This window comes from Phyllopteryx taeniolatus, chromosome 2, assembly GCF_024500385.1.
Source record: "Phyllopteryx taeniolatus isolate TA_2022b chromosome 2, UOR_Ptae_1.2, whole genome shotgun sequence".
Taxonomy (NCBI): Eukaryota; Metazoa; Chordata; class Actinopteri; order Syngnathiformes; family Syngnathidae; genus Phyllopteryx; species Phyllopteryx taeniolatus.
Window position 1 is genome coordinate 28,387,674 of NC_084503.1, and position 121,896 is coordinate 28,509,569.

General features: G+C 41.7%; 2 protein-coding genes and 1 long non-coding RNA gene across 4 annotated transcripts; all 3 read left to right on the plus strand.

Moving 5' to 3' along the window:
* The first annotated feature begins 42,962 nt into the window (after positions 1-42,962).
* On the plus strand, positions 42,963-46,526 carry LOC133466314 (uncharacterized). The gene is made up of 3 exons (XR_009784916.1): positions 42,963-43,087; positions 43,849-43,887; positions 45,978-46,526. It is a non-coding gene; the product is annotated as an uncharacterized LOC133466314 (long non-coding RNA).
* A 22,705-nt stretch (positions 46,527-69,231) lies between these two features.
* On the plus strand, positions 69,232-89,378 carry mmp2 (matrix metallopeptidase 2). Its single transcript, XM_061765600.1, has 13 exons — positions 69,232-69,569; positions 69,661-69,887; positions 74,662-74,810; positions 76,755-76,883; positions 77,116-77,289; positions 78,493-78,666; positions 80,305-80,478; positions 80,562-80,717; positions 80,796-80,922; positions 82,950-83,086; positions 85,195-85,354; positions 85,436-85,545; positions 88,364-89,378. The coding sequence occupies exons 1-13, from the start codon at positions 69,435-69,437 to the stop codon at positions 88,465-88,467; spliced, it is 1,956 nt and encodes a 651-aa protein (XP_061621584.1). The 5' UTR covers positions 69,232-69,434; the 3' UTR covers positions 88,468-89,378.
* A 1,952-nt stretch (positions 89,379-91,330) lies between these two features.
* On the plus strand, positions 91,331-116,233 carry lpcat2 (lysophosphatidylcholine acyltransferase 2). Of its 2 annotated transcripts, none has more exons than XM_061765602.1 (14): positions 91,331-91,629; positions 91,884-92,026; positions 95,271-95,488; positions 100,228-100,340; positions 100,509-100,569; positions 101,568-101,626; positions 101,806-101,840; positions 101,979-102,030; positions 108,086-108,168; positions 108,237-108,362; positions 108,428-108,581; positions 111,156-111,254; positions 111,670-111,811; positions 114,476-116,233. In XM_061765602.1, the coding sequence occupies exons 1-14, from the start codon at positions 91,519-91,521 to the stop codon at positions 114,643-114,645; spliced, it is 1,566 nt and encodes a 521-aa protein (XP_061621586.1). In that variant the 5' UTR covers positions 91,331-91,518; the 3' UTR covers positions 114,646-116,233. The 2 variants fall into 2 exon arrangements, with proteins under 2 accessions (XP_061621586.1, XP_061621585.1); XM_061765601.1 differs by having other exon boundaries at positions 91,332-91,629; positions 101,976-102,030.
* The last annotated feature ends 5,663 nt before the right edge of the window (positions 116,234-121,896 follow it).

Consider the following 121,896-nt stretch of genomic DNA (forward strand, 5'->3'; position numbering starts at 1 on the left):
TCCTTCCAGAATTTCTCTTTCACCTCTAGGTCACATTCTACCCGTGGGGCATAGCCACTAATGACATTTTACATAACACCCTCAATTTCAAGTTCCAGCCTCATCAGTCGATCTGATAATCTTTTCACCTCCAAGACATTCTTAGCCAACTCTTCTTTTAAAATAACCCAGACTCCATTTCTCTTCCCATTTACACCGTGGTAAAATAATTTAAACTCTGCCCCTAAACTTCTAGCCTTACTGCCTTTCCACCTGGTCTCCTGGACACACAATATATCAACCTTTCTCCTAATCATCATGTCAACCAACTCCCGAGATTTTCTTGTCATAGTCCCAACATTCAAAGTCCCCACATTCAGTTCTAGGCTCTGTGCTTTCCTCTTCTCTTTCTGCCGAAGAACCCGCTTTCAACTTCGACTTTGACGCACAGTAGCTGAATTCCCAACGGCGCCCTGCAGGTTGACGGCGCCAGTGGCGGACGTTGTTAACCCGGGCCACGACCGATCCGGTATGGAATTGTTTGGATGAACGCTCATATTTGTTTGGCAAAGTTTTAAGCCGGATGCCCTTCCTGATGCAACCCTCTGCATTTATCCGGGCTTGGGACCGACCTACAGTTTGCACTGGCTTGTGCCCCCCATAGGGCTGCATTAGTTTATTGACTGGGACAGTCAAATACACAAATACAAAAGAGAACACTTGCGGGGATACAGTATACCACACGCTCACGCACAGACTAGATGGCCAAGTTCCTCAGGTCACTCTCAAGGCCATGCCGTTAAAGGCACATACTACACTAAGCATGTATTTGTGACACAGCTTATCCCAAGCAGTGGCATGCAAAGTTCAGTTGGTGCCTTGTTACTTATTTGTTTGCGTTCTTTTATTGGCCATGTTTTTTTTTTTTGTTTTTTTTTACTTAAAATCTATAAATAAAGCCCAGGCCATGGAAATGTATTTTATTCCTCCCGAAATCAAACACACACACACACACACTCCTTTTGGCCAGGAGACGGCCAAAGCGAATTGTCTCCAGTTTATGTCTCCAATTTCCTGAGTTTGAGCCAACACCACCGGTGCACATTTGATGGCTGCAGCGTTCCATGCAAACTGTTTCCCCCTCCACTCCTGCAAAACGAGTTGCCGGTGGCCCCTATAATGAACTGCCTGCACTACCAGGACACTGGCTACTCCTACCGAATTAGCTTCATTGACATCACCGCAGGCAGGAGAAAAGCTCACAGTGGGCTAAGGGTGTAACAATGTGGTGTCGACAGCACTTTTCCACACCGATTTGGGCTTCCTGCTCTCGCCGGTGCTCCAGTGTAAGAGACTCTAATGGAGTCTCCACACCTGCCTGACGGCTGCATCAACTCCGCTTACTGTTAGTGCCGCAAACATACCAAGGAAATGTGCAGCACAACCATGATAATGCCAAATAATCATTTACATGCTCGTGAAAATCTAATTAAAGTGAATTTTCGGCACTTCATCGGTACCACTTACAAAAAACATGGGATTTGACATCAAATCTCAAGGAAAAATGTGGAATAGGAAATCTGGAAATGTGTAAACTGCCTAACGATAATTAGGGAATGAAATCAGTATGCTTACATTAAATTTAGGAAAATCAAATTACAACCCCTGCAACTTAAATGGTACCACCGTCGAGCAACTCGGGATTTGACTTCCTGAATTGCCGGAGCAGATGTGGAATCAGCACAACCATTGATTATGGAACAGAATGGATATATTTACATGCTGTTAGAGAAAGTAAAAGTACAGTGGATATATCTTGAACAGTCCTGTGGTCGAACAACTTGGGATTTGTCTTTAAATTTCAAGGAAAAATCCAGAATTGGCAGAGAAAATGTGGAAGCAGCCCAACCACGATTATGAAACACAATATTTACCTTGACATCCTGTGGGTTTTCGTAAAATTTAATTACAACTCGATCTGTTGGATGAAAAAAAAAAACCTTGCTTGGCTAATGAAATGTGGAAGCCTCCCAACCATGGTTTATGTAATGAAATCACATTTACATGACGTTTGGAAAAATAAAATTACAAGGGATGCTTTGAACTTTAACACTACCACAGTCGAGCAACTCGGGATTTGACTTAAAAGTTCAAAGAAAATTTCCAAATCAGCCAAGGATATGTGCAAGTAGAACAACCACAATTCTGGACCTCATTCGGTACCTTAACATAGCAGTTTGGAACATTTGGACATTGGACCCTTGTAAATTGACCGGTACCGAGGTCAATCTATGGGCCAGCCGTGGCCCAATGGTTAAGCTCATCGTCTGCCACTGTGGGGGACCTATGTTCAAGGCCCCAACTGGACCATCCGCCAACATCCCCCTGACCCCACAGCTGTGGTGTCTTTGAGCAAGACCCTGAAATCCTCCCTGGGTGCTTCAGCTGCCCCCTGCTCCAGTGTGTTCCACTAACACATGTATGTGGTCACTGTGATGGGTTAAATGCAGAGAACAAATTTTGTGTACATGCATGCATGTTCATGACAATAAAAGGTGATTCTTCGATTCAATTTTGATTTTATACTTCAAAACCCCCCCAAAAATCAAAGAAAATCCTGAATCTACTGTGAAAATGTGGCAACACAACTATGTAATATAATCAGTACATTTACATTGCGTTTCAGAAAACAGTGGCATGGTGGCAGACTTGTTAGCCCATCCACCTCACAGTGCTGAGGTTGAGAGTTCAAATCCAGACTCTGGCCTTCCTGTGAGGAGTTTGGATGTTCTTCCCCATTCCTGTGTAGGTTGTCTCAAGGTAGTCTGGTTTCTTCCCACATTCCACAAACAACCATTACTCCTAAAATTAGTCTCAATGATTAACACAATATCCTGTGAATATGTCAATAGGACACACAAATTAGTCTCAAAAACACGGCTGAAAATGAACAGTAAATTGGTCATTCTGGATAAACTCCTTCGAGCAAATTCACTCAAATGACCCTCAATTGGAAGCAGCTATAGCTAATAGACAAATGTGTGTTGCTAAAACGTTTTTTGCATATGTGAGGGGAGTGTGCCATCAAACTTTTATGATCATTTTACGTAATCGCCATAAAAAAGAGGGTATAGTGCCCGTTCATCGCTGTTCGCAACTTTGCATTATTTTTCTTTTGCTTGACTATTAACAGATTTCCACTTTAAAATTTGCTTATACCAGTGGCGGGCAGTGAGTTTGGGACCAGGGCCTTTAGTGACCTCATGCACCCCTTAATATCAACATTACGTCGCAAAATTAATGGACAAAAACGCTACACATGTATAACTATGTGTGACATTCTTATGGTAAAAAAATGTTTCATAATTGAGCTTGAACAGCATCCTGGAAAAGGTTGTGTTTGAATTTGACACTATCGTAGTCAAAGGTACTAACGTGTGCATGTAAAGGCACTGAGTGATGACCTCACGACGACTCAAATCACGAGCGGCCCGTGTTGAACACAAACGTAATTTACGACGCACGGCCAAGCCTCCCAGCCTGTAAATCAAATCGGGCTTTCTTTGAAATTTGATGCATGGCGGCTGTCGTCTGTCAGTGGAAACAAAATGGCCTTGTTTATGGCAAACAAACAAAATAAATGGGCTGGCATAAGCACGATAGAGACGTAGGCCGCAACTCGTAGACGAGCTAAACACGCTTTTTTGTGGCTCTTGCTTGCCAGCGGTTGAGGTGATTTTGACACCTACGCGGTGGCCATGGGGCAGTCCCGACATGCTCCACATTCTGCAGCAGCAAGGTAAACAATGAGGAAGAGGAGTAGGCTGAAGAAGAGGAGAGAGGGCATACAAAGACCACACATTCTCCACGTTCACCCATTTATGAAGGCTCATAAAAACACAAGCCTCCATTATGTCTCCTACCTTGCCCGGAGCTGTGTCAAATGATGGGGCATCATGATTATTTTTATTGGCCCATCTTATTCCAGCTATGACTGATGCCTGTAAGCGTTCCCATTTGCACTTTCATGTGTGCTGACTGATATTTAAGCCCCCTCGCCTGCCTGTGTCTGACCTGTTCCTAAGGAATCTGGACCCTTTATCTCAGTGATGCTAATAAATGAGCCTTCAAAAGGGACCACCATGCGCGCATTATCTAAATATAATAAGTGACACATTGCGTTGGCTATCAGTCATAATCATCAAGAAACACAAGCAACAGCAATGACTTCCCTCTGCTGGTCCGAGTCCAAACTACATTCAAGTCAATCACCAGTTGTGTAAAAATAAATTTGTGTTTGTATGCAATTATTCTTCAAATAAATTTCCATCAAAGAGTTGTCTCTGTTTTGATAGAAATTTAAATATATATTTTTTAACATTGCACGTGACAATAGTGAATGGCACCATAATAAAATATTTTTACTCCTGTTATAGTAAGAAAATAAATAAATAAATAATACAGTCATGCAAAATAAAATATTTTGGGAAAAATCCAAATAAAGGTAGGCCTATATGCAAAGAAATTTTAAAATGTACAATTTTCAAAACTAAGTCAAAATTATTCCTCTCAATGAGCAATGTCAGACATGAAAGTAATGGCTAAATTGAGGAGTTCCAGCCATACTACATACTACATGTACATGCTTTTACATTGCCTCACATTTCTTTAAGTCTAGTCTATCTTATATCAATATTTTTTTTGTTGATTGCTTTTAAGAACACACTACAGCCAAAACTTTTATTCTGCATGTTTTATGCTTTATAGTCTAGTTTTAGAATTGCAAGGTGGACCGGTTCAAATGCTCTCTAAGGGCCGTACATGGCCCATGTGCCAGAGGTTGCCCACCCATGAGTTAACTCATGCTAATAGTTTGTAGCTTGCTGTTTGGGCTTTGCAACACTAAAATAATGCTGCCAACGACATTTTAGCGCTTGTGTTAGCTCGCTGAGCCTCATCGCAGTCGTCATTTTCTGCATCTGCTCCGGATTTTCGGTGGGGTTTCTATATCAGGCCTTTTGCACCGGATGCCAGTGGAGCACATTAAAATTTGTTACTAATTTTGAACTTGGGATGGCGGCTCGTTGAGCCGCCGCTACTGCCACCACGACCACAACACAAACAAAGCATGTGGAAGAGTGGCTTTCAGTGTATGATGCACTGTAAATGTTTAGACTTTTTCAAAATAACTCTGCGTAATAGAATTAGTGGCAACGAGGCACCCCACTGCATGTTTTTCAGGCCAGGGAAACGTATAGTACAGCCTTATACAGCAATTTCTAAAAACAAATCACATCAAAAAGGTACACACCAGCGCATACATGGTGGAAGGCAATGCGGGCAATACTCTCGCTGCAGCAAGAAAAGCTCTGATTCTTGTTCCAGTTTCACTTTGCAGTTTTTGAATGTGTGCAAACAACAAAGTAAGGGCTGACAGCACACTGGACAGGAAGAGGAAAAAGACACAGTCTTAAGATTCACTGAAAAACTCACCTATTTGGCCAAAGCCATGTCTAATATAGAAATATTACTTGGGTGCCATCTTGTGGCATCTTGGTGAAAAGGTATCATGTTGATGTAAGTGGAGGAGCTTCATTTATTCAAGCCATATCCTTGTCTAATAGAAAAAAAGTGCCACCTTTTAAAGGTTGGCATCAATTACACAGATTCTCGCTACCCCTTAGCCCCTGCAAAAGGTAGGGGAACACAGTAGTAGCAATCTGCAAAGGTTGAATCAAGGCAACTGGACTTTCCTTGTTTGTTGAAAATGTTTCACATTTCATCACTGCTCTGTAATAAATATAAATAGCTTATTAGAAGGAATGAAAATCATCGCTTATCCTGGTTAAGGTCGCTGGAGCCTATCCCACCTGACTTCAGGCAAAAGGTAGACTACAACCTGAACTGGTCACCAGTCAGTCACAGGGCACATATAGACAGGGGCAATCGTTCGCACTCACATTCACATCGTCATTGAACCCACGCTGCCCGCACCAAATTCAGCCGAGTGTACCACTACACCATCAGTGACTGGAATCAAAAGTGCACTACAAAACAACTGATGTTTACAGAGAGGCAGGCACGACAGTAGATGTGTGGCGTGGCCACTTGTTGCTCGGCAGCATTTGTGGGGCACAATCATTTGGACTAGTGAAAATTACGATATTCTCCAGAAAAATATGGACATGCGTTTAAAAAAAACCTCAGAGGCAGTGTTATAATCAAAGCCCCAAAACAATTATTAACCTGCATATATTAATAATATAATAGAATTTACAATATTTTATTCATGATTTTAAATGAAAAATACATATACAACAATACCTATCACATATAATGTATTTTTAAAATCAAATTCAATGTATTACATGAAATATTAATACAATTAATCAAAGTGAATAACTGTGATTGCCTGGCGACCAGTCCAGGGTGTACCACGCCTCTCGCCCGAACTCAGCTGTGATAGCCCCCAGCACGGCTGCGACCCTGAGCAGTATAGAAAATGGATGGATGGAGGAATAGAATATAAATAAAATATATTATATTCGCTATTAATCAAATCAAATCAAGAAAGAATGCAAATTAAATCATTCAAGCCTTAAAAGGACTCCAATATTACTTTCCGTCTGCCAACTTTTGTCTTCAAATTTCCTGTCGTGTGAGTTAACACCGTCTTCCAATGTACTTTAAAAACAGATTCAACACATAGTGTAGCCATGTCCTTGCCTTTTGAGGTGTAAAATAATAATGAAATCAACATCCTGTTCTCGTGGACACGTTTCATTTCCCACCTTGTGTATCTGCAGTGTGTTTGTGACCTGTGTGAAATCACTGCTATAAGCGGCCAACACAGATATTGTGAATTTTAATCTGCAGCCACTGATAAAACATGCAGACACACACGCACGCACATACACGCACACACGCTTCATGAGGTGGATGGAAGTGAGTGTTGTTAAACGTGTCACCCATGGAACTGCAGTGACCTCTAGAGACAGCTCCCTCCACATACAGTGCGCAGGCCTGCTGAAGTGTGGCACCCATACCTTGGCGTGTGTGCGTGCGTGTGATCCAGGGAAAGCTGAGACTGTGGACAGGCTGGAGGCCAAGTCTGGATACATTCTTGTCTCCTCGAGTGGCATTTTTGTAGGAAAATTCAATTGTGTGGCACTGTGGAATCAACTACTTGACCCCAGTTGGGGTCAAATTACACCTGTTTTGACTTGTAAGAACATTAAAAATTCCACGAATTGTCGAATAATTTTTTCGGCTTGAAATTTGACCGCTTTTTGTAAATTAGACCCAAAATTTACAAAAATGAAAACATTTAAAAAATGTAATTATTTTGTACAGGTGCGCAGTAGTGTACATTGAGGCTGTTCCAGGTCAAATTTGACAGATGTCTACTAAAATGGATTTTAGATTTACCAATGTGTGTTAAGGTGCAAGGTACAAGGTACTTTTATTGTCAATTTTTCAATATGCGTAACATACAGAGGATTGAAATTAAAGTACTCAAGGGCCCGCGGTGCTACAAAAGACAGCGTTTATATTGATGTTATTCTTTGTGCTAAATAAACTATAGTATACGCAGTATAAAAAGTATTAGTTGAAGGTGCAAATATCAAAGGTCAGGTGCCGTGTGCAACATAGGGTCAGGCAATCAGTTGGAACAGTGTTCATGAGGTAGTTTGAAACAATCCTGAGAACCCTCTGTGGTCCCACCACATTTGTAGAAGTTCCTACAGAAACGTGCAACGGTTGGTCATGAAAGGGTCATGGAGACATTTTTAAACAGTGAAAAATTTAATTAGCATAATAATTACCATACATAGAAAACATAGGGAACAGAAGTCATACAGAAGTCAGAGGGTGCCTTGCCGCAGGTGCAAGATCAGCACATGCAAAAACAAATATAAAAAAAAATAAAAATTCCCTCTTCTCTGAAATATCAATTAAGGATTAATAATTCATTTATTAACGTCAGACAGGCTATTAATATATTTTGTAAAGATCTGTTCATATTTTGATATAGACAATTATTATGAGGACATTCTTGGTGCGGGTCAAAATTGACCTGGAACACATTTGTGCATGAAAAATGAACGGTTGATAAAATTCTCTGATGCGTTTAAACATAGTCTTTAAATGACAGTGTTGTGACTAGCAAAGATAATGTCAATTATTTGTGATTCGTTACACAGTAAAACTTCAATAGAATTGCTCAGATTCTTGTTCACGGTCACGAAACACGTTTGCCCTGCCCATTTGTTGCTACAGGGAGAATGTGGTTCCCGTCGCTAATGAGAAAAATTGACAGCCACGTCCATTCGGTTGTTTGACCAATAACAAATTAGGGGGTTATTTATAAAATATAAAATGCATATTAGACGAGAAAAATAGTAGCAATAAATAGCACAGACAATCCCAAATCATTGGTGATTGATGATAAAATGGTGATTGATGATAAAACTCACTTGTTACCATAGCAAAGGCTATTTGGTTGTTTGTCCAAGAGCAAATTAGGGGAGCAGTGTCCCTGGATTGGAAAAGGAACCCAGAGAGAATTATTAATTTGATATTGAAAAATTCCAACAATAGAATGATAAGGTTTACTTATACACTTTGCAATTGTTTCACTGCTCTGTATCAAATATCAAATGAGTACTACAAGAAAATAAAACAACACAACCAAACAGAAGGTGAAAGAGATTCATTATTTAAAATGTCATGACTGATTGTTTGTGTAGCTGACTGGCAAACACGATATATTTAAAAGAAATCACAGGTTTGTATGACCACTTTTTGCTAGGCAGGAGTTCTGCCTAGCAACAAGGCAACCCTTTACACAAAATTAGCATTCAGCATTCATGTGCTCACTACGCTCTTTCATCAGCAAGAGAAAGGAAAGGGAACGTTGGCAGGAACAGAAAGTCACAAAAACGTCACAATAATGTTTATTTGAGCCAAATAAATCAATGCAATCATTGCACCAACTGATGAAAACTGGTGGGCCGCTAACCCATTTGCCCATAATGCAAAATCACCACTGTTTTCATAACTTCCAATGGATTATCAAGCAAGTGGTAAAAGCGAAAGAATAGGTACAAATAAATCAGACAAAGAGGTAAGAATACAGCACCCGTCTAGACTTGGTTCAACTATTTTCCACCCATCCAGTCAGATTAAATAACATTTTACGGTTCATCCGGGTGAATAAAAAAAAAAGCTTTTGATAACGTCACGGATGGAATTTTCTCTCACTCGCTTTCCGGCCGGTGTGGACGCCCACATTACCTCCAGTTGCACTGTGAAAGCGGCTCACTTGCTTCAAAAAATGATTATACGGCATCTTCAAACGCGCTGAATGATTTGCTATGGCGTCTCTTTACAACACAATTCCACCCCAAAAAAAGCCCAAGAGAGAAAATTATCCTGAAGAAAATGTTCCACAGCAAAGATGTGAATTAACATTATATGCGGACTGCATTTGAACGTCAAGTAGAATTCATCTCACTAATATGTCACAGTGCAGTTAAATATACTGTATATAAAACAAGCAATTCATTCTCAAAATGTGGTACGTGAAAGAATCTCTGAATGAAATGTTCAAAATTCAAACTGTGTATATTGTTACAGGGACTTCTTCAGGGTTTCTTATTTTGTTTGTTTTTTAAATCCAGTATAGTATATTTGATAAGTACAGTTGCAGTTAACTTTTAAGTGCATTACATTTGCATGCAGTCTTTGGGAAACATTTGTTTTAAAACATCTATTTAGGTACACTTTTTATTTAACTTTAATGTGCAATACATTTTAATTGAATCATTTTTAGGTCATTTTTTTCTATATTCCTCTATTTGAGATTAGTGCATAAAGCTACAGTGACTTACAATAATGTTAAATGTTAGGAATAAAACCTGTGCCTCATTTTTATGTGAACACTTGGACCCACTTTGCGACTGTATTTTAATGTGGTGGTATTTGGGGACACAAGTATTTTTTGAGGTGGATTTTATATTTTAGCCCCATTTGGTCCTATCTGCAATTCTCTAGCAGTTCTACCTTAAAGAGTCCAGTTATGTAGGATCTGTAGTGTCACACTGTTTGGGGCCCTTTTTCCTCGTTTCCATACAGTGTTATAGTATGTTACGGTTCGGTATACTTTCATTCTGGTACTCGATTTTCTGGCATTTCTATCTTAAATGGTCGCAAAATATCCAACATGGACTTCCCAACTTTTCAGTACCCCTTCACTGTGGTGAAATGAAGTACTGTATACTGTACTGCTTGGAGGAAACGTGGCTTTTGGTTGGGGTACTAATACTGGTTGACTGCGAAACACAAACCTGAATAGGATTTGCCAGATCTGAACTGTGCCTTGACAAACAGAATTGTACCGCTTGGTAGACAAAGGAGGAACAAAAAAAACTATTTATTAACAGCGTTGATTGCAGATATTGTACTGTTCACGTTTATCTTCTATAATGGTGAGTTCTGGTGTTTGTTTATATGTGCCCTGCAATTGGCTGGCGACCAGTTCAGTGTGTACCCCACCTCCTGCCCGAAGATAGCTGGGATAGGCTCCAGCACTCCTGCGACTGTTGTGTGGACAAGCGGGTCAGAAAATGGATGGATAAAAATGAATGAATCAAATAATGAAAAATAACAAGTGGAATTTTAATTAAGTGAAAATAAATACAGTTACAATTAATTAGAATGTTATACAGAAAAATCTACATAGATAAAAAAAATGCAAATAAATACATTTTGAGTAAATAAAATTAATAAAACTTTAAAAATATAAAAAATATTGTTTAAATTAATGAAATTACAATTAAATGATATATGATGAAGATGACAATAGAAAAGGTCAAAATACACAATACATTAACTATGTAATTAATTAATTAAATATTAAATAAATACAGAAATAGATTCTTCATTGAATAAACTATCTATTTGATTAAAACAATTCAATGCTAAAAACACACAAATAGAGAAATAATAAATAAAACCCATAATAAAAAAAAACTTTTAGTGACTTTTGTCAACAGTTTGGCCCTGGCACAGGGCCTGTGATCTTTTAGTTTTGTGTCATACAGCAATAATAATAATAATAATAATAACAATAATGCATTTTATTTGTAACACAATACATTGTAGTGTTCTGTACTACATTCTCAAAAACAGTTGCAATATCAGATAAAAGAAGTCGTAGTTAAAACCATTTAAGTTGGAGAATTTTAACACAATGTAATTAATATGTTTATATATCTCAGTACGATTCTGTGCAATTGTGAACCACTGCAAACGAAAGCAACAATCAATGGATCCCATTCGATCGTGAAGGTGTACCTAATTGTGTGTCCATTGTGTTTAATATGCCAGCCCAAAATAAAGTACAAAAACTAACAATGTGACATTTCCCGGTGTTGTCTGGCACACCATGTCCAGTTGCGCTCTCATTTTCTCATCCTAAAAACATGCGTGGTAGGTTTATTGAAGAGCCTAAATTGCCCGTAGTTGTGAATGCTTGCTTGTTTATATGTGCCCTGCGATTGGCTGGCGACAGGTTCAGGGTGTACACCGCCTCTCGCCCAAGAGATAGCTGGGATAGGCTCCATCACGCCCGTGACCCGCGTGAGGATAAGCGAAAAAACAAAAACATTTGAATTCTTTTAATTGAAATCTAAATTGACATTTTAAAATTGAAATTATTGGACCATGTCACATTTCTTCTTTGTTGGTGAGTTTGATCGAGTCTTGCTTTTATGATGTCACACTATGTACGCAGTTGAAATCGCTTTAACCATCCCGGAAAGGCAAGCCTGATTTGAAGGGTACCACAGCAAACCAAGCTGAAGTGGACCACTTGGGGAAAATCCTTTGTTGTTAAGTGGGCGAACCTTTCTTTAAGCGAGGGGACAATGCAGGTGATCCTGCCAAAAATGTGGGATGGCGTGCTGTGGATTTACAGTACTTCCCCCATTAGCCTATAGCGTACAGTAGCAGGGTCGATGCGCAGATGCCCTGAGTGGTGCCATACGGATGATGGTTCATTAGAGCTGCGATGGAAGACATGAATCAAAGTGGGACCGGAGAGGAAACAATCAATCTGCCTAATGGGAATTCCCTGTGAGGAGCACGGGCCGGCCTTCCCCCCGCATGATCACGCAGATGCAGACACTTTTATCGGTGACCCCCCAGCCCCAGTTTGCCACCCCCAAAAAGACACCAAAGAAGCCCCATAAGGTGCTATTAGCACAGTGGGTGGGTTGCTCCCATGGGGTGATGTGGTTTCCCAATGTGACGCCACTCGCACATGTGTCCTCATCCTTCACGATGCGGGCGACGAAAAAGGAAGCGATGGGATTTACGGTGTGGATGGCTCGCATATGTGTGTTTTTACAGTACGCAAGGTCAAGGGTAGGACATCACTGTAATGCTTTTTGGAAAACTCAGTTGAGGACTACTCATCTATTCAGTGCCTTAAAATTGGAGTTATGCTAAACAGAGGCTGATCTTTGAACCGGGCTAGGAGGATAATGTCTTGGGCAAAGGAGAGCAAAGTCTTGTTAGCAACCATGAATCAGGCCACCCGCTGACATTATTTGAAAATTGCTTAGTTGCATAGAACTCCCTTTAGTGCTGAACGGACTTTCATAAAATTGATTTTCCGAGTACAGCCTTTTAGCAGCTATAAGCTTGAAATATGAACCCTTCATAGCTGAGAGCATTTCATTTTTTTGTGGCCCCGTGACTAATGATCCAGAGGAAAGGGGGAGTGCGTTTGAAATTCTCCTCGGCGAGCCATTTCCATAATTAAACACTGCTAATTATAGAGCTTTGGATGACTTTAAACAAACACTCGCCACTTTTCACGCCCTCAATTTGGAGATTTATGCAAATGGCGTGATGTCGGCACAGATGTCAACCGTCACCATTTTTCTGGGCGGTGGAAATCGGTACAATTCCCGACATTACAGATGTCAGATTTCCAAAGAAAACAACTTTGTGTGTCTCAGTGTGTTCTTTCTGGAACGGCGATTCTCCATACTACTGTAAATGGTGAATTAAGGGCAAATTCGCACTACATTGATTTGACTTTTTCATACATACTACAGATGAACAGATCCTCAGCACGTGACTAGCTGCTAACTAGCTATCATTGGCAGATCACTAGTTGACTTTGGCAGATCAGTGGCACATGACTAGTTTCTATCTGACTAGCAGTCATCGGCAGATCGCTTGCAAAGCCTTTTATGACTTTGCAACTAAAGTATAACAGATAATTGAACACAAGTCTGCCTTGACATGTGTGTATTTGATTATGAATAATATGAATCCATTCGTCAGCATGCCTACACCATGGGGTACGAAAAATGCAAACATCCTAACATTGTATGTAGTTTGCATTTTTGTGATGTTGGTCACGATGAAGCATAGTGTGACTTTCAGATAACCGAACGCATATGTATTTATGAATACTGTAAATATCCATTCGTCAGTGAGTGCAGTACGCTAACATTTTCGCCTTGTTGTTGTTGGTTTGTGAGAAAATACCTTGAATTTTTACATTAGATATGAGATATTTTTCACAATCAGGCATTGCACAAATAGCAATACGGCATATGAAAAAAGCTAAAAATGCAAACATACTCGAGTTGTTGTCAGCAATTTGTCAGCAAATACACTACATTTTCCCACAATGAATCGTTGCACCAATATCAGATGACTGAATTTGAATTTATTTTTATTTAAATATGCATCTATCCGTCAGCATGAGTGCAGTACTCTGTAAGAAACAAGCTGAAACCACTCACATACTTGCAATGTTGTCGGTAGTTTACCCTGCATTTTTATGATATTTCTCACAATGAGGAGTCGAAGCAATATCAGATGATTGAATGTGTATTAATTTATTAATATGCATCCATTCTTTGCCACAACTATGAAAAAAAGCAAGCCAACATCCACGCATTGTGGATGATATCGCCTGTCAATTTATCAGCCTTTGACAGCAAGCCACTAGAAGCCATTATATCAGACAAATTATATATGAAGATTAACATCGAGTCATTTGTTAGAATGGGAGCAAGACCAGTAATTCACACATCAACAGCGTTTAAATTATTAAAAAGATGGGAAATCATAATTGGCCGTATATTTTTTCCACCATTCTTCTCTGCCCCAGGTACTTGACATTCACCGGCGGTTTGTAATGTAAATGACATGGGAGGGGGGGAATAAGGAGCTATCTTAACACCAGAGAGTGATTGACTCGTGAATGGATGCGAGGCGGCTACAGGTGGCGGTCAATTATCATTTGAATAATCGAGTATCGGCGCTTTCCACTGCCGAGTGTGACACATTTTTATCTCCATGCATTTCAATGAAGTCTGAAGACCGGTACATAAAAGGTTATCACCTAGGAAACATATTTGCCCAGGCGCAAGTTAAACAGGCAGCTGAGATCGGCATAGATATTCAATTTAACCAGTCAACCCTGACCTATAAATATTTCAACAAAATCCCCAGCGAGGATACACCCCCCCCCCCCCCCCCCCCCAACCATTCCTCTTTCACGCAATTCTATTTCAGCGGCTGGAGATGCAAGGAAGGACGTACGGTTAGAAAGTCAAACACAGTGTAGCTTATCTATTAGGAGGATTGTTTAATGCATCTGCCCCTCGCCCGAGGGATGTGCCTCCTGAAAAGGGGACAGATTTACACTAAAGGGGCCTCCGAAGTTGAGCTGAACTAATCTATAAGTTGTGAGCTGACAAATCTGGCCTGACACGACGGAGCGTTCAGGGGGAAGGCTCGCAGGACGGGCATTAATCACAGCGAGAGCTCAGGCACACTGGGGATGCCTCAAAGTGAGCTGGAGGTTACACAGGCGAGGGGATTAATCAATACGGGCCCATCACGGCGGCACACCGGCAGCACTTAAGCCCCCCGCGGTACCCGGGGCGCAACGCACTCAGCCGAGTCGGGACCGACGCTCAAGTAGTCACAGAGACCCAGTTCAGAAGCAGTTCATGATGTAGTTTACAGATGGATGCTGTACCACATTCACTTTCACACACTTGACACGTTAAGTACAGAATGTTTGCCTACTGTGTCATGGTTTGGGTTAGATGGTGAAGGATGGGTTGGTTAGAGTTGAGTTTAGAGGGTTAAGGTAATGGGTCAGGTTCAGGTGTTAGGGTAAAGGGTTAGAGTTACGGTAAGGGGAAGGTTAGAATTCTGGTTAGGTAAGGGCTACAGAAAGAGTAGGGTTTGGGGTTGGGGTAAGAAGTTAGGGTAAGTGTAGGGATAAGAGGGCTTAGGGTTAGGGTTACGCCCGCCGTTAGCTCTAGCGTAAAGTTGTGTTTGGCGTGAAAGGGTTAAGGTTAGGGGTAAGGGTCTGAGTGTGTCGTGCCCTGCTCTAGTGCACCTGGCTCTCACACGGTTCAAAAGCGTGAGTGTGGTGTGGGCTATGGTTAGGGTTACGGTTAAAGTGCTTTCTGCTTTTTTTCGAGCACAGTACACTTCCCTGGCCCCTGGCATGGTTGGAAAAGTTGAGCCAGGGTATGCTTTCTCATGCACCGAAAGCCGGCCACACACTGAGTGACGCAGCCGTACGCAACTGAACTGGACAATCAGAAAAAAAATATTGCCGTTGACTCACACTCGCACACATAACCAACTCCCAATGGAAAAACTCCATTATTTTGGAGCAATGTTTTGAGACGCTAAAGTACAGTATTATTTTTCATTGAACCGCAAACAACATGACACAATTGTCGAGGAAGAAGCGCACTGCCCTGGCCTCTGTAATATATCAATCCATCCATCCATCCATTTTCTGAGCCGCTTATCCTCACAAGGGTCACGGGAGTGCTGGAGCCTATCCCAGCTATCTACGGGCAGGAGGCGGGGTACACCCTGAAGTGGATGCCAGCCAATCGCAGATATATATATATATATATTCTGTATATATAGTATTGGTAAGGCTTGGCGGTGGCTGGTGGTGGTTATTGTTTTTTGTAAATGTGATATGACATGGCATTATTGATTGACCATTACATCTGTGACATTGGGATGCCAGTCACCAGTGATTTAATTTTCGAATTGCAGAAAAACTAGTGGTCGACGGTCGGCCCCTCATGAAAAGCAGCGGTATAACCCTGCACACTTTGCGACAGTTCAGTGGCTTTCCATTGCATCGTTCGGTGTGTAGCCTAACCCAAACCTGCACATGTAGGATGATTATGATATCTGCCACATTGCATAGTAGAAATAACCAAAAAGACTCAAAATAATCCACAAAGTCATTGACCTCTGTACTGTATGTGTGCTCATTCACAAGCACGCACAACCATTGACGTGTATTATAATCAGTAGCCCACGACCGATTTTACCACTAGGTATCAATGATCACCGCCACCTTGCAAATTAGAAATAGAGAGAATGACTGGAAAAGCTGAAGTAATGCATTGTTGTATTATCCACAGATTAGTCACATTAAGGCCATGGAGGCTGTAAGGTTCGTCATTAAGGTTAGCATGCTTGCTAACGTGGCATAGCGGCAGTTTTATCTGAATAGGACCAAATGCCTTCATACAAAGAAGGCTTTTCGTCTTCCTTTTACTTAACTCTCCTACTTGTCGATCTGTTTGGCACCTAATGTGACACACAAAATCAACCCACCCACCACTTTGCTCTTTTTCAAACAGTTTCTATTGGTTCCGTCCCACACGGATTGGCTTCAAATTTGAGATCTCACTTCAATTGTGTTGGGATGATACCATCGTGTCGCGACAAAGACTGGTGCCACCCACCCCTACTTTTGGGTTTGACTCATCCAACCACCACCCTACCTGCCCACCCTCACATCCCAACAGCAGATCTGTCAACCCCCACGTCCACCCGCAAGGCCCCCTCATTTCATCCAGTCAACGAGAGTCGCTGTAGCAGAAAGCAGACAGTGTAGCAGGAGGTGAAAACTGCAGCTATTTGTCAACGTGGCGCCCGTGTCAAGATGTCATGCCCAGGGACATCACCCCCACCGAAACCCCTCCCACCCATGTATGTGCAGCTGGCCTGTTAGCGGAGGAGACAGGCCTTATGGTCACAGCACCAGCATGCTGTCAAAAGTGCTTGAGTCTGGCAATCACTGAGTGCTTCCTCTCCCTTGCTCTTTATCCATCCAGCGATCACGGCTTCTTATCCACCCCACTCATCCGTCATGACCAATTTTTCTCCCCCGGAATACTTCAGAGCTGCTTGTTTTTATGATCCATCCACTAAAGCAATCTGCTCTTCTTTATCTGTTTTGCCCTGCAAGAATAGAAATGAGGAAAATATATATTTTTTACCACTTTTTCTTGAATGGCTTTCATTTTTTTGGGCTCCTTGTCGTTATCTCTGTAACATCTTTAGCTTTTCAAGGTCCTTTCAGTGAAATCAAATGCAAAATGGGGAAAGCTGAGTAAACGACTTGAATAGTTTGGGGTTCCCTGACACACTTAGGGAGACTTTATTGTCGTTCAGGTATGCACAAGTGTATGCCGAATGAAATTAATTGCATTTGGTTCAGCACAGTGTTTAGAATATAAATAAAAAATATAGTAATAAATAAAACAGTAAGCTATAATGTTGTTCCTGTTTATTTCAAGCCAAAGAATGGAGTATTGTTTTGTGATTCAATTTAATGTAATATTTGAATTTACTGTTTGTGACATGGGCCGATGATTTTTATCAGTGTAAAAACTGATCCACAGACGTGACTTCTGCACTTTGTGTCCTTCAGCAGTTCAGAAGAGTCATCTATCCATATTCTGTACCGCTTATCCTCACAGGGGTTGGTTAGGTGGAGCCTATATCAACTGTCTATGGGTGAGAGGCGGTCCACACCCTGGATTAGTCGCTAGGGCAAATAGAGCCAAACAAATCACAGTCACTTTCACACCTTTGGACAATTTAGAGTCTGAAATATATCTAAAGAGACAACTTCAGAAATCTGAGGCGGTTGTGTTAACTAAGCTCTCTGATTTTTCCTCCTTTAATTCTATTAATGGTTTTGAAGTATCGAAGGGATGTGAGAGAATCACTCTATGAATGTTCTGAAGTCCTGTTTCCATGCCACTGAAAGAAGAAGAAAAACCTTGCCCAGAAGAATTTTGCCAAAGTGTAAAAATTCCCATAGCTGACATCATGTTGTTCTTCTTTAGACAGTTGAAACTGACTGAGATTAAACTAGTAACTAAGCAATAATGCTAGACCTCAGCAGAGGTCTGTTGTTCATCTGATGCTGATCTGTGTCAAAAAAACAAGTCTTCCTGTTGACCTCTTCTGCGGGAAAAAGCATACACATCCCAACGTTGGCGTTTAGATGTCACTCCACCCTAGAGACCTCCAATCTGACCAGATTACGAAGCCGAAATAACAACAACAGGAAATAAAATCAAGTAACATATGAGACATGAAAAAAGAACATTAACAGTCCAGTATTCACGAGTGGCAAAATCATGGCTCTGTCTCATCTTTAAGCTCCTTTTGGACTTCTTCCAGCGAAAGTGCGGAGGATTTACTACTTTGAAATACAAGCAGCATATTCATGGGTCACACGTGGCAGATAATGGCATTTTTTCTTTACTCCAGTTTCATAGAGGGTTTGACAACATTTTACAGCGTTTCATACGAAATCTAATTTGGTCATCCAGGATTGGCTGCTCTTTCCTGACTACTTTGACAGCTCTGTAATTGTTTTCGTGCCTTGTCTCTTTTTCAAGTGATCGTGGTCTTCTGTATCTGCATTATGCTCTGTCCATTTTTATTTCCCATTTTTACCTCGACACCCCAGCCCGACCGAGTCCATCTGCTACTTTTGCTGCACCTTCACAAAAAAACAACAGTGGAATTCCCCGTCCTAATTAGCGAGCGCACCCTCACAGACGGCCGAGGGGGTGCAGCACCTTGTCTCAGGAGGCCCTTTTATTGAAAAGGCAAATAAATGAGAGCGCAACTGGACATGGTGTGCCAGACAACAGCGGGAAATGTCACATTGTTAGTGTTTGTACTTTATTTTGGGCTGGCATATTAAACACAATGGAAACACCATTAGGTACACCTTCACGATCTTATGGGATCCATTGATTGTTGCTTGCGTTTGCAGTGGTTTACAATTGCACAGAATCTTACTGAGATATATAAACATATTAATTACATTGTGTTAAAATTGTCCAACTTAAATGGTTTTAACTTCAACTTCTTTTATCTGATATTGCAACTGTTTTTGAGAATATAGTACAGAACACTACAATGTATTTTGTTACAAAAAAATCCATTATGGTTGTTATTATTATTATTATTATTGCTGTATGACACAAAACCAAAAGATCACAGGCCTGTGCCAGGGCCAGACTGTTGACAAAAGTCTCTAAAAGTTTTTTTAATTAAGGGTTTTATTTATTATTATTATTTGTTTATTATTTCTCTATTTGTGTGTTTTTATCATTGAATTGTTTTTAATCAAATATATAGTTTATTCAATGAATAATCTATTTCTGTATTTATTTAATATTTAAATAATTAATTACATTGTTAATGTATTGTGTATTTTGACCTTTTCTATTGTCATCTTCATCTTATATTGTAATTTCATTAATGTAATCAATATTTTTTATATTTTTAAAGTTATATTAATTTTATTTACTCAAAATGTATTTTATTTGCATTTATTTGATCTATGTAGATTTTACTATATAACATTCTTATTAATTGTAACTGTATTTATTTTCAGTTAATTAAAATTGCACTTGTTATTTTTGATTATTTTATTCATTTATTTTTATCCATCCATTTTCTGAGCCGCTTATCCACACAACGGTCGCAGGAGAGCTGGAGCCTATCCTAGCTATCTTCGGGCAGGAGGCGGGGTACACACTGAACTGGTCGCCAGCCAATCGCAGGGCACATATAAACAAACAACCATTCGCACTCACATTCACACCTAGGGGCAATTTTAGAGTCTTCAATTAACCTTCCATACATGTTTTTTGGATGTGGGAGAAAACCCACGCAGGCACAGGGAGAACATCCAAATTCCACACAGGCGGGGCCGGGGATTGAACCCCGGTCCTCAGAAATGTGAGGCTGACGCTCTAACCAGTCGACCACCGTGCCGCCCATCTATTTTTATTTTAACCTTAATTTTACATTTATCTATCTGTTATCTGGTTCTTCGTGTGCAGGATTATGTAAAAAAAAATAGCACTTAGGCTATCTGACAACGCATTTTATAAATGTAGATTGTTATTATACAGCTCTTTTAGTGGATCTCATTACATTGTGTAGGTGTGCCTAATGAAACAGCCACAAGCACTGGCGTGAGAGGGTGGTTGGGGGAAAAGATTGTTCTTTGGTGCCACCATGCCGTGCCTTAGCCAGACATCCTGGACAGATCTGCGGCCAGGCCTCACGCCGATCTGCTCCACAAACTCACATCAAAGTTGTAATGCTGGCATGTCCGACTCAGCGCGCTCTCAAAGGCATCTGCTGAGCACGTGGATGGTGGTCGGCTGGAAGGCAGCTGAAAGATTCATGGTGCTGAATGTGACATTCGCTAACTGCATGATTGATGTCCCTCATGATGTCACCATTGGAGACTAGTTTAAATGATGAAGTGTGATTTGGTGGTGCCACGGATAGACTCCATTACAGTACAATTTGTTTATAGAGTCCAAAAACAGTATATCCATGCGACTCCATCCATTCGTTTTCCGTAGTGCTCCCTATTAGGGTCATTGGTGAGCTGGAGCCTATTTTAGTTGACTTTGAACAAAAGGCGGGGTACGCCCTGGAATGGTCACCATTCAATCACAGGGAACATCCCGTTTAGATAAACATTTACACACATTTACACCTATGGACAATTTAGAGTTTTCCATTAAATTAACATGCAGGTTTTTGGAATTAAGAAAACCCATGTCAGCTCCACAGTCCACACAGAGATGTTCCAATTAAGATTCGAACACAGATCTCCTGACAGTGAGGCAGACACGCCACCCACTATAACACCAAAAATGAGTTCCACTCCAGTAGTTTGGGTGTTACTAATGTCCATTACAAAGTGCCAACTCCCACAAAGAGCAAGCATATTTCATCTCAGCTCCATCTGCTGGAGCTGGCGGGTCAGTGCCCCACCAATGAAAGCTAACTATAACCACAAAAAGACCTGCACTTTTTTTAAAATCCCAATCTGTAATATATATATAATATATATGTAATATATAATGTGTATTTCATTGGTTCCTTCTTGACTTGAACCACGGGCCATTTCTTCATGAGATTCTTTTTAATGCAAATCAAATACAGTGCATAGAGTAGTTGCCCTGTGATTGACTGGCGACCAGTCCCAGGTGTAGTCCACCTTTCGCTCAGTCAACTGGGATAGGCTCCAGCTCAACTGCAACCCTGGTTAGGATAAGTGATATATGAAATGGATGGAATTACATAGTTGTTCTGGTAAGTAAGCACTGTAGAGGGTTTTCTTCCAATATATTGATTATAGCTTTCCCACTGTAGCACAATCTTTTCAAAATAATGTACTCGTTATACCAAATATTCAGCCTGTCTTTCCTGTTTGTCATTGGGTTGTCATTCCTGAAGAGCCAGATTAGAGGAACAGCCTGCGCCATTCACACTCCTGCCTTGCCACTCTTCTGACATACTTTGCCTGTTAATGGGGGCTCCTGCGGGCCCTCGCAAGGGGCCCCGTCAAGTCCGTGTCATAAGTGGGGGAGCTTGTGGGGGATGCAGACAGCACAGGCGGCGACCAGGGTGGGTGGTTGGTGCTGGGCATCTGTGACTGGCACCAGCATAAGAGCGCTTTTCATTTCATTTCCCCAAACACACACACATCGACTCAATGTAATGGGCAGGCATACAAGCCGAGGCACCACAACACATGTCAGGAAATACTTTCTGTGTCATCTGAGCCGATGATCTTGTGACATTTTGGACGGCGACAACAGAGAAGCTACCGAGAATTAAAAAGAGAATTTCAGGAATTCCATAGAGATGGCTAAATAATTTGCAGCCACTGTAAAACCAAAATCACTTTAAAATGAAGACATTTCGGACTCTATTTTCATGACCGACATATTGTAAATACAGCGCGGCAGGCAGCGTAAATCTGCGCGGAGGCGTATTAGACCTGGTTTTCATAATTTTGCACACGCACGCAAGACGTGTTTAAAAAAGGGCCGCCTGGCCCGTTGTGGGAGAGGACACAGCTGACTTCATTCGCCGCCAATCAAAAAGGCTCCTCTCATTTCCTTTAAATGTGGCGCAATGACAATGACAATCTCACATGGAGACATCTCTGTGCGGAAGACGACGCAGGGATCTGTGCGTGAGTGGAGCATTGTCACTGTTCTTGGCCGGTGTGGCAACAGACACTGTGAGCGGGTATCCTTATTAAAATGCAGAATGAGCTGGTGATAACGGGTGCCGACTCAAATATGTCCGCGAATGTCATGTATCTATCTATCTCCACTCCCAATCGTTCGTGTGCCCTCCCCCCCACTCATAGCTGTGTGCTGGCCAGTGGGATAAAGCAGTTCAGAGAATAGATGGAATGATGGATTGATGGATGATGATGATCACAATAATCACAATAATCACAATAATCATCATCATCATCATCATCATCATAATGTGTTCAATGAATTGATTTCTAGAATGATTCAGAGGGTTGATACCAGCCGTTCACATATTTATGAACGTATTACATCTCATATCCACTACACGTCTGCAGAGCTCAGAATCTGTCTGCCTGTGCCCCGATCAAATTCACATAAATCGCATTAGACCAGCGGTCTGACCTACTACACCGGATTTAGACGTAATTCCAGTAGGCGTAAGTTTAGACCAACTTTCTGCCACCAAATTGACACATGCGCCAGGGGCATGTCAAAGGACGTACCCTCATTGCGCCAGTATGCCCAGCTATTGGCAGACCAGTCTGCCAAATTGGCACAGCAAGCCTTGCACTAACATGGAAATCAAGATACGCCAGGTTCTGCACTCGACCCCAGGTCCGCCATCTATGAAAATAGATGATTAATTAATGTGTAATATATAGTGTAGTGCAAAACCTCTTGTATGGGACTTATAATATCAGAAACAAAAACCTTCATTTCGACTGGATGAATCCAGTCGAAATGAAGGTTTTGTTTTTGTTTGAATCCGTCCGGATTAAAATAAACATTTATTAAAATGACATTTTTACATAACACATACAGTATGTACTATATAAAATGCTGTAGTAAAATTTTATTTGACCAAATCTATATGATGAACAATTATAACAACTGTTAATTTTAATAATAATTAAAACTAATCAATTGAATTCAATTTAATTAATAACAAAGTTATTACTGCATTTGTTGAATTAAAATGTTAGTCCTATAATTAGTCCATTCAAATTGTATCAAAGTGTTGATTAAATTTACATTTTAATAGATTTGTATTTATTTAAATTGTATCATAATGTTATATTTAAAATGTATATAATAAAAAAATTTGGCAGCACGGTATATGACTGGTGAGAGTGTCTGCCTCACAGTTCTGAGGACCGGTTCAATCCCTGGCCCCACCTGTGTGGAGTTTGCATGTTCTCCCCGTGCCTGCGTGGGTTTTCTCTGGGCACTCTGGTTTCCTTCCACATCCCAAAAACATGCGTGGTAGGTTAATTGACAACTCTAAATTGCCCGTAGGTGTGAATGTGAGTGCAAATGGTTGTTTGTTTACATGTGTCCTGCGATTGGCTCGCAAACCAATTCAGGGTGTACCCCGCCTCCTGCCCGATGATAGCTGGGATAGGATCCAGCAAACCCGCGACCCTAGTGAGGAGAAGCAGCTCAGAAAATGGATGGATGGATATTTAAATATAATTTATTTCATTAAACTTGGATTGGTTTTAATACAACTTGATGTATTTATTTGTTAACATTTTATTTACATATGTACTTACGTATTTCCTCAACATTTTATTTACGTGTATATTTCATTCATTCATTCGTTTCCCGTACCGCTTATCATTACAAGGGTCACGGGCGTGCTGGCGGCTATCCAAGCTAACTCTGGGCGAGAGGTGGGGTACACCCTGAACTGGTCGCCAGCCAATCGCAGGGCACATACTTTATATACAAACAAGCATTTGTTCTCATATTCACACATCCGGGCAATTTAGAGTCTTCAGTTAACCTACCATGCATGTTTTTGGGATGTGGGAGGGAACTAGAGTAGCCGGCGAAAACCCACGCAGGCACGAGGAGACTGTTAACCAGTTGGGGCCCGTATCGCCTATATATATATTTATTTAATTATTTGTTGTTTCTTGTTGATATACTGTTTTCTAATTTATTAATTTAATCAAAGATTTATTTGTATTAGTAATTGTAATGTTATGTGGTTATATTTGTTCAAATTTGATTAATTACATTTTTATTTCCTATATTACCTGGTTGTTTGTGTGCAGGATTATGTAAAAAATAAATAAATTAAAAAAATGCTGTAAACGATTTCTGCAAAACTGTGAACAGCAAGTCAAAGAATCACCACAGGATAAAATAATCACACTTCAGTTGTTGTTTCATCCACTTATGTAAACCATGATAAAGTCTAAAGGATTGTCTGGTGGGATACATTGCGGTCTTCTCCAATCATGCATTCTGAGTGATATGGCCGTATATATATCAGGTATACCTAATGTTGTGGCTTTAATTTAATTTTAATTAAATTTAAAAATGTAACACAGTGCAGCCGGATGAGATAACATGGCATGCATACATTCTAACACACATTAACACCCGTGAAACACGTCTCTCATTCTCCCCTTAATGGTCAACCATTAAACATTCATTAAACATTCACTGATGGCGAGACAACCTGCACCAAGTTTAATTGGCAAAAACATAAATAAATGAACACCTCAGACAATAGAATTGACACTAATGCTTCGGGAGCAAATACATGGCAATAAAAGGCATACGAGTTAGGTCAAACATGTTTGATTGCACACTGTTCTCATTTGAATGTAATTATATTATATTGTATATTTTTGACTAAAACACAAAATACGCTAAGTGGGAAGAAATTGGAAGGGGGTGGCAGCTACTTGGGGTATAATGCCTACAGTACATGTACAAACACATACATTTACACAATTTAAGTCTTTTAAGGCGGTTTCCTCCCACATCCCAAAAACACGCGTGGTAATTGAAAACTCTAAATTGCCCGTAGGTGTGAATGTGAGTGCGAATGGTTGTTTATTTATATGTGCTCTGCGATTGGCTAGCGACCAGTTCAGGATGTACCCTGAAGCTAGCAGGGATAGGCACGCCCGCGATAAGCGGTACAGAAATCGGATGAATGGATGAAGGCTTTTAAGAAGATACTGTGTATACAGTACATGTTTTTGTTGACAGTGAAGACTATGAAGTAGTACAGATTTTTGTAAACATTGAAGACAATTAAGAGTCTTCAAAGAACATAACCTATATACAGTACAGGAAGTCCTCGATTTACGAACGAGTTCCGTTCCTATGCTTGAGACGTAAAATGATTTTCCGCGTAAGTCGGATTTCACCGTTAAAGTCGAAATTTAGGGCAAAATACGTCTGTTACGGGTATTGTCCCACATGATTGTGACAGCAAGCTCAGTGTGTGTGGGTGTGTGCGTCGATGTGTGAGTGAGACGGGACTGCGCAGGCGTCATCCGGCGGGACTGTGAAGGAGGAAGGAGTGCGCGCCGGTGCGAGTGTGTACAGTAGCAAGTGTAGTGACGCCGACCGGGGAAGAGTAGCGATTAGCGGAGGACCTAATAAAGCCATTAAAGCTGCAATTCGGTGCTTCGTGCCTTTATTGTTGCCGCCACCCAGCTCAGCTGTGCAACGAGAGAAGGGAGTTAACCCCTACGTCTCCCGACCACGGTCAGGTGACCGTAGCAGGTAGGTTAACATTGTGTATAAAGAAACTAAAATACATTAAAATAAAAAAATAAGTATATAAGAAAACATGAAGTATTATCTGTCTTTTATTAGGTTTTTCAAAGAAATGTTCTGCTCTGTGTGCATGCACGGACATCCGTATCGCTTCATCTCCATGCATTTCTACTCGAGTTCTCATATTAGCAAAGAACAAAAATCAGAATCAGAATCGTCTTTATTTGCCAAGTATGTCCAAAAAACAAACAAGGAATTTGTCTCCGGTAGTTGGAGCCGCTCTAGTACGACAACTGACAGAGAACACTTTTGAGACATAAAGACATTGACAAAAACAGTCACTGAGCAATAAAGGGTTCCTAGTTATCTGGTAATGCCGGTACAATTTTTTATTTATTTTTTTGACAATTGTGCAAAAAAAAGTGCTAGAGAGTCCTCTAGCACTTAGAGCGGTTTGAATGACTAATATAGCAATAGTCCGGTGCAATGACCATTGTGCAAAGGGCGCTGAGACTTCAAGGAATGTATGCAGTTTAAAGTGACTAGTAGTGCGATAATCTAGGACAATGTTGATTGTGCAACTATTGCAGATACTCCTCAGTCAGTGTGCAAATGGGGCAGATGCTACTCTGGCATGAGTGGCCAGTATTGGTCAACAACAGATATTCAAATAGTGCAGCGTGGCGAAACTACTACAGTGAGTGCACGAGTAATATATAATTGGCTCGACAGAAATGTGACAACAAACTCAAGACAAAAAAATTGGCAGCATGTTGCAATGGAATTGTAAGTTAGCTGTTTAAGAAGTTGATTGCTGTTGTGAAGTGAAGAAGCTGTTGGAATGTCTGCTAGTTCTAGTTTGCATTGATCGGTACCGGAGGGATGGAGCTGGAAGAGCCGGTGATCGGGACGTGGAGGGTCCGAGAGGATTTTGCTCGCTCTTGTCTTAGTTCTGGCAGCGTGCAAGTCCTCAAGGATGGGTAGGGGGGTACCGACAATCTTTTCAGCAGATTTGATTGTCCGTTACAGTCGGAGTTTGTCCTTTTTTGTAGCGGCAGCAAACCAGACTGTAATGGAAGAACACAGGACTGATTCGATGACCGCTGTGTAGAACTGCCTCAGCAGCTCCTGTGGCAGGTCGTGCTTTCTCAGAAGCCGCAGGAAGTACATCCTGTGCTGGGCCTTGCCTGGACCCAAATCAATGCTCAATGATACGGTAAGTACAACATTTTAAAAGTACTGTTGAAAATAGTCGTGTTACTGAGTATGAGCTTTTCTTTGAACTTCCTCCATAATCTCGAATGGCTTTGCTTAGGTTGAAATGCCGAGCTGCTTCAAGGTTCCCTTTCTGTCTCGGCAACACTGATCACTTTCTTCTTAAAAGCAGCAGAGTAACTTGCCTTATTCCTCAACCTTTTTGAACTTGGGAGATGTGTTACATGAAGAGGTGGTACAAGAAATTTGACTTCTAATAAAAACATTAAATCTGATGCCCCCAAATGAATTTAGCAACTGATAAGATATGGGGTGCATTCGTAAATGCACTCCGAATGCGCACTGCGCATTGCGGTGCCCACGAGGCCGTCATGATTCCCGGTGAGCAGCGTAAATTTACCGTATTACATACACATTTGTAATATTAGACATTACATAGCATATTGGGTTGAAACTACTGTGGTGGTGGGTTGACATATTTCCCCTACGGAACTAAGGGCCGAGTTACTGTTTGTGTTCCACACGTTCTTTTTTGATGTGCCGTACTATGTCCTGTTGACGTCTGTGTTTTCTTCCCAGCAATGTGTTCTTTTATGCAACGTTTTTTAACGTGCAAGAACTCAATTTGCCGTCTACTAAAGACGCTAAATCCAATGCCGTCAACAGTAAACACGGTAGCAACAGATATGATATAATATGATATGATGGCATCTACGTCACTCCACGTCATGATTATCGCTGAGCAGTGAAAAGTTACCATATTATATATACATTTGTAACATTAGACATTACATATCATATTGGAAAGAAATTGCACCATTTTCACAACCCCTAGTTATCGGTATTCATTCACACAATGTGAAAAAAGATTTTATTTTCTTTATACCGATTTATAATATGCTCGATCAACTTTTGGTGATTTTTTTAGGAAAAAAAATGTATATTATACACACAAATACGGGATGTGTTTTTGGGCGCGTAGAAGACTGTGAACCTAACATAAAATGTTTTTCTAAACACAAAGAGACTGAAGCTGATGTATTTCTCCAAGAACGTAACATTAATGTTTTTGTAAATGTCTTCAAAGAAGATAATGGATGTTTTTGTCAACAACAAAAACGACTGAGACATTTACTTTAAGAATGTAACATATTATACTGTACATGTTTTTGTAAGCATTAAAAGCAGTTTACTCGTGCTTATGTGTTTAAGTCTCCACAGTCCACACCTCCAGACTGTTTATGTTCTTCGGTGCTGCTGTTTTAGTTAGCAATAGAGTTCCCACGGGCTCATCAGTCAACTCTTTACTACAATTAATGAATTACTCAGAGGTGTTTATGTGAGGGAGGTGTTTATTATTGCCTTAGGTAGATGATGCACCTTCTGTTCATATGGGGGCCACTATTTGAGGAAATACAGAAATTTAACATGCATATGTCCAGGATTTACGGTTTTCTGTCAGTCACTTTATTCAGACCATACACATGTCATGAGTTGAATAAACTGACAGCCTAAAATAATGCGATCGGTAGTGATATAAGTCATAAACTGTCAGAAATTATCACATACATGAGGCCTAATATATGTAGACAGGGGGCGAAACACAAACGTACACAGTCCTGCACAACTCTCTAAACCCTCCATCACTGAGTGGGGAAACCTTAACCTCCATTCAGAACAAAGTGAAGGCGACGCAGGCCCAGTTAAGAGGGAATCAAAGGGGGTAGGGGCGTGGGGGCTGCGGTTTAGCAATTCAAGGGGATCAAATGCTCGCCTCACGAGGACGCCGAACTGCCGCGTCGAGTGGAATGAAAGCGAGCTCTGTGGCGGCGCTTAAGTCTGGCGAGACACCCGCTGAGAGGGAGCAGTCAGGCCTGGAGGAGCCTTCACACTATTATGGGTCAAACCCCCCACCTCCAAGCCTACCCGCCTCCTGCTTTCCCCCACCTAACAATTTCTCAGCAGGTACAGCAGCCAGGTAACCCAACACCAATGGTAGGGCTCAATCGCCGCAGACACAGTGGCGGACGAGGCAGGGGCACTTTTTTTTGGTCATTATTGTGTTGGCATGCTCGCTTATTTGGATTTTATCGAATATAAATATATATATATAGATATATATATATATTATTATTTTTTTTTTTTTTTGCAAAGTACATTTTGCTTTTGACATCTCCCAAAGTGAACGATGTTAACAAGTGACAACAATGTTTTTTGTTTTATTTATACTGTATATAGTCTTAGAATTTAATGTAATTTCTTTTTTCATATTTTATAATTCAATTAATACAGTTTTCATTCATATTTTATCATAAAGTTTATCAGAATTTTTGCTACAATTTATTTTAAATTGTGTCATTTAATATAATTTTGTATTTTATCTTATTTTTAGTTACATATTTACTTTCACGTCAAGTTGCTCACATAGAAGACAAAAGTATATTTAGATAAGTATTGTATTTTATTTAAAATTAGTTGTGATTTAGTCATTAAATTTTGTGAATGAATTAACTTGTATTGTCATTTTATCTTTTTTGTTATTTCTTCAATTTAATGTTTTTCTTTTCTTTTCACGTCAAAGTATTTTCATTACTGTATATTTATTTGCATTTAACCTCAGCCAAGGCAAACCTGTCAACAAAAGTATATAATTTGTTTGCATATGCAGAATTATGCCTAAAACTGTGCAACCAATTCCGGCAAAACTTAAACAAGCACTTTATCCAAGCGGTTCAATGGAACTGCAATTTATCCTCACTAGTGTTGCAGGTGTGCTACCGCCTATCTCAGCTGACTCTGGGCATGAGGCGGGGTGCAGCCTGAACTGGTTGCCAGCCAATCGCAGGGCACATTACATTTGGGATCGATATGCTGTTTTCAATGTCATTCAGGACTGTTTTTACTTTTACTTTTAGACAACAACAGTGGCTTTTCAATTAAACGAAGGTGGGAAAGAGACGCAGGCGACGACAATGTGGGTCAAAGATTATCCTGCCTTCTGCAGGGGTGCGCGGAACAAATCCAATTTTTCCAACTTAAAGCAGGCCAAATAGGATATTGTTCATAATTACAAGCTAAAAGCTCCCCCGCCGAGTACAGCAACAATGGCCTTAATTACAGTTTTTTTCTCTGCTAACCTCACCACAAAGTAAAAACACAGAAGACTAAATTTGGCATTGCCGCTCACGGCAACTCTGTGTGCCAATTTTTGTCTTCACGCGCCAAGACAAATCATATTAACGTGTAACCAAAGAATACATTTGGCCTCAGACCGACCAAGTGGTGCCAGTAAACTTCATTAAAGAGAAAACACTTTTAAGGGACCTCTCCTTAATGAGTGGTAATTATAAATAAGCTCCTTCATGGAAGCCCCCCATCATGGGTGGGCTCGCCAGCTTGAAAAGAGGGCCGGCTCCGATGACAACCTTGTCGCTATAGCTTGCATAGTGGACAAAGGGCCATTTGTCAACATGGTTAAGCAATAAAAGGCTAGAACTTTGGCGCTGATGGATGGAGAAAAAAAGGCATTGGATCAAATTTAAAAAGCATCAAAAAGGGAGAGCTTGAACTCGTGTGAACACGTAAGATGAGATGATTTGAAGGCTACAATAGTCATTAAGTGGGACCAAAAACCAAAACGACATCTGAGTAGGACACTGATCTACCTCTGACCTTTTAACATTAATAATTGTCATACAAGTGTAACAATAGGTTAACTGCTGCTGATAGTAAGAAAAATTAAACTCTTTTAAGATAATGGTTATTTGAGGTTTAAGGTGACTTGTAGAGGCGCACCGCAAATGAGGTGTGTCAGAAAGGTTTCAGGACTAGAGTCACAAAAGATATATTTCAAATACAAACTACAAAGTAAAAGTTTTCCATTCAATCTAATCTCCCTGGAGTCTAATGCACTTTCCCGGCCTTCCCTGTGATGCCGTCATGCACTCCTGGAAAGATTATTCTTGGATCCTCCGCAGCTCCGTCGTCAAGGCCATTTGATGTCATCCACGTCTTCAAAACAAGTCCCCTTGATGACCTCATTGACCTTGGGAAAGAGGAACCATGTCTCGTGAGTAGGGAAATTGCTCCAGCATGGTGAGGTTCTTCTCAGCCAGGAAGTGTCAGATGCTCAGGGCATTGTGATCCGGCATGTTATCATGGTGAACCAGCACCTGCTGGTTGATCATCTGGCCCATATTGAAGGGGAAAACTAATTGGTTGTTTGGTTTTCGAATATATATTTGGTGACACCAGTCCTGGAACTTATCAGACACCCTTCTTATGTCACTTTATCGTTCATAATGGTCATACAACTGTAAAAAGAAGTTAACCAGTGCTATTTTTCAGGCAATAAAACTGTCAGTCTTAGCTGTAAAGGAGATGCTATTATTTATTTATTTTTCGCAATTTAAAATAGCTCCTAGGAGTTTTAATAACATGTCTGTGACATGCCTTCATACAAGTTCCCCAAAGATCAACAATTTTACCATACTTTACACATTTATTGTCCTACTGAAAGTGCCCCGTCTCATACCAGTGAGTGACTATATACCCTGCCTCATATACTTCTGGGCCAATGGTGAGTCTGACCTCCGATAACCAGACTCCTTTTCTTCAGAGAGCAGAACCTGGATGGGAAAAGTGAGTCCTCATAAAAACAATAGCATTTGACTACACTGTGTCGTATGCCCCCTTTAATATGACAGTGGTTAACTCATATTTACACTTGCCAAGAAACAAATATTTCATTATTATTATGTTGTTAAACCCCATGTGGCTGAAAACCTTTCCTCCTTGGCAAAGGTAACAAACAAATGGAAGCATAACCTACTTGAGATGTTGCGAGTTGTCATCGGTGCGCCAACAGGAAGTCATCTGAGACTGCCAGTGACAGGAAGTTGATCCCTTCCCATCTCCAAACACGTTGCCGCCTCCTGACAACTTCACCTCATTGTAGTCAAACGCCAAAGTGAGCGGATTTAAAGATGACGTTGACACGCGAGGACCCAGAAGATGCTCGATAGTGCGCGCCTAAACGCAAACGTTTGTTTGAGGTTCAACTTGCCGCAGATGTTATTCCCCGTATTGACGTGATGCTAAAACGCCACGCTGACAGGATGTTCACAAGACGGCAATGATGCACGCTGATACGACAGCTCGCAACTGTGATACCTGCTTAGACAAACCCTCTGACAACAAGCTAAGCGCGTAACAACATGTGGATTGTTTGACTTTCTCCTAGTCTCTCGGCCTCTCTTGTTGATGCTAAGCTACAATGTTTACACGGCCCCTCCAGGCTATTTTTACTTTCCAGCAACCAAAATAGCAGTCAAACCCCCCTAGCCACCTCCCCAAAAGACAAATGTGCATTGATGAGGATAAGAGGAGAAAGGGACAAGACAATCTCGGGGGATTAGAGGCACTAAAACACCCGCGAAGCACTCTCGACCGTCTGTCTACGTTTCTTTTGGGGAGGTAAAACAGAGGGCTAGAGTAATGCTCAGTGAGGATTAGGAGGCGTGTGGCCCCCTTTGCTTTCAATCGGGTTGGCTTACGATAGAATAAACTGATTCAACACATTGTGAGGTTAATTCTGCCCTGTTGACGGGTACCCCCAAACTCCCGTCAAAGTAATATATGCTCAAATTATACAAATATGTTGTTCAACACTGACAAAATGTATCAAATATTTCTTGTTGTTTTTTGCAAAATTACATATTTGTGTGTAGTACTACATTGAGCAAAAAGACCTACAAGTCTACAATCTTGCTCTTTTTTTTGGTTTTGAGGGACAAAATCTTGAGTTGCTAACGTGACTGCATTCTGTAATTATTGTATTATGTCGGTCATAATCAGAATTGATTTGCAACAATAGAAGCAAAGTATAAGAGGCAGTCTTTTGTAGTCAGGAAAATGTAAAACTGACTGAAAAAAGGTCACACCTAAAATTTTGACCTCACTTAGGGGTCTATCTTATTGGCGGAGACGTCGCCCGGACTGTCAAGGCTGATCAGTTGCGGCGAATCTGGGACGAAAATATTGCTTGCGCTCTCACCAGGAATATACTTGGGAGACATCTCTGGACAACTCGACAACCAGTTCACCCAGAACATGGTGATATAGGCCAATATATTATTTAAATAAATGTAAAATATAAATTCGGCCTCAGCTGTGTGAAGTTTGCATGTTCTCTCCGTGCCTGCGTGGGTTTTCTCCGGGTACTCCGGTTTCCTCCCACATTCCAAAAACATGCACAGGAGATGAATTGAAGACTCTGTATTGCCCGTAGATGTGAATGTGAGTGTAAATGGTTGTTTGTCTGTGTGTGCCCTGCAATTGGCTGGCGATCAGTTCAGGGTGTGGCCCGCCTCTTGCCCACAGTCAGCTGAGATAGGGGCCAGCACACCCACAACCCTAGTGAGGACAAGCGGGACGGAAAATGGATGGATGTGTGTGTGTGTGTGTGTGTGTGCGTGTGTGTGTGTGTGTGCTCACGTTTTCCAGTGCAATCCCTCGCCATAATCTACGAGTCAGGCTGTTAAAACCTCAGACTTCACAATCAGAACACTGCTAGTGTAAAGAGAGGTCCATGGGATCTTAAAAGCGGAGGGGGAGGGTGCTAATCATTTTCCCAACTGGGCATATGGACTGTAGCTTCTGTTGGAGGCTCACTTGAGAGCTCCTTAAAAGGTCTGGCAGTGTTTTTACTTTGGAGGTGAATGAGGAGCATCAAGAGGCGTCTGCAGACCCTTCAGAAGTCCACAAGCCCTGCTTCTTCTTCTTCTTTTTCTTCCTCCCTTAGCCTCGACAAAGAATAAAGGAAGAACAGGAAAATTCAATAATGCCTTTGAGAGGAAGGATTACCTGAGGAGACACGAGCCCCTCCTCTCCCACTTCCTCTTTCTCCCAGCATCCCTCTTCCAAATACTTGCACTTCCCATCTTGGCTAAAGACACACATCAAAACTTCTCTTTGAAGCCACGACAGGCAATTAACCTCCCCAGAGTCCAATGGTACAGATTGCCTGGGATGTGTCACACATTTCAGAAAGGTGGGGTTAGAACGGGCTTGTTTGTTTGTTAGTTTTTATTTATTGTTGATTTCTTTAATGAAGTGGCAGATTGGAGACAACCCATTTCTGTCAGTGCAGAAGAAGTAAAGTAGGCTAAACCTCATGAGGAAGGTCCTCGCTTCACCGTAAGCCGCAAGCCTTTGCATGCCGTTAGTTGTACTCCTGAGCGCTTGCGACGAACAACGCGGCGAGTAAAAGGAGCCCGACGTCTCGCCAATGTTAATGAAGTTGTGGGCGCAACCACAAATTGATGAGGTTGATGCTAATTTAATTTAATTCAAAAAAAAATCTCACCTGCAAACTCCTCTACAATTAAGTTATTACATTATTTTCATTCAGATGGAAATTACATGAGAAAGTGGAAAAACACTAAACATTGTGTAAAGAGATTAATTAAAATGTTTGGGGCACATAGATGTCATTGAAGAAGATGGGCAGACTGCAGTTGATGAAATGCATTTTGGGTAGTGTTGTCATTGCTCCGAATAACTTTTTTTTTTTTTCCTTCAAATTTTAAAACACCCCTCCTGGAACCGTCACCTTATCGTGGTGGAGGGGTTTGTGTGTCACAATGATCCCAGGAGCTAAGTTTTCTGGGGCTTCACGCCCCTGGTTGGGTCACCCATGGTGAGGGACCAGACAAAGCACGGCTAAAAGACCCCTACGAAGAACAAATGGACGTAAGTTTCCTTTGCCCGGACGCGGATCACCGGGGCCCCCCTCTGGAGCCAGGCCTAGAGGTGGGGCTTGAAGGCGAGCGCTTGGTGGCCAGGCCTGCACCCATGGGGCCCGGCCAGGCACACCCCGAAAGGGTAACGTGGGTCCCCCTTCCCATGAGCACACCACCTGTGGGATGGGCCATAGGGGTTGTGTGCAGTGGCCGAAGGCAGGGATCTTGGTGATCCGATCCCTGGCTACAGAAGCTGGCTCTCGGGACGTGGAATATTACCTCTCTGGCAGGGAAGGAGCCCGAGCTGGTGTGTGAGGTCGAGAATTTCTGACTAGATATAGTCGGGCTCGCTTCCACGCACGGCCTGCGCTCTGGTACCAGTCCTCTCGAGAGGAGTTGGACTCTCTTCCACTGTGGAGTTGCCCACAATGAGAGGCGCTGAACTGGTGTGGGTATACTTATTGTCCCCCCCCCGGCTCAGCGCCTATACATTGGAGTTCACCCCGGTGGACGAGAGGGTAGCCTCCCTCCACCTTCGGGTGGGGGGACGGGTCCTGACTGTTGTTTGTGCCTATGCACCAAACAACAGTTCAGAGTACCCACCCTTTTTGGAGTCCTTGGAGGAGGTGCTGGAGAGTGCTCACGCTGGGGACTCCATCGTTCTTCTGGGGGACTTCAATGCTCACGTGGGCAATGACAGTGAGACCTGGAAGGGCGTGATTGGGAGGAACGGCCCCCTGATCAGAACCTGAGCGGTGTTCTGTTATTGGACTTTGTGCTCATCACGGATTGTACATAACGAACACCATATTCAAGCATAAGGGTGTCCACCCACTCACTTGGCATCAGGACTCCCTAGGTCACAGTTCGATGATCGACTTTGTGGTCGTGTCACCGGACTTAAGGCCGCATGTCTTGGACACTCGGGTGAAGAGAGGGGCGGAGCTGTCAACTGATCACCACCTGGTGGTGAGTTGGCTCCGATGGTGGGGGAAGATGTCGGTCCGACCTGGCAGGCCCAAACGTATTGTGAGGGTCTGCTGGGACCGTCTGGCAGAGTTCCCTGTCAGAAGGAGTTTCAACTCCCACCTCCGACAGAACTTTGCTCATGTTCCGGGGGACGAGGGGGACATTGCGTCCAAGTGGACAATGTTCCGTACCTCCATTGCTGAGGCAGCAGACCGGTGCTGTGGCCATAAGGTAGTCGGTGCCTCTCGTGGCGGCAACGCCCGAACCCGTTGGTGGACACCAACGGTGAAGGATGCAGTCAAGCTGAAGAAGGAGTCCTATCAGGCCTTTTTGGACTCCTAAGGCAGCTGATGGGTACTGGCTGGCCAAGCGGAATGCGGCCAACGTACAATTCACCCTCATATTCGCATTGCAGTCCCCCAGCAGAACGATGGCGTCGCCACCGGGAGCGCTCTCCAGCACCCCCTCTAAGGACTCCAAAAAGGGTGGGTACTCTGAACTGCTGTTTGGTGCATAGGGACAAACAACAGTCAGGAACTGTCCCCCCACCCGAAGGCAGAGGGAGGCTACCCTCTCGTCCACCGGGTTGAACCCCAACGTACAATTCACCCTCATATTCACAAATATGGACAATTTTGTCCTTAATGAACCTAGCATTCATGTTTTTGGAAGGTGGGAGGAAGACAGAGCAACCACAGAAAACCTACAGCGCAGGGCGAATATGCAAACCCCACACACAAATCTTATTGAGCCAAGATTGAAACCCAGAACCTCAGAACAGTGAGGTAGACATGTTGCCACTAAGTCACTGTGCTGGCCGCTCCCTGACACTATTTGAGGACATCTTAACCATGACTATTACGAGATTTTGCAGTGGAATCACTGCTTTGTATCGAAAATAAAAAACATTTTGTATTAAGACCGGGAAAAAGACAATATTTTCTCTGTGTTGATGATTAAAAAAACAAATACTATTTTGAGACATGTGCTTTTTGTTGGACAGTGACGATAATAGAAACAAACAAAAAAAGCCAAAATCATGGAGAGGCTGACTTGTGACTAATTTGTACAGAATCGCCTTCTTTAGCGCTCCCTACTGACGGGAATGTCTGGTCTTGCTATAAAAGGAAATCACCCAGCAGTGTCCAATTGCATGAAAGCTTTGAGCTCATTTTCAATTTTAATGAGTATGCCATTACTTGTCTTGTCTTTTCCCCTCCAACAAAATGCATGTGTGTTTTCGAAAAATGTCTCACACACTTTTGTTAAGCTCAGGGAAGCCTGCGCCAGATCGCCTAGGGCCACAACCCACGCACCCCCACCCCACCCTGACTTGTTACCCTTCTGTGTGCACTCCTCTAAATATGAGGACAAGTGCTTCCTGCCACGGTGCGGCCCTCCCCAGGTAGTGAGGCGGTGAGGAGACAGCTGTTCTCTGCTTCAAAGAGGGGTGGCTAAAAAAAAGAAAACTAGATAAATCATTCAGCTTTTGTTCCACTATGCCACAGAGCTGCGATCACAAATCCCTTTTTTCCCGGCTCTCTTTGTTTCCCAAAAGTAAAAAAAGGGGTGGGGATGTGACAGTAAATCCGACTTCCTCTGCAGGTTTTGTTTATGCTGCTCCATCACTTGAACTCGTCAAATACGAAATGACATTGCTGTCATGCTCCATTTTAGGCAAATTTAGCAGGAGAGATTCCCCATTGAAGTATACTGTATGTTGCTTAAGAATAATACAGTATAGATCTTCAGGATTCTCGTCCTAATTGTGGTGGGAGTGCCTTCCAGGCGTTGTGCAAGATTATATATATATATATATAATAGCGGTTCTGTGAGCACATTTTTTCATGTTTTGATCATGTTGGATTGATTAAACGTGATGCATTTCAGTGGGATTTATTTGAACCTTTTTTATGGTGTGCAAGGGAAATGGGGTGTGGCATCTCTAACAGGATGTTCAAGAGGCTGCGTGACTTTAGAGGTTTTGGACAGGCTTAACAAAATGCATATGTGTCTCAAAAAATGTTGGCCATATTTTTTCAGAGTGTTGCAGGAGCGTGAGGGTAAGCCTTCTGTATTGTGATGTTTAAGCAGATGCATGGCTTATAGGCTCTTGGACAGTTTCTCCATCAAAATGCCTTTGTGTTTCGAAAAATACACTTTCGTCAAACTTTGGGAAGCCTCAACTGACACAATCCGTGTGCCCCACCCCCACCTCTTCTCTTTTTAATTATTTTGTCTCATTTGGATCTTTTTTGCATGATCAAACGAACATAATGCCTTTAAATGGGCTTTGTTTTGATTCTGTTTTCGGATAGTGTGCAGGAAAAATGGGGTGTTTCTTCTCTGTTGTTATGCTGAATTGGGTGTGTGGCTTAAAAATGTTGGTTAGACCAATTCAACGGTGTGTGTGTGTGTGTGTGTGTGTGTGTGTGTATGTTTTACTTGTTTGATGCCAGCACTCCGGACTCTGACGGCCTTGGGCAGATTACATTTACATGGCAACACAGAGAAGCTGAAATCTAATTGGATACAAAATAAATCTACTTAATACGGTACTGTACATTACTGGAAGCTGGGCAGTCAAGGCTGCAAGCTATGAAATTAAAACAAAAGACTGTTGGAATTTAATTAATATATATTATATCCATCCAGTTTCTGTACCGCTTCTCCTCACTAGGGTCGCGGGCATGCTGGAGCCTATCCCAGCTATCTCCGGGCGAGAGGTGGGGTACACCCTGAAGTGGTCGCCAGCCAATTGAAACAAACACATAGAAACAAACAACCATTTGCACTCACATTCACACCTACAGGCAATTTAGAGTCTTCACTTAGCCTACCACGCATGTTTTGGGGATGTGGGAGGAAACCGGAGTGCCTGGAGAAACCCCACGCAGGTACGGGGAGAACATGTAAACTCCACACAGGCGGGGCCGGGATTTGAACCCCGGTCCTCAGAACTGTGAGGCAGAAGTGCTAACCAGTCGTTCACCGTGCCGCCTATATATTATATATCTATAATATTATATGGAAGATGACTGTTATGCTGCCTCCTGTTGAAGAAACCATGATTTCAGTGTGATTAATGGTAAAAAGTGACAAAGTGACAGCTTTCTTTGTTAACATGTAATTAATTTATTCATTTAGCGCTTCTTGTCTTACCCCCTTATACTGTATGTATTTTTGGTGCTTAATTCTTCTAAAAGGCCTACGATGCATACAGAACAAAACAATAAATCAGAATCTAACCTATTAAATTGGATTTTCGATAACGCATAACTTGGAGATTCTTTGTTTGAGAGGAGGCTTGGCGATAATTGAAAAGCCAATAATTCAATGATTCCGGGTGCAGGCTGGCATTAATAATCTTTTTATTATTTAGTTCTTCATTTCCGGCATAACAATAGCACAGTGTATAATAAGATCAAAGCGAGCGGGCTAATAATGGGCGAGCCGAGGAGGAGCAGAGAAGGAGGCTTTTACAGTATGTCAGTCAAACACTTTGAAATGGTGTCTAATTCTGTCTCGCTCTGTCCACACGCCCCCCCCCCCCCCCCCCCCCATCCCCCGAACCCATCCCCACATCAATGGCGCCCGGTGGCCCTCCAGCACCCGCCAAGAGCACAAAACTGTCTTTAATCTATTCTTCACTGTTACTGTTGAAGTGTTTCATGATTACATCCTCTACCACTTTCAACATTCGTCTTACATTCTCACTACATCACTGGATTTGTAATGGCAATTCACTTTAAGCACCTTTGTGTGGCAATGCAAACCTTTTCTTTTACATTTTCTTTGATAGACATTCATATCATGGAGGTGAATTTGGGGAAGAAGGTAAAAAATCTTTGATGTTGTATTAGTTGGAGAAGAAAAAAAAGTGTCACACTAAAGGAATAAATTCCCACTAATGAATAGGGAAAATTGTATTTTTATTTAATGAAGAAAACATTTTATCATATGAGAATAAATTATATTATCAGAATAAAGATATATCTTTACGAGAAAATATTTGTAAGGTTACAAGAATAAATTCCCAATATTACAAGAATTTAGTCAGAAAAATGGGGATAGAAAATTGGATGTACTGCTTGTAAATTATGAGATTCTGCTGGACTTACTACATACTGTAAGGACAGTGGCTTACTAATTTTAGCAAAATAAATACAAGAAAAAAAAACAATGTTATGAGCACAAATTTGCAGTATGAATAAATATTTGTTTTAAAAAGAGGAACTCAAAATGTTACTACAATAATGTGTTTTTATAGGATAATAATTACTTTGTCGTAATAATACAACAACAATAAATTGGTAATGATGATTATTGAGCAGACCTTCATAAGCACTAATCTTCATTGCACTTTTTATTGCTTGAAATTTTTACTTTTAATATTAGCCACAGTACATGTAGAACTTATTTTTACACTTACAAGCTGATTAACTGTGCTAAACAGCTTATGTGTCATAAACAGTACTTAGAAGCATTTTGATGGCCAAATTTCGACACTTTGAACCAATTGATTGCACTGTAGTTCCATTATTTCTTCTTGGGCAAACTGATTCCAAAATATGTTGGCATTTGTTTGAGTTGTAACATCTGAGGGGCCACTATGATTGGTTTTCTAAACAACCCCAGCAAGTTCACTGGCATATGTCATGGGTGTCGAACACCATACATTTTTTGATTTCTCATTTTCGGAACAGGAATGGTAAGGGGAAAGTTGAGTCCTGATTTCAGATTTGTGGAGGGAAGCACTGAGACCAGAAGCTCTGGCCACTCGCCAGCACTAACTGTACTGTCGCTCCACTTCCCGCTGAGACAACATCCATCTCCCTCGTCAAGGCCGACACTCCGTTTATTCCCACATTCATTTGTCATGTCCCCAATCAGCCGGATGAATGAAAACGCCATGGCCGTGATGGATGAAGGCTCTAATTAAGATGAAAACAAAAGCTCCAGTCACCTCTTCATCCAACATAGGAGGTGTGTAATTACTGTCAGTCAGCTGCAGGTCATCTGACAGCAGACGGTGGTGGGATGTGGAGGGGGGGGTTTCCATATATTTTTTGGGGGAGGTGGTGCTGATGCTTTTGTTTGTTTGTTTAAAACAAAGAGTGCATGGCACTGAGAATTGTATCTGAAGGAAGTCCCCTCGGAGATGAGTTATTCAAAGGCATGCAAATGACACGGCTATGTGGTGCTTTACAAGGGGGCTATGTTCATTTGGATCTGCTTAATTGCTTCATTTCTAAAATAACTCGCCGCTTGTTTACGGGCGCGAGCAAAAGTGAGCACTGAAGCTGCACTGCATTTGATGCATCATTTTTTTAATTTATTTTTTTGATTGTGTCTGGATTATTCTTCTGGCTGCCACTCATCAAACAGTGCATGGAATGCTATTTCACTTCTAAAATGTAGGGACATACTGTATGTATATTTTTAAAGGATTCGCAAAACTATTTGGGCCACACCAAAAAGAAGAAAAATAAATAAAACTTTGCAGAAAAATGTTGAGAATATTTTCTTTTCTCTCTCTTTTTTTCTCATAAATTACACTCTTTTAACATTAAACTCTATTCTTGTAATATTACAAGTATTATTTTTTTTCCTGTCAGGATTTTGTTCTCCTAATTTACGATTTTATTGTTTTATTCTTCTAATGATATGAATTTATTCTTGTGTTTATTTTTTTTTCAGTTTGGCTCTAATACTCATCCATAAACAAAACACTGGCTTCCCCACGTAAAATAATAACTACCTTTTCAAGCCTCTTCTGATTGCAAGCATCTAAACATATACCTATAGCTAAGTCAGGTGAGAAATGAGAGTACTAGTGTATTTCACTATACGTGAGGTGTTGACAAGAATGTTGGAAAAAGCTAACGCAGCGAGGGGAGGAGACGCTGGTGGAAATTAATCAGGTTGGTCAGATGCAGAAAAACCATATTGAATTACGAAAAAAAAAAGCATATCAGTGGAGGTGAGCCATGCGTGACACGCCTGTAGTCCCCATTTTTGACATGCAGCTATGCCAGAAGGACCTTCAGCGATTTTTTAAATAATTGAAAAGAATCAATTATTGTCAATGCAACGGGGGCAGCCAAGCGTGTAACATATGACATATCAGCATGTTGCACTTCCCGGAGGCAAAAGCGCCCATTTGCACTATCTTTTGTCACATCGAGTGGCCAGAGCAAACATTATTCAAAGCTAATACACACCACATACATCCCTTTGACCACGGCAGTTACATTAGCCAAAGCTTCTTTGTTAATAAGTGTATCATATATATACTTGCATGAGGTAGAAAATGAGGAATGGTGGCAGTATTTTCAGCTTTGCTTCAGTCACAACTTGAGCAAAGCTTCTACTGAAAAGAATAAATGAATCATTTTAATATTCAAACAGATGAGTAACAGCAAGAAAAAGTAGCGCTGTATGCAGGTGAACTAATACACAATGTTTATGTATGTCTGTGACTGGCTTTCATCAAAATACCCCAAAAAGCAAGAATTTATAACTTGGCATGGACTGTATTTTCACTCATGGAGGCAGCACTTCATCACCAAGATGCAACATTACATTGACATATTGTCCTAATAGTCAGTTTATGTATCGGAAAAAGTGTCCAAAAGGATGTAGTTTCTCGAAGATGAACTTTGGCAGGACACGAAAGCGGGATACACACAGGGGTTATACAGACTAGACGACTAGTGGAGAGCATGACGTCGACTCGTCTCTAATCACGTGTTTCTGGCTTGAGTAGGAGGCACAACCACTCGAAGCAACAGATGAGCGTGCTGACTGAAATTAGTCCGTCACCTTCACTGATTAAAATTGTCTTCAATTTCTGAATGTACAGCTTTGTTAACTGCGGAAGAACCAGGAAAAGGAAAAGAAAGCCAGGCTCCAGCAGGATTTTCAAAATATTTTCGGCCCGCACTATTAAAGTGGAAGGACAAAAAATAATTATTTTACCGCACAAAAAGAGGTCAGGGATTATTTGCAAACAATTCAAATGCCCCCACCAAGCAGGACCAGCTGCTCTGGTCGGCCCAGAACGAGGACAAGTCTCCTCGTTTGGCCAAGTCATAAAAATGTTACCAGGCTGTTCCAGCGGCAAGCACATCTAGCGACAGGATTCTTTCACACGCTGGAAACACTATGATGCGACAGCGGGTGAGGAATGTCTGTGTTCTTGTGTTCTATTGTGTATGTTCTGCCTAAATTCGATGTATCAACTGTCCACTGTTGGTGAATATATGGGAGATTATTGCAAAGATCCCTGTGAATATTTTCATTCATCCAGGTCATTTCATTTTCAGGGCATTGAATTGATCGCAACTGGACTGTTCTGATTAGTTTACAAGATGTTGAGCATAAATAGTTGAGTTTCTCCACACTAACTCAGGCTAGTCTGTCCTATCTAAGCCTTATTGCATTAACTAATGAAGCCTGCTCGGATGTCAGGCGAAACATCTTCGAAGAAAACCAGAACAGTCTAGTTGCCATCGATTCCATGCCCTGAGAATTACTGCAAAACCTTCCCTTCTCCTGTGATTATTTTAATTATAGAACTATACTGAAAAAAATGACCTCATCAGTGACTAGTCCACATTGATTAAACAAATCCGAAACATTTCCTACTAACATATACTGATAATCAGGCCGAATTGAAATTTTTTCTCCCCTTTCGATCAACGTCAGCAGAGGCCCATTTATCGGGTGTCCCTTAAATATTATCCAGAACGATTATCCTGTGGTGTAAACCAGCCAAAAGTGCAACCAAATCCCTCAAAGATTATCCAGAACGATTATCATATGGTGTAAACCAGCCAAAAGTGGAGCCCAATGTAGTTACCAGGTAAGATAACAGATAGCCTTCCTTGTTTTATTTCTTCTTCTAATTCTACTCTTTTATTCTTCTTTGTATTTTTCAGCAGTCTTGATGCTCTGTGGCACCCTGCTGCCTTCCACAGGTCAGTCTTGGTATGATGGGCATCTGGTTTGAGTAAAGTGATTGCGATCGTCGGTGGAGAAATACTGTAATGTATGTGGTGTGTTGTGTTGGTCATCTCGAGTACACCACACACTATAAAAGCAGTGATGAAAATCAGCATGTGTGAATTGTGGGTATGACTGATGATAAAACATTAAAGTAATTAGAGGGGGTAAATCCATTCTCTTAACCACTTATTCTCACTAGGGTCGCAGGAGTGCTGGTGACTCTGGGCAAGAGGCGGGGTACAAATAATAATTCACACCTACGGACAATTTAGAGTCTTCAATCAACCTACCATGCATGTTTTTGTAATGTGGGAGGAAAGAGGGACTACCCTAAGAAAACTCACAGAGGCACAGGAAGAACATCCAAACTCCACACAGGGGAGGCCGGATTTGAACCAGGGTCCTCAGAACTGTGAGGCAGATGTGCTAACCAGCCGTGCCGCCCAAAGGGAAGGTTTAAAACATGAAATTAAACTCCAAAAATCATATACAAAAGAATCAAACAGAAGCTCAACAGTCCAGATGGGACTGTGAGTATTTCTTCCCCCGGTTGCAGTCTTAATCTAAGCCTTTCAAAATAACCCCAATATTGCCTAAATATTCTTATTATGTACATCGCATAACCTGCTCTGCTTCCAATCATCCCCAGAGCTGCGCTTGAGCTTCATATTGGCGAGGACACACGTAATCCCTTGTTCGCCTGAATAACACATCACGAAAAAGAACAAAAAAAAAAAAAAAAAAACATCATCTCAAGTCCCCGAGTGGCAAATCTCTTTTTTCATGTTCTCCCTGAGTGGACCAGCCTTGTTATTTATTTGGGAACAAGGCAGGGAACACGGATCAGAGCTCCTGCTAAGGACTTCCTAAGGACAGAACCGCTGTTTTCACATCATATCCGGTGTATACAAGCTGTAAACCAACCCTGCTAGGGCCTGAGGCCTTTGTTAACACTTGTTTATTGGGCCTTCTCTCACCAGACACACTTGCAAATATTGATCACTACACGTTTTCTGACATTGTCCTTATTGCCACGACAACAACCTTGGAAAAATGAACAGTATTAAAAGAGAAAGATTGCTGGTTATCAGTGCTTTTTAGGGATGGGAACCACAGAGTAATTCATGATACTGTCGCTTTTTTTTTTTAATGTTACAGATAAGGTACTGTATAACAATACAGTGGTTGCATGATAAACGTTATATTGTAAGAAAATGTCCCTAAGTGAGAAGTAACCTGCTAGGTCATAACCTTACAAACCACGGACTAGCCCCTCGATCATAAATGGACAAACCAGGACGTAGTCTGCTAACAAACAAACAAATAAAGAAGTAGCCTGCTCGGTCATGAATTTACCGTAATTTCTCGTGTATAATGCGCACCCATGCATAATGTGCACCCCCAAAGTTGACCTCAAAATTCTGGAAAACCCTTCTACCTATGTATAATGCATTTTTACAATGCATGATTTTGTTTCTACCCATATGATCAAAACATGAAGTATTTTTATCATCTCTAGGTGCGGCATATTAGAATGAAAGTTTACACCTTTCTCATAACGTGAATGTGAGTGCGATTGGTTGTCCATGTCTATGTGTCCCCCGTGACTGGTTGGTGTCCAGTTTGGGCTGTAGTCTGCCTTTCCCAGCTGGGTTGGGCTCCAGCACCCCGCGACCCTGAACAGGATAAGCGGTGTTGAGAATGGATGGATGGATGGATGGATGGATGATGGATGTAAACACCAATGAAGCCTAAACAGTGAATATTGTAATCTTTGGTGGCTCTGTGGTGGGAGCTTATGTTAAAAAAAGACATTGAAGACAATTAAAGTTCCTACGGTTGCTTTGAACCGGTGTTTTCACCATTCACCCGAACCAGGAGGACATGCTTAGCCCCGTTTTGCTGAATGCGGAAGTAAGTTAAGCATATACTGGAATGTGACTTTGAACATCAACAAATTGATCTGATCCAGTTACATTAATAATGTATCATGAGAGTTGCATTTATATGATACACCATGATGGATACCCCTAAATCTTATGATAACTGTTCTTGTTTATAGGGCTGCTTTGCTGCTTGGTCGTCCATTATTAAGCTCACCTCATCTGTCACAGCGAATGCTGAACAGACCTGACAAAATGGATGGCTATATAAAATCAGGTATGAGCAAAATTATGTGGACTCAATGTAGGGGATAGCACCCATGATGGATATGACACCGGATGCCAGATATATCTTGGGAATGGAGAAATTAACTAACTGGTGGCCTGCATTCATATACTGATATACAGAAATAGGATGAGCAGAGGAAAAATAGCCAAGTCCTGGTGATTAGAAGATAGGTTTTCTTTAGCCAAGGTTATGCTACAAGACCCATACAAGGTCCCCCATTGCAAGGTGATGCCAAGAACAGCTAACGATGACTAATATGCCCTATGCACAGAAATGTAACAACACCAGCGATCAATGCGCCACATTACTTCCATTTTTCTTTCTCCCCCGACATGTACTGTTGGAATAATGTAGATTTTAAATTCGACAAAGACAAAGGACATGAAAACATTTCATTGTTTCATCAGAGCAACTTTCCATTACACGTTCAAACAGCTTTACACCCAGCACTACCTCTGTAATTGAAAGTGCATCTCCACAGCATCAAAATCGGATGTTCATTTTTTTTTGTTACCTATAACCAAACTTCACGCAGTGACAAACAACTCTTCCCTTCGCAAAAGGTGTGGGTGTTGTTTACAAGTTTACGTCATTTTGATGTCAATCCCTTCACACCCCACCACCCCTTGCACCTCATTGTGACACAACGGGCTGCATCCAATTCCACACTCACTTGTGACATCTATCGTGACATGCTCCAGTAATAATATCTGTATTCATATCAATTCACACCCAAAGCAGGGTTGGCACTAGGTCATAAAACCTCTGAGCCAATGTGGCTAAACTCTATAAAATCTCCTAGCCACACTTCTGTGTACACTGTGTACTCTGTGTACACAGCAACACATGTGTTTATGTGGTTAACCCTTTAGCCACACTTAGCCGGTCCTCATCACTAGGAAGCAGATAAGCTTGTAACGATTTGGGCCCTATCAAAACTACCTAGTCTTTAATCGGAACTAGGTTTGGGAAAATACTCTAATTGCGAGGTTGTTTTCTTTTTTTTCTTTTTTTGAGACAAATGTTGCGATTTTGATTTAGCATTTTTGGGGTAAGTTTGTCTTCAGCATGATTCACTAAACACAAGAAATAAATTATTCTATGGTATGACCAACATGACATTGGATACAGCCAACAATAAACAACTCTTTCCTGTTCGCGAGCCCTAAATGTTATGATTAATTGAAACGATGAACAAATTTGTATTTTACTATTGAATACTAAAAAGAAAAACCTTCCATCAAAGTGACTTATTGATTTAACTTCATGCCTTGAACAAATGTAATACTGTATAATGATGCTCTTGCCAGTAGCAGTAGCACTGTTGTCAGCCAAGTACAGAGAAAAAGAAAAAAACTTTTCAGCAGGAAGATGTGATTATAAAAGCAGTTGAAATGGTAAATTATATTAAATGTTGATTAATGTTCTTATTAATTACAGTAAGTGCTGAGATGATTCACTTATTTAATGATCCTCAAGAAGGATCGTAAGGACTTTATCAAGCTCAGGAAATAGGAGAATTCAAAATCTTGGTGGTAAAGATACATAATTGTAACAGACAACATGGTCAAAATTACAACCCCAATTCCAATGAAGTTGGGACGTTGTGTTAAACATAAATAAAAACAGAATACACTGATTTGCAAATCATGTTCGACCTATATTTAATTTAATGAATTAATGTTCAAACTGAAAAACTTTGTTTTTAGCAAATAATCAAGCTTTGAAGGTGGAATTCTTTCCCATTCTTGCGTGATGTACAGCTTCAGCTGTTCAACAGTCCGGGGTCTCCGTTGTCGTATTTTACGCTTCATAATGGGCCACACATTTTCAATGGGAGACAGGTCTAGACTGCAGGCAGGCCAGTCTAGTACCCGCACTCTTTTACTACGAAGCCACGCTGTTGTAACACGTGCAGAATGTGGTTTGGCATTGTCTTGCTGAAATAAGCAGGGGCGTCCATGAAAAAGACGTTGCTTTGATGACAGCATATATTTCTCCAAAACCTGTATGTACCTTTCAGCATTAATGGTGCCTTCACAGATGTGTAAGTTACCCATGCCATTGGCACGAACACAGCCCCATACCATCACAGATGCTGGCTTTTGAACTTTGTGTCCATAACAGTCCGGATGGTTCTTTTCCTCTTTGGCCCAGAGGACACGACGTCCACAATTTCCAAAAAACAACTATGAATGTGGACTCGTTGGACCACAGAACACTTTTCCACTTTGCATTAGTCCATCTTTGATGAGCTCGGGCCCAGAGAAGCCGGCAGCGTTTCTGGGTGTTGTTGATAAATGGCTTTTGCTTTGCATTGTAAAGTTTCAAGTTGCACTTACGGATGTAGCGCCAAACTGTATTTACTGACATTGGTTTTCTGAAGTGTTCCTGGGCTCATGTGGTGATATCCTTTACACATTGATGTCAGTTTTTGATGCAGTGCAGTGGTCACGGGCATTCAATGTTGGTTTTCGGCTTTGCCGCTTACATACAGTGATTTGTCCAGATCCTCTGAACCTTTTGATGATATAATGGACCGTAGATGATGAAATCCCTAAATTCCTTGCAATTGTACATTGTCCTTAAACTGTTCGACTATTTTCTCACGCACTTGTTCACTTGTTGCTCCTTTTATACCCAATCACGGGACCCACCTGTTCCCAATTAGCCTGTTCACCTGTGGGATGTTCCAAACAGGTGTTTGATGAGCATTCCTCAACTTTCTCAGTCTTTTTTGCCAGCTGTCCCAGCTTTTTTGGAACGTGTTGCAGCAATAAAATTAAAAAAGTAAAAGTTTGATTATTTGCTAAAAACAATAAAGTTTATCCGTTTGAGCATTAAATATCTTGTCTTTGTAGTGTATTCAATTAAATATAGGTTGAACATGATTTGCAAATCGGCGGCATGGTGGACGACATCCTTTTTCAACTAAGCATTGGCGAGGTGGCGAATGGGCAGCACGAACACTGCAAAGAGTTGCAAAAGGACATTTGTGGATTTGGCTCTGAACATGTTATGAATAGATGGGTATAATTAAATTAATTGATTTTTGATTGTTCAAATTTAGAAGCGAAAAGAATGTCATGGATATGAGTTGTGGGGGCAGGATAGATCCGACTACTTGGTAGCAAACAACAGTGGGCAACAATTAATTCAACCCCAAATTGGTAAACTGCCTAAACAGGTTACCGTAGAAACACCGATGTGCTGTGAACCAAGTTTGTAGTAAATCATCCAACCAGCAGAGGGAGCCATTTGATTCAGACCCATACTTTGCTGCCTAAACTGGTTTCCCCAGAAAAGGAAACAGGAGCTGATTTGTGAAGATAGCATTTTGAACTCTAATAAGAATTGTTGTAAAATTTGCAGTCATATATATCTGGGGAAGTAACCTGGTTGTCTGCTGACAAACATCATTAAGTAGCCTACAAACTATCAAAACAACAAGAGGTAGCATGCTTCTAACCATAAAAACAAGGAACTAGTCTGCAAGCTAAAAAAAAACAGACAAACCAGTAACAATGGACAAACATGAAATTAGTCTGTAATAAACTTGGAGCCAAATGGAAGCCAGTGACCAACCAGATCCAATCTGCAACAGTATCGCCTTGCGGCTAATGATTTTTTATTTTTTTGGGGTTACACATATTAAGGACTGTTTTGCCTTGGTGGAGGTCTGTTGTTTTATTTAAACGAAGATTAAGAGAATTGTTGGAACTTAATTATTCATTCAACATTGTTCTAAAACTATGGAAATACATGCTTTTATTTTACATAAAAATGATCACAATTCATGAATAATCAAATTTATTTGAATACATTCTGTGTATAACTAGATATATAGACTATAATTAGAATAAAAGGAGGATATTAAAAGGGTCATGAGAGCTCTTAATAGCACACATTTGCTGAATTCTGTAAGCAAAGTGTGCTACTTTGTGATAATTGCAGTCATTAGCCTATTCGTTTAAAAAAATAAAATAAAACATTCCCCAAGGTTTAGCATAATAATGCTTTCAAGCTTTCCGGAGGCTGTGCTGCACACAGCCTCCGATAGCAAAATTCCAGGTACTGGAGTGATGAATAGCAAAAAGATCCTATTCATCCGTCTGCTGTGGTTTCATGTGGCGGTGGCGCGCCGTCGGGGCCTTTGATCAGCTCGGCGGAGACAATTCAACGCCACCCCAGCGCCTCAGCCCCTCACGGCACGCCAGCTTTACCTGCTGCTAAGTCAGGTATCACAGCCGGGGACCTTAAAGAGGCTTTAACCTTGCCGCCTCATCGGGCTGACATTGATTCATGCTAGGGCCCCCGCATGGATTTGAGTCCCCAACACAGCACCCAACCCCCCCTCCCCTTTTATGTTGGGCTGTTTATGAGAATATGGAGATGGTGTTCCCGACCTGGGGCTTTGGGCCTGATCTCCCCCACCACCCAGCTTCCCCCAACAACAAGTCAGACCCGACCTCTCGACGAATCTCGTGTAGCTCACTTAATACCCGTAAGAACACGGCACACGACGCTCTTCATCTTTGGTAACAGAAAGGAATTTGAGCACAGATTAATATTATGAACAGTAATATTCCCCCCGTGGCATCTGCATGTGCAGTGGATTACAGGGCTCCGGCGCGATTACCGGCAGGGGGAAGAAGGGTTACAAGTCCAAAAAAACTTTTCATCTTCACCCTTGGCACAAATGCGCATGCATGAAAAGACATATAAAAGTATTAGCAATAGCGTGTGCGCCTGCTGTCTTTATTAACGCACTACATATTTTTAGATGGGTACAGCACTTTTCACCTATTGTGATGTTCTTTATGGCACCATGAAAGCCAATGTCTGCATTGCTGCCTGAAGACAGATATATTTGTACACATTTAACTAGATCCTTGAAAGATCCACAAGTCACTTTGATTTTCACCTGCTAAAATCTATCCAATATATGTCAAGATGTGCTAAGCAAAAGAAAAAGAAAAATCACGATTTGATACATACCTTGGTTTTAAAGTCGATTCACATTCAATACACTCAAGCAGGGTACAGACAAACAGGCCAAATTTAAGCTTTTTCCCCTCCCTGGCCAAGCTAAAAAAAAAAAATGATGCAAACTGTGAAGCGCACACAAGCCAACATAAAGACAGTAAAACTATTGATTGTATTTTCACTTATGGAGGCAGCACTTCAGCCGTATTAGATTGGCAAATTGTCCGAATTGTAGATAGAATGGCCAGAAGGACAGTTTGTCGAAGATGAAGTTTGGCAATACATTAAAGCTTGGTATACACATGAAGATAATCGGGCCACATCTGAGCATTTTCCCCCCAACTTCTGCAGCATTTAGCAATTTCTTTGTAGAGTGTGCAATGATAATAAAGATTCCAAATATATTTCTAATTTCCCCTCCCTTATGAACAAAACATTTCTGATGTCTCTGAAAGATTATCCTGAGTGATTCCTCCCCAATGTGGTTGTAAAATGGTCATGGCGTACAATCGTAAAACCTGTTCATTATGTACGATCGCTAAAACCTGCGGAGACTTGCGATTATCATTGGAGACTCGCGATTGTCAGTGAAGATAGCATTGTGTGTGTGTGTGTGTGTGTGTGTGTGGTTTGCTGTGTTGGTGATCTCAAGTACACCACACACTAAGAGCAGTAAGCACACAGACCAATTTTTCCCGCATCGTGTGTGTGGTCTCTCCCGTTTTAAAAATTGGTTAAGGTGCTCAAAACCTGTAGGTGTGACTGTGTACCCCGTTTCAAAATAGAATTTTGAAATGTGAGACCCCACAAGACAAAATAATCATTAAGTATACTGTAACTGTGACTTTAATACTATGTAATTTATATCCCATCCTGTAAAAGTGAAGTCAACGTTAATTACGAAAACAAATGACCAGCATATTGTTGAATCCAAAATGGTCAATGTCATATTATGGAATTAAAACCTCATAAATCCGCTATAATTATGACTTTTTAAAATAAGGAGATGCTCTGTGTTCTTTAACAGCATGTGCGGATAAAACTGTGTGCCTAATGAGCTGATGAAAACATGTCTTATTACATCATCTGTTTTTCTCTCGCATGTGGTGTGTTTTCATGAAATACTACACTGTAAAACTGTACTGAACAGCAATAACATATCTATACTCTGCAATTGTGCTCATATCTATTATTTACGCAATACCATGAAGGATTTAATTTTTAACTGTCCACTCGTCAATACAAAGGAGGCAGCAAAGTACTTCCTAAATGTCAAAACTGACCAGTGCATAGTCTGAAAATGAGTAAACTATTTTATTATCTTGGGTCTGTTTTTCTCTCGCATGTGTGCATATGTGGTGTGTTTTCATGAAATACTACACTGTAAAACTGTACTGAACAGCAATAACATATCTATACTCTGCAATTGTGCTTGTATCTATTATTTACGCAATACCATGAAGGATTTGATTTTTTTCTGTCCACTCGTCAATACAAAGGAGGCAGCAAAGTACTTCCTAAATGTCAAAACTGACCAGTGCATAGTCTGAAGTTGAGTAAACTATTTTATTATCTTGGGTCTGTTTTTCTCTCGCATGTGTGCATATGATTAGCTTATCAAGAAAGGAAGCATACACCGCTAATCTCCCATAGGACTGCATTAGGGATCCCTCAGGGCTGGATGTCCGGCTCACTCTGGATATTAGTTTTCACCGAGGCATAAGGAGGACTTGCCAGGTTTTTTGTGACTCAGCTCGCTTTAAGCCTCATTATACCTCCTTGCGACCGGCCTGACGCCAAGCCACGTGTGCGAAGCGGGTCAAGGAAATCTCCCTAGGGAACTGTCTTTCTGACACGAGACTCAGCAATTTCCTCGGCACCTTTCGTGTGAGGATAACACTCGGCCCACTGTGGGCCATGTGCGAGCAATAAGTCGAGCCTAATGAATGCCAGGCGGTGAGTGCAAAAAGGGGGCAAAGAGGGGGCCTCTCGTGTCTGAAATTATCCGTGGGGAAACACTCTGACACACTGTTCTGCTGCGTGAAAAGAAAAGAAACAACACTGTTTCCATTTAGAGTTAAGTCAGAATCATAGTGCGCCAGAGATCGCACACGTTTGTGACGGATAACCGCCGGGGCATTTCCCGTCTTTAGGCAACCGCTGTTGACTTTGTAGATTCCTGCTCGGTCTGTAGGATCGAGCGGAGGAAGGAAGTCGAAGAGGCATTGGTGTGTGCCACCACGCGGAGTCTGAGCTCATCAGAAGCTCATAAGCCTCCAGTTCAAAGAGCAATCTGATAGGAAAGATGCCTTGGCAGTGGTTTCCTCCCGTGTGGCTGCCAGGAGAAGGCTTCTGTTGGCCTGCGCTCAGTAGGCATCAATTAGAACGCTGAAGGGTGCCATCCACTTATTCACAAACACATGTGGCATTTGAACGTGTGGGAAGTTGCTGAAAAACAATCACGCAGGGCTGTAAAACTGCAATCTTATAAGCCACAGGCATTTATTTATTGTTTTTGTTTCTGATTTATATTATTGTGCATTTTATATCATTTTAAAAATAGTTATGTACAACATTTAATGTAAATTATATTATTTTCATTGTATTACTTGAAAATATAGCAATTCAATGGTCAAGTAACATAATCTAATCAAATTAAATAGTTAAATTAGTTACTTAAAAATATTTTTTCATACATTTTACAGAAACAGAAAATACTTTTATTGTTTTTCAGGGAAAAAGTTACACAATTAGAGTTACTGTGGGACCTATATGTTTTTCATTGGACCGCAACATTAATAAATTGCCTTGTTTTTGTAGGTTGTATCCTCAAGAAGTTAGCAAAAATATTGCAAGATTATGAAGCTTATGACGATTATGAATTTCAAGCATTATACATTTAAAATAATAATAATAATCTAAACCAAATGAAGTGTCAAGTCATGAGGTGTTTTTTTTTTTTTTTTGGTTGGGGGGGTATTTGAATTCCGTCCATCCATCCATTTTCTGAGCCGCTTCCCCTCACTCGGGTCGCTGGCGTGCTGGAGCCTATCCCAGCTATCATCAACACCCTGAACTGGTTGCCAGCCAATTGCAGGGCACATAGAAACAAACAACCATTGGCACTCACATTCACACCTACAGGCAAAATTCCATCCCATTACAAAAAGATGACTCGTCTTTGCTGTCCATTTTGCAACCATTTTGACTTTTTAGCAAAATTAGATGAGTAAATGTAGCTAACAACCAATGGAAACACATTTTATAGTGTTATTTGTTTTTAAAATACTTTAAATGTAACTTGCATGATTGTTATCGGAGAATCACAAAAGGTTGTGTCAGCTGCCCACTAGTGGTCAACAAAAGCAATTGTATGTTTTTTTTTAATTTTTTTTATTTATTCTTATCTCTTCTAATGTAATCTTCTAATGTAAATAGAGAATATTGTATGTTTTTGTGCATCAAATCTTGCATTAAACGTTAACCAGGATTTTTTTTTTTTGAGATTTATTCAATGTTAATGTTTGTGTTTATGATACAAAATACAAACTATAATATTGTGGAAGCGGATGATATCAAAAATTGTTACATTTTAGTGGCGGCACATCTGCCTCAGGGTTCAAATCCGGCCTCGTCTGTATGGAGCTGGAGTGCATGTTCTCCCCATGTATGCGTTTCTCTGAGTACTCCCACATCCTCAAAACATGCACGGCAGGTTAATTGGAGACTAAATTGTCTGTATGTGTGAATGTGAGTGCAAATGGTTGTTTGTCTCTATGTGCCCTGCAATTGGCTGCCGACCAGTTCAGGGTGTACCCCACCTCTTCCCCGAAGTCAGCTAAGATAAGCGCCAGCACGCCCGCGACCCTAGTGAGGAGAAGTTGTACAGAACATGGATGGATGGGTTACATTTTAGTTTTTAAAGGTGGCGCATAAAAAAATTAAACAAAAAACAACAAAACAGATGCTAAATTATGTTTTTGAGGACAGTCTATCATGATTCCAAAATGTGAGAGACACCCCCCCAACACACACACACACAACCACCAATAGCTCGTGTTATAATGCATCAGTCACAGCTGCTTTGTCGTTGACAGGATTAGCATTTAGGGCACATGATAGAAAAACCATCTGTTACAGCTCTAAACCCTCTCAAATCCCCTGATCTGCCATTGACAATTTTTAGATCTGCAATGAGATATACAGATTTGAAACAAAAGCATTTAAATAAATAAATAAACATTTCTCGTTATTTTATTGGGATTGACAAGGAGAAAATTGCATGCCTTCATTAGGCCAAATAATACAACTTCTGGCAACGGAGTCGAAGAATGAGGCAGAAATCAATACTTTATTCCATTTGCATAACTTTTGATGGCGCATGGGAAGAGCCACAGATTAAGATTACTACTGATGGGTTGATCGTTAACACTCGTTCACAAACCGCCAGCACTCCCGCTTGTCCAGTGCCTAAGGAAAGACAAGTGTTCTACATTGACCTGTTTTGGAGGGCGTGTTGTAAGAGCCTGTTAGCAACTGGATGAAAAATGTGTGAGGTGAATACAAAAGTCAAAATGTAGAAAGAAGCATACAGTGCACGCCTCCCATTCAATTGCATTTGGAGTCCTTCAGGGCTTGGTGCCCAGCCTGGTAGATGTTTTTGTTATGGTTTTCAATAAAGGCACGAGGACCTGCCGTTCTCAAACACATTACTACTACTAGTTAAGGACCCAAAACAGAAAATAAAAGGAAGTATGTCATTTTGGGTTGAAGCAGCCCTTTGGGTGAATTCCAGCACTCGTAGTTTGACAAATCCTTTACTTTGGAATTCCCAAATGAGCTCCATTCGGAAACCATGGAATGTATTTGTGACTCTCAAAACGTTTTTGCCCACGCTATTTTATGTCGGCGGGGCATGGCGAAAAAATTTGTCAGTCATTTCAAGTATTCACCATGAACTCGTGGGTGTGAAGGCCGGTTCATCACTGCTTGGCTTTCGTGTAATTTCTTTTATCATCGATACTATTAGTAGAAATGAGGTTCGTCTGAAGCATAATTCCTCTGAGTTTTTATTTGCACAAGGGGAATAAATCATTAAAGGATCAAAATCGGAACCTCACTTCAATCAGATGAAGAAATAATCATGGGCTTTGTGTAAGGGCAGTATTGATGGAATTTGGGTCAACTGTGAACATTTCGAGGTGGCCAACCTTTGCCCTTGATTTAGCACATTGACGCCCAGGATACACAAGGCCACAATGTACAATGTTGTTCAGTGTTTTAAACATAACCTCTCTCTCTCGTTCTCTCTCTCTCTCTCTCTCTCTCTCTCTCTCTCTCTCACACACACACACACACACACACACACTTTTGCTCTTAACCTCAACCTAACCCATTAGATTTACACTTTGTCATATGTGGAGGAATTACTTTAATCACAACTGAGATAAATCCTACCATGACCCTAACAGTCGCCCTTTATAGGGTGAGGAACCACGTGCCTCATTGTAAGGCAGCAGAACCATGTGATTTCGCACTGAATTAATACAATAAATTAACTCATCGTAAAATACAATTAAATAATATAATAATTCATTATTGTTATATTTTTAGTGATTTTTTGTGACTTTTGAAATAAATTACAGAAATAAATAACAAGTTGTACTTTTTATATTCTTTATTTCAGGGTTTCTTTTTATTATCCGTCCATTCATTTTCTATAGCACTTCTCCTAATAAGGGTTGTGAGTGAATTGGAGTCTATCCCAGCTGACTTTGGGCGAGAGGCAGAGTATAGGATGAACTGGTTGCCAGGAAATCACAGGGCATACAGTATCTACACAAACAACCATTCAAACTCATATTCATAATAATAATTTAGTCTTAAATGAACCTGATAGCCATGTTTTTGAAATGTGGGAGGAAGCCACAGTATCCTGTGAAAACCTACACAAGCATGGGAGACAACAAGCAATTACAGTATTATTATTATTAGGAGTAGTAGTAGTGGTGGTGGTAGTGGTAGTAGATATACTGTATTGTGAAGGTAGTAGCTGTGGTCGTGGTTGTCAGGTAGTACAGTAAATATGAAGTTTAGTAATTCAAGGGACTCTTTGATTTAGTTTAGAAATAGTTTTAAATCTCTGTTTTGATCATTTCAAGATCGTACGTGAAATTACATGTGCTTTATTTTATTAAATAAAGCCTACAGTAGGTGGCTTAGCATTTGGGGTCCCTCAGGGCTCACGAGCAAGTCCAAAGGATATTTTGGTTTTGTTGGTTCTCTGTGAGGTATAAGGCCCTGCAGACCTGTTCTGTTTTTTTTGTTATCTTTGATTTGTATTACGATCACTACCTGTTGATTTAGTTTTTACTTTGTGTGGTGTTGAACAAATTATATATGAAAAATGCCTTGTAACAACTTATGATGTCAAGTTTAGCAGTATAGCCTCTAATCTCAAACGTTTCTCAAAGGGCTTCACAGACCCACAGTTGGCAATGACTAAAGACATCCCCTAGTCAAAACCCCCCAATCGGGCAAAGAAAAACTAAAAATCCCATTTGGGGAGAAAAGATGACCAGTCTGCAATGGATGTCGAGTGGGCAACATTTATCACACACTATGGTGCTGTACAATGTTCATTAAGACACCATAAGAGTCCATTTAATGAGATGAAGCGCCAGAGGTAGTTGCCTTCTGGATAGTGGTTCTGCCGCAGGACCTGGCGCAGTCTGTCAGAGCAGAATCCTCCACAGTAATGCCTCCGAGGAAGTGGTCCACCTCAGATCTTGTTTCAGAGGGTCGGTACGGAATCCATGCAGCAACAGCCTCAAATTTGGTCATCGCCACCTCGTCCCCTCCCCAAGCAAGAGAGGAAGGGGGAGGAGAGAGGAGAAGCAACAGTAAAGTAGGCCTGCGTGTACTTTAACTAAATGCCAAAGTGTAAAAATAATAAGATTTAATCATTACTACTCAGGTAGCAGCTCTAATAATCGTGGGTAGAGCATTCCAGAGTACCAGAATCCGAATAGAAAATGCTCCAGAGCCTGCTGACTTCTTTGTGGCTCTCAGACTCGCCAAAAATCCAACGTGTTGTGAATGTAGGTATTTGGACGGAATATACGGTATCACTAAGTCAGCGAGAGTAGAGTGCTAAGATATGTAATATTTTATGAGTATGTAACAAAACCTTAAAATCGCATATCAAGTGGACCGGGCGGGAGTCAATGGAAGTTGGCCTCATTAATATGAGCAAAGTTTCTTATCCTTGTCAATATGACATTAGATAAATGTCCATCCATCCATTTTCTTTACCGTTTATCCTCACTAGGGTCGCGGGCTGCTGGAGCCTATCCCAGCTATCTTTGGGCGGGACACGGGGTACAATCTGAACCGGTCGCCAGCCAATCGCAGGGCACATAGAAACAAACAACCATTCGCACTCACATTCACACCTACGGGCAATTTAGAGTCTTCAATCAACCTACCACGCATGTTTTTGGGATGTGGGAGGAAACCGGAGTGCCCGGAGAAAACCCACCCAGGCACAGGGAGAACATGCAAACACAGGCGGGGCCGGGATTTGAACCCCGGTCCCCAGAACAGTGAGGCAGGTGTGCTAACCAATCGTCCAACGTGCCGGCTATTAGATAAATGTAAAAATCTAAATATTTTAATATTTTAGACCAGAGGTCCCAAATTTAAACTTTTTTATGAACCGTAAATAAACAAAGACAGGAACATACACGCACGCATGTGTATATATAGAGTATGCACGAATGCACACACGCACACACAGACACGCACACTTACACAAACACACACATTCACACAGTGAGATAATGAAATCAGGTCTCATTGTGCCCCAGATACTGAGGAATATCTCCAATATAATAATAATATGTTGGATTATGGCTCCATATCAGCTCTTGTGTGTGCAAGAAAAAGCACCCGCCCTTGATATCAACAGGATCAGTGGATTAATCACAGTGAGACACACACAGATGGTCAGACGGGCAAAATTAGAAAATATGCAATATGAATACATTTGTCCCACGTAATACCAAGTGTGATTCATCTATCAAAGGGATATAATGGCTTGATGCATTGGTGTACTTAGCAGAGAGACAAAGTTAATTTCTTTATAGGCCAAACATTTCCACTGATACTGCGCGCTGCAGTATAAACGATACTTCTGGGAAAATTACGTAAATTAAATGTAAGCCATCTATCTAGCGAGCAAAGCAGCCTTGTGCATTAATTCATTTGTATGCAGCACTCGGGGAGTGCCTAACATGTAATATATTGTTTCATACAGGACCTTCCATCATTTTGTTATGGCTTTTATAAGGCAACAATGGTGTTTTTATGAATTACTTCAGCATTAGTAGGATTCTTTTTTCATATGAATATTGTCATAATTTACGTAAATGACAATTTTTTTTCAAACCATCTGTTATGCATCTGTCAAAATACCCCAAGGTTAAGCATTTTAACACGTGGATGCAGCATTTCATACACTATGCTGTGTATATGTGGTTCATGGACACGTCATGTTGTTTGTTAACATTCTTAATTGTCATACAAGTAAAAAAGGAAGTAAACCAGTTGCATATCCATCCATCCATCTATTTTTTTATACCGCTTATCCCAGTGGTTCTCAAACTCTCAAAAAATATGTGCTTCTCCAAGTACCGCCACAATTATCAATATTAAAATATAACAGCATAGTAGGTTTTATTTTTAAAAGTTGTTTTTACTATTATTATCATCAGAAGCCACATTATATACAGTTTGCAAATCAGCCTGGTGCTGCTTAAAGATAGGAAAATACAAAAATTTTACTTTTAAATAACGATTCAATTAAAATGTATTGTACATAAAAGTTAATTAAAAAACTGGACATACATAAATGTTTGAAAACAAAGATTTCTACAGAATTAAATACAAATGCATTGTACTTAAAAGGTAAATACAACTGAACTGTACTCAACTAATGTACTGTACTGGATTTAAAGTTTAAACCACTGTCACATTATGCACAGTTTGAACGTTTAATTCAGTGATTCTTTCACATACCACTAGAGGGAATCCGCATACCACTAGTGGTACTCATGCCACACTGAGGGTCACTGGCTTATTCCAGTTGACTTTGGGCAAAAGGTGAATTACACCCTGGACTTTTTTGCCAGTCAATCACAGGGCACCTATAGAATCACAAGGTGTATGCGCAACCAACTTTCGTATTCAGCAAAACAGGTCGAAGCACTTCCTGCAGGCTCGGGTAAATGGCGGAACCCTATAGCAGGAGACAGACACCCGTACGAACTTTGAACCTCTACAATGTCTTTTGTTTTACACAAGATGTCTATGTTTAAGCTTCATTTGTGTTTACATATATCATATCATATTTGTATAATAAAAGCTATATATGTATTTTACTTTTGTCTGAAGACACCAGCCATGACGAAAACAGAATTTCAGTCTGACTTCAAACCACCATTGTCATCAACCTGCAGTTATGCTTGTTCTTCCAGGATAAACAGGAAGTCCGCTAACCTGTTTTCCGGGTTTGGTCGCATGACGTTCTGCATCGAGCGGATTTACACTCACATTCGTGCCATCACTGAGCGGTAACTCAACCCAAGCTGCCGCCACACCAAAGTCAGGCAATTGTACCACTATACAGCATCAGTGACTCTTACTTGATATTGAAATGGAGAAAAGAAAAGAAAAAAAAACAATAAAACACTCAGTCTTAACCATAAAAACTAATGATGAAAGGCTAATGCGAAGGTGAGTAAGATTATTTCTTTTGCATTCAGCTGACACGTTATTGTAAAATTATGTTGACCACTGTCAATATTAAAAGATAAATATTAAAAGATAAAAACGGCAAAAATATTCAAGCATTACTTTGACGCATATGAGGGTGCTGGAGTCTCATTGGTGGACCTAAATCCTTCTCTGTGCACGTTCTTCTTCTCTTCACACCCCTTTTACAATAAATCTCAGGAAAAGTCAAAGAAAAAAAACGACTTCCAATTTTACTGTCTTGAGGGTTGATGACTTGAGATTTCGAGATCTCGGGGGCTTGACTTTTAATATATATTTCTTTTTTATGAATTTATATGTGGCGTTCAATATTTAGCACGTCTGCCTCATAGTTGAAAGGCCCCGGTTTCGAAACTCGGTTTTCCCCATGCTTGCATGGGTTTTCTCCAGGTGGTCCAGCTTCCTCCCACATTCCCAAAAGGTGTATTAGGGTCATTAAAGACTCAAAATTGTCCATAGGTGTGAATATGACTTTGAATGGCTGTTTGTCTACATGTGCCCTGTGGTTGACTGGCGACCAGTCTAGGGTGTACCCAGCCTCTTGCTCAAAGTCAGCTGGGATAAGCTCCAGCTCACCTGCGTCCCTAACGAGGAATAGCCCAACAGAAAATGGGTGGATCATTCACTACTCTATCCTGCAGAGCCCTCTGCTGTATCTGGTAGGGCACTTTCCTACTTTCCCGTAATGCACAATCAAATCATAGAGTCCCTTGAATAGAGTGTCATCGTCAGACTTCAGTAGATGAGAAAGGTAATATGCTAATCTACACCACCGACACTCCCCAATGGCCAATGGGGGCCCCTGTTTCCTGCAAGAGGTCTTTCTCAATATCCTGTAAACATGGCACGCACGTCATCTGGCACAACAGCAGATGACAGGTAGCAACAGGAGGAGCAGGAGGCCTTCCGCGGTAACTCACACATCACGCAACAAGGATAGAGACATTTATGTTTCAACGAGAGACAACTATTAACAGGAGAGGGAGCCGGCAAAAAGGAGGGAAAGAAAATTGAGTGTGTGTGTTTACGCATGCGTGTGTGTGCGTTTGTGTGTTTTGTTGAGCAGTACATATATACCAGCCCATGCTTTTATTCGAGCTCTACGCTTTTCATCACTTTCATCAACTTCTTTTGACAACTCTTACCAAAAAAAAAAAAAAAACATTATACTGAAGACACAACTGTTTCTGACTAGTTTACACCAGTTTTGTGTTACCTTTCATAGCTAAAGTATCTCATACAAGCACATGGAGAACATCCAAATGCCATACAGAAAGGTCCAACCTGTGATTTCAATACAATATACAGTACATACTGCAAGGCCGCTGTGCGAACCCAATCCTCATTGCTGCCGAAACTAGACATATTCATTCATTCATCCATTTTGTAAAGCATTTTTCCTCATTATGGAAAAGGGTTAGCGCGAGTAAAGGGCCTGTACAAGCTGACTTTTGACGAGAGGCAGAGTACACCTTGGACTGGGTGCCAGTCAATCACAGGGAACATATCGACAAACAAGCATTCACAATCACATTTATACCTATGGACAATTTAGAGTCTTTAATGAACCTACCATGCATGTTTTTGGAATGTGAGAGGAAGCCGGAGTACCCGGAGAAAACCCACGCAGGCACAGGGAGAAGATGCAAACTCCACACAGGAAGGAGTTTCAAACCCAGAACCTCAGGCCAAAGACTTTTTTATTCTGGTTTCTGCAATGAGATTATTGCAGAAACCAAGACAGAGACCGCCACAAACTCATTCCTGTGGTAAAGTCTGATTGATTTAGCCACTGGAGCATTTTTGGGTCATGTGGTTTTAAAAAAAAGTGCATTTATGTAGGAAAACCCCCTCAAAATAACGTGCTCCATCCACATTAAATGGCGTCAGCAAAAAAAATCTAATTTAATTCTGTTTCTGATTGGAGCTTATTTGTATAAATTCCCTAATATGGGTTTGCCCAAGTACAAGCCTTGAAATTTGCCAAATCAACTGTTTCAAACAAAAACAGCAGACTTTCGGTTCAATTTCAGCCATTGGTCCTTAGCGTTTTTTTGTGTCCTGTTATGACAAAAATGTCCACCAAATTTCATTTTGATCAGTGCAACTTGTGTTGTGGGCTTGTCCAACAGGGAGAGAAGCTACTGAGTCAGTTTTGGGTGGTCAAGTTGACGATGCCTATGCAAGTATATACACGTTTGCAAGGACGAGTAAGTTTTCAAGCATTTTGGGGGCCCTCAAAAGGAAATACATGTTTCCGTAAAAAGCTTAATTGGAAAAAGGCCTTTACTAAATTCTATACTCGCAGTACCAGAGGTGACACTAAACTTGATGTTGACGCGGGCTGTGAAATTTCCTTATTTCTAGCATCAAACGTGCTTTCCGAACGGCACCGTTGGCCCACTCAGCCCTCGCAGGTGTCACTTTTATCTTCTGGGAAGCGGTAATAGTTTGTGAAGCTTTCACTTTCTGAAACTGGAAAGAGGATAACATGTGAATCAGCTCTTGTTGGTGGTGTCTAAGAAGTTGAGGTCTAGCTTTCAAAACAGTTTTGAGACCAGCGAGGCTTGGATAATAGTCTCGGGCCTGGTCGTCATCTTTAATGAGTGATGGAAAAAATATTTCCCAAATATATTATATATGCCCCCAAATACATTTTCTCAATTAAGAATTAAGAAGGCGCAATTATTAAAGCCTCAAACAACAAACAAATAGGATATGATCATGCCGCGTTCCATTTCCATCTTAGTAGAAACTTTACATGTGACAAACAAATCAAATTACCCACAAAAATGCACCAGAGTCATTGGGCGAAAAAGAAATGCCAAAGCACATTTTGAATATTTCACAATTACTAAAAGCAATCCCAGGTAGCAATTCATATTTCATGACTGCATCCTGCATCACCACCTCGGCGTATCTTTGAGGCTAATTTGTTTCTGACGTGAGTGAGACATTAATATTTGAATTTCTTTAAAGATTGCAAAAGCAAAGTCCATGATGTCTCCCCCAGGGAAACTACGTACAGTTTGCTTGTCCTCGACAGAGACGACCCTCTTTTTACACTGCAAACAAATCTCGGAAGAAGATGAGACAGCGGCAATGAAAGTGGGTAGTGAAACCGCAAGTGGTTTGAGCAGTCGAAACCGCTCCCTTTTCCTTTTTTCGCACCAGCTGCTGTCACCATTGGTGTTTTAAGACCTTGTTTTAATGCTATATTTTGCTCTTTTTTCAGATTTTATATTATTTTCACTTATACAGACAAATAAAATGGACGTACTCTTAACAATAAGGCAGCACGGTGAATAAGCACATTTGCGTCACAGTTCTGAGGTTCGGGTTTTGAATCTCTTTTCCAGCCTTCCTGTGTGGGTTTTCTCTGGGTACTCTGGCTTCCTCCCACATTCCAAAAAAGATGCATGATAAGTTCTCGAAAGACTCAAATTGTGCATAGGTTTTAATGTGAGTGTGAATGCTTTTTTGCGATTGACAGGCGATGATCAGTCAAGGGTTTACCCATGCTCACGCAAATTCAGCTGCAAAAGTCCGCAGAGTGGACAAGTGCTATCGAAAATGAATTGATAATTAACCATTTGCTACGTTTCCAAATAGTGCAGGATTACTGTTTTCGCTTTTGCAATGTTCTATAAACTTGATATTCTGATAAAAGTTGAGCTAGAGTAGACTTTCTGGCAGTGAATGCAGTCCAGCCCCTGTGTCCTACAAACACACACAAATCATTTACACGGTGTACTCATCAAAGGCAACTTTCCCTCGTCCCCACTGAGGCCTGACGTAGAGCTTCCAAATCAACGTCCCTGAGCGCTTTTCGAGGAACCTCCGCCGCTGCCAAGGATGCGATGAATTTTTTAAATACAGCTGTTGACCTATTATCGCGATACCCCCTCTCTTTTGTATAATGGCGTGCGTTAGACACATCAGTGTTTACAAGGCGTGCTTGAGGAGAAACAGAATGCAGCCATTACAGGAGGCAATCGAGCTGTCGCTGCGGGCCTGGTGCGCAAAAAAAACAAATTGTCAATCAAATGCCGCCATTCTTTGATTCGGCGACACAACGTGCAATAATTATTACCCCGCAGTGTTTAACTCCTCCTATGTCTTGCCGGCATCATAAATAATATATGCCAGAGATAATGGATTTATGCTTAATAATTCATCATCGAGTGATATAGTGTGTGTCGCTGGGTTCTGTAACACAGCGCTTAGCCAAATTAAGTTATCATGAAACAGATTTATTGACAGCGCTCTTGCCGAGTTCATTTACTCAGCAGCCATTGCTTAATTACTCCTGCGAATGCAGAAATAAACAATGCCGACAGACTGATTCTAAACCACTCAGTGTCACGAGAACCTAGAACGGATGACTTTTTTTTCAGTGTCACTGTTCTGTACCAGTGTCATCGACACAGATTGGGGGACAAAGTTTACCAGGCGATTTTCCAGTATTTTACCATGTTGTTGTTCTGTACAAAAGACACAGCATAGGTGAATGGAAAAGTAAACCCAAAACATGTATAAACAGCATCAATACTTAATCTGGGGATGAAGTCCACCCAACAATTTTTCGCCATTTTTTCTGTGTGGGATTCCTGTGTAAATCGCACCATCACAGAATGGGAGGACCATGTTGACAGAGTAATGTTTTCCTTTATTTTTGTCGTTGTCATGGAATGGGGAGGACGGTCCTGTCATGTCCAATGAGTATATGATGCCATATGCTCGTTCAGGGTCATCCAGCACATTAACAACTCCCATCATTAATAATGAGGAACGGATGGCTTCTTACAGGAATGCCAGCACGGTGGCCTCCTCTCGTGACCACGAATGGGACATTCTGGAAGGGAAGGTGGGGCGAGTCACTGGGCTCCAGTTGGCTCGCTATCTTCAAGCACACTTGTTTAACCCCCATCCAGCTGCACAGACCTCAGGCCTGGATGTCAGACCCCCACCCCCTTACACTCATCCCTGGCTCACTGCAGCCCCCTGGCTTTTGCGAGGATGAGAACAGATTCTGTGATGGGCCATCAAACCAGTGCTGATCAGTCCATATGGCGGATTTACGAATATGCCAAGCAACGTTGCCCAAACAGTGTAGTTTGGGCATGTGGTTAACAATAGCCCAGGGGTGGGCAAACTTTTGTGCTCAAGGGCCAAATTTGATTAAGATTGTGAAAATGTGAATTTAAAACTGTTTATTTTAATAATGATAAAATAATTCATTCAGATTAAGTATAAATAATACAATAAGATGTATTATTTATACTTAATTTAGTTATGTTGTAAAAGTATTTTACTGATATTATGGTATTTTATTATTTACAATAAATCAATTATTCATTTATTTACGGTAATCGAAGCGCATAGTTGTGGTTCACTATTCACAAATTCAGCTATTCATTTTTATTTCTGTGTAACCTATCCCCAGATATTTGCTGAAAAAGTCACCTACACTGTACAGGTATTTTGATTTTTGTGCTCTTTGTGAAACATCATAATATTCCATAAGATGGCGCCAAATCCCTGTCTAAATAGGAAGTAAATTGAAGTGATGCAGCTAAACTGAGCTACTAACTGAGTTTTGGGGAGGAGCTAAAATTGGGTTATCTGTGTAAATTATGGAGCGTCTTCACAACAAATGCATGAACACTCACACTCACTGGACTTTTTTTTTTTTTTTTTTTTTTTATCAAATCATCTGTAAGCCATTTATTTTTGAGGAAAATTTAATTCCTTGTGACCTCGTGAAGATAAGCCTTTCAGAAAATGGATGGATGGATAGAAAATTAAGTTGAAATATATTAAACTGTTTGGAAATTATGTTTTGTACAGTTGAAACTACTAGGGTGTCAATTACTTGCGGTTTTGTGATAGGACTCTGTCCAAATTCCCTATCAATAACTGGGAATTACTTAAATGAGACAAATAATCAATAATAATTAATACAGGAAATATTTCTCCACTCGGTCACTGATGGCATAGTGGTACATTCGCTTGACTTTGGTGCAGGCTGCGTACTTTCAGTTTCCACTCAATGATGGTGTAAATGTGAGTCTGATTGCATGTCTGTCTCTATATGTGCCCTGCGACTGACTAGCAACTACTTCAGAATGTAGTATGCCCTTTTGCCCGAAGTCAGCTGAGATTGGCTCCAGCACCCCATGACCCTAAACAGGATAAGTGGTTGTAGAGAATGGATGGATTGATAATAGCATCATTGATGAGGTAAACGCTTGGTGGGTTGGAACAAAACGGGCTGTGAGCAGCCCACAGGCCATACTTTGCCCACCACTGCAATAGTGGCTTTTACACAGAAATCCCACAAAATGGCTTCAATGGTTACAGCTCGTAAGGGCTTTTCACTCTGAACTTAGCAGGGCGCAACGCGCCGTGGACGAACCCATTCATTGTGTATGTGCTGCAAAGGCGCGACAATGGAATGCTGCAAGGTGGGTGATTTCAGAGTGCTAAAAGCAATAAACAAACTAGCAAGAAAACCATCCATGGTAGGCCGATAAACAACCACTTCCAAATATCGGCAAGCTTGCACTGGAGCGTTGTCGTCCATGTGCCCTGCGGGGAACACCCAAAAAAGCAAGTGCAGTGTGCAGGCCTTTATACAACCTCCAAAAGTGGAAATTCTCTAGGTCGACCTTGTCCCATTTAATATTGGTCGACAGCTGTCATACAGAACAGCAACGTGGCATAATGGCCATCTGGCACCGTGTATTAGGTGTTAATATCAAGTCCACCATCCGAGCACCAAAGAAATCCAAATGAAATTCAACATCTAAACACATGCATGCAAAAAAAAAACAGTTGATCAAAACACACAACCTGAAGAAACCAATTTACATGCAAATCAAAACCTTATCATCCTTTTTGTCTGCAGAATTGCGCACAAACGCACAGAGGCATTCAATTAAGTTAAGCCCAGCTTCTCTCACAGTTTTTACTGGAAGAGACAATCGGGCCCACGTGCATTTTATTGGCAGTCATTCTGACATTCCGGGCTCTGCGAAGGATCAAGCATCACTTAAGAGGAGACGCCACACATGGAATAAGTGACAGGAGCCTGGATGTTGTCCGTAGAACAAACTCTAATTTCACTTCATAAAACTAACTGTAGCATGGCTAAAGGGGAGAGGGGAGATTGATTTGTATGATACACCACCAAATCTTCTTTGGAAGCAATCGTCTGTCAAAAGTGCTTCAGCTCACTCTATTAGATCTCGTTGTGGCACGTTGGCAGTAATTCGCCACAAGAGCAGAAACAAGCGGATGTCAAGGGGAGATGGACTTAATCCGAAATGTATGCCAGGAATCTGAAGTACAGTAGAGGAGACGCACTATCGGGGCCTGCATTTGGAGGTGCAAGGCATACTTTGGCCACCAGAGGACAGTAAAGTTATGTTAGAAATTGCTTCACAGTAAATCTTTATTATTATTCGTCATGCATTTATTCATAAATTAAATCACCATTGAAAAGAGCATTTTGAGTTCACTTGGGTTATAGTTTTCTGACATTTACATTTGTTTGATGATCTTCAAAATTTAAGTGGGAAACTATGCAAAAATATATGAATTTGAGAAAGGGGCCAGTCGTTTTTCACGACAATCTATATGTAATATACAAAAAAATCCATTGATTCATCATTTGTCTATACTACTTATGCTGTTTGAGATTGTAGGGATGTGCGTAAAATCACTTAGTAATACAATCCATTTATTAATAATTTAATTTTTGAAATTAATTCTTTTAATAAATGAATTAACCAACTGGGCAGCACGGTACATGACTGGTAAGAGCGTCTGCCTCACAGTTCTGAGGACCAGGGTTCAAACCCCGGCCCCGCCTGTGTGGAGTTTGCATGTTCTCCGGGATTTCTCCGGGCACTCCGGTTTCCTCCCACATCCCAAAAACATGCATGGTAGGTTAATTGACAACTCTAAATTGCCCATAGGTGTGAATGTGAGTGTGAATGGTTGTTTGTTTGTATGTGCCCTGCGATTGGCTGGCAACCAGTTCAGGGTGTACCCCGCCTCCTGCCCGATGATAGCTGGGATAGGCTCCAGCACGCCCGCAACCCTAGTGAGGAGAAGCGGCTCAGAAAATGGATGGATGGATATAATTAACCAACTGTACGACAAATGCAAATGCAATGAAACAAATTTAAATGAAAAGTATTCCTGGACTCTGGATAAATGCTTATGGGGCCGGATCAAAGAATGCAAAGGGCCTTACGTGGCCCTCGGGGCATACTTTGTCCACCCCTTAGACAGTCACTACCTCCTACTTTCAGCTCTGCTTTCTTCACGGCTCCGAGGCTGCACACAAAGAAGGAAGAAAAAAAGTGCAAGTGTCGGCAAAAAATGAGAAAGTTGTGAAAGCTTGAGGTGCAAGGAAAAAGAAAGAAAGAAAAAAACTGCAGAAGAGCAGAGGCGACCCATGCAGGAGGACCTTCGAGAAACTTTGAACAACTTTTAAGGACACTTGAAGTTTTTCAAAATGGATTATGTGTCCATTTTTGTGAGTGTGTTTTTGCTCCACTTCATCCACTTTAAATCGACGTCTGCTGCCCCTTCTCCTATCATCAGATTTCCTGGAGATGATACTCCCAGGACAGACAAAGAGGTTGCACTGGTAAGCTTCTTTTAGTCTTCTTTTGCAACAAAAAAGCTATTTTGTTTTACATATGTACCCATTTTCCACTTATTTTTCCTCCGTTTTGTAGCGTTACCTGAACAAGTTCTATGGGTGCCCGCAAGACAGATGCAACCTGATGGTGCTCAAGGACACCTTAAAGAAAATGCAAAAGTTCTTCTCCCTGCAAGAGACTGGTGAGATCGACGCCAAGACCGTAGAGATCATGAAGAAGCCCCGCTGTGGTGTGCCAGATGTTGCCAACTACAACTTCTTCCACAGAAAACCACTGTGGCAGAAGAAAGACATTACCTACAGGTCAGACCATGGACTTTTAAGGACATCTTTAAATGTTGAAATTTTGAATGTGAACCTTGAAAATGTTTAAAATGCCAGAACATGATGAAAACTGGAAAAATTCTAAAATACTAATAGTTTCTATGCTAACATATAGCAAGTTAACGACCTGAATTAAGTGACTCTTGCCCAGTCGTCCAGTGTCATTTTGAATAAAAATATATCAAATGCTAACATGCTAACAGTTGGTATGTTAACATACAGCAAGCTATCAGTCCGAGTAAAGAAAATGCCAAGACAGCTCGATCAGCCCTGCATAGATCTTGTTCTCTATTCAGCTATTGTTTCTGAGGGTTAAGGACATTTTAAAATGCAAGCAGTTGTTACGCTAACATATTGCATGATAGAAATCTTAGTCGAGAAAATGCTAAGGTCAGTTGATACGTAAGGATTTTACATCTTACCCTGTAGTTGAGTGTCATTTCAAATGAAAATTAAACAAAGGTTAACATGCTAACAGTTGGCATTCTAGCGTACAGCAAGATAGCAAGCAGTCTGAGGAAATAAAGATCCATCCATCAATCCATTTTCTAACGCTTATCCGAGGTCGGGTCGTGGGGGCAGTAGCTTTAGCAGGGACGCCCAGACTTTCCTCTCCCCAGCCACTTCATCCAGATCTTCCGTGGGGGATCCCGAGGCGTTCCCAGGCCAGCCGAAGGACGTAGTCCTGGGTCGTCCTCGCTCCTCCACGCGATGTGTAGGAGCGGCGGCTCTACTCTAAGATCCTCCCGGATGACCGAGCTTCTCACCCTATCTCTAAGGGAGAGCTCAGACACCCTGCGGAGGAAACTCATTTCGCCCGATTGTATCCGGGATCTTGTTCTTTCGGTCACAACCCACAGATCGTGACCATAGGTGAGGGTAGGAACGTAGATCGACCGGTAAATCGAGAGCTTCGCCTTTCGGCTTAGCTCCTTCTTTACCACAACGGATCGATACAAAGTCCGCATCACTGCAGACGACGCACCGATCCGCCTGTCGATCTCCCGTTCCATCCTTCCCTCACTCGTAAACAAGACCCTAAGATACTTTAACTCCTCCACTTGGGGCAGGATCTCATCCCCGACCTGGAGAGGGCACGCCACCCTTTTCCGACTGAGGACCATGGTCTCAGATTTGGAAGTGCTGATTCTCATCGCAGCCGCTTCACACTCAGCTGTGAACTGCTCTAGTGAGAGTTGGAGATCAGTGACAAAGGGCAGCCTTGGTGGAGTCCAACCCTCATTGGAAACGAGTCCGACTTACTGCCGGGTATGCGGACCAAACTCTGACTCCGGTCGTAAAGGGACCGAACAGCCCGTATCAAGGGGTTCGGTACCCCATACTTCCGAAGCACCCCCCGACAGGACCCCCCGAGGGACACGTTCGAACGCCTTCTCCAAGTCCACAAAACACATGTAGACTGGTTGGGGGAACTCCCATGCACCCTCGAGGACCCTGCCGAGGGTGTAGAGCTGGTCCACTGTTCCACGGCCAGGACAAAAACCACACTGATCCTCCTGAATCTGAGTTTTGACTTCGCGATGAACCCTCCTCTCCCGTACCCCTGAATAGACCTTACCAGGGAGGCTGAGGAGTGTGATCCCCCTGTAGTTGGAACACACCCTCCGGTCCCCCTTCTTACAAAGGGGGACCACCACCCCAGTCTGCCAATCCAGAGGCACTGTCCCCTATGTCCACGTGATGTTGCAGAGGCGTGTTTACCAGGACAGCCCGACAACATCCAGAGCCTTGTGGAACTCGGGGCGAATCTCATCCACTCCCGGGACCTTGCCACCGAGATGCTTTTTAACCACCTCGGTGACCTCAACCCCAGAGATAGGAGAGCCCGCCTCAGAGAACCCAGACTCTGCTCCTTCATGGGAAGGCGTGTCGGCGGAATTGAGGAGGTCTTCGAAGTATTCTCCCCACCAGCTTACAACGTCCCGAGTTGAGGTCAGCAGCGCCCCATCCCCACTATGCACAGTGTTGATGGTGGACTGCTTCCCCCTCCTGAGACGCCGGATGGTGGACAAGGATTTCCTCAAAGGCGTCCAGAACTCTTTCTCCATGGCCTCACCGAACTCCTCCCATACCCAAGTTTTTGCTTCAGCGACCACTAAAGCTGCATTCCGCTTGGCCAGCCGGTACCCATCAGCTGCCTCAGGAGTTCCACAGGCCAAAAAGGCCCGATAGGACTCCTTCTTCAGCTTGACGCCATCCCTCACCGTTGGTGTCCACCAACGGGTTCGGGGATTGCCACCAGGACAGGCACCGACCCCCTCTCTGGGCAGCCGTGGCCTAATGGTTAAGATCATCGCCTGCCACTTTCTGGGACCTAGGTTCAAGACCCCGACTGGACCATCCGCCAACATCCCCTGGACTCACGGCTGTGGTGTCCTTGAGCAAGACACTGATACCCCGAAATGCTCCCCGGGCGCTTCAGCTGCCCCCTGCTCCAGTGTGTTCTACTAACATGTGTATGTGTGTTGGCTGTGATGGGTAAAATGCAGAGGACAAGTTTCATGTGCATGCATGCATGTTCATGACAATAAAAGGTGATTCTTCTTCTTCCTACGGCTACAGCTCCGGTCAGCTGCCTCAGCAATGGAGGCGCGGAACATGGTCCACTCGGACTCGATGTCCCCCGCCTCCCCCGGAACATGAGCAAAGTTATGTCGGGGGTGGGATTTGAAACTCCTTCTGACAGGAGATTCTGCCAGACGTTCCCAGCAGACCCTCACAATACGTTCGGGCCTGCCACATCAGACCGGCATCTTCCCCCACCATCGGAGCCAACTCACCACCAGGTGGTGATCAGTTGACAACTCCGCCGCTCTCTTCACCCGAGTGTCCAAGACATGCGGCCGCAAGTCCGATGACACAACCACAAAGTCGATCATCGAACTGCGACCTAGGGTGTCCTGGTGCCAAGTGCACGTGTGAACACCCTTATGCTTGAAAATGGTGTTCCTTATGGACAATCTATGATGAGCACAGAAGTCCAATAACAGAACACCACTCGGGTTCTGATCAGGGGGACGTTCCTCTCAATCACGCCCTTCCAGGTCTCACTGTCATTGTCAACGTGAGCATTGAAGTCCCCCAGCAGAACGATGGAGTCACCAGCGGGAGCGCTCTCCTGCAACCCCTCTAAGGACTCCAAAAAGGGTGGGTACTCTGAACTGCTGTTTGGTGCATAGGCACAAACAACAGTCAGGACCCGTCCCCCCACCCAAAGGCGGAGGGAGGCTACCCTCTCTTCCACCGGGGTGAACCCCAACATATAGGCGCCGAGCAGGGGGGCAATAAGTATACCCACACCTGCTCGCTGCCTCTCACCGTGGGCAACTCCAGAGCGGAAGAGAGTCCAACGCCTCTCGAGAGGACTGGTACCAGAGCCCAAGCTGTGTGTGGAGGCGAGTCCGACTATATCTAGTCGGAACTTATCGACCTCACACACCAGCTTGGGCTCCTTCCCTGCCAGAAAGGTGACATTCCACGTCCCTAGAGCCACCTTCTGTCGCCAAGGTCCCTGCCTTCGGCCACCGCCCAGCTCACAATGCACCCGACCCCTATGGCCCCTCCCACAGGTGGTGAGCCCATGGGAAGGGGACCCATGTTACCCTTTTGGGCTATGCCCAGCCGGGCTCCATGGGTGCAGGCCCGGGCACCAGGCGCTCGCCTTCGAGCCCCACCACCAGGCCTGGCTCCAGAGGGGGGCCCCGGTGACCCGCGTCTGGGCAAGGGAAACCTAGATCCATTAATAGTTTTTATCATAGGGGTCTTTTAGCCGTGCTTTGTCTGGTCCCTCACCTCGGACCTGTTTGCCATGGGTGACCCTACCAGGTCCCAGACAACTTAGCTCCTAGGATCATTGGGACACACAAACCACTCCACCACGATAAGGTGACGGCTTCCAGGAGGGGAGACATATCGATAAGAATTTTATATCTTGTCCGGTATTCAGGTGTCTAATGAGAATGTATTAAATGCTAACATACAGATCTAGTAAAACAGCCACCTGTGTAGAGGAAGTTGATAAGATTTAAAATGTGTCCCTTGTTCGAGTATCATATAGAATTGATAAAATACTAGCATGCTAACAGTTTTTATGCTAATAGAAAGCAAGATCGCAACTGGAGTAACAAAAGCACTAAAGCAGATTGGTAAGGATTTTACATCTTGTCCTATAGTCAGGTACTATTTATAATGACAAATGACGAAATGCTAACATATTATCACTTGGCATGCCAACATAAAGCAAGATGGTGACTAAACAAACGTCCAAAACCATGCTCACACGTAAACAGTCCCTGAAGGGGCCTTTTAAAACCAAAAATGGCTGGTCTAGAATTTGTTCGCATATTCAAGCGGACCTCGACTTGGCCCCGTTTAACCCTCCGCACTTAAACAGCCCCTCCCTCAACATTCCCGAACACCCCCCACATCTGACCCCCACTACCCACTGGGCCATGACACTGTTATTTTTACTAACACCAGTATTGTTATGCAGTAAGCGTGTGTCAGGACTTGTGTTTGAAGGTTTACAAAAATATGCAGTTGGTTTTACCAGATCAGTGCTTTTATGTCCCATCTCATCTGCTGCCTGCTGCATTTTTCGCCAAATGATTCATGGTCATGTTGTTGGCTGGAACCCCCTTCCACACTCCCCCCCTCCAGCCGAATTCTTCCGTAATCTTTGTTTCTTTGAGACCGTCGTTGCATCTTCTTGAAACAACATAATTCTCTGCAGAATCCTCGGTTACTCTCCAGATCTGGACGAGGAAGTCATCAACGATGCTTTCTTCCGAGCCTTCAAAGTGTGGAGTGACGTCACGCCACTCTCGTTCAGTCGCCTCATGGACGGAGAGGCTGACATTATGATCAATTTTGGCCGCAACGGTATGAAAAAACGCACTCCAGTGATATCCTGGCCACATCAGCTTCATAGTTGTAACAATATGTAAAATTTATTTAAACAACAAATAAATGCAGAAATTGTTAAGAGATAAGTTAATACAAGTAATGTCAAGCAGCTATTCACAATACTGTACAACAATTGGAAATACCCCCCACCCAAAAAAAATAATTGTTTGAAATTGTTTTGCACTCGCACACCAAGCATACATCCATCCATTTTCTGAGCCGCTTCTCCTCACTAGGAGCCTATCCCAACTGTCATCGGGCAGGAGGCGGGGTACACCCTGAACTGGTTGCCAGCCAATCGCAGGGCACATAGAAACAAACAACCATTCGCACTTACAGTCATGCCTACGGGCAATTTAGAATCTCCAATTAATGCATGTTTTTGGGATGTGGGAGGAAACCGGAGTGCCCGGAGAAAACCCACGCAGGCACGGGGAGAACATGCAAACTCCACACAGGCGGGGCCGGGGATTGAACCCGGGTCCTCAGAACTGTGAGGCTGACTCTCTAACCAGTCGTCCACCGTGCCGCCGAATCACATGCAGGGACCAAAAAAAACAAAAAAAAAGAAAAAAGTCTCCTGTGTTAATAAATGGAATGCCCCCAGTCAATCGCATGCTGCACCATCCACTTGAATAAATCATTGCCTCCGCTCTAGATAATAGATTGTTTGAGGAGAGGTTTGGGGAGGGATGACCCGCATATATTCAATTATACACCTATTGTAAATATTTGAAAAAGAGTTCCTGTAATTAACTTAAAACATTTGAATATCACTACATGTACAATATTTGGCTCAAATAAAAGGCGTCTCCACTTCCTCCACTTGAAAAAAATAAATGCCTCCAGTCTTACTACACACATTGCCCCCAATTAATCTGAGTGTATCGTTCACGCTTGAATAAATCAATACTCCTGTTTGAATAGACACTGTGCCCCAAAAAATTGCCAGTTCACTTGAATAAATAAATGCCACATCTCAAATAGACAACTTTCAGCTCGAGGGAAACAAATAGCAGATGGTGCCACAACTGTAGTTACTTTAACTCGGACTGATATCGCCATAAAAATGCATTTGTAAAAATAATACCTGTAATAGGCGGCACGGTGGCCGACTGGTTAGAGCGTCAACCTCACAGTTCTGAGGTGCGGGGTTCAATCCCCGTCCCCGCCTGTGTGGAGTTTGCATGTTCTCCCCGTGCCTGCGTGGGTTTTCTCCGGGCACTCTGGTTTCCTCCCACATCCCAAAAACATGCATTAATTGGAGACTCTAAATTGCCCGTATGCATGACTGTGAGTGCGAATGGTTGTTTGTTTCTATGTGCCCTGCGATTGGCTTGCAACCAGTTCAGGGTGTACCCCGCCTCCTGCCCGATGACAGCTGGGATAGGTTCCAGCACGCCCGCGACCCTAGTGAGGAGAAGCGGCTCAGATAATGGATGGATGGATGAATACCTGTAATAGATGTTTGATACTCACCTTAGTTGCGTGAGCATATGCTTTTCCACAGATCCTGTAAAGTGACCTTTTTAAATTACATGCCACAATTGGTTAATCTTGCACTGGAATAAATTAATGCCATACCTCAAATAAATGTCTCCTTTTTTTCAAAGTCAAGGAAGATAACTGGTGGTGCTACAACACTGCTCTAACAACTTTTACCATGACGAAAAATATTATGTGTCCTGGTCGATATCATTATCACAACGCAGATGATCAAGCACAGCGTACATGACATGTATAAAGCTGAAGTTTACGGTGGAATTTAATTATTAATTATCCAGTGAATTGAAAAAAAGTGACTAAATCTCCAAACCATCAGCAATATATTACTCACACTATACTGTGTGGCATTTGTAATGTTGACTATTGCCAACGTCCAATCCTGTAGTATTGTATTATAAACTGTGTCATCAACAGAGCACGGCGATGGTTACCCATTTGATGGCAAAGATGGCCTCTTGGCTCACGCCTTCGCTCCCGGACCAGGAATAGGCGGCGACTCTCACTTTGACGATGATGAGCAGTGGACGCTTGGAGAGGGCCAAGGTAAAACTGCCAAAATTCTGCATCTCATCCGCAGCAAAGTACAGCTGACATGCACATTACGACAGCGCCCATACAACGCCAACAAATGTAATTGTATGAACTTTCTGGCACTGCTGCATGCATAAATCCTTCGCCTATCTGGAAGGTGAACAGAACACAAAAACTCCCTTTTGCAGCAACTGACCCAGATGACTTAGAGACAGTTTAAACCTATTGGTTCTCTTTCCATCAGTGGTAAAGGTGAAATTCGGCAGTGCAGATGGAGAGTTCTGCAAATTCCCCTTCCTGTTCCAAGGCACCGAGTACAACAGCTGCACCTCTCAGGGCCGTGACGACGGCTTCTTGTGGTGCTCCACCACTTACAATTTTGACGAAGATGGCAAATATGGCTTCTGTCCTCACGAATGTAAGTCATAGCCTTGTTTGGCCTGAGAGACCAAATCGTATTGAATTATTTCTGCTGTGTAAGACTAACAGAAAGTAGGCTGGGTCGCTTTGCCAGAAAAGCATTTTTTTCTGTTGGTTTTAGAGGGGACTTGTGGTGGGTTTCTTTCTAAAGATACTGCCCCACTTTAGGAAACTGGGATTTATCAAACATCATTTTTATCTGTGTTCCTTGTTTGAACATGCCTGTCATAGCTATGTGCCAAACGTGTTTCATACGACGTTAACATGAGTGGGGCCAATTCATTCTCGAGCTTTCTATTGATGTTTTTGGGGGGATTACATCAAGAACCGTTTGCCTTCTTAACGAAAGCATTGTACACACACAGCGTTTTTTAACATCTTAACTGATTTTTAAAATGTTAGCGACTATAATCACATTTTTCTCCGTGGAACTTATCCTCAGATTTTTGTGGGGGAAAAATAACACCTGTTTGCATGTTTTTGTACTTTTTCCATAATGTCCTAAAATGCCACAAGATGGCGTCAAAGCCCAGGCTAATAGGAAAGTAGTAATTGTTGTCAAGAAAGTATTGAGTATATAGAAAATATTGAGTATATAGTTATTTGTATGTCATGGAGTAGCCCATGTTTAGCTTGGGTTGTTTGATGGAAGTTGCAGTGTCTTCACTGCATGTACATGCGTACTTCCGCAGCATTAATTCGAAATCAAATCATCTGTAAGCCATTTATTTTTAAGATATGTCGATTCCTCACCCTTTTTTGCAATTTGCGACAGGTCTTGGTCCCTATCCCCTGCAAATAGTGTGCGTTTAACGTATACAAACACTCAGCACAACCAATTGACCCTCTGTGCACGGCATCAGCGTGAGCCTTTGGTCGCTTTATGATTCGATTTCAGCTCACAGTCACAGAGTTCATGTCTTGGCCAAACTTGGTGTTGATTTGCGATCATAAATGGTCGTGACTCGTGATTTAACATTTACAATTGTCAGCCATGGCCATTTACAGAGTATATCGGGGAGGCAAAATCACTCTAAACACATCCCAAACCACAGGACAATCTTTCCTGATAATCTTCAGAGATCTCCGAGAGATTGGCTTTTGCTAACTTTGATGGCAAAGAGAGGGAAAATGCTCAAATTTGGCCTGATTGGTGGTATGTGTGACTATCGCTTCGTTTCTCTGAACCTTTGTATTGCAGTGCTCTTCACCCTGGGTGGAAATGGCGATGGCGCGCCATGTAAATTCCCCTTCACCTTCCAGGGCGAGAAGTATGACGGCTGTACCACCACGGGTAGAGATGACGGCTATCGCTGGTGTGCTACAACCGAGAACTATGACCAGGACAAAACCTACGGCTTCTGCCCTGAAACTGGTTGGTGGTGCCTTCTTATTTCAGATTTTATCAGCTTTGTTTGCAGGACGGTAGACTGCCTTGATGGGTGTTATCCTCTCCAGGGAAGTTTCATTTGCGGTTTTCCGGTCTTGTTCATGGTCTGCCAAAGGCATGTGAAAATATTTCAATGTGCTTATTTTCCACTTGGTCAAGTGGGACTGTTTTTAAGGTTGTGAGAGAATCAGGGTGATAGTGAAGTATGACCACTGGGGTTTCTGTGTGGTTAGCACATTTGCCTTATAGTGAGAAGCTTCTGGGTTTCAATCTCACATGGGCTATGTGAAAGTTGTGGTTAGTGCGTCTGCCTCACGGTTATGAGGTTCTGGGTTTGAATCTCGGCTCTTGACCCTCTGCACTGTCATGAACGGAACAGCGGATAGGACCCAAAAATGCACGACTCCAAAACAGATGGACAGTTTCCAAAAAGAGAGGTTTAATAGACGGGCATAGGTCGGTACACAGGCAGGCAATCCAAGAAAGGCAACAGTATCCAAAAACATGAGGCAAAGAGGCAAGGTCGATAATCGGAACAGGGTCAAGCCTTACTGTGAGTCTATGACGTGGAAACAAGGAATGCTGGAACACGACAACAAGGTACAACGAACTGGCAACGAGAGGGAATGAGACACGAGGTTAAATACAATAGGTAATTAGGGTGAACGAGGCACAGGTGGTGAAGATGCTCACAGGAGTAGGTGTGTGTGAAACAGGGAGGGGGCGACAAAACCCGGAACACACACACACACATGACATGCACGTTATCCTGCTTGTGTGGGTTATCTGTGTGGGTTTCTCTGGCTTCCTCGCATATTCTCAAAATGTATATGTTACATAAATAAAGAACTCTGAATTGTTGGTAGGAGGAAGCCCAGGTAGTTAGACTGTTGGCACTGCCCCATTCACTAGTATCAAGTTACCCACGAAGCCATGTTGTCTCTGGTGAAAGTTTACAAAACTATCTGTCGTAAAATGCGTACTGCAGAGTCAGCTGTTGGTGTTGGTGTTCGGCTCGCCATCTGCATGTGTCTTCAAAAAGTCAATCCATCGCTTTTTTATTTCCTCATTTTTTGGGAGCTTAACAGAAAGTCACTGAGCAGTTCTGTAATTTGAGGCATCCAGCGAAGACACATTTTTGTTGTGTAGCCATCGTTAGCTTGATAACTGCAAGCTGGAGTGTAAATGGGCCTTATTATGGACGCTAAGCACAGCAAACTCACAACGGAGCAGCCAAAAGAAATGATGACACTTTGCACTTATATAGTGGGTGAGGGAACCCTCACTAGAAAGTATACACCGTGTTTTAGCCCCACCCACAAAATCAGGAAAATTCAAATGGATGCTTAAGCTTTAGCTCAACAGTTCAGCACTATATTGTTATAAGTCTGCATATATTTTCAGCAATTATCTTCAAACATATTTAATATATTTAGAAACAAAACAATGATATCTGCTAGAGCACCTTAAAACATTCATTAGACACATGAAAGTCTTAAGGCAATGACTTTTGTGTCATTGTCATGGTTAAACATCAAACTGCATAGGGAAAATCACTTTGTTTTTTTGTTTGTCTAACATGTGGTTGTCATAAAAGTATTTAAAAGAATCGTTCTTTTGCAGCCATGTCAACTGTGGGAGGTAACAGTGAAGGCAGCCCCTGTGTCTTCCCGTTCACCTTCCTGGGAGACACCTACGAGTCTTGCACCACGTCCGGACGCAGTGATGGCAAGATGTGGTGCGGTACAACCAGGAGTTACGATGATGACCGCAAGTGGGGTTTCTGCCCAGATCAAGGTAGTGACCAATGAATGCATATCCAATCACTGACTCCTATCTGCAAAATAAATATCACATTTCATTACGTGGATTGTTTTCAGGATACAGTTTATTCCTGGTGGCTTCTCATGAGTTTGGCCATGCCCTTGGCTTGGAGCACTCTGAAGACCCTGGTGCACTGATGGCCCCCATCTATACCTTCACCAAGGACTTCCGACTCTCTAGCGATGATATTAAGGGCATCCAGGAGCTCTATGGTGGGAAGGAAATACCATACCATCACAGACTGGTTTTATTATAGTCTGGGGAATAACGATTTAGCCTTATATTTACAGGCATTCCCACAGACAAGCCTCTACCTCCAACCCAGGGACCCGTGACCCCCATGGACATCTGTAAGGAGCCTGTTACTTTTGATGCTGTTGCCCAAATTAGAGGCGAGACCTTCTTCTTCAAGGACAGGTAAGCGAACAAGAGGTGCAGCATTGTTTTGGACCAAATTTGATTCCAGTAACCACACATATACCAGAGTATTTGCTCCATTAAATGCTGCTGAGTATTCTATATACAATACAGTATATCTATTTAGTCACGCACAGCTGCCACATTCACAGCCCACTCTCATTCTGTTTCATCTTTTAGCCTGATAGATATTTGGGGATTTTTAATTATTTTATCTTGTTATTCTTGTTTACTGTTACTGTCCACTTTGCTGCTTTCAAACCTTATGAAGATCTAATCTAATACTGTGTTTGCTTTTATTCCTTGTTTACCAGAACTGGAATGTCTAACCACTTGACGTTGGTGGTTGGCTTAAGAGTTCGTACTAAAAAAAAACCTACAATACAAATAGCTATTAGCCGTAAATGCTGTGTACACTGCTTAACACGCGCTGGTGTGTAAGCATTTACTCATGCAGCAGTGAAATGCTGCGTTTGTGCATCAGTCTTCTTGAAAATTGTGCAAGCAGTTGCGCATTTTGCTGACTAAGATTTTTTTAGAATGCAAAATAAATACAAGCTTTGATACTTGGGTTTTTGAGTAGTGATTCCAAAGGAAATAGGACAGCCTGACTAAAGAATGAAGTGTTTCTCCTGGACAAGCTAGAGTTTGAATCAAACCAAAATCCTACTCGCAAAATCTGCTTTTACTTCACTACATTTGCTGGATTCAAATTCTTTGTAGGCCTGGAAGACTTTGGCCTGTTGTCTGGAAATCAAGCGGTGCTGCAACTTGATTCCCTGTGACTCATAATGCTTGAGGAGTTCAAGCAGATATTTAGAACAGTCTGATAGCCTAACCTTATTTTTGGTCTTAAGTATAGATATTCTCTTCATGCATTTTTCTCTCATACTAAGTTGCAAGGTCATATCAAGAGTAAATTTTATTGACATTTCAAAATATTTTTCAAAGTGCAGAGAAATGATTTTCAGCTAGCCACTCCACCAGTTCACTGTGTTCACAGGTTCTCTGTTATAACTCTGATAACTGTTTTATAGTTATTCCTTGCTGTTATTGGGGTAAGTTGCACTTGTTTCATGCACAGTTCCCAAAGGGTTTGGAATAACTGTTGGGTTTTATTTTGGTGGTTCAGCGGTCTGGAAAGTACTGAAAACAAAAGAAAAGTTATACCATGACGAGAAAAAAAAAGTATGAGAATGAAGTTTAAATATCACACAATATAGTCACTGCTATACTACTCTACTTCTGGGACATCACTTGAAATTCTACTGAAAAAAAAAAAAAAATGTAATGTTGAGCAAAAAAACGTATGCTGATTACCAAGTCACTGCGTTAATTGTAGTTGCAGTAATATCCTGCCTTTGCTGGCTCCTGTGTTAAACGCATAGGTTGCATATTGCGGATTCGTCACTAATTGTAGCTCTTTTCAACACTGGTATAATGTTGCCATGCATCTAAATGTCAGATTACAGTATGCTGCGTTAGTATGTGAAGGTGGAAACAGTTTTGGCAATATTCTGTCTTTGCTGGGTTCTATCTTAAAAGCAATATTACGGGATATCTGTCTTAAAGAGGCTTAAGGTTGGGAAAAGCTTGCTGTAAATGCAAAGGAGATCTGTTGGAACCTGCAGACGGATTCATTAACATCACATTTAGATCAGCACTGATGCAAGCAAACAGTTTTATTTCTCGATTTGATTTGACACGATTCTTGCTCTACTTTAAAATTAGTATATCCTTTGCCTATTGAAAACTGGGTCAGTGGAAAAGCGTTTGGGAAGCAGTCGTCATTGTTGTTATTGCGTAGCTGTATTGCGAATCCGGGCAAGAAGGGTCTTGTTCCACTGGCGTCGGCAGCCTCGGGTTTTAACGAGAACCAGATGCTCATGAATCACGCCTTTGTGTGCTGACTCGGCCAGTGGAGAAGTCGAACCGACTGCCAACCCCCCTTCAACTCCATACTCTAAAACATTTAGCCCACCCCCACCTCCTACCCTCTTTTTACTTCTCCTCTCTCTTTGTGCCAGGTTCCTGTTCAGGTCAGTAAACTTCAGAAGCAAGCCCAGTGGACCCATGCTGGTGGCCACCTACTGGCCTGACCTGCCCAGCAAGATAGACGCTGTCTATGAAAACCCAGTGGAGGAGAAAACAGTCTTCTTCTCAGGTTGGATGAATAAATGTGCTGATTTCTGGGAATTTTTTATTTTTTTTTTGCATCAGAAACAAATAGTTGTCTTTGCTCCTTAGCCACTGGGTTGACTTTACTTTTTACGGTCAGCCATTTCCATTCTCTGGAACTGTTGGTGTGGATATCCCATATCCCAATATGCACTTATTAGTGGTTCTTTAAACATGCTTTGCATTTGACTTCACCAAATGAACTAGTCAAGCACTACGATAAGCTTTACGTAATACGTATTAGCTGTAAAAACATACCTAGTTTGGCTATATACAAAGGTAGCCATTAACTAATACATAAATAAATGGTTAATTTTGTGTTTATATTATACATTAGATCTCAACTAGGGATGGGCTGTTGATTTTCCTTGGTCAACAGTCATTCATTGTTATTTTTTTGATGGGAATGTTTTGAACTCCTGTTCCAATGCCACGGCCATGTTGAGCAGAATAATTTAGCCCAGTTAAATTTAATCTGAAATCATGTTGGACTTCTTGTTGGACTTCTTTAGACAAACTAGATGAGAGTAAGTCAACAGCACCTCTGCTGGTTGCAGCCATGCACTTTATTTTTCCTCAAATGCATCAAGACGCAATTATCAAAAATCAAATTCCACAAAGTAAAACGACTTTGTTGAATTTACAGCATTTTTATCATAGCATTGAAGGGTCAGCTACAATTGAAATTTACCAACTTCCCCACTAGGTAGAGCACTTCTGCCTAATTGTTTGTAATCCTCGCATCTCCAAAAAACTGCATGTTTTTTTTATGCCATTAACATTGCGCCATCAAAAAGAGCAAGCCATTTTCAACACTTTAGATTGGTCAACAATTTGTAAAAATAAGAGACCTACATTTGGGACTAGACTAACCAATAGTATCGATTTGTGAAAATATATGAAATTGACAACATTTAGACAGGAGGTTTCCGCCCTGCAATGCAAAATATACACACACATCTCATGGCCTGCCATAGATCAAAGATGATGGGAAAACTTTTGACAACTGACATTATTTGATTTATGGTTCTTTGTGCAGTGTTTGCAAATTTTATTTGGTATTAGTACTTGTGATTAAAACATGGGTGCAGGTGGCATCTCACCTCAAAAGCTTTTAGGTTAATGATAGTTTTGTGTTCAAATCATGCCATGCATCATTGGAATTACATGTACACTGTATAGTTGTTCCCAAGGACGCGTTGAGACCACAAGTCATGGTTTTATTCATCCATCCATTTTCTGAGCCGCTTCTCCTCACTAGGGTCGCGGGCGTGCTGGAGCCTATCCCAGCTATCATCGGGCAGGAGGCGGGGTGCACTCTGAACTGGTTGCCAACCAATCGCAGGGCACATACAAACTAACAACCATTCGCATGCACAGTCACACCTACGGGCAATTTAGAGTCTTCAATTAATGCATGTTTTTGGGATGTGGGAGGAAACCGGAGTGCCCGGAGAAAACCCACGCAGGCACGGGGAGAACATGCAAACTCCACACAGGCGGGGCCGGGGAATGAACCCGGGTCCTCAGAACTGTGAGGCAGACGCTCTAACCAGTTGGGCCACCGTGCCCAGGGTTTTATTCATAACAAGTTCAAATGCATGTACTTGTACTAGAATTTGTGATCTGAACATTCTACAAAAATTGTATTTGCTTCTTCAAATTTCAAAATTTTGGGAACATTTAGGTTGTTAATGTAAATTGTTCAACTTTCCTATCGGTAGAGAGCTCTCTAATTGTGTAAACTAGATTTGTATAGAGGGAAGGCAACAGTGAATTATTAAATTAACCACAAAACTTGTCAAAGAAGATACACTAAAAAGCTCACTTTATAGTGTATTTTGTCAATGGTACATACTGTACTTATTGCATGGATTTACAGTTCGCCTACCGTGTTTGCCGAAGCAAGCACAAGATTTATTCATAACAAGTTCACAATTTGCCAGTATTGGTATTTATCAGTACTTGAGGTCTCAACATGGACCAAAAATGGCATTTCTTCTTCAACTTTGACAAATTCATTTCTGTCATTGCAAATCAGATGACCAAGGTACTATGGTTTCTTTTACCCATCGTTGTGCTTATGTCATACAGGCAATGAGATGTGGGTATACAAGGCCGATGAGTTGGAGAGAGGCTACCCCAAGAGGCTCGACACCCTCGGCCTGCCGAGCGACCTGGAACAGATCGACGCCGCTTTCAGCTTTAGGAAGAATAGGAAGACCTACCTCTTTTCTGGGGAGCAATTCTGGAGGTGAGAAACAATATTTGTCACTATCAAATTACCTGGACTGTGATTTCTTGCTAAATTTACTTTTGTATATGTGGCTCGCAGATACGATGAAAATACAAAGACAATGGACAGCGGTTTCCCCAAACTGATTGCTGAATCCTGGAATGGCATCCCAGATGGGGTTGACGCTGCCTTCAGTCTCAATGGAATTGGTAATTTTCCATTTTTCTTGATCATTAGATACATGTTAAAACTCCAATGAGACACAGTACAAGAGCAGTGTCAAACCTGAGATTGGTCGGCGACCAGTCCAGTGTGTACCCTGCCTCTTGCCAAAGCCTGGCTGAATGATGACAAGCGCTATAGGGAATGGATGGATGGAGCTGAATCAAACATATTCTTTTTCCAAAGTTAAAGTATTTCTGATATTTTAAGCCCCATGTACCAACCCACCAATGCGAGCGTAATATCAAAGTAAAGCAACGAATGTCGCACAATTCTTGAAATGATCATCCATATTTGACACCATGCCCTGTCCACAATAGATGGATAGACAGAAAAGCCTGGCAATTTATCATTGCCCATCTGTCAAATGCAGTATACCTGATTCTGATTCGTGCTCATTTGGGTTAATTCCCTGGGAGGAGTAAGCTACAGTACGCGCCCTGGAACACGGTGGCTTCAAGCTAAAACAGACAACTTACTGTTCAATTTGTTGTGCATGGGGCCCCGAGACTTTTTTGTGCATCATATTATGATAAACATGTCCACCAAATTCCGTGTTTTTTGGAGAAACTCGAGTTGGGGCACATTTTTTTGCACAAACACACAAAAACAAAAAGTTTAAAAAGTTTTTCGCCGTATTGAGGCCGCTTTTACTCTCCTCACCTAAGGTACCCTCCCCTATCCTATTTTTTGCCACTTCCAGAGTGATGTTTACATTATGCATAAGTGTAAATAGATAAAGTGATGTAACCAACAAACATGATTGGCTAATTTATTACTATTGCTAAATACGAGGGAATGTATGGTGTCCCTAAGGTGACAAAAAGACGTGATGTCTGCAAAGCATTCCACTATAAAAGCTATGATGAATTCATGAGTTCTCATACAGTAAATAAGCGATCACATTGACCTATTCAGTCAAGTTATTTGTGGGTATGTGTAACGTTGACTACTTCATGCAGTCCACAAGGCAGAAGATGTAATGCTAAATTTGCTTCGGATGGAACAAAAGAACAGTACAGGAAGGTTGAATTTCAGGAATGCATGTCGGTGAAAACCACCTTCAGCCTCCTTTTGAATGGAAATATTTTGCCAGTGGCATGTGACCAGGGGTTTTTTTTGTTTCCATTGCGGCTCTGCTAATACGCACAGTAGCTTGAGCATCTCAGAGTGGATGTCTTGATATAAAGTGAGTCTGTGCTGCTCGACAGACAAGCCTCTGTTTGCAACATTTGGAGAAACCATAACTAGAGTGGCGACTCTGCGTGAGGAGGTTGAGGGGTCAGTGTCATAATAGATCCATCAGAAGGTGCTGTTGGTCTAAAGTCTATGTTATATTTAATAAAGCGTGGGTGGGACGGTGGACGACTAGTGAGCACATATGCCTCACAGTTCTGAGGACCGTGGTTCAATCCCCGGCCCCGACTGTGTGGAGTTTGCATGGTCTCCCCGTGCCTGCGTGAGTTTTCTCCGGGCACTCCGGTTTCCTCCCACATCCCAAAAACATGCATGAATTGGAGACTCTAAATTGCCCGTAGGTGTGAATCTGAGTGTGAATGGTTGTTTGTTTATATGTGCACTGTGATTGGCTGGTGACCAGTTCAGGGTGTACTCCGCCTCTCGCCCAGAGTCAGTTGGGATAGGCTCCAGCACGCCCACGACCCTGGTGTTGATAAACAGTACGGAAAATGGATGGATTTAATAAAGAGCAGTGTCAGAACTAATGTGAGTAAATAAGATTGTCTCCTTGTAGTTTTTAGAGTAATTTCTTTGAGTGTGTGCTGGACGTGACTGATATATGACATTTTCCATCCATCCAGTTTATATACCGCTTATTGTCATTAGGTAGCAGGTTTGCTGGAGTCTAACCCAGCTGGCTTTGGGCAAGAGGCGGGGTACACCCTGAGCTGGTCGCCAGCCAGAGTGCACTTATAGATGTAGACAAACAACCATTCACATTTACATTTACATGGCCAGCTGTGGGCCAATGGTTAAGATCATCGCCTGCCACTGTGTGGGACCTAGGTTCAAGACCCTGACTGCACCATCCGCCAACATCCTCACAGTTGTGGTGTCCTTGCGCAAACCACTGATACCCCGAAATGCTACCCGGGCACTTCAGCTGCCCCCTGCTCCAGTGTGTTACACTAACATGTGTTCACTGTGATGGGTTAAATGCAGAGAACAAATTTCATGTACATGCATGAATGCATGCATGTTCATGACAATAAATGATGGTTCTTCTCTTCTTTAAAACTAAAAACAATTTAGAGTCTTTAATTAACCTAAAATGAAAGTGATACATCCTGACTGAGAGTTAAACTTTGTATGTCAGGGAGGAGCTTCAGTAAATTTAGTCTGGGTTGTTAGTGGAAGTTATGGGGAGCCTTTGCCACAACTCCATGTGCAAATAATCTGTAAACCGTTTATTTTTACGGGTAATGTTTTAAAATGAGTTTGGATTGACATCAACGATGTTTTAAGATCATAGTTTGTTATATATTTATGGTTTAAACTATTGAAATTGGCAATTATAACTATTTTTAGGAGGTGTGTTAGTTACTATTTGGTATTCGCAGCAGGACTCTGTTCCTATCCAGTGACCATTTCCTTGCTGCCCGTAATCTCCTCTTGGATCAAATTTGTCTTTTTTTTTTTTACCAGACCCTCGTTCTCTTTCATTGTTGCTGGTGTTTTTGCAGTTTATCACTGTTCTAACCTTCTGATTTCACCACATTTCCCCTACTAGCTTGTGGTCTCCTGTAGTAAATCTTCATTTTGTGCTATGTGCTTTCTCTTTACCAGAATACAGCTACTTCTTCAAAGGCAACCACTATTTCAAACTGGAGGACAGCAGCTTGAAGATTGTCAAGTTGGGTGAAATCACAAAGGACTGGCTCGGCTGCTGAGCGCATCCGGCTATTTCCTGTGACGAGAACATTGCCACACACTATCAAACTCGACCCGAGACCGCGGCAGTGCACGTTATGTTTTAATCCTGCATTGGAGGCCTCCATTGGACTTTCTACACAGCGAAACACAGCTTCGTTAAGGTGTGACATTTTATGTGTCACGCCCATGCACATATACTACATCATGTACTCTTTCTTTTGTATTGTTCTTTGGTTTTACTCTAGTTTTTAACTGAGACATCAGGTATGTCCACACTGCATTGAACACAGTGCTTTTAGCATGCTGTGACATGAGTTTGTTGTGAACGGTATGAGGATTCCAGGTTTGGCTTAGATATAGCCAAAGTGTTTTAAGTAGTTTTATAAGAAATGTATCTGTTTTGACTATAGTTGATTTGCTCATGGTTGTGCAATACATTTTAAAAAAATGACTTTTGCACAATCTCTGTGACCGAATATGGTGCTTTAGAAACTTTCTCAAGAAAATGCACACAATGGAGTGTCAAACTAAAGGAAAACCTTCCACAAATGTAGTCATCATCTTCTTTTAATTTGACACTCATTTGTATATACATGCATTTCTATATTCTCGGTAATGTCTGACGGGGGGAATTTCCAGGAGCAATATGTTCAGGCAGACATTACTTTCCTCTTGGTTAGCACTTTGTAGGAGCTTTATTGTTCTAGTTTGGTACAGAGGGATCGAAGGCACGGGTTGCCTCTTAAGGTTGCGTAGGTTTGCTGTATGATGAACTCATGACAACAGTACCACAGTAGTATTGTTAAAAAAATCTTTTTGTTTGTGAGTTTTACCCTCAACTTGTCAATACAATTGTAGTGATTAGTGTTGGTTTCCATGCTTGTGCACTTTGTTACTGTCATCAATAAAGATGGTCATTATAAGGTAATGCGAGATGAGTGTGATTTACATAAATAATTACATCAAACACGAAATAACAGTGATATTAAGTATACTGCCCCAGCATGCCTGTACCTCAGTGTGCAAAGGCTCTACTTTCTGGACCTTATATATATATATATATATATATATATATATATATATATATATATATATATATATATATATATATATATATATATATATATATCAGGAAAATGGGTACACAAAAAGAGAGACAGGCAGAGAGATACAGTATATAGATGTAAAAAACTACGCCATCTTGTGGACATTCTAGTACAAACGTAAACATGGTTTCAACATATCACTGCAACAATTGCTTCGTTATAGCAGGGCATTTTTCACACGTGGATAAAATTGGTTGGTACCCCTCTGTTAATGAAAGAAAACCAACAGTGGTCAGAGAAATAACTTGAATCTGACAAAAGTAATAATAAATACAAATTTAATGAAAATTAACCAATAAAAATCAGACATTGCTTTTGAATTGTGGTTCAACAGAATTATTTTTAAAAACAAACTCATGAAACAGGCGTCTACAAAAATGATGGCAGCCCCTCGAAAAGACTGAAAATAATGTGGCCATAGGGACATGTTCAAACAAGGTGTGTCCTCTTATTAGCATCACATGTGTCTTTAAACTTTTTATCAGTCAGTTGGCCTATTTAAAGGGTGAGAAGTAATCACTGTGCTGTTTGGTGTACTACACTAAACATGGACCAGAGGAAGGAAAGGAGAGAGTTGTCTCAGGAGATTAGTAAGAAAAATATAGACAAGCATTTTAAAGGTAAATGCTACAAGACCATCTGCAAGGAGCTTGATGTTCTTGTGACTACAGTGTGACTACATATTATTCAGAAATTTAGGATCCACGGGACTATAGCCAACCTCCCCAGATGTGGCTGCAGAAGGAACATTGATGACAAATTGAAGAGACAAGAGAATCAAATCTAAAATAAGAGCCAAGAAAAATCTCCAAAGAAATTAAAGGTGAACTCCAAGGTCAAAGTACATCAGTGTTAGATTGCCCCATCCATCACAATTGGACCTTGACACGGAGTAGAAATTGGGGCAATTTGCAATTGTTGCTATTTGTTTAGTCATTGAGGCTTTATAAATAGATATGTTATTAGTTTAGTTGTTAATAGTTTGTTTCTTTGCACATCTAGAAAAGCTCTTGAAAAAAACTATTTAATAAACTACTTGTCAGGAGTGTCACTGTAAGAAGTATTGTACTCTGTACTAGACTACTTAATTGTTATTTTTAACATACTATATTCTGAGGGCTGCTAAAAAAAAATGTACGGTGGGCAGCAAATGGCATCCGGGCAGTATTTTGGACACCTCTGGTTAGAGATGCAAACTGGCCAAACACAACACAAGAAGAAGAAGACGGATTTCAGTAATGCTGTACAAAAAATCTTGACTCTCGTTTTATTTCCTCAGCCTTTATCTGATTCGTCCATATAGTTTGGTCAAACTTGGTTCAAAATCGTTTTAGCGTAATACTTCTTGCACATATTTTACGGAAGTGTATTGCATTCACTTGGATTAAAAAAAAAATCATTTTTTTCTGATTAATTCTTTTTCTCAGTTTTGGTATTGTTATAAGTCATTAGAAAAAAATTAGTCAGAAAAACAGGGGGAATTACTCAGAAAAACAGGGGGGCGGGGGAATTTGACAGAAAAACTGAGAAAAATAATAAGTCAGAAAAACAGAAAAAAATATTCAGAAAAACAGAAAATAATATTCCAAAAAACAAAGCCCTCAAAACAATTACTCAGAAAAACAGGACGTTTTTTTAATCCGAGTGAATGCAATACGCTTCCGTACATATTAAACCACAGACGTGAAAGAACAAGATTAAAATTGCATGGGCGTTAACCAAAACAGTGGCTGAATGGATAATTACTGTACTGCGTGGTTCAAAGCTCCCGGTGGCGCAAGGAAGGCGGAGCTTAAGTTGGCTCACTTCCGGCATGGCTCTCTGTTTTGCTAGCATGAGCGCTGTGCTTCGACGTGTGAAATAGGCAAAAGGAGAAGAAGGGAGAAGGGGTCGATTAGGAAGTGTAATGATAACATGAAGCTGCTGCTGTAAGTGCATCCTGCGTGGTTTTATTGCCTCACGATGCCGTCTCAGCGCGTCTTCGCCCTGCCGAGGCAGCAATCTCTGCTCCTACCTGCCGTCATCAACCCGTTTGTGCAGGACACCCAGCTCTCCAGAGCCACCATCATAAAAGTAAGCGACAATAGCGTGTTAATATCAATGCACAGAAAGGAATAAATACGCGTCGACGTGTGAGATTATGTGCACGTCGCCTGGGCCTTTGTATATGTAATCTGCTTTGCTATGTTGTTGTGCACCGCAAGAACAATGAGAGCCCCTTATGTGCAACCTACTGATCTGGATTTGAACACATGGAATGGAAACATGAATTGTGTGTTTCCTAACCGCATTCCTCCCTCATAATGTGCATTTGTGATTGTGCGCAGTGTGTCCTCCAGGGAATCGTACTGGTCCCTCTTCGAGCCATCCTCATCTCATTGGTCCTGATGGTGACCTGGCCAGTGGCTGTCATCATCACCTTCAAGCATCCTCTGAAGGGAGCAGTGGCACCAATGACAGGGTGGAGAAGGTAACCTGTCATATGTCTGATACAGCCATATGAGAAAAAGAGAAAAAACAAAAAAGCAGATGGCGCAGTACCCTGACAGAATGCATTCTCTGACCAAGCTCTTAACTCAATTTACTTGAATAACAAATTGATATTACCCATTTGAAATGAATTGTAATTCCATCAATCTGTTCGTCTCCACAGTTTTTGGAAAATAAAAATAACACTGTATTGTATAAAAACATAATACAACATAATAGAGAGTAGGGCTGCAACTAATGATTATTTTAATAAACAATCAGTCAGTTATTTTTCGATCGATGAGTCTGATTAAAATGTTCTATTTGGAATTTCCATCCATTCATTCATAAATAGGATATTTTTTATATATATGGATAGGATATTGACAGTGCATATGCACAATAAAAAATGTATCATGATAGAGTTACTAGTTTGTTCCATAACATGTCAGAAAATAGGTAAAAATCTTGATCAGTCTTTTGTAAAGTAAAGATGTTTGTATATGTCTTAAACACCAAGATAATCTGGATGAAGTGGCTGGGGAGAGGGAAGTCTGGGCGTCCCTGCTAAAGCTACTGCCCCCGTGACCCGACCTCGGATTAGCGGTAGAAAATGGATGGATGGATGAGATAATACAGGATCAGTGTTGGGAAAGTTCATTTTCTAGTTTCTAACTAATTCAAATTTCAGTTCATCGTAGACTTTACATCGATCTGATCGGCTTGATCGGTATCGGCTGATAATTAGCATTTTATGTAGATCGGCTGATCGGCATAATGTCATCATTTGTTGATCTGATCAATGACGTCATTGACATTGATACATTTGCATACCTCACATGCCTGGCTGACTATATTAACAAAATGGATCTACTCATATTACAAAACAACATAAATTCCATATTATCACAGTGTGATCATACAGTGTTTTAACTAAAGCATTCTGATACAAATAATTTTCTTAGTAATCAATTTTTTTCAATTATGTACTGTATTACAAAAGAACACCTTCACTTCCATTTACGCTTTGTCCCGAAACGCACTTCACACACTGACGCAGCTGCCACGTGCCAACCTGCAGTAGTTTCATTCTGAAGAGCAAAATGGAAATGCAGCGTCTACATTCTTTCTATTAGCATTTCCAAACAGGTCCCTCTGCTGATCAGTTTTAATATGACAGTTGATTCACTGTATATTACAGAACACCATCGCTCACTATTGTGCACACGTACAGAGTGTTGACAATGCTCAAACAAAATTTCGTGCAGCCCGATGTCAGACAAAGATAACCCAAGTAAACATAAAATGCAGCTCTTTGTGCATTCCTTGATGAGTTGTCGCTGTGCTCTTGGGGTAATTTTTGGAGGCCGGCCACTCTTGGGAAGGTTCACCATGGGTCTGTGTTTTGTGTTTTTTGAGAAAAATGGCTCTCACTGTGGTTTGCTGGAATCGTAATGCTTGAGAAATGGTTTTGTAAACCTTTCCAGACTTATAGACGTCAATGACTTTATTTCTCATCTGTTCTTGAATACTTTTGGATCCTGGAATTTTGTTGCAGGTTTTTGAGAAATAAGGACACAGTAACCTAAAATCGTATTAGGGATGCACTCTTTACCACTCACCAGCCATGTGGTGAGCGAGTGACTGCATTTATCCAGACAACCAGCCAATTAAATCCTCTAATGACGTGGAGTCAGTCTGAAGAAGGGTTGAGGAGTTAAGAGAGCTGACAGGTTGTGAGCATGCTGTGACAATGCGAGAGATTGCGTGATTTCCAAAGACGAAAAACATGGCGGCGCCCCTTGCATAGACCTGGAAAAGCAGCTGGCTGGGAGGGTGGCTTTGGGTCCCTGCGGCTTCCTCCTATAGCCAATTGTCGTGGTGCCTCGGTGGGGTAGGCAGACTACCCTGGGTCCCTCGGTGTGTGACGTGTCCCATCTGCCGAGGCTGCCCTCGGGTGCACTCCTGGGCCCGATCCCGCTTTGCGATTGATTGGGTGGGGTCCTCAGCATCCATAGTGCAGGCACACTTCTGTCCGTCATTGTGCATACGAAACAATGTCAATTCACTTGCATGTGTCCACAGGCACACATCCCTGAGACTTTTTCGCTGGGTGTGGGGCCACTCACTTATTGCGATTACCTCAGGCTTCGGTGTGGTCAGTGAAAATTATCCACAGTTAATGCATGATTTAACAAGGGAGGGCATTGCATTTTTCTTTTTTTTTTTACCCAGGGCCAGTTAGCTTTGAATTGTTTTTTTGTCTTTTATAAAAAAAAAAAAAGATCATTTAAAAACAGCATTTTAGGTTTACTTGGGTTATCGTTTTCTATTTACATCTGTTTGATGATCTTAAACCCTCAAGTGGGGAAACGATGCAAAAAAAAAAAATTATAATTTGAGAAAGGGGTCAATACTTTTTCATGCCACTGTACCAATTGTGTCATGCTAGCGTGGCTCTGATGCAGCATGTTCTCGGATATACCATCCAAACCAAAAACACCCATCAGCCAAAGCAGCGTATCATCAAAACAAATAGACATTGACATTGTTTGTATTAAGTGCTTGTCGAGATCATATCTACTCCATCAGCGTTGCTTCGGCTCTGTTCCCAGAACACAGACTGTAGTGCCATAAACTGTTGGGTTCTTCCTTTTTTAACCTTTCACTCCTCCATTATCTGGTGATCTAATTGAGGTATTCAAACTGAATGTCTTCTGTCAGAATGATTGTGGAAGCTGACAACTTCGGCAATGAGGAAGTGAATGGCGGAAGTCGAAAGTGGTAGCAGTCTAATGTTGAAGTAAAGTACAATGTTGGGCAACCCTCATTGCAAAGACTTTGAAGCCAAAAAGTCGAAACAAGTGACTCGATAATGGCTCTTAAGTTAACCTAAAATTCACTGCTACTTTAGGTAAGCCTGCAGAATATAATGAGATCTAAGAACCTGAACATAATGGACATTATCATAGACACAACGTGGCATCATATCTGAAGCCAACTGTCAATCAACTGTTGGCCAATTGACCAAACGAGGAAAATTCGTAAGTTGGTGCCCTTGTAAGTCAAGGTACCACTGTATTATTTGATTCAATTTCAGATTTTGAGGTTATCATCACATTTTCCTCCTTGCCTTTACTGGTACCGTCTGTGGTGCCAAAAAGAACACAAAAAGCCCAAAAATTAGTTAACCCTTAGGAGGCTCAGTGAGTTGGCGTCTCTAACTAACCTCGTGCCATCCGCAGGCTCTTGTGTCAGAGTGTGATGGCCACCCTGGGGAGAGCCTACTACTTCTGCATGGGCTTCCGGGTGGTGGTTAAGGGCAAGCAGGTGGGCAGCGGCGATGCCCCCATCCTGGCTGTGGCCCCCCACTCCACCTTCTTCGACGGCATCGTGTGCATCGTGGCCGGCCTGCCCTCCACTGTGTCCCGTGTGGAGAACCTGGCCACACCCATATTTGGCAGTGAGACACTTTTTTTTTTTTTTTTTTTTTTTCTTGTTCTCTTGATCATTGGATCACTTTATGGTGAAAGGAAACATTTTGTGTTGAGATAGTACTTGAGATCTCTACATGTTGAATAGTTTCATTTCAGCTGATCTATACATATAACCATACATAGTGTATTTCTTTCAAATCCCCCAAGAAAATAAATTAGTAACAGTATTACCACAGTTACCTTTAAAAAGTAACTTAGTTACTTTACTGATTACTTGAGCTTAAAAGTAATTTAGTTACTTTACAGATTACTTGATTTCAAAAGTAACGAAGTTAGATTACAAGTCACTTTTTCAGTTACTTTCAGCAGCTGCCAAGTGGTAGGAATATCACTTATCCACAGTACAAATAGAGCATTATCTTAACCGTACCCATTACCTGGTAATATACACCAAACAGGTTACAGAATGACATCATCAACATGAACCAATAACTAAAATATTAGCGTAGTTGAAGCTGCATTAAATGAGGGACTTATTGCAGACTTGACATGCCACGTTTAGTAAGGACCCAACAATGTAAACAAGCACATGATTCTCAAATACACTTCTCTAAAGACACTTAACTGATAGATAGACAGACTGCAGCAACCCTGGGTATTGTTTGAGTTCTATGGTTTCCGATTGTGCAGGTGTCTATGAAGGCAACTGTGTGTGTGTGTGTATATATCCCCCTGCCCATTATCTTGCTTCCACTATCGTAATTTTAATGCAAATAGCGAGAATTTTTTGTTGTTGCCAGTGAAAAGGTTTCGCAACTGTTTAACTCGCAAAGCTGTGGGTGATTGACGGGGGGGAGGAGCACTTACTTACACGAACGTCAGCGGTGCACCGCATTAAACCAGCTCATGAGCAGTCCGGACTCCAGACAAAGTTGAAAGCTCTCACTTTTCATCCATCCATTTTCCGTACCGCTTATCCTCACTAGGGTCACGGGCGTGATGGAGCCAATCCCAGCTATCTTTGGGCGAGAGGTGAGGTAGACCCTGAACTGGTCGCCAGCCAATCACAGGACACATAGAAACAAACAACCATTCACACTCACATTCACACCTATGGGCAATTTAGAGTCTTCAACAAATCTACCATTCATGTTTTTGGGATGTGGGAGGAAACCGGAGTACACGGTGAAAACCCACGCAGTAAAACTCTTTTTTTAATACAATTAATGTTGGTAATCCTAATTAACCTAAAACAGGAACATTTTAGTCTTATATCATGCCAGACAGTCAGGGGGGGAAAAGCATCTTTGTCTTTTAAGTCATAACTGTATCTGCTGTTCCGGCTGTACACGCCTTGGCCTTTTGGGGGAAGTGTGGTGCGATGCATGCATGGAGCTACGTATTACAGTAAACTGGGGGAAAAAAGAGTAGAAGAAGAAAGTCGCAATAAAACTTTATTAACTAGTTTTTTTTTGTTTTGTTTTTTACAGATTAGGAGGAATGTATGCCCGTTAGTATTGTTATACTGTCTCTCCGTAGGTGTTACTGTGGCAGTTGTGTGTAAATATTTGTTATTTGAATAATCCCTTCCTTGATCTAATGCTGATGTTAGCCAGCCCGGTTTTCCATTGACTGATAGCATAAGCTCGCAGTTTCTAAAATGATGTGTTTCTTTTGTTTAAATATTCAGTGTGAGTAATTATTTTTGTTGTGCCTGTAGTTTTACAGTAAACTCCAACTGGGGTGTCAATAAACCGCTTAAAGAACGGTCAAGGAGGGCAGAACATGCTTCACAACCTTGCTAAAAGCAACAAGGGTTCAGGGTGCATTTACACAACGCAGGAACTTGCATACACAACCGTTGCCGCAGCACATTAATAGTTTTTCTTCGATTATAATGGTTTTATGATCGTGAGAAGCCAAAATCGAAATCATAATTACATTTCGATTAATTGACTGTAGATGAAATCCCTAACTTCCTTGCAATTGTACATTTGAGAAATGTTCTTAAACTGTTGGATTATTTGTTCAACTCATCCTTGCTTGTGAGCAGCTGAGCCTTTCTGGGATGGTCCTTTTATACCCAATCATGACAGTCACTTGTTTCTAATTAGGTTTTTCACCTGTGGAATGTTCCAAACGGGTGTTTTTGAGCATTCCTCAACATTCCCAGTGTTTTATTTCCCCGTCACAGCTTTTTTGGAACGTGTTGCAGGCATCAATTTCTAAATGTGAGACTCTTTGGAACAAAACACAATCATTCATCAGTTTGAACATTAAATACCTTGTTTTTGTAGTGTATTCAAACTGCTGTATGCATGACCAACGCGGAAAACGGGATAGCTGACTTCTGTATATGCTACTCTAATGAGCATAACGTGGATTGATGATGTGATTGTTTGAAGCCAAACTTGTTCAAATTTAGTTTTCTTTATGGCTGCTGTCTTTGGACAAAAGTTAAATACATGTATATCATTTATAACAAATATTATATGATACATGTAAACACGAACAAAGCCAAAACACCGTCTATTGTCATCTTTGGTGGTTTTGTGGTGACATCTTGTTTAAATAAAATAAAAACATTACATTGTAGATGTTTAAAGTTCCTGTGGGGGCTTTGAAAGTGTTCCCTTACGCATTCAACAAAGCAAGGAGGAAGTGCTTTTACCCGTTTTGCCGAGTGTGGAAGTAGTTTACGCATATTCTGGATTGAATATAGGTTGAAACGGATTTGCAAATCATAGTTGTCTTTTTTTATTTACGTTTTGCAAAATACCCAAACTTAATCCAAATTTGGGGTTTTTAATAGTGTCATAGTTGTGTTTAAGAATACATGGGGAAAAAGTCTTGTGTTGTACTATTGAAATTTAGCATTTTCACTCAACGCTCCATAAGTGTTAAGGCAGAGAGGTGTGTGTGTGTATGAACATGTGCGTCACATGCTTCATCTCCTTTATCTTTTTACTGTCATCTAGCTGCACAATTTCACACCCTCCATATGGAGTGAAATGGCCCCTGTCAGATGTGAAATGCAAGCCCGTAGGACATTATTTTATGACATAGTTAACAGTCGAGGGCCTTGCCAACAATTTTTTTTAAGTGTATTGTCATGGAAATAAGTGTAACACATTGTTGGTTTGAGCATTCATTATGGGATGTTGTGAAGGTGAATAAAGACAACACTTATGTTGTGATGCTACGTCTGTCTGCTCATATTTGACAAAATATGGAAAATATTCTGGTCATCTATGTGTTTTTCCACCTTATTGAGATGTCTGTACTATTGCCGTACTGTACTATTGACACTAAGTTGTAAAATTCACATCAAATAGCCGTTTGAGAATAGAAGAAGAATCATCATCTTTTATTGTCATGAACATGCATGCATGCACACGAAATTTGTTCTCTGCATTTAACCCATCACAGTGAACACATACACGTGTTAGTGGAACACACTGGAGCAGAGGGCAGCTGAAGCGCCCGGGGAGCATTTCGGGGTATCAGTGTCTTGCTTAAGGACACCGCAGCCGTGAGTCCGGGGGATGTTGGCGGATGGTCCGGTCGGGGTCTTGAACCTAGGTCCCCCACGGTGGCAGGCGATGACCTTAACCACTGGGCCACGGCAAATGTTGATATACTTGCTTATAATGAAGAGAGAAGTGTCTCTGCTGTTGCCACGACAACCCCAGATCACTTTACGGATATAGGATGTTGGTGGACCAGCCAGGAAACTTCTCATGTAGTGTGTTGTTTTATTTCAGGGGGTGATTTTAGGAACTACCGTAATTTCTCGTGTATAATGCGCACCCATGTATAATACGTTCCCCCTAAGCTGAGCTCGAAATTCTGGAAACTGTTCTACCTATGTGTAATACATTTTTTACAATGCATGATTTTGCTTTTACCCATATGACCAAAACATAAAGTATTATCTGTATTTTGTTGTTGTTTTTTTCAAAGAATTATTCTGAAGTTAAGCACTTGGTTTCAACACTTAATCCTTTTTTTAATTTACTTGCTCTTACTTTGAAATTCACAGCCCTACTATTATTTAGTAAATTAGAAAACACACAGTTGTGCTCATATGTTTGATTACCCAGCCAGAAATTGTAAGATGGGTACAATTCTTTAAAGAAAACATGAAGGACCAGACAAAACACACTTAATTTGATTTTAATGGGATTCAAATTAAACAGTCCAGCATTTCAGAAAAGCATTATCATTCAACATAACATAACCATTAAGAAATTAATGATGGGTGTTGTTTAGTCATCAGTCATATTTATAAAAAATTCCCAAATCCTGCCAGGGTATGTAAACTTATCAGCACAAATGTATATATATGAAGTCATACGTGTAGGATACACCTTTTTTATAACCACTAGGTGGCGGTGGCATTTTGGAATGTAAGTGTAAAGCTTTTTCATAACCACTAGATGGCGGCATACATTTATAAAATGTGAAAGTTGTTTTCCAATGGCCCCAATACCTATGTATAATGCACACTATTGACTTTTGACAATTTTTTAGGGGGGAAAAAATTGCATTATACACGAGAAATTACGGTACTTTATCCATCAATCGTCTGTAGATTCACATTTACTTTTACGATTAAGTGTTAAAAAACAAAACAAATTCAGCTTATCTACCTATCGAGATCTAGTTACCGGTGTAGGCTTTTTAGCTTCAAGTGTATGCTATAAAGATAATTCCTGTTATGTGCTTCACCAGACTCCACGTTTTTCTTAATCCTTTCTCGCAGGGTTCGTACGCTGCCTCCAGCCAGTGCTGGTGTCCAGAAAAGACCCTGACTCAAGGAAGAACACCATCCAAGAGATTGTCGGCAGAGCCAAGTCAGGAGGCCGCTGGCCGCAGGTATGAAAGAGGAAAAAAAACACGGAAACAAAACGTGGCTGTTGTTAGTAAAGAAGAGTTTCAGAGTTTAATTTGAAACATGTTGCATCACTTACTTTGAATAAAACCCTCCTTCCAAGTAGCAAATTTGCATTTTATTTATTTATTTTTTACTGGTTTGTCCTCCAGGTTTTGATATTTCCTGAGGGGACGTGTACAAATCGCTCGTGTCTTATCACATTCAAACAAGGTAATGTATTAAAACCCATCCATCCATCCTTTTTCTCTGCCACTTGTCCTCAAGGTCACGGGTGAGCTGGAGCCTATCCCAGCTCACTTTGGGCAAGAGACGGGGTACACCCTGGACTGGTTGCCAGCCAATAGTAGGGGACATTTAGCCAGACAAGCATTCACACTAACATTCACACCCATTGCCAATTTAGAGTCTTCAATTAACCTAACATGCATTTGGTTGAAATGTGGGATGAAGCCGGAGAGTTCAGAGAAAACCCAGGCAAGCACCAGGAAAACATGCAAACTCCATGCAGGAAGGATTTAAAAGATTTTTAAAAAATCATGAAAATCGGCGAGTAATTGATGCCGCCTAAAAAGGTTTTGATTGGCTATAGATACTAGAGGGCGACATTTTGAATTTCACTTTTAATCATGGGAGGAGCGGGAGCAAAAGTCACCAGGAGTGACTTTGAAAATATTAATGCAAATGGAGCAGGATGACTTGGAGTAAAAAGGGGGGAAGGGGAAGGTTGTAAGTGGGATATATTAGAATTTTTGCTTTGGAGTGGGAGTTTTTTCAAACACCTACTCAGGATTGGGAGGGAGAGGGATCAGTTCTCTGGGAGTGGGAGGGAGCTAGACTAAAAATCCACTCCAGTGTCAGCCTCTAATAGATACACCCAGATAGCGGCAAAGCTCTACATAAAGCTGTTCAACAAATTTCAACATAGTTCCTTGGCATCAAAATGCCTCAAGATGGTGCCAAAGCACATACATTTATATTAGATTGTGTTCGGCCTGAGGACAAAAACAGGGAATAGATGACTTTCAGCTAATAACTGAGGACAGGTTACAAAAAACTCAGCGCATAGGTGTGAATCCACAATTCATGTATTGAAACTATTCGGGGAACACTGTTCTACTTGCTCAAAGTTAGGCTGGAAAAAAGAGCAAATATCTCCAGAAATTCTTATGTTTTTTTTTTTGTTTGTTTGCTTACATTCTCTCCTATAGGTGCCTTTATTCCAGGTGTACCTGTGCAGCCTGTGATTCTGAGATATCCCAATAAAATAGTAAGTTTTTATATTTACAATAAACATAAAGGAAGAAATGTTACTTTAATACAGCTCTGGTATTTGATCCCACTGGATTCTGCGTGTTTACCCAATGATGTGGCAACTGAACATAGCCATATTAACGTCCTTTCCATGTTCATCACATTTGTTGTATTTGTCCATTTCCTTCCATCCAGGATACAGTCACGTGGACCTGGCAAGGTTTCAGTTCGTAAGTGTACTCATTACAAGAATTTGTCATTCCTCCAAAGATTAGAAACATACACATAAACTCCTTTTTTGTTGCATAACTTGCTGCTGTTTTAATACATTATATAACCAGCTGTTCTGATTAAATTGCTTGCAGAAGGACCCTACTGCTTCTCACGCTGTGTCAGCTGTACACCACAGTGGAGATTGAGGTAATCTTGGCCTTATGCAAATTTTTTAGTTTATTTCTCATTTTTTTCTTTTTTGTATCTCAATGTTGCCTTTTGAACAGTGGAAAAGTACCTGAAGCGCTTTATAATGCTTAAAAGTCAATAAGCTATGCAACCAGGGGTTACAATAGTCACTGGATATATTTATAAACATTAGACTGTGTTGTTCAAAAAATTTATAGCAGGGGTAAGGTAATATGTGTTTTTTTGTTTTTTTTGTTTTTTTGTTTTTTGGGTAATTGACAAATGAGCCAGGTCATTCCTACATGAGGTTTATTAAAAAAGAAAACAAGTGTATGTGTATTTAAACTCTATAAAAAAATCCATTATTTTAATAATGGAAGAATAATTACTTCTCATTTGTCATCAATTCAAGACTAGTTATTTAAATAATGTTAAATGTATTTAAAAAAATATTTGTTAATATATTGTTCAGCGGCACGGTGGACTACTGGTTAGAGCGTCTGCCTCACAGTTCTGAGGTCCGGGGTTCAATCCCCTGCCCCGCCTGTGTGGAGTTTGCATGTTCTCCCTGTGCCTGCATGGGTTTTCTCCGGGCACTCCGGTTTCCTCCCACATCCCAAAACATGCACGGTAGGTTAATTGACAACTCTAAATTGCCCGTAGGTGTGAATGTGAGTACGGATGGTTGTTTGTTTGTATGTGCCCTGCGATTGGTTGGAAACCAGTTCAGGGTGTACCCCGCCTCCTGCCCGATGATAGCTGGGATAGCCTCCAGCGCGCCCGCGACCCTAGTGAGGAGAAGCGGCTCAACAAATTGGGCATTGACCAGCATCCTGGTGTTTATTGTGTTGGGCCCATGCAGGTATTTTTTAAGTTGCTGATCAAAATTTTTTTGTTTATTGTCATATTTTCAATTACAAACATTCCTTTTACCAACACTCAATAAGCATTTGGGAACTAAGGACTAATTGTTGAAGCTTTGTAGGTGGAATTATTTCTCATTTCTGCTTGAGAAGCGGCTCAGAAAATGGATGGATGGAATATATTGTTCGTTTCAAATTAATGAACCAGTTTATGACAAATTCATAAAATTTAAAAAAAAATTACATTGTAATGAAATTTTTTGGGGGAAAAGAAACAGCAAAATTAACAAAACAAATATTACAGGACTCTTGATAATGTACCGTAATTTCTCATGTATAATGTGCATTTTTTCCCAAAAAGACTGTCAAAAGTCAATAGTGCGCATTATACATAGGTATAGGAAAAAATGAAAAAGACATTCACATTTTATAAATGCATGCCGCCATCTAGAGTCTATGAAAAAGCTGTACACTTTCAATATGCCCCCGCCCCCGAGAGGTTATGAAAAAGTTGTATACTTTCATTCTAGTATGCCAACTCGAGGTTATGAAAAAGGTGTAGTCTATACTTTCATTCCAATATGACAGGGGTACATATGACTGCATATATATACAATTGTGCTCATAAGTTTACATACCCAGGCAGAATTTGAAATATTGTTGTTGTTGTTTTTTTTAAATATGACTGATGACTTAACAACAACCATCATTAATTTATTTATGGTTATGTTTTGTTTAATGATAATGCTTTTCTGAAATGCTTGACAGTTTAATTTGAATCCCATTAAAATAAAATTAAATGTGTTTCGCCTGGTCCTTCATGTTTTCTTAAAATAATTGTACCTGCCGGGGTAATCAAATATATGAGTACAACTGTGTGTTTTCTCCTTTACTAAATAAAAGTAGGGCTGTGAATTTCAAAATGAGAGCAAGTAAATAAATAGAAAGTATTATGTGTTCAAATAAAGTGCTTAACTTCAGAATAATTATTTGAAAAAACTAACAAACTACAGATAATACTTGACATTTTAATCAAGCAAAATCATGAATTGTAGAAATGCATTATACAACCCGAATTCCAATGAAGTTGGGATGTTGTGTTAAACATAAATAAAAACAATACAATGATTTGTAAATCATCCATCCATCCATTTTCTACCTCTTATCCGGATCGGGTCGCGGGGGCAGTAGCTTTAGCAGGGACGCCCAGACTTCCCTCTCCCCAGCCACTTCATCCAGCTCTTCCGGGGGGGTCCCGAGGCGTTCCCAGGCCAGCCAAAGGACGTAGTCTCTCCAGCGTTTCCTGGGTTGTCCCCGGGGTCTCCTCCCGGTGGGATGTGCCCGGAACACCTCACCAGAGAGGTGTCCGGGAGGCATCCGAATCAGATGCCCCAGCCACCTCATCTGGCTCCTCTCAATGCGGAGCAGCAGCGGCTCTACTCTGAGATCCTCCCGGATGACCGAGCTTCTCACCCTCTCTCTAAGGGAGAGCCCGGACACCCTGCGGAGGAAACTCATTTCGGCCGCTTGTATCCGGGATCTTGTTCTTTCGGTCACGACCCACAGCTCATGACTATAGGTGAGGGTAGGAACGAAGATCAACCGGTAAATTGAGAGCTTCGCCTTTCGGCTTAGCTCCTTCTTTACCACAACGGACCGATACAAAGTCCGCATCACTGCAGAGGGTCACCTCCCTCCGCCTTCGGGTAAGGGGGACGGGTCCTGACTGTTGTTTGTGCCTATGCACCAAACAGCAGTTCAGAGTACCCACCCTTTTTTGAGTCCTTGTAGGGGGTGCTGGAGAGCGCTCCCGCTGGGGACTCCATCGTTCTGCTGGGGGACTTCAATGCTCACGTGGGCAATGACAGTGAGACCTGGAAGGGCGTGATTGGGAGGAACGGCCCCCACCAATCAGAACCCGAGCAGTGTTCTGTTTTTGGACTTCTGTGCTCGTCACGGATTGTCCATAACGAACACCATGTTCAAGCATAAGGGTGTCCACACGTGCACTTGGCAACAGAACATCCTAGGTCGCAGTTCGATGATCGACTTTGTGGTCGTTTCATCGGACTTGCGGCCGCATTTCTTGGACACTCGGGTGAAGAGAGGGGCGGAGCTGTCAACTGATCACCACCTGGTGGTGAGTTGGCTCCGATGGTGGGGGAAGATGCCGGTCCGCTGTGGCAGACCCAAACATATTGTGAGGGTCTGCTGGGAACGTCTGGCAGAATCCCCTGTCAGAAGGAGTTTCAACTCCCACCTCTGACAGAACTTTGCTCATGTTCCGGGGGAGGCAGGGGACATCGAGTCCGAGTGGACCATGTTCCGTGCCTCCATTCCTGAGGCGGCCGACCGGAGCTGTGGCCGTAAGGTGGTTGGGGCCTGTCGTGGCGGCTATCCCCGAACCCATTGGTGGACACCAACGGTGAGGGATGCCGTCAAGCTGAAGAAGGAGTCCTATCGGGCCTTTTTGGCCTGTGGAACTCCTGAGGCAGCTGATGGGTATCGGCTGGCCAAGCGGAATGCAGCTTTGGTGGTCGCTGAAGCAAAAACTCGGGCATGGGAGGAGTTCGGTGAGGCCATGGAAAAAGACTTCCGGACAGCTTCGAGGAAATTCTGGTCCACCATCCGCAGGAGGGGGAAGCAGTGCACCATCAACACTGTGTATAGTGTGGATGGGGCGCTGCTGACCTCGACTCAGGACGTTGTGAGCCGGTGGGGAGAATACTTCAAAGACCTCCTCAATTCCACCGACACGCCTTCCCATGAAGGAGTCTGGGTTCTCTGAGGCGGGCTCTCCTATCTCTGGGGTTGAGATCACAGAGGTGGTTAAAAAGCATCTCGGTGGCAAGGTCCCGGGAGTGGATGAGATTCGCCCGGAGTTCCACAAGGCTCTGGATGTTGTCGGGCTGTCCTGGTTAACACGCCTCTGCAACATCACGTGGACATAGGGGACAGTGCCTCTGGATTGGCAGACTGGGGTGGTGGTCCCCCTTTGTAAGAAGGGGGACCGGAGGGTGTGTTCCAACTACAGGGGGATCACACTCCTCAGCCTCCTTGGTAAGGTCTATTCAGGGGTACGGGAGAGGAGGGTCCATCGCGAAGTCAAAACTCAGATTCAGGAGGAGCAGTGTGGTTTTCGTCCTGGCCGTGGAATAGTGTACCAGCTCTACACCCTTGGAAGGATCCTCGAGGGTGCATGGGAGTTCGCCCAACCAGTCTACATGTGTTTTGTGGACTTGGAGAAGGCGTTCGACCGTATCCCTCGGGGGGTCCTGTGGGGGGTGCTTTGGGAGTATGGGGTACCGAACCCCCTGATATGGGCTGTTTAGTCTCTGTACAACCGGAGTCAGAGTTTGGTCCCCATATCCGGCAGTAAGTCTGACTCGTTTCCGGTGAGGGTTGGACTCCGCCAAGGCTGCCCTTTGTTCTAGGCGCAGCCGAGGCGTGGAGGGGGTCTGGTTTGTTGGCCTCGGTATTCCATCTCTGCTTTTTGCAGATGATGTGGTTCTGTTGGCTTCATCATGCCGTGACCTCCAACTCTCACTGGAGCAGTTCGCAACTGAGTGTGAAGCGGCTGGGATGAGAATCAGCACCTCCAAATCTGAGACCATGGTCCTCAGTCGGAAAAGGGTGGCGTGCCCTCTTCAGGTTGGGGATGAGATCCTGCCACAAGTGGAGGAGTTCAAGTATCTTGGGGTCTTGTTCACGAGTGAGGGAAGAATGGAACAGGAGATCAACAGGCGGATAGGTGCAGCGTCTGCAGTGATGCGGACTTTGTATCAATCCGTTGTGGTAAAGAAGGAGCTAAGCTGCAAGGCGAAGCTCTCAATTTACCGGTCGATCTACGTTCCTACGCTCACCTATGGTTACGAACTGTGGTTCGTGACCGAAAGAACAAGATCAAGAACAAGCGGCCGAAATTAGTTTCCTCCGCAGGGTGTCCGGGCTCTCCCTGAGAGATAGGGTGAGAAGCTCGATCTCAGAGTAGAGCCGCTGCTCCTCCACATCGAGAGGAGCCAGATGAGACGCTGGAGAGACTACATCCTTTGGCTGGCTTGGGAACGCCTCGGGATCCCCCCGGAAGAGCTGGATGAAGTGGCTGGGGAGAGGGAAGTCTGGGCATCCCTGCTAAAGCGACCGCTCCCGCGACCTGACCTCGGATAAGCGGTAGAGATGGATGGACGTTGGGGAACATTGTCCTTAAACTGTTGAACTATTTTCTCACACACTTGTTCACAAAGAGGTGAACCTCGCCCCATCTTTGCTTGTGAATGATAGAGCAATTCAGATAAGCTCCTTTTATACCAAATCATGGCACCCACCTCTTTCCAATTAGCCTGTTCACCTGTGGGATCTTCCAAACAGGTGTTTGATGAGCCTTCCTCAACTTTCTCAGTCTTTTTTGCCACCTGTCCCAGCTTTTTTGGAACGTGTTGCAGCCATAAAATTCTAAGTTAATGATTATTTGCTAAAAACAATAAAGTTTATCAGTTTGAACATGACATATCTTGTCTTTGTATTGTATTCAATTAAATATAGGTTGAACATGATTTGCAAATCATTGTATTCTGTTTTTATTTATGTTTAACACAACATCCCAACTTCATTGGAATTGGGGTTGTACATAGGTTGAAGGGTTTTCCAGAATTGTTAGGTCAACTTAGGGGTTGCGTATTATATTCATTATACATGAGAAATTACGGTGTGTGTGTGTATATATATATATGAATATATATATGAATATATATATATATATATATATATATGCATCCATCCATTTTCAACACCGCTTATCCTGGTTAGGGTAGCGGGACGCTGGAGCCTATCTCAGCTGACTTCGGGCGAAAGCCGGACTACACCCTGAACTGGTTGCCAGTCAGTCGCAGGGCACATATAGACACGGACTACCATTCGCACTCACATTCACACCGTCACTGAGTGGGAACTGAACCCACGCTGCTTGCACCAAAGTCAGGCGAGTGTACCACTACACCATCAGTGACTCTCTCTCTCTCTATATATATATATATATATAGATATAGATATAGATATAGATAGAGAGAGAGAGAGAGATAGATAGATAGATAGCACTAGCAATATTCTAGTAACTCTCACCTGTGGTGTGACAACTACGCAATATGCAATTGACCACTGACAAAATGGCTGCTGGACGTTCCACGTGACCTTCTTCATGCGGTGTTCTTCAGTTTCTGCCGCCTCACGTTCCCACAGAGGAGGAGAAGAAAAGTCCTGCTTTGCTTGCCAGCAAAGTGAGAGACATCATGGCCAAGTGAGTAAAGAAACACATAGAGTCAAACCTGCCTTTTCTGTGTATAATGTGTTTAACTACGCCTGCAGGGCATTGGGTGTCCCCGTGACGGACCACACGTACGAAGATTGCCGTCTGATGATCTCTGCCGGCGAGTTGACGCTGCCCATGGAGGCCGGCCTGGTTGAATTCACCAAAATCAGTCGCAAACTCAAGTAGGACTTCAACGAATAACATCACCTTGACCTGACACCACATGAACCTGCTGATTCTTCTTTAGTATCAAGTGGGACAACGTGAGGAAGGAGTTGGACGGTTTTGCCGCAATGGCTAGCTCTTGTAGAGGGGGACGCATCACCATCAAGGAGTTTGCCAGCTTTCTCAAGCTCCCCGTCAACCCTGCCCTGGAGGAACTCTTTGCACTCTTTGACAGGGTACAACACCTATTGTCTTTAGTTCTCCAGCAAACACACAGACTTCGGGTTGAATGTCCGGAATGATACATTTAACGTATTGTTTACAAGACCAGGGATCTCGTCTGATGTGTCCCCGTCCTAGACGCACACAAATGATCAGGGATGCATTAAGCATGGTGAATGCCACTGACGCACAACATTGCTTACTGACGTATGTGTGCAAGGCTCTAATTAAGCTGTGTCGCATCCCAGTTTGCATCAAAAAACACATTGACAAGCAAAACTGCAAATCAGGTTTACCGTGGAGACGGTCGTGAAGACAGACGCAGGCAGGGGTGTATGTGACACAGCCTGCTTAAATCACCTATGCGTGGATGCGGAAGTGAAGTGATTCGATTGAGGAGCGGGAAGACAGCAATGTCATTCCGAATTGAGGAGAGAGAAAAAAGACAAATGGCAAAAGTGTGGTAATATTTCATAGTGAAATGCAAGGCCCGTTCGTTGTAACACGGACCCTTCTCTCGACCAAGTATGACGGCGTGTTGCAGGACCCGAGAGATAGCGGTGAAGTTAACACAGCGCAAATCAGTGAGCTTAACATTAGTCTTCTTTACTAACATAATGTTAGCGCTGCGGGCTGTGGAGTGTCTCTTTTAATTATGAGTACAGACCCACACTATAGCAGAAAAAGAAAGGTTATGATTTAAGACATATGGGGTGCTTCTATTTTAAGTGGCGTAACATATTTCAGGCTTTACGGTCATGATGAACTGTACCAAACAATCACATAAGAGTTCCGCCACCCTTTCAGCCAATCAGATCTGCATCGCAGGCGATAATTACTGAAATCACTGACTGTGCACAGACCAGACAGTGAGTGGGAGAGAGAGAGAGAGAGAGAGTAAGTTCAGTTAAAGATGGAGAAAGATCATAAAATGACTGACAAAGGAAGAGAACAAATGGCACTTAAAATGGAAGAGGCAGTCAATTTTGTTTGTACTTCTCAGTGGGAAGTTCCCACTAGGAGCTGTTATTAAAAGTCCATATGTGAAACACCATGATGAACCAAAACAAAGGTTTTGAACAAACATAATCCTCTAAAAAAGTTCAGTTGATAAGATTCGTTAAATTACAATTATGTAAAATTATTTGAGACTTCACTGTTGTGTCAAGATGCCAAACAGAAAAGGGGAAACTCAAAATTAATTTTTCATAAATTCAGCACTTTATTTGACCACGTATAACTTTCTCTTCTTATTTACTCGCTCTTATTGTGAAATGCAGCCCTACTTTATTTAATAAATGAGAGAACATTACACAGTTATGCTCATTTTTTTGATTACCAGGGCAGAATTTGTAAGCTGTGTAGAATTCTTTATTATGCTCTAATATCATTATATCAGTGGCATAAAAAAGCATCAATACTATCGCTTATCTTGAAAGTTTTTGGAAAACTATTTTGTTCTAAAAAATATTTGCTATCGTGGCAGGCCTAAACATAATATATTGAGAGAGAGCAAGAACAATGGAGGACACAAAAATATTTTACAAACAGTATAAAAGATTAAAGAGCAACAACTGTAATTAAAAATCTGCAATTTAGTTGGACCGTGAAGCAAGAACTGCGATGTAGCGGAGGATTACTGTATCTGTGTTCCGTGATGATAAATTGCAGGGACTCATTGTTTGCATGACATATGCATCCCAGGACTCATATAGTCTCAAGTCTAGTGATAGTTTCAAGTCAAGTGATTTTCAGAATTTAAAACATTTTGCGGGTGTCTTTGGCTTTGGCTTTCTTTTGTCAAAATACCCCAAGAATCAAGAATTATAGCATAATTTACACCCAATATTTAAACCTAGTTTTGAGGGAAGGCGGCACGGTGGACGACTGGTTAGAACGTCAGCCTCACAGTTCTAAGGACCCGGGTTCAATCCCCGCCCCCGCCTGTGTGGAGTTTGCATGTTCTCCCCGTGCCTGCGTGGGTTTTCTCCGGGCACTCCGGTTTCCTCCCACATCCCAAAAACATGCATTAATTGGAGACTCTAAATTGCCCGTAGGCATGACTGTGAGTGCGAATGGTTGTTTGTTTCTATGTGCCTGCGATTGGCTGGCAACCAGTTCAGGGTGTACCCCGCCTCCTACCCGATGACAGCTGGGATAGGCTCCAGCACGCCCGCGACCCTAGTGAGGAGAAGCGGCTCAGAAAATGGATGGATGGATGGATGGATAGTTTTGAGGGAGTGGTCCTGTTTCACAAAATAAACTACTGCTCCCCTCCCCCTACGGGGCCAATGCAGAGTACAGGTTTTGTTAGCGTGACAGCCGGGGTTGCTACAAGGTAAGTGGTGACAACTAATCCAAAGTGTTAAGACTGTAAAAGCGTCAATTGTGTTTTCACTCACAACTCTCCATCACCAAATGGGTCGACAGGCACTCCAGAGACCCATGTATTTGAATACAAGCAACTAAAAGAGTCAATTTCCCAAAATATGTTCCCTTTAAGTAACATTTTCACACTGTTCATTGTCATGTAAGTGTTGAAATAAGTTACTGTAACATCTCTACCTGCGTGTTTGTTTCTTTCCCAGAACGGCGATGGCACCATAGATTTCAGGGAGTACGTCATCGGAGTGACCATCTTGTGTCGACCTGCTAACACTGAAGACGTACTGCGCATGGCTTTCCGGGTATGTTAAGTTTACAATCTAAAGTGACTAATTATCGCCATTCCACTGACGTTAAAGGAGAATAAACGAGGATTTGCATAGCATATATCAATATTATTTAATAATAAGTATGCTTTGGTTTGAATAATACGGAACAAGGCTGAAAGCTGAGTGTGTGGCTCTTTTGTGAAATGGAAGCAGACAGCTGCATTCAGAGACATTTGGATCATGTCACAGTAATAATCTGTGTCTGCTGCTGAGCGCCGTGGGAGTTGTGGAGTCAGTCTCGGAGTCAATTTCCCCTGACCAGGACAACAAATGTGGTTTTGGACAAGGGCTGAAAGAAAGAAAGAAACAAACAAAATATCTCAAACTTGTGGGATGTTTATTTGCACTAAACACAGGCGTATCATCCAAATATTTCTTTTTGTTTTAGTTGTTCGACACCGACGAGGATGAGAAAATAACTCGGGAGGAGTTCACTGCCCTGCTGCGTTCAGCTTTGGGCGTCTCCGATCTCAACATGGTCAAACTTTTCAAGGAAATCGATGCAGACAGCTCGGGTTTTATCACATTCCGTGAGTATGGAATGTCTATCAACACTTTTATAGTTTTTCTTGCCTCTTGAATTTATATGAAAATGCATATTGAAAAGCATGTCTCTCGTTTCCTTGTTTCCACTGTATTTTGTTTTTGTTGTATACGTATTATTTTTTAAAAGAAAAAAAAAACTAGGACATGGGATAAAATTCGACAAAAAAACACATTTGCAGTAAAGTCAAGCAACAGGTGGTTCTGTAACGTCTAACTGTAAAGCCATTTTACCCAATAAGAAGCCAGAAGAAAGCAGGTTCCAGTAAAAAGTACAGTACAAAAACACAAATAAATGAAACTAACCATCCATCCATTTTTTTTCCGCTCAACCTCACTAGGTTGTAGGTGAACTCAAGCCTTTCCCAGCTTAGGGTGATATTGCTCAACAAGGCATCTCCCTGGGATTGATGAATATCAGTGGTCCATTTTCCGTACTGCGTATCCTTACTAGGTTCGCGGGCGTGGTGGCACATATCTCAGCTAACTCCGGGCGAGAGGCAGAGTATACACTGAACTAGTCGCCAACCAAACACAAGGCACAAATGGACAAACAACCATTCGCGCACACATTCATACCTACGGACAATTTTGAGTCGTCAATTAATGCATGTTTTTGGAATGTGAGAGGAAACCGGAGTACCCAGAGAAGATCCATGCAGGCACGGGGAGAACATGCAAACTCCACACAGGAGAGGCCGGATTTGAACACGGGTCCTCAGAACTGTGAGGCAGATGTGCCAACCAGTTGTCCACCATGTCGTCTGGATGTTCACTATGTGATACATACAGTGGCTGAATAAAATATTTAATACGCCATAATTTTTCTCACAAAATATATTTCCAAAGGTGCTATTGAGATGAAAATTTCACCAGATGTTGGGAACAACCCAAGTAATCAGAAATAAGATCAGAAATTAAGTTGTGTAATAATGTGAAATGACACAGGGAAAAAGTGTTGAACACGCCAACTGGTATTTATTTAATACTTTGTACAAAAGCCTTTGTTTGCAATGACAGCTTCAAGACACTTCTTGTATGGAGAAACTAGTCACATGCATTGCTCTAGTGTGATTTTGGCCCATTCCTCCACACAAGCAGTCTTCAAATCTTGAAGGTTCTGTGGGGTTCTTTTCAGTTCTTTCCATAGATTTTTGATTGTATTCAAGTCAGGTGATTGGCTGGGCCATTTTAGCAGCTTTATTTTTTTCTTTGAAACCAGTTGAGAGTTTCCTTGGCAGTATGTTTTGGATCATTGCCCTGCTGAAATGAATGAATTTAGAGTTGTCAATTAACCTACCTTGCATGTTTTTGGGATGTGGGAGGAAACCGCAGTGCCCGAGAAAACCCACGCAGGCACGGACAGAACATCTAAACGCCACACAGGCGGGGCCGGGGATTGAACCCCAGTCCTCAGAACTGTGAGGCAGACGCTCTAACCAATCGTCAACCGTTCCGCATTATGGCATCCAAACAGTTACATTTTGCTCTCATCAGACCAGACTATGTTCTCCCAGTATTTAAGTCTTGCCCAAATGTTGTTCAACAAATTTTAAACGTGCTTTGACATGCTTTTTTTTTTTTTTTTCAAGCAATGTGGTCTTGCATGGTGAGCGCGCATACAGGCCATGGCGACAGAGTTCAATTTTTCACAGTTTTCCTTCTGACAACAGTACCTGCTAATTCCAGGTCTTTTTGAATCTCTCCACTTGGCTCTTGGACAACTCTTCTGATTATTCTTTGCACTCCTCTGTCAGAAATCTTGCGAGGACCACCATATCAAGGCAAATCTATGGTGGTATGATTGACTTTTCCACTTCCATATTGTGGCCCCAACCGTGCTCACTGAAACATTCAGAAGCATAGATGTGAGCCTGTAACCAGTGCAATCATTATGTTTTGCAACAATTAGTTTGCAATGGTCTTGAGATAGCTCTTTGCTCTTACCCATCATGAGATGTGTCTGCACTCACACCTTGGTAATGAGACCTTTTTGTAAGACATCGATTAGGACTGAACCAACTGATATTCATTTGCACTGACAAGGGGCTGAATTGCAGTTTGAATATTGATAGATTTTAGTGGTTGTCTTGTTTTTCCATCACTTTTTGCACCCCTTTCTTCATGTGTTCAATTCTTTTTCCCTTTGTCATTTCACATTATCACACACTTAATTTCTCATCTTATTTTTTCCACTTTATTTGGATGTATGGATTACTTGGGTTGTTCCCAACATCTGGTGAAAATTGTATGTCCACAGCACCTTTGGAAATGTATTTAGTGAAAAAAACAGTGACGTGTTAAATACTTATTTCAGCCACTGTATATCTCTCAGGGATGTAACGATTCGTTTTAGCAACGATTCGATTGGGGAATTATTCTGTTTATTCTTATTCCATGAATGCAATATTAATCGGAATACCCTGTTTTTACTACTGTGGCACATTCGACGTATTATTGCGTGTCCTTTGGGTTCAGTTTCCCTTTAACAAAAAAATACAACCCTCCATCAAGTGCACCTGTGTCCCGCAGATGGCACTACTATCCACCAAAAAAATAAATTTTGTTTCGGAAAACAGTCCTTCAACTTGGCCCAGAATTGTCGAACAAGTCTCTTTTTGAAAATATTCCCTGTGTTGGGGATCCCTCAGGTGAGTTTCAAGCCTTCGCCATGACCCACCCGGAGTACGCCAAGCTCTTCACCACCTATCTGGAGCTCCAGCGGTACCAGGCCATCCAGGAGGCATCACCCGGGGATCTGGAGCTAACCGGTTCTGGAGAGAATCAGGAAGACAGCATCTCGGACAAGAAGGACGACTAACCGAATCCGTGGTCCACTCCCTTTGGTCTTGAGAACTATGTCTTGGTTATGTTGCTTGGCTTTTTGATGGACATTTTAAAAATGCTTTTATTTTCAGTCTTAGTAGTGCCTTATGTGGCAGACGCACTATATTCTCGGGCTTTGGAGCACCTGTCAAAGTTACTGCTTGGTCACAACTTTCCTCTTGTGCTTTGTTTCCTCTTGTGCTTTGTTTCTTCTTTGTTTGATTTTTTCACATTAATGGCAATTCTGAGGGATACGATGGCACAATGCTTTTAAAAATTTACCCACCGAAGCCCGTTCCACTGCAACACCGCAATGTGAAATTTGGTAGACATGTCTATCACAAGTAGACAAACAAAAATGTTTCAGAACCTATGCCTGAAAAGACACAGGAAGTCAGCCATTCTTGTTCAAAGTGGCCATTTTAGAGTCATCTTAGCCAGTTTCAAAGACAAACTCTTCGCAGAGTTTTTATTTAAAGATTGCTGCCAAAATTTAGCTTTGTTTTTAAAAATTCAGCCCCGAAGCTAACTTCAATTTGCAGCATGAAATTTGGTAGGCATGTCTTGCAGGACAGTGGCCTTTTTGGTTTTTTGTTGTTTTTTTTCTCCCCCAAAAGTTGTGGTCTAATCCAACTAGAGTAATTTTGGAAGCAATGTGAATATAGGAGAACATTTCATTTGAATAATTTTAGCAAAATGTTGCAACAAATAATGAATACAAATAAATTAATGAAAGTACATTACAAATAAATGATTTCTTATTCACATTAGCTATGTTCACCCCCAAAAAACAACAAATAAGAATTTGGTCTTTGGTGTTTTTATCTTAATTATTGTGTTTTTGCTTGCCGTTTCATTATTCCTTGTGTGCTTTCCACCTCATGTGACTTTGTGGGAGTTTACAACACCTTCCTTTGTTATACATAGAGGCAAAGAGTCTCAGTGTGCCAGTGTAATTAGTGTACAGTAAGCTTTATTAGGATTCCAAGCAAGCAGATGTTGTGTTTGTATGTGTGTACTCAGGGACATGGGCCTTTGTAAGACAGCTGTATAATTAGCCAGAGCTTTTTCTTTGCGTGTCCTGTCTATTTGCATCTCCACTCGACATGCTGAGACAGCACTAAATCGACTCCAGTGCAAATAAAATAGGGCAATTTGTGAGCAAAAAGGCAAACTGTGTATATTCCAGAGGGCGTTCACGCCAACAAGCAGTTATGTTTTGTTTGTTGTTTTGTAAACTTGGCATATTTTGAAAGTAAAATGAATATGTGTTTAATTAACATTGTTTTGCACTGAAGAAACTTATTTCATAATGAGGCACACGTTGACTTAATAGGCTACCACTGTGTGACATTTACTGAGTCACCACCTGGTGGCATCAGTCATCTGGCAGTTTTTTTAATTTTTAAAAGCGGTTCCTCCCTCCCAAGCATGTTATTACTGCACTCTGAAAGACAATACTTCCATGAAATGAACTCCGTTGATGTTACTGATACTCCAAATGTTTATACAGCGAGCACAAGCAAATGTGTAATTGTTACGTCATTGTGATTGAACTAAAAATATAACAACGCCAACCATGAGTCGAGTGATTTTTATTTATTTATTTATTTGTATTTTTACTCATTTGCGTTTAATTAAGTTAACAATTTAACGTCTAAATTGTGTTGAGTTATGGCCGTTACCTATCAACACCATGGCATTTTGTTCCATCCCTTCGGCATAACAATTAATAACCAATAAACTTGATTGGCAACAAACACCACATTTTTACCCTTCATTACTCTGCAAAACGTGTCTGGTAGGGTGAGTAGTTTTACTTTGTTTTACTTTTGGTATATGGCGCTTGTCTTTGCATTTGTATAATATTTAAGAATGTTCAAATGTTTCTTAAAACGTCCTTACTGTCAATAAAGGTTTTAATGACACTAAGGTTTACATGATTTCCCATGGAGAAAAATTGTTCTGAAATTAGGATGACTTGGAAGTCAACCAGCGGCGTGTTTGACTTGGATGTTCCACTTTATTGTACTGTATATTTATTAAGATATTAAAAATGTCTCCCTCTAATGGACATTCCCCATCAATTTGTAAAGCTAGTAGAAAATAAACACCACCTCCTAGTAGGCTCCTTCCTTTTCCCATCAATTTATTAAGATAATGAAAAAGGCCTCCATATAATAGATGCCTCTCTTTTCTCATCAATTTATAAAAGTATTGAAAAATAAACACCTCCCTCAAAAAGATGCCTATATTTTTGCATCAATTTATAGATATAGAAAAAAAACGCCTCACTGTAATAGAGGCACCCCTCACTTTTCACATAACTTTATAAAGATATTGAATAATAAACACTTCCCCTTTCCTATCAAATAAAAACAAATATTAATAAGTATCTCAGTTCAGAGACACACCGTTCACCGACGGACATTAAAAATGTAACCTTTTGAACTTTTTGCTAACTAAAACAGCAGCACTGTAAATAAGTTGCTGATGGATTGTGGCATCATCCCACATGTAAGTATTAAGATGATTTCATGCTATGTAGAAAATCTGCCTTTTTGTACATGTGACAACAGTATCCCGTCTTGATCATACCGTATATGGGCTATGGTGACATGGAAGCTCGGCTACATTTTGCAAAAACGCACTTGAAATCCCCCAAACACATGGCAAAATGTGTTATGGTCCAGTAAAATGAAGGTTGAACTTTTTGGCTTTAATTCCAAAATGTATGTTTGTGTTCAAACACAACACTGCTCATTACAAAAACAAAAACGCCACACCTACAGTGAAGCATGGTTGTTGCAGCATCAAGGTGGAGGGAATTATGAACAGTTCCAAATACCAGTCAGTTTTAGCACAAAACCTTCAGGCTTCTGCAAGAAAGCAAAAAAGGTCAGGAAAAGCCAACTAGAACAGATTTATTTGGGTCATTCAGAGGCACTTAAATTGATGGCAGTTGTGTGTGGACTTCCATTTGAGTTTGAATGTGATTTGTAAATTATGAAAACAGCCACATCCTCAGATATAAGAGGGTGTGCACACTTGCACAACTGCATTATCTCAATTTATTTTTACCTCCCCTCGAAAAAATACTGAGTTGTACAGGTTAGAAGTAACATTAATGGAGGAAAGTTTTGAAATGGTTGATCTTAGTCTCAATTTTTTGTTGGCCGTCACTCTGCAATTATTTGTCCATCATGTTGATGATTTATAAATCTCACCCAGTCTGCTCCTATTTCTCCATAATAGTAAGTAGTAATCATTTTATTTTGTTTTAAACTGCAGTTTAACTTGATATATAGTACTGTATATTGTAACCCAGCCTCTATTTATTTGACGCCTTCCCCATCTGCAATTTAGTAAATGCGCTTGCAGTCATTATTTTCCTATCTTTCCAATCAGCTGTTTTATCTTTTCCACATTTTTAGGCACTGTGAAATTATTTCATCCAGTGTACAGTTTAAATCTAATGATACTAAAAATAATGAACATACATACCGTGGGTGGGCCTGTGGATGAATGAGGCCCTATCCACTTTTATCTGTGTCCTTTGCTCGTTCACCATAGACGCCGAGATAAATGATTTTGGGGTTTGTGGCTTTATTAACAGCCCCTTCGCTAAAACAAACTTTCAATTGGATTTAACCTTTTGAAAACATCTCATTTCATTTAGATCCAAGCTGATAAGATCAATGGAGGCACGTACCTCTTGTCCCTTTTTAAGACAATGGGACTTTGTCCTGTGTGCTCCCCACTGACCCTCCTCACTAACACACATGCACACACGCATATGCACACCCTAAGCCATCCCTCTTACATTGTATATTGCTGTATCCATTTCAGCAATGCCTCAAGGCTGATTCTGTCGCAGCAGATTGTGGGAGATACACACCCACTAATCTGATTTGGTGACAGGACATGGCTGAACGAGCATGCATGGAGTAAAGGTTAGAAGGGACCAGCCTTGTTGTTAAGCGGTTGTGATGCGACCGCTCCTCTTCACGAGTTAATCGGACCCTATTTTGGAAGAGAGCTGGGTACTCTCTGGACTGGTCGCCAGCGCAGTACCGCAGTACCCAGAGGAAACCCATGCAAGCACAGGGGTTCTCCCTCCAAACCTCAGAACTTTGAGGAAGGCATGCTAACCACTATTACAACATCCATCCATCCATTTTCTTATGGATGGGGTCACAAGGGTCGCGGGAGTGCTGGAACCTATCCCAGCTATCATCGGGCAGGAGGCGGGGTACACCCTGAACCGGTTGCCAGCTAATCGCAGAGCACATAGAAACAAACAACCATTCACACTAACATTCACACCTACGGGCAATTTAGAGTCTTCAATTAACCTCGTATGCATGTTTTTGGGATGTGGGAGGAAACCGGAGTTTGACGGTTATCATTAAACGTTTCTAGTTTGATATCACAAAAATATTTTTTAAAAACGTCAAAGAAAAAAACAAAACACTGGATCAGTCCTTTTGGATCAGCCTTTCCTTCCCCTGCAACATCCCAATTGTCGAGACCTGCCCCCCCCCCCAAAATATTTGGGTTGAACTCCAAATTGTACCACTTCGGTGAGTCCACTCAGTATTTAATATGAATGTTGAAACACATTATAGTCTATCACTAACCTATGTTAATTGTGTCGTGAAGTCATAATTACAGTGAATATTTGCATTAAAAACACTTCTTGGCTATGAATATAAAACAATCAAATCAAAACAGTAAGTACGCTGGCAACTGAACCTTTGTACCGTGTGACAATGTAGTCTTCTGCGCTAACTAGGTGATGAGCGTTCGTATCCCCAAAATGTTTTAGTTCGGTACCACTGTAAATCGAGGACTCATATATAATTATGTTGATAGGTGACCAAATGACTAGATAAGCTATAGCTAACAGACAGCTACAACTAATTGGTCTCTTCACCTTGTATCATGCCAGAATCTCTGTGTTTATTCAATCTGTAATAATGTAGTTTCAAATGTTTTGTCATAGTAAGTTGTACAAAACCTGATAGTTTTGTGTTAGCTTTTCACGCTCATGGGCTAGCAGCTTGTTAACATGCCACATTTGCTTGCTTTCCTGTACGTAGCCAGGAGACGACAGGTAGCGGTTATTTTTTAGGCTAAGTTCTACGTAACAGATAGTTTTCTGTTAGCAGGTCAGACATAGGGGCTATCAGCTTGTTACCCTGCTAGTAGCAAAGTAATCAAATGTAGCAGGCTGCTACTTTAGCTCACTTTGATGTAGCCAGGAGACATCATTCAAATATAGTCTTTTTTTTTTTTAGGTGCTAGATTACATGCTGGATTGCAAGCAAATCTGCAGTTTATTTTTAGGGTAAGTTATACACATCATTGCACTCTGTTGTTGCTCATTAGCTTACTTGTCTGTACGTAGCCAGTAGACGACATGGAAATACAGCAGTTTCTGGTTCCAAACCCCCTATATGAGTACTGTATATGCGTGAATTTCAGCATTGTGTTCACTCTGGTGACATCCCCTTCGTGAATAAATGTTCACGACATCCACGGATCATCTCTCCTTGGAATTAATGCCAGTTTAATTTTTAAGACAGAAGTCAGATGTTAGTGGGCCACGTTTTATTGTTTTATTTTTTTGTATGTCCGATTTGGAGCACAGACCTCATGAAAATCCCCCTGACTCCTGAGGGCTTGGTTTCTGACAAGCTGTCTGGTTGGGCTCATCAGGGAGTTCCTCCAAACCTCATTGTTACATTTCCTTATCACGCCAGATGACACCTTGTTGATTCTCTCCCTACATTATTCTCTCAGAGAACTGATTGTTTCTCGCTTCCTGCATGATGGCTTGTCCAAACAGTGAAGGTCCGGCCAGGGAAGGTCTGCATGAAATGTCGGTGGCGCAACGGCGCTATCTGTATAACAGGTTTATTTTCTCACCCTCATGCTTTGGGTGGTTCACGATTGTATGTTTGGTTTGCTTCCAGATGGTGTTCTTTGGACGAAGGCAGCAACTGGTCGGTCAGTGGAAAGGGCAGTGACGTACATACTTCAATACTGTGTATAGAAGAGATGGAGTGGTACACAAAAAATATGGTTTGGTACTTACCTTGGTTTTAAGGGTTTTTTTTGGATAAAAAGGAATATAAAATCAATCAAATTGCTGCAGACTGCTAGCAGTAAACTCTGCAATAAATGTAAGATTTCCATTATCTACACCTTATCCTCACTAGGGTCACAGGTATGCTGGAGCCTATCCCAGCTAACTGCGGACAGGAGGCGGGGTACAGCCTGAACTGGTTGCCAGCCAAGCACAGGGCACATATAAAAAAACAAAAAGCACATATAAGCTGATGTGCTAACCAGTCGTCCACCGTGCTGGAAGCTGTGTTTGCACCATACTGTTTTTTTTTTGTTTGTTTTTTTGCTGCACTGATATTCACGTGGGTGTGGTGCTGTTTTTAAATGTAACAATCACTTTGCCGTCCTGACAAAAGCATATCTCTAACCATGACGTTCGCTAGCCAGAGGCCGGACTACTCTGTTTGTTTACGGAGTAGACCCGTTGTTAGAGCATGAGGCAGTTACAATTACTGTACAGGTATCTAATATGTTCTGTGTGGGAAGTCCGTACACATTTATACTGTGCTGAATGCAGAGGTGGGTAGAGTAGCCATAGTAAGAGTACTGTTACTTTAGAATAATATGACTCAAGTAAAAGTCAAAAGTAGTCATCCAAATGTTTACTTGAGTAAGAAAGTACTAAATGAAAAAAATACTCAAGAGTAACTTCAGATTTTTTTTTTTTTTTAAATCAGAGCATGAACATCAAATAAAATAAAAAAATTATAATATATGGGAGCCGACACAGACCTGCCACCATTTAAATTTTTAACTGCCCAAAAACCAACAACACATGCAATGGGTCCTACAAAAGTATCATTTGCTTTATTCACTGAAATGACTTGATAAAGAAGCTGTTTGCTGAACATACTTAGTGATTGTGTGTGCTTGTGCGAAACCATATGATAGGGCAAATTTTGCCATATCACTGCCAAAACAGCAATAGAAACATCTGCAACTTACTGCAAGGTGTTTTCTCAAGTTAGAAGTGGGCTGAAATATCCAAGTTTGGGAAGGGTCGATTTAAGAGCTGCGTGATAAAGCTGTTTTTTTGGCGTCTGTAAAATAAACAATAAACAGGCTGTTCCCCCCCCCCCCCCCCCCCCCCCCCCCCAAAATGGGTCATTTTGAA

Bases quoted from the DNA above. Each gene is read 5' to 3' on its own strand.
- mmp2 (XM_061765600.1), top strand. From the start codon at position 69,435: ATGGATTATGTGTCCATTTTTGTGAGTGTGTTTTTGCTCCACTTCATC. The intron at 80,479-80,561 runs GTAGTGACCAAT...GATTGTTTTCAG, and splicing joins GGGTTTCTGCCCAGATCAAG to GATACAGTTTATTCCTGGTG. The intron at 85,546-88,363 runs GTAATTTTCCAT...TCTCTTTACCAG, and splicing joins CTTCAGTCTCAATGGAATTG to AATACAGCTACTTCTTCAAA.
- lpcat2 (XM_061765601.1), top strand. From the start codon at position 91,519: ATGCCGTCTCAGCGCGTCTTCGCCCTGCCGAGGCAGCAATCTCTGCTC. The intron at 101,841-101,975 runs GTAAGTGTACTC...AATTGCTTGCAG, and splicing joins ACCTGGCAAGGTTTCAGTTC to AAGGACCCTACTGCTTCTCA. The intron at 108,169-108,236 runs GTGAGTAAAGAA...CTACGCCTGCAG, and splicing joins GTGAGAGACATCATGGCCAA to GGCATTGGGTGTCCCCGTGA.